The sequence below is a fragment of the Rhinolophus hipposideros genome (genome assembly GCF_964194185.1).
Source record: "Rhinolophus hipposideros genome assembly, chromosome: 15".
Classification (NCBI taxonomy): Eukaryota; Metazoa; Chordata; class Mammalia; order Chiroptera; family Rhinolophidae; genus Rhinolophus; species Rhinolophus hipposideros.
Window position 1 is genome coordinate 49,033,480 of NC_138061.1, and position 129,269 is coordinate 49,162,748.

At 52.6% G+C, this 129,269-nt stretch overlaps 1 protein-coding gene across 1 annotated transcript; it reads left to right on the plus strand.

Annotated features, from left to right (window-relative positions):
- Positions 1-36,766: 36,766 nt before the first annotated feature.
- UNC5B (unc-5 netrin receptor B) lies at positions 36,767-117,170 on the plus strand. The gene is made up of 17 exons (XM_081074088.1): positions 36,767-37,125; positions 98,912-99,136; positions 103,194-103,337; positions 103,830-103,933; positions 105,227-105,407; positions 106,173-106,340; positions 107,094-107,258; positions 107,466-107,498; positions 109,314-109,508; positions 109,825-110,214; positions 110,856-110,943; positions 111,753-111,921; positions 112,048-112,281; positions 113,664-113,813; positions 114,419-114,583; positions 115,440-115,621; positions 116,367-117,170. The coding sequence occupies exons 1-17, from the start codon at positions 37,047-37,049 to the stop codon at positions 116,527-116,529; spliced, it is 2,835 nt and encodes a 944-aa protein (XP_080930214.1). The 5' UTR covers positions 36,767-37,046; the 3' UTR covers positions 116,530-117,170.
- Positions 117,171-129,269: the final 12,099 nt, after the last annotated feature.

Genomic DNA, 129,269 nt, shown 5'->3' on the forward strand with positions numbered 1-129,269 from the left:
GACAAGCCAAGTCAACACTACTACACCCCCAAGCCCTGCCCCGGGGAGGGTTAAAAGCCCCTGATCTGGACTTCCTCTGGGTAACTCAATCTGAGTTCGTCCGCATTTCCATCTCAAGTGTGGACTTTTGCTTTAATAAACCCCCTGCACTTTCCTACATCTGTCTCGCGCTGAGCGGAGATAAGAAACCGCTCTTGCATTCCAGGATGAGTCCTCCCTTGGACCTCCCTATGAGCCTCCAGCGACTGCTGCCGGGCCCGTCCATGGCCAAACCACAAGCCAACAGAAGCCAAGCCCAGGCCCAATCAGCCCTTCTCACTGACTCAGTAAATCTTTCTCCAGTTTCCAAGCCCAAGCTCTGCAGACCCAGGTTTCCAGGACCACATGTTGTCTGGTATTTGAGATTTTCACGATGGCCACACATTCCTAAAGCTTCCAGAGGAGTCTAGAAAGAACTAGACATTTTAAGTTTCAATAGAGTTTAACTAATCCAGACTAAACCGCTTGGTTCTTAGAAGTAAGACCCCAAACAAAATCCATGTGCACCATGGCAAGGGCTGGCCTGATACCTATTAATGAACTCACGTGTCTTCAAGTTCAACTTGAGACCCTCGAGTGACTGCTAATTTGTCATCTTTCTTGGGAACTCATCCAGAGCTCAGGAAAACACAAGGTCAGCAGGGAACACTGGATCCTTTGAAGAAACCAAACTGAGGAGGCCAACTCTACCCGAGCCAGAGATTCTTCCCCACACTGACCTCAGAGGTTCTAACCTCAAACACAAGGCAATACGTGAGAGGACATATCCCCAAAGGCCTTTTTTAAAAATAAGGGAGACCAAGGAGCTGGGTACTGGGCAGAGCCAGGGTAGGGGAGGTGGTTGATGGGGACAGCTTGCCTCCCCCAGTGTGAAACCTCCACTTTAGGAAAGAGTCAGGCCAAGTACTACCAGGACTCCAGGAGTCTCAATACTCTGTACCCAAGGCAGAGCCCCCAATCTCCACTGGGGGTTGGGGGAAGGAGGGGAGCCCATCTCTTGACTGCACTTAGCCTCTGCAATAGGTCCTGTCACATATAGAGTTACGGCTTTGTCTCAGACTTGAAAGGAAGGTTCCACTCCTCAGAGGCCCAGAGATAGCCTGGAAAGCTAATGGTCCTTTTGCTACTCGAGGCCTACACAATCCAAGGTGGGAACTGCTACATTGAAGGATGTTCCCCGACCAGCTGAACAGAGAAAGTTGTTCTGATAAAAAGCAGCTCGAGGGTATGAAGAGTTTAGAAGTCACTGCTGTCTTCACAAGAAAAACACGGAGCAAAGTCAATGATTTCTTAGATCCATTAGAGAATTGAGGTCATAGGGCAAACTGCCATCCTGAAATTTGGAGACAGATAAAATATATAGAATCACAGCCAAGATCGACTTCCCTACAGCAGAAGCAACTGGAACCCAAAACTGGTAGAAACACTGACAGGTTGCTGGAGGCCTAGTAGCTGGACTAGCTTGAGAGTGAGAAATTCCAGGGGCTACAGTAGTATGGGGTCCTTCACTTTTGTAGATTTTTACCTCCAGAAATCCCACCAGGTGATCCTGGTTTAGGTCAGATTAAAATCTCTCATACTTCAGGCAGCTAGAGAGAAGAGTTACCATTTTGAAATATGCCCAGAGTATCCTCCATAATAGAGAGTTATCTTCCAGGACAACGACATTATCAGAATCCTACCTGACCTGGAAGAAGGATAGTAAGCTGGCTCCAGCCCCTCTAGCCTTGCTGTCTTAAAGGAGGGGAGAAAAGGCCAAGATGTACTTCCAAAGGTCACAGCCCAAGCACTCAGGCCCCCGGAAGATCTGAGATATAGTCATGTGACTACACAATGCTTTCCCTCCCCCGCACCTTACCACACCACAGCTGGGCTATATGTATAATGTGGATTACAACTGAGGACCCAATTTCAGAAGGAGTTCTTAGGGAAACCAAAGGACAACAGTGGAGAAAATAAAAAGGACAATGGAGGATACTAAAGTCTTTGCCTCCTACAGCTACCACTGATACTAAACTAAGCCACAGAATATAGTTACATCTGTTCCTATTAACCTAATATCGTGTCTCGCTTTCAACAAAGATTAACAAGGCATGCTAAAAAACACGAAACAGTGTGAAGAGTTAAAATAAGCATCAGAACCAGATTCAGATGATACAGACTTTGGAATTATCAGATAACAAACTCAAAATAACTAATAAACAGTATATTAAGGGCTCAAATGGAAAAATGCAACACACAAAAACATGCAAAAGCAGAGAGATGGAAACTGTAAGAAAGGATTAAAAGGAAATGTCAGAGATCAAAACAAGTGATCAGAAAGAGAAATTAAGAAAACAATCCCATTCACAATTGCATCACCAAGCATAAAATACCAAGGAATAAGTTTTATCCAAAGAGGTGAAAGACCTGTATTCTCATAACTACAAGCCATTAAAGAAAGAAATTGAAGATACAAATACATGGAAGGATATACCTTGTTCGTGGGTTGGAAGGATTAACATTGTTTAAATGTCCATACTACATAAAGCAATATACAGATTCAGTGACATGTATATTAATACCAATTGCATTCTTCTCAGAATTAGAAGAACTAACTCTAAAATTTACATGGAACCACAAGACACCCTGAATAGCCAAAGTAATCCTGAAAAAGAACAAAGTGGGAAGTATACTCCCTGATATCAAACTATACTATAAAGCCACAATAATCAATACAGTATGGTACTGGCATAAAAACAGATATATAGATCAACAGAATAGAAAAGATAGCCCAGAAATAAATCCTCACTTCTATCATCAATTATTCTACAACAAAGGATGCAAGGATATACAATGGGGTAAAGACAATCTCTTAAATAAGTGGTTTTGGAAAAACTGGACAGATACATGCAAAAAAAAAAGAAATTGGACCACTTTCTTCCACCATGTACAAAAATAAACTCAAAATGGATTAAACACGTGAAAGTAAGACCTGTAACTATAAAACAAATAGAAGAAAAGAGTCAGTAAACTCTTCGACATTGCTCTTAGCAATATCTTTCTGGATATGTTTCCTCAGGCAAGGGCAACAAAAGAAAAACAAACACGTGACTACATCAACTTCAAAAGCTTCTGCACAGCAAAGGAAATCATCAACAAAACAAGAAAACCTACTGAAAATATTTACAAATGATAAGTCAAATACGGAGTTAATATTCAAAACATACAAGGAACTCATACAACACCACCAAAAAAAAAACACCAAATCCTATGAAAAAAAATAGGCAGAGAACTTGAATAGACATTTCTCCAAAGAAGACATACAGATGGCCAACAGGCATCTGAAAAGATGTTCAACATCACTAATTATCAGGGAAATGCAAATTAAAACCACGATAAGATATCACCTCTTACCTGTCATAATTGCTATCATTAAGAAATCAACAAACAAGGGTTGGTAAGGATGTAGAGAAAAGGGAACCCTTGTAACTGTTGGTGGAATTGTAAATTGGTGCAGCCACTATGGAAAACAGTATGGAGCTTCCTCAAAAAATTAAAAATACAGCTACCATATGATCCAGCAATTCCACTTCTGGGTCCTTATCTAAAGAAAACAAAACACTAATTTGAAAAGATATCTGCACCCCTATGTTCAGCACAGCATTATTTACAATGCCCAAATATGGAAGCAACCTAGGGGTCCATCGATAGACAAATGAATAGATATGATACATGCATACAACGTAATATTACACAGCAATAAAAAAGAAGGAAATCTTGCCATTTGCAACAACATGGATGGAACTAGAGGGTATTATGCTAAGTGAAATAAGTCAAAATAGAAAAGATAAATTCTGTATGATTTCACTTATATGTGGAATCTAAAAATAAACAAATGAATAAACAAAAAAAGCAGAAACAGACCCATAGATATAGAGAATAAGTTGATGGTTGCCAAATCAATGGGGGTAGAAGGATGGGTGAAAAGAAAAGAAAAATCACAATGTTTTTTAGTAGATTGTTGTTTCTTTCTGCATAAGTAAACTATACAGATCTTTTTAAAATAAAAAAGTAATAGCTGTGTAAAAATAAACCTAAGTATTTTATCTAGACTAATATCCCAAAATAGAATAACTTGGACATAAGGTCATTAAATATCATTAGCAATGTGTGGCAAAAAGCAGAGGGGTCTGAGATTAAAAATGGGAAAATATCAGATATCAGAAAAAAATAAAATATTACAGAAAAGCAGCAATGACCTAGGAATTTCACAATTGATTTCTTGATGTGCTTTAATTAAGTACTTGATTAGTTGCTATTTGCTTTGACTGCCAGAATCAGTGCAGTCAGGTTTGTAATCTATCAATGCTTTTATTGAACTCCTTTGGGAAACAAGGATATTGGGTCAGATTCCTGCTCTAAAAATACTCATCACAATTGCTAGTTCCTCTACCAGGATCAGCCCACAAAAACGAAGATGACAACAAACTGGAGAAAAGACAAGCAGTCTCCAGGGTGAGAGAAGTTTTGACCTGGTGGTGGTGGTGGGGCAGGGGGTAGCTCTCTTCTGGGACAGGTGACAGCCTAGCTGGCTGTAGAGGAGTTAGGGAACAAGGTAGTTTGAATTCTACACCTGTTTCTCCCCTATTACCTTGGGACAGGGCCTGCCCCATACCTGCAGCAAATCATTCCTCTGGGCCAGGCGTCTTCAGCAATAAAATCAGGACCTGGCAGAAGCCAGGGCTAAGGAAGAGCAGATGAATTTCTTGGCATTTCCTTGGCAAGGAAATTTCCCACCTCTGCCACCCTTCCTCCATGGCTGGGGAGTTACAGTTACAGTGTCCTATTGCTCCAGGCCTGGGAGGGACAAGGCAGCCCAGCTGAGGAGGCTCTGTAGCTGGTTGGGGAGAAGTGCCTTCAAGACATCTGATTTCATGTAGTCAGCTGCTTCCACTTAATTTGGTGCCAGCCTCGCTCCAGCCCCTCACGGTAACTGGTCCTTCCACGCACGGTCCACCCCCTCTCCTAGCCCTCAGCTCATGCGCTAGACAGACAGCAGCCTCCTCAGTGTCAGCCCTTGGTCCATTCTCCATCACTGCCTGGACTCTTTTCGTAGAAAGGGGGAGACATTAACACCTTTCACTGCTGCAAAGGGAGAGCACATTCTTCCCACCTGCAGCCCAAATTCCAGCTACTGCCCACCACCTCCCCGCTGAGGTGTGGAGGCCACTTGGGCCTTCCCTTCTCAGAGATCGGCCAGTTTCTGGTCTCTCTCCCAGGAGCCTCCCTTGTGAGACTAACGGCCTTGAGGCAGAATGGGGCCCATTGTTCATCCTTGGCACTGGCACCCATTACAGAGCCAGGATCCCACTGCATGGAGAGAGCCTGGGACACAGTGGGATGGCTGGAAAGATGCGTTCCTGTAACAGAGTGAAATGCTTGGTCTCTCAGACTCTACCTTGCTCAAGCTTGCTGCGTTCCCATAGCCTTCAGGCTAGTGGCTTCTGCTTAGTCTTGCATAAGGACATAATCACAAGAGAAATTCTGCTTGGGGCTTGAGGAGATAAGGGAAGTATGTATGTTTATCAAAGATCTGCGGGAATGTGACCAGACTCACATCAACTAGGATCAACAGACTAAGCACCACCTTCCTGGGACCCTGGCGCCTAGATGTCTGCGGTCATCAATCACCTTTTGCCCCCTTCCATTTCTCCTTTCCTTGACATAAAAGAAGGCTGAACGCTGTACTTTCTTAAGATGGATTTGTGGCTGGGTCTCTCCCATCTTCCCGGTTGGCACCTTCTCGATCAACAAAGCTTTCCTTACTCTCGACTCTGATGTTTTGAGTTATGGCCTTTCAAACTGTCGGGCACATGGACTTCAAACCATGGTGACTTTCCTACCACGAGGCCCTCACTGGAGGAACAGGGCCGGGGCCAGGCCACCTAAGGCACTCGGCCTGTGAGCTTTCCTGAGTCATTGCTCACCCAGCCACAACTGTATCATAGGACATGCCCAGGGAACCCAGAGCCAGCATTTACTTCCCACCAGTCAGAGGGCCTGCTCTGTGCTGGGGAGGACAACAGAGAACCCCTCCCAGCATTTGAGGGCTCTCCTGCCAACAAGGCATATACCGGGGGTGTCAAAAAAATGTATACAAGTGGACATTTTGGTCAATGTTGCTCAATGAAATTTGACCCTAGTTTGCCGTCATCAGAAGTGTCTGGACACTGATGGGAACCACTTTGAACACCTCTTGTGATTGCAGAAGTCAAATGTGACTTGTATTCATCTTTTGTTATTGGTATACATTGAGTATTACAATTTTAATACAGTTTTCCTTTCTTAAAATGTGTATACATTTTTGGGGGCACCCCCTGTATATGAGAAGCATGGCTTGGGGCTGTGACAAGGCATTGCTAAGAGAAACATCAGTGATGGGAATCCTGTGGCCTGGCCTTCTCTGTGTCAAGCCTTCCAGCTTTAGACCTCCAATGTTGTTTCTTTACCAGGAGCCGCAGCTCAAACACAGGTTCTGGGTATATCCAATGGAGGTGACATTCCCTGGCCACAGCCACAGGGTAGGAAATCCTCAGGCCACCATTTCAAGCTTCAGGACCTCCCTAGCCACAAGTTCATCTTCCCTAGATGGCAGCTGAGAACAGATAAAAAGGTTCGGCCTGCCCCTAGGCACCAGGGACCAGCCTGCGAAGCCTCGATGTTGGAGTAGTAGGTAGCCAAAGCCCCAGGCTCCCCTACATGAGACCTGCACACAAAGCCTGGGGCTCTGCCCAGCCCTTCCTATCAAGTACCAGGCTCGTGATGGCCACGTAGGCACTGTGAGCTTTCCCACGTCAGCTCCTTCTTGAGCCACAGACCAAGCCAGACGGACGCCAGATCTGGGGCTTCCTGACAGACCCCAGGGGTTCAGAGCCTACTGGGAAATTTTATGGCCACCTGACCACTGTCTCCCAAATAAGCCAGACAGCTCTTTAAAGACCCGGATCTCCGTTCCAGAAATCGGCCCTATTCTAAGAAGGCCTTTCATCCCAACAGCGAGGTCCAAATTGGGTGATCCCAGGTCTAATAGTGGCCTGTAACATTGCCCAGGTAGCTGGGGCGGCAGGTAACAGCAGCCCTTCCAAGAGCAGGAATGCAAGGCCTGGGGGCATCAATCTCATGTTAGTGAACAAAGCCAAGATTCTACCTCTTTTCCCAGCCAACTAACTGTCTAAGAGCTGCCCAGCTCAGGCACTCAGGCCCAGGTCTAATTTAGGAGTGAATCTTCCCCAAGCACCCAGAATCCAGGGCTGGCCAGACCGCACCCCATAGCCACTCCCTTTCCTCTTGGGTTCTTTTCTAACCACGTACTCCATCCAACGTCAAGTTCCCTTCCAATCCAAGCCACAGGTGCTCACCCAAGCTCCAGCTTCCTCTCTCCTTTCTACTCCACCTATCATCAACTGTGCCCCAGGCGTTCCCCAGCCACACAGCCCTTTTCCCCAGGTGGCTGGAGGGCCTCTAGTTAGGCTTCTGGGCTGAGCACCATATCCCCCATGTCCCCTGAGCAGGGCGGCCTCAGAACCTCCTCCCCTGGGGGAGGCTGCCAGGCTCCATCCAACTGGAGCAGCACAGGAGAGGGTCAGAGTGCTAATAAAGGCAGGACCCACATCCCCTTAGGACATGCCCCCGGGCCAGCAGCCTCCCACGTTGAGCATTATCCACTAGACAACACCATGCTGAGGGTAGGCTGGTCCTCACAGTTCCCCAACCTTCCCCAAGCCCAAGTCAGAGAGGCACAGCCAGGCCCCGCGCTGGTCATCTCCCCGCCCAGAGCCAGCACATGACCTGGAGTGGCAGCCTTCAGGCCCTGCTGTTGGGATACCAAGTCTGGTGGTCTGAGCCGTCATCCTGACCTTCATCTTCAGCCACCAGTTTGCGGTGTTCCCTCGATCACTGCTGTCCTAGAAGCAGGTTCCCTCCAGTCCTCCTTGCCCACTGGCCATGGCCCAAGGGGTTTGCTGGCTTCTCTCAGACACAGATCACTTCAGTGCCTCACTAGAAACCTGCTTCGGCCTGGGATTAGGTGGCGGGGATTCGGCTCCCCCAGGCTTCTGCTTGGCCTTGAGGGGATACAGCAGCAGGCAGCAGGCCTGTCAGGCCAGCCAAGATTCTGCATGAAGGTTTTTAGAGGGCCCTGATCCTGCTGCTTCTTCTAGAATGGAAGCGATTCTCAAACCTTCAACCTACGTTAGAATAACCTAGAAGACTGTTAAAACAAGATTGTTGGGCGCCATCCCCAGAGCCTCTGATTCAGTAGGTCTGGAGAATTTGCAGTTCAAACGTATTTCCAGGTGGTACCCGTATTGGTAGTGTGAGGGCCACACACTGAGAACCATTGTTCTAGAGTTTCCAGAGATGAAAAAGACCCATGCCTCTCCCTATAATGAAGGCACAGGTGGGTTTATAGAGGTACTTTAGTGCGTGGAGGTTGATTCCTTGGAATTAATAAGGAGAGGGGCCTGCCTTGGTTTTGAAAGGTTCTGGGGTCCCTAACTTCAGCCAGCACCAGGTGTCTCTTGGGAATGGGACGACAGTGCTGAGTGCTTGTATCTTTCCTACCTCTGGGCTTCCTGGAGCAGAATCATGGCAGATGGGGAAGGTAGACAGAAGAAGAGGGTGTGGAGAGTACGAGGCGCGTACGAGCAGCACAACCTGGTAATTAGAGCAATGAGTCCCTCAGGGTCACGCGCTGGGGTTGGGCCACATTTGTCATAGTTCAGCCAACATTTACTGAGGGTCTGTTGTGTGGTGGGCACTGTGCTAGGTACTTGGAGCAGGCAGGAAAAGATGCAGCCGTTTGCCTGGAGAAGTTTGCAGTCTGGTGGGGTGGTGACCGGAAAACGGGAGAGTGCGGTGGCTGTGGGGAACCCCTCCTGCTGCTCTCTGTGTGTCCTTTCACTCAGGACCCAAAGAGGAAGAAAGGCAGCCAGAGGAGAAGAGGGGTCCAGTCGTGTCGGGGCAAGCGGTCTCCCCAGCTCTAGAAAACAAGCTTTCAGAGGGAAGGGTAGTATTTAAATGAAACGTAAAATCAAGCCTTTACAATGTATCCTCCCAACCCCTGTGACGCTCATGTTGAGTCAGATTGTGGGCCGATGGGAGCTTGATATGTTTTATTGTGTATACAGAGCTTACAGTTTACCAAATGTCGTATCGGTTAAGATACTGATGCCCAAGCTCTATCCCAGAGCAAAGTAAGCAGACTCTGGGGGCAAGCCCCAGGCATTGAGGTTCTTTGTGCAGCATATTTGGTTGGTTGGTTAGAGAATCACTGGTCTAGAGGAAGAAGGAAAAGATTTCCAGAGACCAGCTGGGGTGGGGCAATTCCAGCAGAGAGGCAGTACAAACAGAGGTTCAGAAGGCAAACTCCCTGGGTGGCTGCTGGAGGGGCAGTGAGAGGAGAGGGTAGAAAGGAGGGTTGGGCCCAGTTTTGCAAAGGGCTTTCCTTTCGAACTAAAGGATTGGGCTTTTTCTTCATGGCCAGTGGGGAGCTATGGAAGGTCTCTAAGGAGAGGCATGGTGAGATCAAATCTGAGTGCCAACTTCAGCTTCCTCCTGCTTCTTCCCACCTCCTAGATTTTATTGTTTCAATTGTGTGATACAAAGGAAAGGGCTTGGGCCTCAAGAGCCCATTATGTTAGAGGATGCAGCTTTGGGGGGACTTTGGTGGAAGGACACCCCAAACCAAGAGATCGGAGGAGGACAACTGTCAGAGCTGACACCCGCCCCTTCCAACCATGAACACTTTCCTGTGTGGTTTTAGGCAAGGGGGCTAGCATCCCAGAGACCCGGTGGTCAAACATGGCTCTCCCTGCCTGCCCAGGAACTCACGATGTGTAGAATCACTCTTTGCGAAGGTGGAAGCAGGCCCCGAAGCGGGCTTCATTAGTATCCTTTGCTAAGCCCAGTTCGGGCAGGAGGTGCTGAGAGGCTAGAGAATGAGATGATTAGGAGAACATTTGTGCAAGATCACTTCCTGTTAAGTCCCAAACCTGGGAAAAGTGTAAGGGCATGTGGAGTAAACACATCTATTTTTCATGACCCCAAGCTCAAATGTGAGAAGATGGTAGCAAGAAAATGTGGGCTAGAAAGCCGATGAAACATTGATAAGAGCAGGATTAATATTGCAGGAGGGGCCAGGCTGTAGGTGTGGAGTCAGGACCACAGGTGCCCCTTCCAGATGCGGCTAACCTGGAAAAATGCAATTGTACCCATGGCTTTAAAGGGAACTACCTGAGAACGTCGGGGCTAGGGCCGGGGCTGGGGGTTATGATAAGGAGCTTCCTCTTCAGAATTCAAGCCCCAGTTTTGCTGTGTGACTTGGACACATAGTGTCACCTCTCTGGGCCACATTAGTGCTAATTTACCTGCTTCCCCTAATTAGGCTAGAAGTCGAACCTTTGCTGTGTTATTAACACATTGCTCTGATCAAATAGGCATCAATATAGGACCACGTGGTATAAAGTGGTAAGATGAATCTAAAACGAGTGATGAGAAATGAAAGAGCAATCGAAATAACTAGAATCCTTCAAAGTGAGTCACCTGGCTCCTAGCCCTCCCCCACCCCCCTCAGCCTCAGGCCCTAAGACAGCCAGCAGGGCTCACTCCAGTGGCCAGGCCTAGGGCGGCCCAGCCCAGCTCCAGTGTGACCTGCCTGAGATCTGGGGACTGGCTGCCCCCAGATAAAAGTCTTATCCCCAGGATGAGCTCACCAGTGACTGTACAGCCAGGAGTCCCACCAGAAGACCCCTCTGCTGTAAGGCCTGTCTCCCTCTCCCCTCCCCTCCCCTCCCCTCCCCTTCCCTCCCCTCCCCTCCCCTCCCCTCCCCTCCTCACACCAGATTGCCACCCTTAATTCTGCTGAGCGTCTGGGAACCACGGCCTCACTTCAGATTTCTTTTGTTTTCTTTTCCAATTTTTTTTTTTTTAAACCAGTGTGTCACATCAAACAACCTAGTAGTGTACAACGCAGGTCACCTTATTTTAACAACTGCCATGTTCTTGTTCCCAACCAAGATACCAGGGAAATGGAAAGGTAATTTAAAAGTGTCTTCTCTTTCTATTTTCTTTTTGACACAAACGCTTATTGAGTACCTGATACGAGCCAGGCATTTCCACATATACCATCTGCCTGAATTCTCACAACAGCCCACTGAGGAGCAGGAGACCCAGGCTCTGAGAATCATGGAGCTGGCAGCCCCAGGATCCCAATCCAGGCTGACTATCCCGAATTGTCCTCTTCCCCAGTGGCTCAGTCACTGTTATGACAAAGCTCTACTGTGGCCTCAACACCCTTCTCTGGACACTAGGTATGGTTTGCTCTGCCCTGCCCAAATCAGGGTGGTCATGAGGAGCTGAGGGGGAGGCAGTGACCCTAAGAGCCCCACCAGACCTCCTTGTGGCTTCCTTCCAGCTTAGCAGATGGTGGACAGGCTTCTCTCCACGGCTCCCTGACTCCTCTCCCACCCATGAAAACGAGTTCCACTCCAGACAGCACATGCCAGAAACCTTAAACCTACATTAGGGGCAGAAGAATGCAGTGAGCGATTGAGATTTGGAGGTCAACACACTTTGGTTTGAATTATCACTCTCACATTCGTGGTCTTCCACTGTCTGTGTGGCCTTGGGGAAGTTGCTTAACTTCTCTAAGCCTTAGTGTGGTTTTTTTTGCTTATATATTTTTTTCTCTCTTAAGTGGGGATCATGCTACCTCACAGGGTTGTTGTGAGGCTTTGACATGAGAGTGAAATAACAAACTCAGCAGTTAGAAGGCTCACTACGGATGTTACTATAAGCAGCATCTGTTTGCCATAGAGAGAACTTAGCTGTAGAGAGGGGGACTTACACCCTACTTACGGGGCCTAATTACCAAAGACCGAAGATACCCAGGACCTGTGGTCTTACTTGTGAGGGACTTCCAAGGGCTGTGGCCTACAGACCCTGATGAAGCCTGGGGATATGTGTTGCTGCCCCCCCTTTTCCTCTGGGGGGGCACCCCTGCATCCCCCACCCCAAACTGCCCCGCCTGTGACACCTGCTGAAGGCCAGCACCCTAGACTCTGCCACCCCACCTAGAACTTTGGACTATTTCTGCATTCGCCTTAGAGGTGGGAGGGTCCTGTGCTCCTATTATACAGAGAGGGAGATGAGACTCAGAGGAGAGAAATCACGCCCTCCACACCCCGGGGGTGGCCAGCACCAGACCCAGCTTCCCTGACTCCCATTTCAAAGCTCATTCAGTTACTCTGTGCTGGCTAGAATTGTTTCCTTCTTAGAAAAACAGAAAAAACAGCCACTTTGTAGGCCAAACTAGTCGCTGGGGCCAGATTTGGCCCATGAATGAAACTGCTTTGCCAGTACCCCTCCTTTCAATATTTAAAATTTTTAACCCACATTTAAAAATCAAGAGATTTTTCATAAAAGTCCATATTCCCACTTCCCCTTGATAGGTAAGTGACGATGGTCACCTTAGACCCCTGTCCCACATGGCATCATTTGCTGTGGCCAATCAGTAGCCTCCTCTTTCAGACAGGACACACACCTCCCATTCGCCACAATCCCCACCACTCCTTATAGTCTCACACCCAGCCAGCGTAAGTCACTGTGTTACCTGCCTGTGCCCTCCAGGAAGCCCTCTTAGCCCAGGGTCTGGGTGTTCCCTGGGTTTCACCTCCTTTCTCTCCAGCTCCCACAGTGTCTGGCCCAGCTGCTGCCCACATGGCAAAAATGACCACTCTCAGATAACCATCCTGTCTTTCTTGGCTTGCAAAATGCTTTCCCAGCTTTCCAAGGCCATATCAGGCCTGCTTCCCGACCCACTGTGAAGTGTGGTAGAAAGGGGAGCGTGAGTATTAGCAGCCGCATGTTACAGGTGAGGAAACTGATGAACAAGTGGGTGTGGGATCAGAACTAAATAAATTGCTAGCTGCCCACTGGGGTAGGCTCTGGGGGCACTTCCTGCCTATTGAAATATTAGATGTGAGACTCATGTGGGGGAGGGTCTGAGGCCTGGCCAGCCAGAAGGGTATGAAAGAGGCAGCTCTGTGGGGTGGGCAGAGCTGGCCCCCGAGCCTGACCAGCCCAGCTCTTCTCTTGAGCCACTGGGCGACTTGCTGGAGAAGGAGGAGTGAGCAAGCCCAGGGCCAGGACCCAGCCCTGCATATATTAGGAGTAACACAATTGTGCAGAGAGCTGTAGAACTTTATTGCCTGTGCATTATTGATAGTTATTGTATCCTGCAAGTCATAAATTATTGACCAGACAGAGAATGGAGAGGTGGGGGCTGCGGGCCAAGGGGAGGGGACTGAGGCCAGACATGCAGAATGCCTGCCAGGGTGAAGTGCATTGGATCCAAGCAAGAGAACCCAAGTTAGGGGGAGGGGTACAGCTATGTTCACCCCCGAGAGGAGGTAATGTGAGTTTTTCTCCCTTTCTCTCACTACCCTTCAATCTGTTCTCACTCCCCTCACCTAGATGCCATCATCTCTTCCCTCTTGCCCCTTCCGTGCCTCTCTAACCCAGAAGAGGTCTTCTGGTGGATTGGTTGACATCCAGAAGAGGCCTCCAGGACAACTCCAAGTGCCAGATACTCAAGTGCTGGGGGTACCATGTTCTGAGACGAGGGAATGCTAGAGGGAACAGATATTTGGGTGGGGTAGAACCAACGATCCTGTTTTAGGCAGGGTAAGTTTGAGAAAATTGTCAGATATCAGGTGGAAGTATAGTGGGGGTTCATTATCATAACAATGGCTAACACATGGTGGGCAATGTCTACGTGCCAAGAGCTTTAGGCACATTTACTTAGTCCTCATAGCAACACTAGGAGAAAAGTACAGAGGGGTTAAGGCATTTGTCCAAGGTCACAGAGCTAGTTAGTGGCAGAACCGGGATCCAAGCCCAGGTAGTTAGGCCCCAAGCCTGGGCTCTTAACCATCACATGGGATATGTGAATGTCCCTGAATGGGGAGATTAGGAGGGGTTTTATTTGCTTTTTGTGCTTATCTCTACTTTCCAATGAATATGCATTGCTTTTGTAATCAGAAAAAACACACACAACAAATTACGTTTTTAATAGCATCTCCCCTCCTCCCAAGTCCCCAGATGCCTGTAACCTATCATGCCCGCCCCCGCAGCACCTTGGCAGCCCCAGCACCATCCTCCAAGCAGGAGGGAGGAGGAAGGAGAGGGCAGCTGACCTCACACACCCTCCCTGCTGTCGGCAGGGCAGGGGGTGTCAGTGTGGGGCTGCCTCTTCCATCCACCTCAGCCAAGTGCAGAGCAGCAACCACAGGCACACGGTGTGAGGCTCCCTCCGGCCTCTCTGCCCAGCTTGGCAGCTTCTCCTTCGGCTCCTCAAGGAATGGGAGTCCAAGCTCCAAGCCACCCCCACGTCAGTTCTATCTGTCCACAGCACCTGGGCTGGCAGCTGGGCCCAGGGCCAGGCCAGTACCCTGGGAGGAACCCTCTGTAAGCCGTTTCCAGCCCTTCCGGGGCATCCCAGAACTGTCTCCATCTCTTGGTACCAAGTCCACTGGATCAATTAGTGTTCAGCCTCACAGCTGCAGGTAGGACATTCTCCTATGCCTCACCATTCCCAGCTCTGTCCTGGAAAGACGGGGAGGGGTCCCAGAGGGGGCCAGACCCTGTGACAAGGGACAGTGTCTCAGGAGAAAGGCTGGGGGCTGCCTCCAATCTACCCATCATGCCAGCAGAGGGCAGGAGGTGCTGCACCCTCCACCTGCTCACCTGGGCCTCCAGCATTCAGGGACTGACAACACCCCTTCCCAAGGCTGGTGGCAGGGACATCACGTGCAGCCAAGGAAGGCATTTTGTGTCTTCTCTACCTACCAACTGGCCTAGGAAGGCTCGAAGCATTGCTCGTGCACATATGCACACACGTACACACACACACACCTGAAAACAACTCCAGTGTCCGTGGATGGATGAGTCGCTAACCACATGATGATGTATCCGCCTACGGAACAGCATGTAGGCATTGACCAGAATGATACAGGTCTTTGTGTACTGACCTCCAAGAACATCAATGCGACAAGGTCAAGCAAAAAGCAAGTTGCACCCCAAATAAAGCATATACCCATTTTTGTTTTTAAAAATAGACGTTTTAGCCATAAAACGTTTGATATAAATTGATATGTCTGTGCAATCTTAGGACTTGATGGAGAAATGCATCTGGACACTGTTCAAAGAGGTTAGGAAGTTCGTTACCTGCATTGGCTGGGGAAAGGCAGACAAGGAGGAAACAAACATCTTTTTTTTTTTTTTTTAAAGATTTTATTGGGGAAGGGGAACAGGACTTTACTGGGGAACAGTGTGTACTTCCAGGACTTTTTTCCAAGTCAAGTTGTTGTCCTTTCAGTCTTAGTTGTTGAGGGCCAGCTCAGCTCCAGGTCCAGGTGTCGTTGCTAGTTGCAGGGGGCACTGCCCACCATCCCTTGCGGGAGTCGAACCGGCAACCTTGTGGTTGAGAGCCCACTGGCCCATGTGGGAATCGAACCGGCAGCCTTGAGTTAGGAGCATGGAGCTCCAACCGCCTGAGCCACCGGGCTGGCCCAGGAAAAAAACATCTTGTTTTCCACAGTCCACAAAAAGAACTGATGTCTTACGGGTTATTTTTTTTCCTACCCATAATAAATAATGCTTTAAAAAGAGTTAAACATGGCAACCCTGTACAGCAGGGTTGTGCTGTGGCTGGAGAATAAGTGCCCAGGTGTTTCTGCCTCGGGTCAGTGTCTTTTCTCAGGGTGTGTTAGACAGGCTCTCGGCAACTGCTGGTCAGTGGGCACCGGGGCAGGTGGCTCTGAACTTCTTCACTGTCCTTAGCTCCAGGAAGATTCAGTCATTCATTCAGCAATCGCGTCAGGCACATCCTATGTGCCCGCCTCTCTCCCTGGATCCTTCTATCATAGTTCCATCTGTGTCCCAAAGGATCCATGCTAAACAGAGGAACCTCTGACTTACTCCTCATAGCCGACGGATTCCATGCCTTCTTATAACTTATTAAGCCCCTGATACGTTCAGGCTTTATGTTCGCTGCTCTACTTTCCCACCTTGACATGATTGTGTAATGTCTGTGGGTAGAAGGATGGACAGATAGGAACAGCCAGGGGTGGGGGAGACTGGCCTAATCTGGAAACGCATATGTAACATACCTACTGCTTGTGCAGAAACAACTGCACGGAGTTAGGTGGGAGGCCATCTGGGCTGGGAGGAGCCACAGAAGACACAGGGGGAGTGTGAGTGTTCCCTTGGGAGGGTTGGAGATGCTGGTCCAGTCGATGTTTGGAGCTTAGAGGACGCCATCCTAGTGCATGGGCCAGAATGGAGCAAAGAGTCTCCTGAGAGGAAGAAACGGAGGGACAGAGAGAGTGGGCCTTCATTTGATGGGGAATTACCAGGGAAGGAACTGGTGGTGACATGGGGACGTGTACATACTCATATGATACCAGGGGCCTCAGATCCACTCTGGATTGAACGTGGCCTCTATAGGAATAGGCCCTGGGACCCAGCTGAGCAAATGCTCCAAATGTTAATGGAGGCAGTTGTAGAGGTGTGCTAGATTCTGCGAGTCCACGCTACAGTCCTCCCAGAGGTCACCATCTTCAAAGAATGAGGAGATCCCACTGGGGCGATGGAAAAATGATGCCTAGAGATGCCATGTGGCCCAGAATTAGGGTGGAGGCAGGAGCTGTCCTCAGGTAAACACCACGCCCTCTCAGCACCTCCTGTGAACCTTCCCCCACCAGCTGCTCCTCTCCCGACTCCTAAGTTCGGCGTTATGAAAAAGGGGAGCAAAGCTGTGGGGGCCCTCCCCCACCCACAGGCAAGACCTGGAAGCCCCAGGGAGGGGTGTCAGTGAGGGCAGCAGCATTAGGTCTTAGGTCATCAGGGCTCCCTGCATGCTTGGCCCTGCTCCAAGGGGACGATGGGGAAGGGCATAGGAAGAGATCTGGGGAAAGGGATGGGCGGGACTTGGTTCCAGCTCTGCTGCCAACTTTCCACATGGTGAGAGCCGGCTTTCACAGGCTGCAGGGGCAGGAAATGACAGGCCACAGTGAGAGTCGGGGACTATCAGGGTGGGGTGCTCATCCCTGATACCCCCCTCTGGAGGGGGTGACCCACGTGGGGTCTGGGCCAGGGGGCAGGGCTTAGAGGTATGAGCAGGAGGGAAGGGCCTCCTGGGGAGTGACTGTGAAGGGACAGGAAGGTGGATAACTTAGAACATTCAGGACACTCTGGAGGGAAGGGGAACATGAACATAAGGCTAGAGATGACATTTAACATGGTAGCTATATCCGTGCTGCTCGCAGCGGCGACTGAGCCCTTGAAATGTGGCTAGACATGATTCAGGAGCTGAAAGATCAGTTTACATGGTTTCATTTAAATCATTGAAGATTTTTACATTTTAAACCATTTGAAATTAATTTTAATTCATTAAAATTTTTCAAAATGTAACTCATTTGAAATTTCATTTTAATTTTAAAACTGATACTTGATTTACGTATTGGAAAACTTTTTCAGTATGCTTAGAACAACAGGGGTACTTTTCTGCTATAAATTTTATGAAATCTAAACAATGATCAAGTCTTTCTAATGAAGATGTTGTTTTCAGCAAAAGGAGATGTGCTTGAAGTGTAAAGTACACAGATTTTGAAGGTTTAGTATTTTGGAAAAAAGAATGTAATAACTATTAACAATTTTTATATTGATTACATATTGAAATAACATGTGGGGCATAGTAGGTTAAATCAAAATATATAAAAATTAATTCCACTTGTTTCTTTTTACGTTTTTTAAAATAGCTGCTAGAGAATTTTTATTTACATATGTACCTGCATTGTATTTCAGCTCGATAGAGCTGGCGGTCTCGAATGCTGGCCTAAAGTTAGCATTAGAATATGCATTGTCCATTAAGGGGCTCAGGTGTGAGTCGCCCTGGGATGTCTTCCTTGCTCCCCAAGAGTGAGTGGGGCCCCTTCTGTGAACTTCCAGCGAACCCCATCTTCATCTCAACATTTAGAAAAAAACGCTACGAGACTAAGGCTTTATAAGTATAAGGCATCGTATTTTATTCAAGACGCCCAGAATCTGTGACTGCAGCATGAGAGCTGGGGTTCTGGTTCTAGGCTCTAGTGTCCCTCCCCATCACCCTGAGCTGTCAGCAAGCCCCATGCCCAGAGTGGCCCAAATCCAGCCAGGCGTGCAAAGCAGGCATCATCTACCTCTCCCCCCTCCCTGCCTGTCACCTAATGGCAGCACAGATAGGCCCAGGGCAGTGTCACCAGCCCAGCCCCTGCAGGCTTCCTGTGGCTGGGTGCTGGCAGGGGCTCCCAAGGGAGCACATTGTGACTCACATCAGACCTGTCGGCTCGGATGTTGGAAGAGGGATACACAGGCCAGTGAACTCTGACCCCAGTTCCTGCCTCGTAATATCTGGGCTTGTCACCAGCATGCAGGGCCACCCAGGCTCCCAGGCCTGCCAGAAACTCCCTAGCTCAACCTGGATTTGCCAGAGGGGATAGAAGGCTGGGGTCTGTCTTCCCCAGGCCAAGAGAGGAACCAGACTGACTTGTCTGTCCTGTTATATTTCTCTCTGTCCCTAGTTTCGCTGGACCCTTTTCATGGGGCAGGTTTTCACCCAGTCTTTGAAATCACCTTTGACCTGTTCTTTGTCACAGGGAGAGAATCTAGGGGCCAAAATTCCAGACAAGGCAGTTTCTAGGGGCTGCAATGCTAGATTGGGATTGCTGTGTGGCCTTGTGAGGTCACTTTGCTTTTCTGTGCCTGTTTTCCCAAGTTGGAAGACTCTCCTAGAATGCCCTTATGTCCCACACCTGATGTCTATCAGACATTTATGGAGGGAAGGAAAGCTGGAGAAGAAGTCCTATGTATGCCAGCATGCAGAGATAGGAAATCCGGTCACAGACCCAACAGCCAAAAGGAGGCGGCTACCCCATCAAAAGCTGGGTTTCCAATCAAGATGTTCAAAGACTCTTCTCTCTCTGAACACTTCAGGACCTTACCTGCCTCTCTATTTATTCAGTCAGCACACATCAATTTAATATCTAGTAAAAAAAATATTCTATGCCAGGTGCTAACATGCTCTTTCCCCATAGACCAGGTGCTTTCCCAAGGACTATCACCCACTAAATATTCTCTCCCTGGACCAAACCATCTCAGGGATGATTCAGATGCTGCCTACACAGCCCTCACAGAGGGGCCAGCCTCCTGCCTCCATCTTTCCAAAGTCTCCACCCACTCATGCCCCTTACCAGGATCACAGTGGTTTCTAAATGTGTTGCTTTTAGTAGTGGAACCCTTTCTTTAAAAAAAAACTTCCTAATACCACCTACTTTTAGGGAGGGGGTGGGGTTCTGGAATCTTCCTACTTTATAACCCCTGCACCCATCCCGCTCTATGGCATCTTCCTCTACAGAACCCTGGGACTCCCAGGAACACAGATTGACAATCACTGAGGTGGAAAAAAACCTGAGAGTCAGAAGGATTCGACTATACAGGTCATTGTTTTCCTGTGTGATTTCAGGTAAGTTACTACCCTCTCTGGGCTCCAGGTCCATTTTGGTTGAATGAGGAGGTTGGGATAGGGGAAGATGAAGAGATGACCACAATCTACAATGGAGAGAAAGGGGAGAGTTACCATGGTGTAGAGAGTCACCATAGTATGGGTGAAACTGCTGCCCCACCCTTCCTGAAATAGTTGAGCTGGGAACATCCACAACTCTTCATATGGCAGCTCCCCCTTTGGAGTGAGTCACTGTACATCAGGAAGGTTTTGAGGTCCTGCTTAGTCACTAATTGCCCCGAAATACATCTCCTCCAGTCTTTCACCATGTCTAAAATTCCACTCTTAGCACGTCGTCCCTTTGGATCCCCAGTACTTTATGTTCCACTCAGATCTTATGAAAACACAGGTAGCTATAGACACAAAAACCGCTCATCAAATCAGATGATGGTGCCACTGAGCTGGCATCTGGCAGAGATGGGCTCAGGATGACAGTCAAGGGGAACCAGCCCAGGAACCAAACATTATCATTCTCTGCAACTGATAAGCAGACCAGCTCGAGATCCTAACCACTGGCAGGACCAGCCCAGGGTAGCTGAGCCTCCTCACAAACTCGCCTCCCACCAGCCCCAGCCCTGCCTCTCAGCCCCGCCACCGTGCTGTGCTGATTCTACTCCATTAACAGCTACTGCCCAAGCACCTGCTGTGCTCCAGACACTGTGCCCTATGCCCTGTGCCAGGCATTCAGCCATGAAAGGACAGACAAGGCCCCATGCCCTCATGGGAAGATACATAATAAATAAGCAAACAAATAAACAAGGTCCCTGCAGACTATACAACTGGTGTGATCTAGTTTATGTTTTAAAGGGTCACTGGGTGCTGGATGGAGAAAGGATTTGTAGGGGACAAGAAGGGAGCCATTTGCCCACAGAGTTGGAAAGGGACTAATAGCCATCTAGTCCAATCCCTCATTCACAATTGGGGAAACGGGGGTCCAGAGGGGGAAGTGACAGCAGTGTGGTGTAGTGAAAACCACCTGGGCAGACTGGCCTCATCTTAAATCCCAGCCTTGATGCTATTCATGGGGTGGCCTTGCTGGAGTTACGCAGCCTCTTGGAGCTTCACCTCCCGTGTCTGGTAGAGTGCCCCACCCATGCCACCTCATGAGGGGCCATAAGCCTGGATGAGATGACTTGTGCAAAGAACCCACCGCACAGTAGGTGCTCAGTAAACAGAGCCATTATTATTGCCAATAGCATCAGGGTGACCTTCCCAAGGTAACACAGGGAGCGAGGGGACAAGTCAGAACTGGACTTCAGGCCTCCCAGGGCCCTGTCCACCCCACCAAGATCCACTCGACTATTGGCGGAGTTTCCCTATCAGATGATGAAGCATGGAAAAAAATTAATAGGATATTACGCAATTGACTAGCATCAGGATAAGTGATTTAAAAAAAAAAAAAAAAAGGAAAGTGCTTAAGAGGACACGCACAAGCTGCTACACTGTTTCCCAGCATGTTTTTCCCTGAGGTAAGCTCAGTGGGAGACACAATAAATTACTGTTCAACAGGAAAAGACCATCCTAGCCCAGGGGAGCTTTCCGGCCCAACCGGAGCCACTAGGAAGGGAATTTGCTTCTCTAGCAAGAATGCCGAAGACTGTAGGAGAGTCCGTCAGCCAGACCCGGCAGGCCTGCTGAAACAGCCTCGGGGAGACTAGAGGCTCAGTGTGGGGCCAGCCTGGGGCCAGCCTGGGGCAGTGCGAAGCAGAAGGCTTTGGAGAAACCGATTAGTGTAATTCCTGACGTTCCCCTCAGGAGCCATCTGGCTTTGGGCAGGTTACACAACTGCTGTGAGCCTCACTGTCTTTGCATGTAACCCTGGGGCTGGCAGCACCCTTCTTGTGAAGATGGGGCTGCAAGAATCCCATGGGACCACGAACCACAGGGCCCAGGAGCACAGGGGAGACTCAAGAATTGTCTGCCTCCGTGTGGGTCCGTGTGGGTCCAGGTCCCCTCTTTCAAGAGTGAGGGGAGAGGTGGTTCCTGGAAGATAAGAGTAGGATGAGACTGGGGGCAAAAGAAGTGGGGAACCGGTAGCTTCTTCTCCAGATGGGGCAGGGACAGTGGCAGCCCCAGAGCCCCTGTTGGCAGGCACCGGGAGGAAGAAACTCAGATACTGAGGGAACCTGGTTGTAGGTAGAGTCAAAGTAACAGTTTCTAAAGGTGCTTGTATCCTTTTCCTAGGCCTGCCACAAACTGATACAGCAGACATTTATTGTCTCGCAGTCCTGGAGGCCACCAGTCAGAGATCCAAGTGTCAGCAGGGCCGTGCTCCCTCTGAGGCTGCGTAGCTTCTCCTCAGCTTCTGGCGTGGCCGGCAGTCCTTGGAGTTTCTTGGCTCGGCACTGCATCTCTCCAGCCCTCCACCTTCACGTGGCATTCTCCCTGTGTGTCTTCTGTCATTTCCCCTGTCTGTGTCTCTGTCCAGATTCCTCCCTTTATAAGGACATCAGTCATAGGGGATTGGGGTCCACCTAAATGACCTCATCTTAACTTGGTTAAATCTGCAAAGATTCTATTTCCAAATAAGGTCACATTCTGACGTACTTGGGGTTAGGACTTCAGCATATCTTTTCTTCAGAGGGGGACGCAATTCAACCCATAACAGTACTCTTAGATATACTTTTATACAAGCTTGAGAGAAAGGGCCAGTTGTTCATATTAAGCAATATTATTTTGGGTGATGGCTTGGAGGAGGGGCAAGTAGCAATTATGGGGGGACTAACGTCCCTACAAGCCCCTCTTTGCTATTGTCACTGGTAAGAGATGGCCTAAGGTAGCCCCTCCAGGAGAGACGAGTACCCTGATCTCAGAGGGCTGGAGTAATTAATACTGAAAAGGAGTTACTATGCATCAGGCACTGTACTAGTCATATAAGATAGCGCGTCTCATTTCCTTCTCCTAATAACCCTACAAGGTCAGCATCTAGTGCATTTCCAAGGTGGGAAAAACTGAGGGTGAAACAAGCTAGGGGTCTTGTTCAAAGTCACACAATAGTCAAGGAGAGGCTTAGATCCCAACCCAACCAGTCTGACTCCTCAGCCTCTGGGTTTTATGACTGAGCTACACGACCTTCACAAGGGAGAAGCACCATTGCTATGCCTTCTTCCAGCACTTTAATTCCAAGGTCCAGCCAGAATCGAATCCAAAGGTAAACCAGAAGACCATCTGAAACTGCAGCCAAACACTTTCCCAGCTCAATAACAAGATCAAAAAGCTGCTCATTGCAATTGAAGTTGGCAATAGAGCTAATCATGGGTGAATTCAATCGAAAGCTGAAGCCCAACACCAATTCAATCTAAAGGTGAAGCCCAACACTAATCAAGTCAACTTAGGAAGAATCTGATTGATCTGCTCCATACCATAAGACAGAGGACAGTGTTTAAGCATATAAAGCAAAGACATAAGCGTATAAAGCAAAGACAAAGACATAAGCATATAAAGCAAAATCGAGGAACATTGTTTCTAGATAGTGTTCATAAGAAATTAAAAAATATTTTAATACATATAAGGAAGTTGGAAAATATTCAGTGGTGTGCTGGGACCACTCTGCTCATGAGAGCCAGTTGTGCACACTTTTTATAACTGTGTTTAGTTATGTTATTATATTATACTGATAATTTGAACTCAGCTATGGTGGGAGTATTTGCACCATAGAAATTGCCAAACACTACAAATCAGGGCCACTGGTGGCTGCTTCTGCTTTTTCTTTTTTTCCTCTTCATCCCCTTCCTCCTCCTCTTTCTTCTTCTTCAAAGAGCTGGTTGTTAAACGTCTATAACACACCACTGAAAATATGACACAAAATCAAGAGAAAAACGTAGCCTCTAGAAGCAGATCCATAGATGACCTACTTATTGGAATAAGAAGAAAAGAACTTTTAAAAAGCGTTATAAATATTTTGAAGAATATACAAGACAAGATGGGCATAATGGGTGAAGAGATGGAGGATTCAGAAGAGAAACAGTAACTCTAAAATTAATTAAACAGAAATAATAGAAAAGAAAAATCCATGATATGAAATAAAGAATTCACTTATGGACTTAGACACTGAAAAAAAACCACAAACAAAGGATAAGTGAAACTTGAAGCTAGGTAAATACAATTATCTAAACAAAAGCAGAGAAAGAAAATTGCAGAAAAATAGTGACTAGGGCATCAATAAACTGTGGGATGACATTAAGCTGTCTGACACGTATTTGGAATCCTAGAAGGAAAGGCTAGATAATGGGGCAAAATTGTTTTTTGAAGAAATAGTGATTAAATAATGAGAAATATTAACTGACAGATATAAGGTTCTCAATGAACTCTAAGCAAGTTAAGTAAGTCAAAAAACAAAAACAACCTTTACATATCATAGTCAAATTGATTAAAATAAAAAATGAAAAGTATGATTTTTGTCACATATCTACAAATTCTTTGATATCTGTCCCTTTAAGAGGTGCAGCCTAATTTCTCTGTCCTTGAGTGTCGGCTGGACTTAATGACTCCCTTCTAGTAAAGAATATGGCAGAAGGGACAGGGTCTGAGTTAAAACTAGGTCATAAAGAGATGGCTTCCTTTGTGCTCACTCTTAGATCCCACACTCCAGGGGAAGTCAGATGCCATGTCATGAGGACACTCAAGCAGACCCATGGAGAGGTCCACAAGGTGAGAAACAGGGGCCTTCTCTCAACAACCAGCAAGGAATTGATGCCTCCTTCCAGTGGCCATGTGAGTAAACAATCTTTGGAGTATATCGTTCAATCTTAGTCAAACCTTTAGATGATCACCGTCCATGTAAGTAGAAACCAAAAGAGAACAGGAGTAGGTATACTTATATCACACACTTTAAGTCTTTAAAGTCTTTTTTTTTAAAGTCTTTACAAAAAGACTTTAAGCCAAAAATGGTAACAAAAGACAAAGGTCATTATATAATGATAATGGGGTCAATTTATTATCTCCAGAAGATATAGCCATTGTAAATATTTATGCACCCAACATCAAAGCACCTAAACATATTAAGGAAATACTAACAGATCTGAAGGGAGAAATAGACAACTGTACAATAGTAGAAGAGGACTTCATTGCTCCACTTTCAACAATGGCTCAATCACCCCAACAGAAGACCAACAAGGAAATATTGGACTTGAACCGTACTTTAGACAAAATGGACCTAACAGACTTAGAAAGAACATTCCATCCAACAGAATACACTTTCTCCTCTAGTGCATACAGATCATTCTCCAAAATAGATCAAATGATAGGCCACAAACAAGTCTTAGCATATTTAAGAAGATTGAAATCATCCTAAGTATGTTTTCTGACCACAATGATGTGAAACTAAAAGTCAATAACAGAAAGATGGAAAATTCACAAAGATGTGGAAATTAAACAACACACTCCCAAATAACCAATGGACCAAAGAAATTTTTAAAAATCAAAAAGTATGTTGCACAAATGAAAACAGAAATACAACATATCCAAACCCATGAGATGCTGCAGAAGCAGTTCTAAGAGGGAAGTGTATAGCAAGAAACACCTAGGAAACATTAAGAACCTTCCAACAAAAAAACAGTAGCCCCAACTGGCTTCACTGGTGACTTCTATCAAATATGTAAAAAGGAAATAATACCAATCTTACACAAACTCTTTTCAAAACTGGAAAACGGAGGCAACACTTCCCTACTCATTTCATGATATCAGCATAACCCTACACCAAACCTCACAAACACATTACAAAAAATAAAATTATAGACCAACATCAATGCAAATATTTTTAATAAAAGTTTAGCAAATCAAATCCAGAAATATATAAATAGGATAATGTGTCATGACTAAGTATGGGTTATCCCAGAATGTAAGGCTAGTTTCACACCTGAAAATAAATCAACATAACTAACCACATTAACAGAAAAATGAACGAAAAAAACATATGATCACCTCAATAGATACAGAAAACGCATTTAAAAATTCCAACTCATGATATTACAAAAAAATAAAATAAAAAATAAAACAAAACCTCAGCAAAATAGGAACAGAAGAGAAAGGAATTTCCTCAATATGATAGCAAATAGTTATGAAATCCAACAGTTAACATCATACTTAATGGTGAAATATGAATGTTTCCTCCCGAAGAGCCAGAATAAGCGAAGAATCTTCATGTCACCACTTCTGTTCAACACTGTACTGTAGATTTTAGCCAGTACAATAAGGTAAGAGAAACAAATATAATTCATACCAATTAGAAAGGAATGAGTGAAATGTTTTTTATTTACCAACAATATGTTTGTGTGTGTGTGTATATATATATATATATATATATATATATATATATATATAATCCAAAAGAACGGAGAATAAAACAATTAGACTAACAAGTGAATTTATTAAGGTGTAAGATCAATATACAAAATCAACTGTATTTTCATACAAACAATTGGAAAATGACAAACATTTCTATAGCATAAAACCCATGAGATATATACGAATAAATTGAATAAAATGTGCAAAGCCTCTACACTGAACACTATAAAACAATGCTGAAGGAAATGAAGAATATCAAGAGATGCCTGTTAGTGGATAGGAAAACTCAATATTAAGATGTCAATTCTTCCCAAATGGATATATTCAATGCCATCATATCAAAATCCCAAAGGTTTGTTTGTTTGTTTGTTTTGGGGGGAGGTGGAAATTAAGCTGATTCTAAAGGTAATGGAAATGTTAATGATTTAGAAGTGCCAAAATAATATTGTAAAAGATGAACAGAGTTAGAGGACTTAAAGACTAACTATAAACCTATAATAATAAAGATGGTACATTGGGATAAGAATAGTCTTTTCAAAGAGATGATGCTGGAATAACTGGGTAATCATGTGGGAAAAAATGAACTTCAACCTCTACCTCACACTATACTCAGACATTAAAAGATAATTAGAAATGGATTGTGTTTATAATTGTCAAATGTAAATGTTTGTGGAGAGATCCAAGATGGCAAAACAGATAAACACTGAGCCCGTGTCCTTCCACGAACACATTAAAATCACAACTAAATTATACAATATAATTTATATCTGGGAAGATAAAGAGCTTCCCAGACAAGAAAAAGCTAATGGAGTTCATCATCACCAAACCAGTATTACAAGGAATGTTAGAGGGACTTCTTTAAGATAGGAAAAAAAAAAGGACAAAATTATAAATAATAAAATGGCAAAATAGTTACATATCCATCAACAATTACTTTAAATGTAAATGGATTAAATTCTTCAATCAAAAGACATAGGAGGGCCTTATAAAACAAGAGCCTTATATATGCTGCCTACAAGAGACTCACTTCATATTGAAACACATCACAGACAAAAAGTAAAAAGATGGAGAAAGATATTTCATGAAAATGGAAACAAAAAAAAAAACAAAAAGTCTGGAGTAGCAATATTTATACTAGATAAAATAGACTTTAAGACAAAGGTTATAAGAGACAATGAAGGACCCAGTAATCCCACTTGAGGGTATTTATCTGAAGAAACTCAAAACACTACTTCAAGGGGATGTGTGCATCCATATGTTCATTGCAGCATTGTTTACAGTGGCCAAGATGTGGAGGCAGCCTGGGCATCTGTCCATGGATGAACGGATAAAGAGGAGGTGGTACATATATACAATGGAATATTGCTTGGCCGTGGAAGGGAATGGATTCTTGCCATCTGCAGTGGTATGGATGGACCTGGAGGGTACTGTGCTGAGTGGAGAATGTCAGACAGAGAAAGACAGATGCGGTGTGATTTCACTTATATGTGGAATCTAAGAACAAAATTAACAAACAAAACAGAAACAAACTCATAGATACAGAAAACATTTTGATGGTTGCCAGATAGGAGGAGGGTTGGGGGTGTGGGTGAAAGAAGAGGAAGGGATTAAGAAGTACAAATTGGTTGTTAGAAAGTAGTTATGTGGATGTAGGGTATAGCATAAGGGATATAGTCAATAATATTGTAATAACTATGAAGGGTTTCAGATGAATACTAGATTTTTGGGGGTGATAGATGGGAGGGGGTTGGTGGACAGGTGAAAAATGTGAAGGGATTAAAAAGTACAAATTGGAAGTTACAAAATAGTCGTGGGGATGTAAAGTAAAGCGAAGGGAATATAGTCAAAAATATGGAAATAACTATGTATAGTGCCAGGTGGGTACTAGACTAGTCAGGGGGATCACTTCTTAAATTACTGTGTTCCCCGAAAATAAGACCTAGCCAGACCATCAGCTCTAATGCATCTTTTGGAGCAAAAAAATATAAGTCCCAGTCTTATGTAAGACCCAGTATTGTATTATATTATATTATATTATATTATATTATATTATATTATATTATATTATATTATATATTATACCTGGTCTTATATTACATTAAAATAAGACTGGGTCTTATATTAATTTTTGCTCCAAAAGATGCATTAGAGCTGGTGGTCCAGCTAGGTCTTATGTTCGGGGAAACACGGTATATAAATGTCTAACCACTATGCTGTACACCTGAAATTAACATAAGAAAATATTGAATGTCAACTGTAATTGATGAATTTAAAAAGGGCGTGAGGGAAGAGGAATAAAAGATTCAAATTTCCAGGTATAAAACAAATAAGTCATGGGGATGTAATTGTAATGTACAGCATGGGGAATACAGTCACTAATATTCTGATAGTGTGGTACGGTATCAGATGGCTGCTGGATTTATGGCAATCACTTCTTTAGGTCTATAAATGTTGAATAACTATAGTGTATCCCTGAAACTAATATAATATTGTGTGTTAGCTATTTTTTTAAATAAAAATATTTTTTAAAAATGAGAAATGGGTAGACTTAAGGAGGTCAAGAGGTACAAACTTCCAGCCACAAAATAAATCAGTCATAGCGACATAATGTACAACATGGTAACTATAGTCAATAAAATTGTATATTTGAAAATTGCTAAGAGAGTAGATCTTAAAAGTTCTCATCACAAAGAAAAACTTGTAACTTTGTGTGGGGATGGATGGTAACTAGATTTATAGCGGTGATCATTTTGCAACATATACAAATATATAATCATTATGTTGAACACCTGAAACTAATATAATGTTAAATGACACTTACACCTCAATAAAAATAAAGATGGATAGACTTAAACATAAAGCCTAATTACTATAAAACTTGTGGAAGGAAACATAGGAAATATCTTTATGGCACAAAATGCAGTAACCATAAAAGAAAACAAATGTAGAATCGATCTTTATCAATTTAAATTTTTAAAACACTAGCTCTTTGAAATACTGTTAACAAAACGAAAAAGCCAACTATATGAGTAGACTGGGAGAAAATATTTGCAACGCATGCCTGACAAAGGATGTGCATGTCAGGTGTGAGTGAGGATGTGGAACAACTGTAACTCTTATACATTGATGGTGGGAGTATAACATGTTACAATAACTTTGGAAAACAGTTTTGGCAGTTTTCTATAAAATTAAGCATATACTCACCTGATGACCCAACAATTTCACTCCTAAGTATTTACTACCAAGAAATAAAAACATATGTACACATACACACACACACATACACACACACAGATTTGTTTAAGAATATTCCTGGCAGCTTTGTTCACACTGGACTAAAATGGGAAAGAATCCATGTGTCCATTATAAGAGAATGAAAAAACAAATTATAGTGTGTTCAAATAATTAACACTATTTGGTAATAACAATGGATGAACTTCTATTCTCACAACAACACAACAACCTGGAATGAATCTCAGTCATTATGCTGAGCAAAGGAATCCAGTCAGGGAAGATGACATATTATCTCATTCCTTGTATGTGGCATTTAGGAATAAGCAAAACTAATACATGGTGTTAGAAATCAGAACAGTAGTTGCCTCTGCAAGATGAGAACTGACTGGAAAAAAGCAGAAGGGAAGGTTTTGAGATGATGGAAATGTTCATATCTTGATTGAGATCATGGTTACTACGTATGTTTACTTCTCAAACGTCATAGAACTTAAGATCTGTACATTTACCATATGCAAATTACACCTCAATCACATTTTTAAAAAGAGCAGAGAAGAGGAAGCGAGAATATGGATGTGTTAGTTCTTTACCCTTCCTTTCCCTGACCTTGGCCTTCTCCACCACTGGGCTCTCCTGGTTCCAGGGGCGACATCAACCAGGCGACATCAGTCTAAGTCCTGATTTCTGCACATGTCCTTAGGTAATGATGTTCTGAGCAGCCGTCATTGGAATTTTGTAGAGCTTGATTTGGAGCAGAAGTTTTCACTTGTTTAAAAATTCCTCACCAGCTGGCCGGATGGCTCAGTTGGTTAGACCACGAGCTCTGAACAACAGGGTTGCCGGTTCAATTCCTGTATGGGATGGTGGGCTGCGCCCTTCAACTAAAAATTGAAAAAGGCGACTGGACTTGGAGCTGAGCTGCGCCCTCCATAACCAGATTAAAGGACAACGACTTGGAGCTGATGGGCCCTGGAGAAACACGCTGTTCCCCAATATTCCCCAATTTAAAAATAAAATTGCTCACCATACCACTTACGAAATGACTTGAAAGAATAGGTAAAATTCTCGAAAAGTTTTGCCATGTTAAGAAAAAATACATACCTCTGTATACACATTCATACTGATAGCCTCAGTTCTGCTTAAAAGATGCCAGCAATGAGAGAGTCATCAGGAACAGCAGATCTACAAGCAACCAATGAAAAGCTAAAGGGGTCCAACTTTATAGTTCCGGGTGGTATCGATTTATAACAAAAGAGCTGAACGAAGAGAAATCTAAATATTCAGATGATTTGACTGCTGATGATAGATAGAGCAGAAGATCTGATAAGGAGCACTCCCCATCTGGCCTTTCATCAAAGAGTCAGGATTCAAAAGTTGTTCACTCTCTTCCCTCCACGCATACTCGTACACACAAAAACACACTCTCTGCTTTACTATTGGGTTTCTTTCCTCTGCCTCTTCCTCCAATGAAGATCGTTGTTGCCAAGGCAACCAAAAGAACCTGCTACTGAAAATCCAGAACCACAACAAGAAACATAGGAATTCTCTCTCTCATCCAAATGAATTCTGAATTCTCTCTCATTTTTGGTTTAAGGAACTGCTGTAACTTAAGTGACTATACTTTTGCCCAAATGAAAGCTTTACAGAATTATAATTATCAACTATCTTGATAATTTTTGTAAGTAAAGATGATTCAAATCTGAATCTCATTGAGTGAACTGTTTACATTATCTCCTACTCTTTGGGTAGTATAAATATTGTGTTTAATTTCATTACAGTCCATTGTTATATGACTAGAAGCATAACATGAGCAGTTCTCAAACTGGATATATTTGAAATGGCAGAGGATTTTTTATATGCCACAGGCCATGTTATTATAGCTCAAAGACAAATGTGAAGTGCCTTGATGTTTTTATTAGACAAAGTAACTTGATGTTTACCTGAATGCATTTCAATGGAATGTTTAAAACAATAAAATAGGAGAACGTTTAGACAGTCTATCTTGCTACTTTAAACCCTCTTAGACTGTTCTGTCTCCTCTTCTTCTTACCCCTAACTCCCCACTCATGACTCCAGGCAGGATCTGAAAGGGGCTGGTAGTATGAACTGGGTCAGAAGAACGTGGGTTCAAAGCTCCGAGTCAATACGTACCTGCTGTCCCTATGCCTCTTCGAGCCTCAGTTTCCATTTTAATGGGTCTATGATTAACACCGACCTCCAAGAACAATGGAGATGAACAATGGGTAACTGAGTCAAGATAAAGAAACAAAGCACACCCAGGGGATTTAAAGAGGCAGTCCTAGCATTTGTTAGACATGGAGGCTCTGAAACCAGATGGCCTGAATTTGAACCCTCTACTTAAGGAGGGAAATTGAGGTATTGTTTTCCCATTTTTCAAATGGAGATACGGTGGTCATAGTATTCACCTCATGGGTTATGATGGAGGTTGAGGAGCTAATTCACACAGTCCTTGATACAATGCCTGGCTTTCTGTAATTGCTCAATATCTATTAGCTGGCCTCGTTATTTTTTAAGACAGTGACCACTCCAGTAAGCACTAGTCAGTCCTGCATTCACGGCTGTGTGCTTGCAAGTGAAGTCCACAGGAACTTCTAACTCACAGTGTCCAAACCCGAATCCACCTTCTCCCCAAACCATCCCTCCTCCTCCTCTCACTGTTTCTCCCATTGCAACTCCCATTCCCCGTCTCCCTTCCATCCCCGAAATCACCTCTCTCGATGAGGCTCAAAGTACAGACACTTCTTCCTCCAGAGTCCCCAGGTCCCATCACCTGCAGCCCTGGGCCTGGGTCTCTTTGCCCCAGGATGAAGCCTTCCCGGCTTCCCGGCTCTGCTCTGAACTGCCCCAGCCTGAAATATGCTCCCATAGCACAGCTCCCATGAGGCTTTTCTCCAGCTCAGTCAGCACCCATGACTCCCCATTTCCTATAGAATCGATCTCTAGCACAGCACCCCCGCCCTCATGGAGAGACTTCCCCTCCTGCCTTCTTTGCCATTGTATCCCCTGGTGGGTATGCTGTTTGAGTGGAAGGACCAGGTCCTGGCCACACCACCCACATCCTGACCCTAAGCTTTTCCCACATTGTTCTGTGTGTCTGGAATGCACATTCTCTTCCACGTTTATGGCTTCCTTCCAGCCCCTGGGGCTAGCTCCCAGCTCCGTCGTCAGAGCACAGAAGGCCCTCCCCAGGCAGTACTGAGGCCTGCCAGCCAGCCTGCAGCACGTCCTACAGCTCTGGCTCTGCCTGCCTTTTCTGTGCCCCTCACACCATAAGCAGGACTGGCTACAAAATCTGTGGGACTCAGTGAAATATTATTTTGAACAGGGTACCTTGTCAAAAAATTATTAACAACTTCAAGACTGACACATCTCAATTGAGGGACATTCTACAATACACCTGGCCACTAATACGCAAAACTCTCAAGATCATTAAAAACAAAGAAAGTCTGAGAAACTGTCACAGCCAAAAGAAGGCTTTGGAATCCTGACCACTACGTGTAAGGTGGTGTCCTGGTGGGATCCCGAAACAGAAAAAGCTCATTTGGCTTAAAACTAAACAAACCTAAATGAACTTCAGTTCATAACAATATACCAAGATGGGTTTGGTAATTGTAACAAATGCATCATACTAATGTAAGATATTAATAATAGGGAAAACGGGGTGAGGGGTAAATGGGAACTTTCTGCCCTATATTTGTAATGTATCTGGAAATCTAAAACTGTTCTAAAATAAAATGTTTGTTTAAAGAAATTAACAACAACAACAAATTGTTGAGATGGTGACAACACAGTAAATTGTCCAACACAGAGTCAGGATTTGAACCTGGATCTAGAGCACCCCAAGGCTTTTGTAACTAAATGCTGAGACCTCTTGAACTCTAGAGAGAGGCCCTCCCCTGGGGGAGAAGAGAAAAGATGCGTATGGGGGTGAGGGGAGGGAGGCAGAGGGTTGTCACAGTGTTTAGTAGAGGTTAAGATTCCAAACTTGACGACTCAGGTGACATACTGTATAATTCCATTTAGATGAAATTCCCGGAAGAGTCAAATCCATAGAGACTGAAAGCAGATTCGTGGTTGCCAGGGACTGGGGGAGGGGAGAACGGGGAAATGACTGTTTAAAGTTATGGGGTTTCTTTTTGGGGGTTTCATCAAAGATTGAATTAGATAGTGGTGATGGTTGCTCAACATCATGAATAGACTAAATGACACGGAATTGCACACTTTAAAATAGTTAAAATGGTAACTTTTATGTTATGTGAATGTTGTCTCAAAAATAAGGGTACAAGCTTGAGATTCTGTGTGTCTGGATTTGCCTTTGCACCACTTACTAGCTATTTGTGACCTTGGGCCAGTTATCTCTCTGTGTCTCAATACCCTCACCTGGTAAATGGGGTGAGAACAGTACTTATTAAGTTGTTGTCAGCATATAAAGGATCTGGACAGTACAGGGCACAGAGAAAGCGCTCAACATTAGCTACAAAAACATTATTACAAAGATGGTAGAGCATCAACCTTACGTGCCGCCCTCTCCAGGGTCCAGGCGTTTGCGGTTCCTTCTGCACTGGATAGGTCAGAGGAGGTATTATGAACGTATCCCCAAATCTTCACACCCAAGAGACTGCAAACCCAGTCGCCTGAGAGCCCTCTCACACTGACAGTCCGGGGTGCGCCGAGATCCACTCCTGGGCAGCCGCCGGGTGGAAGCCGTGGGATTCTGGACCCACCACCTCAGATCAGGGTGGATGCTGAAGCCGCCGCGGATGTGGGAGCTGCAGCGCGCCGCCTAGTGGCACCTGTGAGCACATGCATATGGGCCTCCGAGGGAGGCACCACCCAAAGCGGCCGGCCGCGCCTGCAGGGAGCCCTTTAAATCATTACTATAAAATAAGTAGCTTGTAGGCAGCCAGAGTAGGGGATTTCTGTATTTTCTTTTTAATCCAATGAGCTAGTTATTGTCCCCATTTTATGACTGAGGAAACTGGTGCTTGGAAAGGCTCAGCAGCCAGCCCAGGTTCTTCCAGCAAGTAAGAGAAGCTCCAGGTGTGGTCACCTATCAACTCTGGATTCCAGAACTCTGTCTCCGACACACTCTTATGGTTTGGGAGAAATGAGGGAGCTAATGGAAGCATTTGCAGTCCCCACTAGGTGTCCAAACTGGCTCTGGACCTGATTTCAAAGCAGCTGCCTTGCACCACCTCCAGCCTCAGGCCCCATCACCCAGGAAATGGCGGGGAGGTGGGAGGCTCCTTGTAGGGCTGTAGGCCGTTGGCCAGTCACTCCTTTCTCCCCAGCTTCACTGATATATCCATTCAACTAATACTGATGTATGCCTGTTATGTGCAGGACATCGTCCTAGGTGCTGGTTATGTGAATATATATGTGCTTTTTTTGGAGTCCTGTGTTTTAGGTATGTGGTTGTCTCGCAGTTAGGTACCTGTTTGTGCACTGATGTTTCTGGGAGGGTCATTGTGCCTTTATGTCTTTGTTGTATTTACTTGCATGTACCTTTGTAGGTGTGTGTCAGTGAGGTGTGCCCTGTAACTGTCTAAGGGGGTGTATGTGTATGGGTGCTTGTAGCTGTGTGGATGGGTGGAGCTGGCTGGGTATGATGAGCACTGACTCTCTCATCCACTGCCCTTGCCTTGGCTGTCCTGGGTCAGGCTAAAAATAACCCACCCACCTTTGCCCACAAGGACCTTTCTCAGTTGGCCAAAGTTCTTCCCCAGTGAGTCCCACTCCACCCATATCCACCCTCCTGACCCTGGGTGCCCAGCTGGAGAGGGCTGGGAAGTTGGACTGATTACATAACTCCAAATGCTCCAGACCCCAACCCTGTGGGGGAGTGTGGGGGGGAGCAGTGGGGGTACTAGGAAGTCCTGCCTTTATCACTCCTTTGGGGAAACAGCTGGGGCAAACCCTTGTTGCTTCTCTGCCCCCATGAAGTCCCCTTTCGACCTACAGGTCTGGCCCCTAGTCCTTTCTCCTCCAATCTAGGATGAATCCCTGGGAACTCTTGGCCCTATTCCAGCTCACTCCCTACTGGTCCCTGGGCCTGGCTGGACCTCACCCCTTCCTGAAGCAGCCTGCAGTATCTGTATTTAAGGAGCGATTCTAGATCCCAGCTCCAGAAAAAAATCCCAAGTAGTGTACAGATCAGGGGCAGACGGAAGAGGCATTCCTGCCAGCTGCCAGCCCCTTCTCACCGCCCAACCCAGCCCCAGAGGAGGTGTGGGAGTGGAGGCTCCCCTGCTCAGTGGATTTCTTTCCAATCCCCTCTCTCCTGCCCCTTTCACTCACTCACTCAAAGTTGTGTGATCTTGGGCAAATAACCTAACATCTTTGTGCCTCAGTTCCTTCATCTGTACAATAGGGATACAAGTGGTACTTACCTCGGAGAGTCGTGAGGATTCACTGAGGTCATGCACATAAAGTGCTTAACCCTGTGCCGGGTACACAGACGGTCTCTGCCAGTTGATCCACCCTGTCTGACGTCTCTGGGTTTCAATCTCAAGACACCCATCCTCAAACTCCACCTGGCCCCACATGCCCCCCCTTTGGGTGGCCAGGACTCTCCCCCAGGAATCAGACTGGCTGGGAGGGCAGATCTTGGAAAGAGAGATCACTGACATTTGTGCTGCCGTTTCCATATGTTTTTTTCATTCATTTCTACATCTCCTTATGAAACAACTATTATCATTAGTCTTCATTTTACAGACAATAACCAAAGGGAACATCAAAACGATGAATTTGTTCACGGTCACACAGTAGGTAAGGGGTAGAGCCCAAATTCACACTGAGCCAAAGAGGCTGCCCCACTGTCACTGGGGTCTGGGTTGTTAACCTTCTAGGACCTGAATGCTGCTGGAGAAACAGTTCTGCCCAAGGTCATACAGACAAGTAGGGCCAACTAGGAGAATCCAAAGCTGCGCTCAGGTTCACACAGCTGCAAGCCCCAGTTTAACCAGGACTTGAATGGTAGAGATTTTCTCATTTAGGGAGCCTTTTTGCCACTTGTGGAAGTCATAGAGCTTAATACACGCCACGGAACTAAAAGGGCGAGTCCCGAGTTCAATCACAAAAGAAAGCTGTAATAGCAGAGCCCGAGGAAAGCGCAAAGATACATTTCCTTAGTTTGGGGAAGAGAAAATTGAGCAGGCTCCTCTTCCAGCTACAATCCAGCGGCCGGGTTTTCCGACACGCCGGGCCCAGCGTCTCGCGAGGTCCCCTCCGAGGGCCCCAGTACCGCCGAGGCCGCGCCCAGGCGGCCGTCGGTGCCCCACCGCGAATGCCCCCGCAGGCCCCGCCCCCGCCTGCCCAGGCCCCGCCCCGAAGCGCGCGGGGCCGCTCAGCTCCCGGACTCGCTAGGGCGAGCCAGGCGCAGTGCTCGGCATTGTGGAAGGCGGCGGGGACCCGCGAGGGCGCGGGAGCCGCGGGCAGCGGCGCAGCGCGGAGAGGAGCGCACGGGGCTCGGACAGCGCGGCGCGAGCCGCTGCGAGCAGCGCTGAGCCCTCTCCCCCTCTGTCCCTAACTTCGGAGCCAGGGCGCGGGAGCCCGGAGAGCGCCCGGAGCCCGGGAGCCTGGGCAGCGCACAGAGGGGCGCGCCGGAGCCTGGCTCGAGAGCGGGCGCCCGGCACCCATCGCGCTCCGAGCGCCCGGCGGCCCGCTGTGCAGTGTGGCTGCCGCTGCCCCCACGGAGGGCACGGGCTGGCGCGGCCGGGCGCCGGGAAGGACGGCGTGGAGGCGGCGGCGGCGGCGGAGACGGCGGCGGCGAGGCTGGGGCCAGGGAGAGAGCCGCGGGGGAGAGGCGCCCGAGCCGGGCCACGCGAGCATGTGGGCCCGGGGCGGAGCGCGGGCTGCGCTGCTGCTGGCGCTGCTGCTCTGCTGGGAGCCGAGGCCGAGCCTGGCAGGTAAGACGCGATTGTGCGGGGGCGAAGGGGCAGAGCCTGGCTTCCAACTCTGGTTCCAAGTGGAGATGGTCGCTGGCCGCGTCGCTGCGCGCAGGGGAAGCGGCACGGGCGCCCAAGTTAGAAGCTAGATTGCCCTGCCCCACCGAAGTGGCGATGGCCCGGCCACCGCGCGGACGGCGCGGGCCAGAGAGTTCAGAGGCAGCCGAAGCCTCCGGGGTGCCCTTGGAAGGAAGGGATCGCTCCTTTTCCTTGCAACGGGCGTGGAAGTCGGGGTCTGCGCCTCCCGGAGGACACGCTTCCAGGGTCCCCGGGCTCTCCGCGCGCCCGGCGGCTGCGCCTCAGAGAATCGATCACTGCGCCGGCCAGGAGTGCGCTCCTTGCGCTTCGTGGGCAACTTCGTGGTCCGGTCCCGGCGAGAGAGGGAGAGCGCCGCGGAGCACGGAAGCACGGGTGGGCTCCGCCAGCCGAGGAGGCCGGCTGAAGGGCTTTGGCCATGCGGAGGGGTAGGGCTGAAGCCTGCACGTACGGCTTCTCCTGCGATCATGGGACCCACAGGTCTGCAAGGATATTTTTTTCTGGGTGTTGGTGTTGTGTGTGGGGATGGGGGGGGGGACGTAATAATCCTGCTGAGTTTCCTTTTAAACGGGCCACTGACATTCTCCCTGTCCCGGGAGCAGACAAGGGGCGTCCTTCCCGGGACAGCGTCTCTGCCTTAAAATACAGCCCCATGTCCCCTCCTCTCCCGCCTTGGATTTGTACGCGTCTCGCTCGCCTGGAGCTGGGCCCGGCGACGCTGACTGGGCTGCGTCTTCAGCTGGCGGAAGCCGGGAACCAACCTCTCTCTGGTTCCTGAACCCCAGGAGGTGGGCTGGCCGCGGGGCGCCTGGGCTCCCAGGGAGGGGTGGGGATGGGGGGGCATCCTGCCCGGAGTCCTGAGCTGAGGCTGAGAATGGGGCAGGAAAACTGGTGCAGAAAGTGGACGAGATGACGCAGCCCTCCCCGCGCCACCTTCCGCTGCGATGTTGAGGTCTAGCAGACAAAGATTCCTCACTCTGGAATTAAGGATTCCCACGGCCCAGGAGTGAGTTTTAGCACATCCTTCCACTTTTTTTTTCCAGCCTGTGTTGTAAAGTTACCACACAATCATTTGATCCAAGTTAATTATGATTTGGGCAGACTCTGGTATTTAAAGCAGTGTTTTGAAGTTGGAAGGTAATGATGGGGGTTGGGGGACAGGCTGCTGAATGACCAGCCTTGTTATAAAGAGTGCAGTTGGATGTGGGAGGTGCAGGGCTGGGGTGTTGGTTTCTGGTTTGAGGGTGTTTGAGGGGAGGTGATTGAAGGGTAGGGTGAAGTCTCTGTAAATGGCACATGGGCAGGGTTGGGTGTTGGGAAGCTGTTTTTGTAGCAGCAGGACAATGGGGAAAAGGAATAAATACTGAGGTTACTGGGGGTGGGGGACTCAGGGAAGCAAGAGAAAGACAAGACTGGTTGCCCTCGAGTTCTCTGAAGCTCAGCTGGGGAGACTGGGGGTGGCCTGCCTTTCCTGCTTAACAAAGCATCCAGCCCCCATCTTCCCCAGAAGAAACCCCAGGCTCAGGGCTTTGATGGATTTGGGCACGAACAGTGCCCAGCCAGAAATGGCTTCTAATACTGGGCTTTGATTTCTCACTAGTGAGCAGAACTGGTGTTGGAATTGTGCTCATTACTTAGCCCAGCAGGGGCTGCCTGCCCACCAGCCTGGAGAGGGGCCAACTGGTGGGCTTGGCCGGCAGCTTTCCCTTTGCCCAGAATGTGTGGCCCTTAGAAACCTGCCTTCAGGAGGGAAAACGCACCCCTTCCTCCTCTGCAACCCTAATGCCATAGGCACAGAGCATCTTTCAAAATGTCCCTTGGGTCTTCCCAGTGGATCCCTCATGAGTCCCATTTCCCTGATGTGGAAAACCAAGTCCAGAGTGTTGGCTTTCCTCCAATCTTGCTTGCCTTCATTTGCCAACAGGTCAACAGACGTGTATACAGGCCTCCTATCCAATAGCCAGGTTGATTCAGGTTATATTGGACTCCTCCTGGTTGCACCATCGACCTCTCACCATAAGTCTAAGATCAAGCTGAGGCAGATAAGGCTGTCCCCACAGAGGGGGGCTCTTTCTTGGTGGTGTCCAACCTCCTCTCCGGGGGCAGGCACCTCTCTCCTTGACCCCACCCCCATCCCCAGTGAATATGAGAATGTTTTTTAAGGCATGAAGTTTGATGGTGGAGAAAGCAAACCTGGAACCGTAAAACCCCAGACCCTTAGAAGGAGATATCAGCAAGTGACTGACAGAAGAGGCCACTTCAAAAGCCACGTTGGCCCTGGGAATCTCCTCCCACCCCACCCCTCAGCCTTTCCTGGAGCTTTTAATGAGCTTTTCCTTAGCCTCTGACTGGGATTGTAGAGAAGGAACTGAGGTGTCATGATAACACCTCTTTTTAAAGTGCAATTAAAATCGGAGTTTTCCTAGTGTCTCTGCTGTGTGTGTGTGTGTGTGTGTGTGTGTGTGTGTGTTGGTCTTTGGCTCCGTTTACACCATAGCAAACACCCATCTCACTTAAACAAATGGAAAATCATGAGTGTGTTAATGGGTTTCTCATTAAAGTGAAAGTAGCACTGCAGGGAGGGAGGAATTTCGGATATAATCTCCACCCTCCTCTCCCCACCCCCAAACTGGGAATTCTGTAGGATAAAACAATTCCCCTTTTTCCAACCCACTTATTTAACTACTGAAGCTTTGGGACAGGTCCTGACTTGCCCAGAGTTACACTGGGGCTCAGAGATAGAACTCAGGCCTCACAAACCTCAGTCTAGTTCTTCTGGCTCCTTCATTCCACCTGGGCTGCAGACCGGCCTTCAGGGGCCTGGGCTCGAGATTCTGAAATCCAGGCACCAGCTAAGGCAAGCAGCTAAAGAGAAGGTTGTTTTGGTAGCTGTGTTAGACGGACTTGTAGCAGGATGGGGGGAAGAGGGGAGTTGGGAGCATGGACCCAGAAGTGGAACAGGGCAAGGACAAAGGTCACAGGTGAAGCCCTAAATCCAGCCAAGTGCCCAATAGTAGCTCCACCCCTGGTCCCCCAAACCTAATTTCTCAGCAACTGCCCCAACCTGCCCCAGGTGAGATAAATCACAAGCCCTTGGGCCCATCTACCTCCCCACCCCCCTAGGTTGTTATGAGTTTCTCCTGGACTGATGGCACTGTGACCTTCTTCCCAGCTGTCAGGCATTAAAATGAGGTCTGCCACCACCACCTCCATCCTCTACCCCCCACTGACCCCTTCCATTCCAAGTGCTTAAAGAGCAAGTTTGGTGATTCTGAGTGGCCTGTCCTGGAACCTCCTCCAGGACCCGCTGGCTAAATATATGGTCTTGAACCTCAGCGCTGGGGTCAGGGTGGCAAGGAGACACCTGGGAGCCCACTATGGCCTGGGGGAAAGGGAAGAGAGGCAGAGGCATAGGTTGGGACTTGGAACTTGCCTGTTGGGGCTGAGGCTGGGGAGTGAAGAGAAACCGCTGGCTGCCTAGACAGGACGGCCCCGGGGTGTGTGTATGTAGGGGGGGGGGAGCCAGCAGTGGAAAGCTGGTGCTGGCCCTTCTCCTGGCCTCCACCTCCCCTCACCAGTTTCCTAAACAGCTTCTACAAAGGGAGTCATTAAAGCTGTGAAGGCAAAATGAAACCAAACTAGAGCACTCTGTGCTTTTCTGTTTGGGGTTTTTGTTTTGTTTTGTTTTTAAGGAAAATTTCAACTACCATAATTATAATAATACAAGAAAAGGCAGTTTCTGTAGGCTGGAGGGAATCCGTGCACTGCACCCTTTTGATTTGCTTGTGAAGTTGGGGCTGGGACACTACCTCCTGCCCCTTTGGGACCTGCACTCAGCCAGGTGCCCCTGGGAGCCTCCGGAATTTCTCCTTGACTGGCACATTTTGGGGACCCTGAACCCTGATCATGTGAGCCCATCTGGGCTTTTTGGGAGAAGGCTGGTATCCCAGAGCTGGTCTGGCTGGCTCCTTGCTGGCGGTTGGGCTGTGCACTGGATTTGAATTCCGGCCCAGCAATGCCCCAGTCACTGAGCCCCAGCAGGGCAGGCAAGCTCCAGCGAAGTCAACCCCAGGACCCTGCGGCGCCCCTTTCTCTCAGAACCTCTGCTTCAGGGAGGCTAATGGCAGGGCAAACATTTGCTGAAGTGCAGGCATAAATAAATCAGCAGCCTTCCCACTCTCTCCACCCCTCTACCCCTTTTGTTTTCTCTTCCTTCTCGCCAAAAGCACTGAGTTGCTGGCAACTCCCAAATTTACCCTTGCCCATCACCTGGCCTGATTAGCATCTCTATGGCTCATGGGGTTCATTCACTGCCGCTACCCTGCCGGCTCCTCCTTCCCTTCCTCCTGTGTACCCCTCATCCTTTTCCCCCTTCCCTGGCCCTGCTAACTCTGTCTGCTGGAGCCCTGGGAACTCTTATGCCACCAAAGGAGTGCTCACAGTGAGCCCCCCTTCTCACCTCCCAGAACAGGGTGCCCCAGCAGCTCACAACTTCTCCGTTGCTGCGCAGCTCATTTCTCCAGGAAGGTGGGCTGTGGGTGTGAGAGTGTGTATTAAGGAGTGTGTGTGTGGAAGGTGCGAATGTGTATTAAGGAGGTGGGAGTGTGCAGTTGGAGGTGAGGGTAGGTGTGATGTGTTGGGGTGTTCGGGTGTGCAGAGGTGATGTGTGCGGGAGGAACGGATGTGTGTGTTGAAAAGGTTGTGCCTTTTGTATTCAGGTGTGTGGGGAGGTGCAGTGTGTACATGGGCATGGCTGTGGTGTGTTTGTATAAATAGAAATAGGTATGTGTAGTGGGGAGACGGTGAGTCACGGGGAGCTCCACCCATTGTTTCCTGTGATTGGGACTACCTCTTTCAGGCCATTCGCCCTCTGGCACTAAGGAGACCTCATTTTGCCCTGTGCTGCGGGCTGTGAAAAGGATTTGGGCCCCATGTCAGGTTCTAGCGTTGGAAGGGCAGAGGCCAGCTTTCCCTGCTGGGGGCAGATAGCACAGGCCTGCCTGAGGATGTGTTGGCCATAGATAGGCCCTGAAGCCAGCCCAGGAACTTGGTGACAGGCCCCCTGGGGACGGGGGTCTGAGTCGGGGAGTCTGCTGCAGTGGACTTCCAGCTCACCCAGAGCAGTGGCAGGGCCTCGTGCCTTAGCCCTTCAGAGAGGAGGGAGATCTCTAGAATTTGCTGGAGAAGAGGCAGGCAGAGGTTGAGTGATTGGCATCCTTAATGGAGACCAACCGAGGCAGGCACGGCTGGGCTGGGACTCCCGGTGGAAGCTATGAAAGGGGACACAGACATGCACACAGGCCCAGGACTCCACTGTCCTTCCCACCTCCTTGGTCACAAAGGGCTCCCCTGTTCTCCCACTTCTGCCTATACGAAGGGCTGCCCTCCGGAACTAGGGTAAGAGGTGCCATTGTGGAGCCGAGAGACCTCCAGGAAACCACAGCTCCCCCATTGTGCAGATTGTGTTACAGTTTGTAAACCCCTCTTATAAGTGGTACCACTTGGTCCTTGTTAGAACCCCACCAGGAAGGTAGGTGCTGCGTCACGTAGGACTGGGGGCCTGGGTCAGAGCACCCCCGCCCCAGCCCTCGAGGAGGTCACTGTCCGTGCAGGATGCTGATGTCCACTCCAAACATGGCGCCACCCAGAGCGTCTTGGGTGCCCAGTGAGAGCCGTGCAGGGAAGGACACAGGAGAGAGTGACAGTCTAAGCCTCGGGGCTTCTTGGAGGGGGTGATGTGAGCGAGACCTTGCCTTTCTCCTTTTCAAGCCTTCCTAAGAGCATGTCCTGAAGAAAAAAGATGGGATGGGGACTAGCTCTCTGGGGCCCCTGGGCACCCCAGAACTTGCCCGTTCTCAGGTAACTGGCACTGTCAGCATCTGCTCGGCCACAACCCATGGTGAGCCAACCCCTGGCCCTGTTTCCACTCTGGGCCTCATGGGCTCAACTGAAGGGGTACACCTTGGGAATCTGCCCCTCTCAGCTACCTCTGACTACGGCTGGGACCCGAGGCACAGGCTGGAACGGGAAAGAGTTCTTATTCTTTGATTCTTTCTCTCTGGCTCTTGAAGATGGAGTGAACCCCGAAAATGCGTTTTAAGCAGTGGTGGGGATTATGCTGAGGGTGAGGGTTGGGGAGGTATACTTGTGTGCCTTCTGCCATGGCCCAGCAGAGAAGGCAGAGCGGGTAAGAAGGGAAGGATGGAATCCGCGGCCTAGCAGCTCCCTCGAACCAGTCAGAGACGGAAGGCATCTGTTATCACTCACCTCTAGGACCCCCAACCCCTGTATACACCCCTCTTCACAGAAGGCCCTCCCGGGGCCTCAACTGCAGGTCAGGAGGGTGTAGGGCATGGCCAACTGGTTAACCTAGCCTCCCAGCATTGCCACTTACTAACTCCGTAGCCTTGGGCAGCTCACCTAACTGTGCTGTGCCTCAGTTTCCTCGTCTGTGAAGGACGATGATCATCTTGTCCTCACCGGGTTGTTTCAGGATCACATGACCTAATGTACCATCAAGCACTTAGCGCGGTGTCTGCGCACAGTGAGCGCTCAGGGAGCCCTGGGACACAGCCTCCTCCAGGGACAGCCCTGCAACGCCTGAGACACGTTCCTCCAGGGGAGCGGGCTGGGGGAGAAAGCGGGAGGCTCAGAGCCTGGAGGCCCCGAAGCTCCTAACCTGGGGCTTTGGAGACTCTGGTTCTTGTCTTTCTCCTGCCGTGTGGCTTTCGGCAAGTGCCTTTCTCTTTGTGGGTCCTGGTTGGCCTCCCCGTCTGTGAATTTGGGGTGGGGGAAAGACAAAAGGGTGATCCTCAAGGGCTGTGGGGTGTTCTGTCTGATTCCATCTGAAGAGGCCCCAGCAGCCAACAAGAGACAGAGGTAGCCAAGCCCAGACCGCTTGTGTTTACAGAGCCCCCTCCAGAAAGTCAATATATTGAGTGGAATGCCCTTGTGAGCATTATGCGGCCCTGGGTGTCTCTCTCTTTCTAAAGCCATAAATCACACTCGGGGACCTCGGTCCCTTTTTCCTGCTCCCTTTTTCCTGCTCCGTAAGCATCTCTTGCGTTGGAGGCCAAGAGCCCCAGGCACCAAATAGGGCCCAGGAGGCAGAGAAGGACTCCACTGACAGAGGCAGCCTAGCCATGTGACAGAAGAGGCCCTGGCTCCCCATCCCCACGCCAGCCTCACCAAGGCTTAAGGGGCAGACTGCCCAAACCTGGCCTCACCATTCAGGATGGCTGATCTTCGGGGTGGGGAATGAACAGTCCTGTCCTTACATGGGGTATTAGAACACCAGCCCAGCCCTCCAGTGCGGTGCACAAGCACATTCATTCAGTCTGAGTAAGCGCTGGGCTCTGGGCTCTGGGCTCTGGGCTCAGGCCTGACCCTTGGATTGATGGGCGTTATGTTGCCTCTTGAAGCATAAGACGTATGCCAGGTCTGTGATGCGGGGAGGGCAAGAGATGTGTATGGTGGTGCAACAGAGGGGAGCCCATCCAAGGACTAGCCAAGATGTGTGTGTGCTGGGAGGGATTTGCTATGGCGTGTAGAGGACAGGCTCTGCAATCAGACTACTGGGTTCAAATCTTGACTGTGCCACCGTCTAGCTGTGTGTTCTAGAGCAAGTTGCCTACCCTCTCTGAACTTCAGTTTCTGTATTTGTAAAATGGGAGAAGTAATAACACCAGTCTTATCAGATTGTTGTGTGGATGAATGAGATCACGCGTACAAGTGATTTGCGTGTTCTAAGTGCTCGGTAACTTTCATTGTCGTCATCATTATTGGAGGCAAATACTGGGTGACACGACAGAAAATGCGTAAGCTGTTGAGAGAAGGCTCCTGTGGGTGGCTGGTCAGGGAAGGCTTCCTGGAGGAGGGAAGGGTGATGTTTGGCCTTTTAAGGATGAGCAAGTTTGGGTAAACAGAGAGGGCGTTCATGGTAGGGGCTGTGTATGTGAAGGTATGGGATAAAAATGTCTGCACATCACCCAGGAAACAAATTCCAAATTCAGCCACTGACTCGTATCCGATCATCTGGTAAAATAAGACTTCTGCGGCCACGGGTCCTTTATCGGTGCAGTGGAAAGAGTCAAGGCTTTGGAATGAAAGGATTTGACTCTTACTGAGTGTCTGGGCAGGAAGCTCAAGCTCTCTGAACTGTAGTGTCTCCATCTGTTAGGTGGGCATGACCCCACTGCCTTCCCAAGACAGTGGTGTGATATGAGATGGCACATGTCGTCCTGGCACAGAGTAGGTCCATTGATTTCCATGGGCTTCCCTCGTTCCTGCCTCTCCCCTACCCCCGATCTGGCTGACCCCTGGGTGGGGCTGGGCCCTGCTTCTCTCTCTCTCTACACCTCTGGGTGGCAGAGCAAGGGGCCAGAATCCCAGGTGGCAGCTTCCAGGTTGAGTGGAGAGTCAGGGAGAAGGGCAGGAAGAGGAGGGCTGCCTTTGCTGGTCCCTTGTGCCCACCTGGGCCTGGTGGATACCAGGAGGTATCCGCAAGGTCTGGGAGGAATGTCTTCTGCCGAGATCACGCAGGAGCCTGCCACCCCCAGAGGCCCCAGGGTGTCTGGAGGCATTACTGGCCAGGAGACAGAGCTGAGGAAAGCAGCTCTGTAATGCGGCGCCGCCAGCCCAGCCTGGGGCCTGAGCACCCATGGAGGAAGTAGAGCTTACAAGAAGTTGAGTCAGAAATTCAGGAAAGTTGCTTGTGGCCTCCTCTCCCATCCCACCTTTGCTCATTCTCTGACACAGCAGGGCAGAATCAGACTCAGAGACAGAGCGAGCAGTGATGGGGGGGCAGGGGGGATGTCCTGTGCGGCAGCCTTTCTCTCTTCTTTGTCCTTGTCACCACGCCAGAGCCCAGGGGATGGATGGGAAGGCAGGGTCCGTGGGTGGAAGCAGGATGGGGTGAAACATCTGGGTGATGGGAGAGCCACTGTGACACTAGGAGACTAGGGATGCTGGGTCTGATTCGTCTGATTTTGCGTCCCAGTCGCTGGCACACAGAAGGTGCGCGATAAACACTGTAGAATGGACGAATGAGGAGCTCACGGTGAGACCTTACTCACCCAAGACGTTGCTGTGATTCATTCCCTACTGCGTTGGACTTGCTACTGTGGATGAGTAACCAAAGAATTAGAAGATTCGCACTGCTTTGCTTACAGTCTCCCTTTCTCTTTGCCTTCCTCTCTGTCTTCATTCTCTCCTGCTTTCTTACTTCCTTCTGCTATGTAGCAGGCATGATGGGCGTCAGAGCCAAGCCTTTCGCGGTCAGCCCCTATGTAGGAAAGCATTTATGCACTAAATCCAGGGGAGCACAAAGAATTAATCCAGCCAAGTGCCCTTGGCCCCGTGGTGTGGAGAAAGCAGATGGGGTTGGCTGGTGGACTCTGTCCTTATCTGCAAGGTGGCCTTCACAAGGCACAGCTGGTCCAGGCCCTGGTAACATGTTGGTTTCCTACTTGTAGTCCCAAGCCCACTGCTCATTCCCTTCCACCTTGCCATCTCGCGGCTCAAGAGAATGCCTGTTGCATGGCCACAGGCCCCGAGGCCTGGGAGCAGGTGCAGGCTGAGAGAATATATTTGAAGGCCCACAGGCAGCGTCTGGCCACCGGCCTCAGCCCTCCAGAGCAACTGCCACCCGCCTCTTGGTAGGAGCTGGGTGTGGTGCAAGGGAGCAGTTTTGGCTTCAGGATCTGGTTGAGCCAGGCTCTCCTTGGCACTGTGTCCAGTGCTAACATTTAGGAGCAACCCCTGGAGATGAAACTCCCTAGGCCCTTGGCCAAGGCAGCAGTCGGCCTGGCCCAGCTACCAGCCTCACAGCTGGGCACCTGAAGGTCCTTGCCAGGAGCCCCTACCACAGGTGATCTGAGATTCCTGCTTGGCAGCCAAGACAGCTGGGGCTGCTGGGCATAATGACGTCTGCGGCACATCTGATTGGGCCCCTTTTCCTGCTGGCACATTCCACTTCAGTGCACACACACACACACACACTAGCAAAAAGAGCCTTAAATTGAGGCGTGGGGAACATGGATTCTAATTTTTGCCGTGCAGCTAATCTGCTATATGGCCCTGAGTTAGTTCCTTTCCCTCTCTGGGCTTCAGGGCCCTTTTCTGTCCAAATGAAGAGAGTCCACCCTGGAAGCAGACAACTGAGAGAAGCCCTGGCTCTGACACTGAATGCAATTCCCTGAGCCTGCATCTCCTCGCTGTGAAATAGGGGCCCTGATTGGTTGGTTGATGGGGAGATCAAACCAATGGGGCATCAGACAAGGTGAAGCGTGGTCAGTAAAGGTCAGTTTCCTTTTCTTTCTACCTGGGAGGAAATCAACCCACAAACGACATTCTGTCTTTCCAATACTCCCCCCTTGAGATAGGGAATATTCCCAACATAAGGTTCAGACGGCCCAGAGTGATGCGGTGATCCGTCTGGGGGTGACAGTGAGGGGGCGAAGCCTGCATTGTCATATGCATTTGGAAAGAGCCCTGGACTGGGGGTATGTGGAAGCTTCTAAGGCTAACTCTGTGTGCCAGGCAAATCACACACTCTCTTTGAGCCTCAGTTTACCCATCAGCAAAAGGAACAAAAGAAGTGAATGCGAGACAGGGCTCAGGGAGAAAACACTCAGAGAGGTGCTTTGGAAACTGTCCTTTAAACCCCAGGTGCCACTGATCTAAGGTGGAAAGAAAGGAGGTCGGCAGAGCAGGGTCTGTTGCCTCAGGGACTGTGCAGAACTCCTGAGAGCTGTTTGCTGTGCGGCAGGGAGGGGAGGGCCCATGTTTCCATATCCCTGGCTGGAACCTCCTGCTGGTGGGTGGGCCCTGGCATCTCCCCATGGCCTGGCTGGCCATGGCTGTTGAGCTAGATGACAAGAGTTTGGGTCACTTCCCATCCCTCTCCATGCTACTCACCGAGGAGGCTGGGGTGCCACGTCAGGGAAGGTTAGTGTCGGTGCTGGGTTTATGTGTCCAAGCCAGCACACCATCTGCCATGCCCACCAGAAGTTACATAATCCTTCGGCCTGCTGCCCGTTCTTAGAAAACGGGGCAGGCGGGACTAGCAGGCAGTGGAGGGTTAGGCTTTTCTTCTCTGCACTTGGTTTCCTCGCAGCCCACCATCTCCCTGGGCCAGTCTTCATTCTCCAAGTTGCTCCCACACCGAGTGGAGCCTGAGACGTAAAGGCCAGGACAGAGTGAGGTGGAGGTTGGGAGGGAACTTGGTGGGCCTGGCCTGGAGGACTGCTTGCTGCCTTGCTTTGCAGACCCCGGGGCCATCCCGCAGACTGCTTGCTGACAGCATTCACCAGCCCCTCACCATTCCCCTGCTGAGCTCAGTGGGGTGGATTCAAGAGGGCAGCTCAAGATTTGGGGAAGTAAGGGGACACCCTCCCCCCAGTTCCTACAGAGATGGTCCCCATCCAACATCTTGTTCAATAATACACATTTTTTAATATATCTAAATAACAGCCAAATAATGCTGCCCCCATAGTACTGAGATCCAAGACCTAAACCTACCTCTGTTATTTGCGAGCTGTGTGATGTTGGCCAGGCTGCCTCACCCTTGTTAGTTGCGGTTTCCTCATCTTTCAAATGGGAATAGTAAAACCTGCTTCACGGAGCTGTCTTGATGCTTGAGTCCGATAATGCATGTAGACAGAGAAAGTGTTCAACAAATGGCAGCTGTCATCATTGCTATCCAATTCTATCCATTGCTATCCATTTTTTTAAAGAAAATAATATTACAGAATTACAGAAATACAGAAAAACAGTATTACAGAATTGTACACCTGAAATCTATGTAACTTTACTAACAATTGTTCACCCCAATAAACTTTAAAGGAAAAAAAAAAGAAAAGGGTACATAATGACCAAATCTGTTTTATTCTAGGAATGCAAGGTTGTTTCAAAATTCATCTATTAATCCATTAAAATTAATCTGTGAATATTAATAGCATGCTATGTTAATGTCATCTATGATGTTGACGAATCTAAATAAACAAAACCATATGATTATCTCTGTAAATGCTGAAAAAGCCTTGGACAAAATTCAATACCCATTCACAGTATAAACACGCAAGAAAATACGAAGTATGTGATACTTTTTGGTTTGATAAAATAGATATACCCTAGACCTACAGCCAGTATCTTATTTAATAGATAAACTAGAGACATTTCCATTAAGATCAGTAATAAAGGATGGAGCCCCACCATGTCTTTTCCCATTCAACACTGTGCTGGAAGTGTTAGCCAACATGATTGATCAAGAGAACTCAATTAGAGGCATAAGGGTGGGTAAAGAAGAAGTAGAACTATCCCTAGCAGATATTAAAACATATTAACACCTCTGTAATTAAAACAGTGAGAAACTGGTGCACGAATGGGCAAATAGATTGGTCAGAGACGAGAGAAAGTCTAGAATCAGACCCAACTACAGAGGAAATGTAGTGTATGACAAAGATAGTATTCGGATCACTGGGATAGAGACAGACTTTTTAATAAATGGTGTTGGGACAACTTGGTAACCATTTGGAAAAAGATAAACTTTGATTCGTATTTCACAGCATACAGAAAAATAAACTAGTGGACTAGAGATCCAAAAGCAAACAGTGACACCAATAAATACTAAATGAAAACTTGGGTGAATTTCTCTTTAGTGTTGGGGTAGGGAAAGCTTTATAACCATGATTCAAAGTCCAGAGGCATTAAAATAAGAAAAGTTGATCATTTTTATTCCGTAAAAACTTTTTAAAATCCTTTTTTGATTATAAATCACCCTAAAGAAAGTCAAAGGACAAAATATTTGACAAACTGGGAGAAAATGTTAATAACATATCACAAAGAACTAATATCCTTAGTACATAAAGCACTCTAAAATACTGAGGGACAAAGGACCAACAGCTTGACAAAAAAGCAGAAAAAAGACATGAACAGACAATTCATAAAATAGGATATAACAAGGACCCTCAAACGTGAGAAAAATGTTAAAACTCAGTCATAATTAGAAAGCTGCTAATTAAAACAACCCTGAGGTGCCAGTTCCCCCTTCCAAGACTGGAGAAAATTAAAAATCATGACCACACATTCTGTTGAAGAGGCTGTGGGAAGAAGGTACTTTCAGACATTGCTCCTGGAAATGCGAATGGGTGCGATCCTATATACGATAAATAATTTGGCAATATTTCACAAAACTGCACGGACACTTTATTTTTCCACCCCACAATCCTACTTAGAACTCTTCCCTTAAGACACACCTTATCAGTACAAAAATGCATGTGCACGTGGTGATTCATTGCAGCATTGTTTGTGGTGGCAGAATATTGGAGACAACCTGAATACCCTGGTAGGGTCGTTGAAGAAACCGTGGTGCAGCCACACACGAGAGTACTATGCAGCTATGAAAAAGAACGATGAAGGTCTCCATGAACTGACATGGAGAGGTTCCCAGGACATACAAGCTAAAGAAGTAAGGCACAAAATAGTATCTGTAAAATACTCCCTGTCACTTAAGAAAGAACTGGGTGGAAGGCCAGGCCCGACCCAGAGCTCTCCTTGTCGTTTCATGGCCTCTTGAATACATTCTGCTCCCTCATCAGATGCCTCTCCCCACTCTGCTTAAAGATGCAAGCAGTGAGCCCCGTGTGGGGGCCACAGTCTCTGTGCTTCCCCGAGGTAAAACGGGGGGGGGCGGGACCCGTAAGTGCCATCCTTACCCTGGCTTGAGTTGGCACTACTGGCTCCATGTGGTCCTGGGACTCCATTTTTTCTACAAATGGGGGATAATGAACCCTACACCGCTCGCCTCGGGAGAGGAAGTGGTGTGGAAAGGGCTTTGCACGAGGTGGGGTGTGGCGTTAGCTACTTACCTACAGCGTCTGCAGCTTGCTCTGTGCGCCTCAGATAAGCCTTGGCCCCTCCTGTTCCAGTCCCTTGCAGCACACACACACACACAAACACACACACACAGCTGCATTCTATACAGAACTGCAGAAGATGCTAGGTGGCTGCTTAATTTGCTGTCTCCTTGACTTATGAGGGTCCCCTTGACTCACACTCCACCTCCATGCCAGGTGTGTAAGAGGCACTCTGAGCCCCTGGCCTTCGCCCGCTCTGGGCCTGCTCTCGTGCCCATGTGGACCAGTTTACACACACTGTCTCATGCAAGCTTAGTAAGGACTCTGGGAGGAAGGTTTTAGAGGACCAAAATGGGCTCAGAGGAGTAAAGTGACCCCCCCCCCCGTCATCTCACAACTTCTGTGTCAGAGCCTGTTCTAGGTGTCACCCTCGCCTCCCGACTCCAGATTCTGTGTTCCTCCCAGGAGCGCACTCTGTGTCCACTGCCCGGACTGTGTCTAGGTCTCACCCACTCTGTCCCTCCCTGGATGCCCGTCCCGGTGAATGCCAGCTGCTCAGTGACAACTTGTGAGAGACTGCATGGTGGGTAAACAGAAGAACTTGGAGCTGCTTTGCAAAACAGTCCTTCCCCGATGGGATTCTGGTCTCAGTAAAGAGGGGTGATTGATGGACAGAACGGGGCTTTTCCCACAGGCCTGTCACAGCCAGCGTGTCAGCCCCTTTGCCCCTGACCCGTGCCACTTAAGCGCTGGTTTGTGGGGGAGGTATGTTCCTAGGGGCACACGGGGAGGATCATTAGCAGCTCCAGGACCACCTCCAAGTTTTGCAGGGGCTTGTCTGTATGCCTCAGACCTCCGCAGGCCGGAGTGGCCTGGGGGGAGGGGCTGAGCTGGACCTCAGCCTCCACATAGTGGGAGGGGGCCCTGGGCGGGCAGCGGAGGGCATAATTGCCGGAAGGTCATGCAGCAAGCCCTGCAAACTCTGCTTACCAGTCAATACGTCATTTATTATGCCCCTGACATCGTCCTCCTGTGTCCCCAGCCCCCTGGGTCCTGTACAACGTGCAGAGGGAAGGGCAGTGTCAGCTGAGGGGCTGACCTCTCCAGGTAGAGGGGCTGCTGAAAGCCTGACATAAGCTGTCCTCCCCGCCTCCCCATCATGGCCCACTGGAGCAGAGTGCTCCCCGGAGCCCCAGCGGGCCCTGATCACTGCTGAAACTTGCTGGCTAAACAGAAGTTCCCAGGTGCTGGGGCATCTCCGTTTCACTGCCCTGAGCTTCCTTTCCAAGGTCCTTCTAGGGAATTGTACTGTCGATGGTGGGGGGAGTGCAGCCCTCAGAGCTTCTTAGGAATCACAGCCTGACAGACCCCGCGAAGGGGCACATCAGGGCCCCATGTCCCCTTCTCTTGCATGAGAGCTGGGCATGAGAATCAGCCCTATGCCACTGCTAGCTTCCCACCCAGCCACCCGCTGTCAGGGTGGGGATGGTAGCTCCCTTGTCTAGAGCACTTCATGCCAAAAGCACCTTCACGTGCATGTGAATGTGAGCTTCTCAACCACGTGAGGTCATCGGGCAGAATGTTTTCACTCCCCTCTTACAGATGGGGAAACTGAGGTCGGGGCGGTGACCTGCCTAGGTTATCTCTGGACTTGCTTTGTGGCTGCCAGATTTTCTCCCTTTGTCCACTCTTGCATGGCTGAGAATGATTAAGAAAAGAAGTATTCTAGACTCCTAGATTGTCCTTGTAGGGCATCCCATCTTGCCTCCAGGTTTTACTTCCAGGGAACTCAGCAGGTGATTGGGAGTTGTCAGGGCTTTAGCTGTGATTGGTCAGAGAGGGTAGGTGCCCACCTGTTTAGGGAACTGGAACTGTCCTCCACTCTGTGGCCAGGGAGGGAAGCTCCTGAGCCCAGAACACACAACCCCCGGCCTCTAGCTCTCCTGGCGGCAGCACATTCAAAGGTGGAAATCAGGGCTGAGCAAGAGCAGGCCAGAGGCTGCTTTCAGTGGTCTGTCTACAGAGTGACCTGGTGTCCTAGCTTGCCTGTCCTGGGCAGGAATGTTCCAGAGACAGCCAGACACCTTCTCTCTGCCCACTCTGCCCTCCCTGCCACATCAGGCCTCTGATCCTGGGCCACCTGCCCTCTCCCTGGAAAGTCATCCTTTTCCTTTGATGCTCACCATGAGTGGACAGCTGGGCCCAGCCTTGCCATGGGGACATTCCAGATCCCACTAAATTCCAAATTCCACTGCCTTATCTGGCACCATTCTGTCTGACCTTTGATGGGCTTCCCTGTTGTGGAGGAAGGACCTCCCCACCCTCACAGAGATCATTACCTACGCACCAAGCTCTCTGGATGTGTCATGGGCTTACACCATGGCTGGAACACACAGGTTATTTATACAAAGAGTGAAAAACAGCAGGGAATTTCGGGGAGCATGATGGGTGGACAATGGCCTGACCAGAGCAAGCTAGCTCCACAGTGGAGTCATTGTCCCATTTCACCCTTTCAGAGCCGAGGTGCTCCACCAAAATAAATCACTGCCTCTCCCTGAGCCTGAGTGTCCCCATCTGTTCACCAAGGCAGTTGAACTACTGACCTCTGAGGCCCCTCACAGCTTTCAGCTGTACATTTTCAGACATCCCCTTAGCCTAACAGCCTGTAGAATTTCATGAGGGCCGAAGAAGGCAATTGTGACACCACTGGCCTCTTCCCAGCATTTCCTGTCTAGCCAGTAAACAGAGGGGTTGACCAAAGTGTGGGTTCAGCAGCTGACGGAAGTCTGCAGTTCCCACGTCAGTAAACATGCCTCTAGACTGAGTACTATTGCCCTTGAACTTGGTGTGGCTGGCTCCTTCCGCTCATCCAGGACTTGACTCAAATATCCCTTCCTCAGAGAGCCCTTCCCTGATCCGTCTGCCCCTTCTACTTCTAGCACGGAGTACCCCCTGGAATTATTATTTGTGTGTGTATTTACGTGCATGCTAGTTTACCATGTGACCACACGAGTCGCATGTGAACTCTAGGAGGAGGGCCACGTTGGTACTATAGTACCCCCAATGCCCAGAACAGTGCCTGGCACAGAATGGGCTCTCAATGCCCAGGTGCTCAGTGAATGAATAATCACAAGGTTGTGCATAAGGAAGGACCTTCTAGAAGTTTTTCCAAATCTACATACATGGCCTTCACTCCAGAGCCTCTAGATTAGAGGTCTTGGCATATGAATTTTGACAAAGCACCCCCGGTGGTTCAGATGCACACCTCTTGTTAAAAAGAGACACACTCCAAGGTTCTCAGCCTTGGCTGAGCGGTGAGATCGCCTCTGCCTGGGTCCCGTCCAGAGATTCTGAGTTCATTGCTCTTACGGTCTGGCCTGGGCATTGGGAGCGTTGAAAGCAACCCCGGTGGTTGTGTTGTGCTGCTGAGGTAGAGGGGCTCTCGTACCCGATCATCTCCAAGGCCTCTGGTCCACCGTCCTGCTATTCTTGGAAAGCCCTGCAATGTTCTCCATGGCAAACCCAGATCTCCAAGGGCGGGCAGCTCCTTGCCCTACCTTCCTGCACTGATAAAGAAAGTGATACCCTCTTTGACCCTCAAAGGTGAGTTGGGAGGGTGGCCCTGGGCCCTGCGGCCCTCTGCAGTGACTTATGGCTGGTGGCTTTGTGCACAGCCCCAGCACCTCCGTTTCCTGGCAAGACGGCTGAGCTGTGTTGGAACCTGTCTCTCCCCCTCCCCTGATAGCACACAGTTTTAAATAAGATCTTCATTTACCAGAAGTTCACACCACAGCTTAAGTGTTATATGAGAAACAGAAATCTTGTGTTCAGGGGGGAAATGCTCTGAGACGCTATCGGGGCGGGGGGGGGGGCTGCAGCAGAAGTGATGGCAGAGGGGGTGTATGCGGGAGGAAAGAGGAAGCTGTGGCATCTGAGCTGGCACCCGGCCCTGGCCCTGGCAGTGCCATGCTCCTCTTGGCTCAGCACGTGGCGGGGGGCGGGGGGGGGGGAAGTGCCACCACTCTGCAAAGCTGACTTCATGGCTCCTGGAAGGCTTGGAGCTGGGTGGGAGTGTGAGGTCACCGCCAACTCCGCCAACTGGCACCCCAGCCCGGGTCATTTATGTCTCCAGTTGGTTAAGACTGTGCTCTTGCTGGTGATCTGTTAGTTGCCTCGTGCCTTGCTGTGGTGGCTCTGAGAAGGAAGGGATTTGGTGGCCGTGATCAGACACCATTTCCTCCGCCCGTGACCATCCTGCCGCAGTTCTTCTGACCCCAGCCTATGCAGCATGTAAAGCAGTCAATTCCAGTCGTCCAGGACTTTACAGTTTCAGGGTGTTTTCATGCTGTGCTTCCCGGTGCGCTGGGAGGCGGCTGTGATCACTTTGCTTGTGCAGAGGAAGAAACAGGCTCAGGGCGTCTGAGCACCTCGTACAAGGCTCCTGTGGCAAAGCTGCGACCTGGTGCCAAGATTTCTGCTGGCTCTGCTTGCAGCTGGTGGAGGGCTCGGGGGCAGGTCCCCGTCACATTGCTCAACGTGCCACATCTCTGCGGTGCTTTTAACTCCAGGGGCATTTGTCTCTTCTGGTGGCCTGAAAGCCAAGAGACCAGGGGTGACACAGCAGAGTGCCGTATGACTTTAAGCAAGGCTGCTTTTCCCTCTGGGCCTCAGTTTCCCCAAAGGTAAACCAAAAGAGCTGGATTCGGTGGTTTTTCAGGAAGGCACTACCCTTCCGCTCTTCCTTGCAGGCCTTCCCGTGGGCCCTGGCAGTGAGGAGACAGGGACAGAGGGGGTGCGGTGGCTGCGTCACGGGGTCTGTGGTCCACGGCCGATGCGCTTGTAATAAATACCGAGCCGACAGACGCTAAGCCTCATCCCCAGCCTCTGAATAAATAAAAAGTTGCCCAGAATAACAGCCCGGAAAATGGTGGGGCTCCAGCCAGCTCTCACCTTCTCCCCTCCCACCAGCCCTGCCTTTGTGCCGCCCCCTCCCCCTCCCTCCCTGTCCCCTGTCCCGTCAGGCGCTGTCCCAGACTGGCTTTAGCTCACGGATCTGCAGCCAGTCCCCCAACCCCCAGCTGCCACAGCAGCTAATGAGAAGCAGCCCCTGCAGATGACAGCTGGGGGACAGGGCAGCCAGGCCCTCCTGGGCCTGGGGTGTGGGCACCGGGGAGCGTGCCTCCCCGCTAATCCTCAGTGCCCGCCAGAAGTCTTGCTTGCGGACACTGGCTGGCATTTCCGGCCCCCGCCCTGGGAGATGCACTAGCCCAGCTCCAGCAGGAGGCTGTCCACTCTACTGCTCCTGGCTGAGGCCACCAGGGAGTTGGGACCAGGGTGTGTATAGGTGGCTCCAGGATCCGTGGGGCACACTAGTTTGCTGTTTCTTTGATGTGCGTATGAGTGTGTATTTCCTGTTTCTTCTTGGGATAGCTCAAGTGCTCAGGAGCGGAGACCCAGTGGTGAGGTCAAGCGTCAAGTCACAGAATACTAAAACTAAAAGACATCTCCTTCAGTTTACGGAGGACATGGGGACCTCAGGGAGGGGATGGTGGAGGTGGGACATGTGCCCGGGGTTACACAGCCCGAAAGTAGCAGAGCCTGGATCTGAACCTACATGTGGGCCTGTGCCCTTACCCCCTCTGCCAGCGCCCCCCTCCAGGGCCTGTCTTGGCCCCACAGAGATGACCCCTCATCCTCACAATCAGTTCGTCCCCTGAAGAGATGCCCAGGCCAGGCTCGAGGCTCCTTGGTCCTATTCTTGGTTGATGGACAGCTCTCTGGGGCAACAACGCCCCATCAGAAAACCTGCTTTCCGCTCCGTGTAAGGAACTGCTGCCGCGCTTTGGGGTTTCACTGAAAGTGTGGGAGCCAGTCCATGAAGTGAAGCTCCCCACAGGCCCTGCCTTTGGACTCCCAAACTGTGTGAGAACCAACAGGGAGGCCTGCTGGGGTGGGAGGCTCCGAGCACCGAGCAGCACCCACGCTTTGCATGGCCCTGTCTGGTTTTCATGCAGGATCTCCATGGAGGATCCCAGTAGTTTGGTGCAAGAGGCGGGGGTGGTGGGGGGGGTTAATCCCATTCTACAGGTGAGAGCCCCGAGGAATGCTGGTTACTCGGGGAGCTTGGCGAGGGTCTTGTGGCGAAGACAGTGGCTTGGTCTGGGAACTTTGGGGACTCACTTCCAATTCTCCTTCCCTGTTCTCTTGTGAAGGGCCCAGGGCCAGTCTGAACATGTGGGGCCCGAGAACTGGACTGGGGAGTGGAAGATTTGGTATCTAGACCCCTCCTGGGAAGACCAGATTCCTCTTTGTCCTAAAGCTCCCCTGGCCCAGAACAGACCGTCCCCAGAACCCAGGGCAGGTCCCCCCTCCCCTCCCCGGCTGCAAAGGCAAGGCCTCTGTAGCAGGACTCCTGCCTCTGACATTCCGCCCAGGAGATAAGGATCCTGTCTGGCGCCTGAGTGCTTTTTTTTCCTCCTTCTTTCGGAATCTGTTCCCTGATTATCTACAGACAGCCCCTCACTAGGGGGCCACCAGGGAGGGGGCCTAGACCACAGAGAAAGACAGGAGTGTGTCTTTCTACCCGAGGCCTGCAGCCACCAACTGGCCCTGTGGCCAGACCCTGCTAGCCTCCCTCACCCATCTGGGGGCTTGATGGCCATTTTTCTAAGCCCCCACTGTAGTTTGAGCCCCCAGCTCAGTGGAAAGCTGAGAACTGGGTTCCCTGGTGGACAGACCCACTTCAGTGGGAAGAGGGGTAAGTGGACTGGGGTCTGTGCCAGAGTGGGCCGGGGGGCGGGGGGGACAGAGGGTGGGTTCGCTTCCGTGGTCAGCGTTCCTCAGCCTTGGACCTGGACCGTGCCCAGGGGGGGATGCGGTCGAAGCTGCAGCCAGCAGACGGCCACATCCTGTGGGAGACGCTGGCCCTTTCCAGGCCAGATGGGGGCTGAGGACACTTAGGGACAGGGCAGGGAGTATGCGAGAAGGCTGTCAGAACCCAGTCTTTAGCTCCTGGGGCTGGTCTCAGAGTATGGCCAGGACTGACATAGCCTCCTGGCCTCAGCCTGAAAAGGACGCGTGACTCGCCACCACCTGGGCCTAGGACCTGGCAGTGTCATAGCACAGCAGCCTTCGAGTACCAGGGCTGCCCCCAGAGTGTCTGGTCCATTCAAGCCATGAACACACAGGGAGACTGGTTCAGACAGAAGGGGTCAGGTCCATCTCACCCACTGGCAAGGCAGATATTCTTCCATCTCCCAGGGGTCAGGAGTCTCCATCATGGGCCCCACTGAACTAGGAGTTGGTAGCCCCAGATTCAGGTCCATGCTTTACCCCTAACATGCTGTGTGACCTTGGGTAAGTTCCTTTCCCTCTCTGGGCCTTATACTCTTCAGCTGTGTGAAATGAGGACGTAGCTTTCTCTTGGTGGGGCAGGAGGGAATAGCGGATACCTGAGCCCACAGACACCACCTTTGCAAACCTTGTCAAACTTCCCAGGATTGTTGTGAAGATTAAATGCGATGTTGGCAGTTGATACCCTGACTTGGAGTAGGTGCCCCATAAATATGAGTACGTCCAGCCATTAGCAGCTCAGCCGAGGACCCCAGGACTGGCAAAGCCTGCTGCAGAAGCCTGGGCAGTGGAGTGTCAGGAGGCTGAGGGGGTCCATCCTTCCCTCCATTAGTATTTGCTTCGGAGGGCTTGGGAGAGGGCCCTACACCTTCCCTGCCCCCAACCTCCACGCTGCATCCCCTCCCCCACCCCGTAAAACCATTTGGAGGGAGGGAAGCAATGCAAGATTATTTTTTATGGCTTCCTGGCCCCAGAGCCAGAGGGCTAAGGATCTGGTGGTGTGGGCTGGATTCCTGAGCCTCCCCCTCGGAGCCTTCAGCTCATAAATATGAAGCCCAGGGCTGGGAGGAGCTGGTCGTTAAGCTGTCAGCAGAGCACCCACTTAGAAAGTCGTAAAGCCCTCAGAGCATTTCTCGGAGCTTCTCGGAGCTGGGCCCGGGGCCCTCCCACCCCACCCTGACAGGCAGTGGCCTCCTTGCTGGTGGGTGCTGGGCTCCCTCTGCCTGAGCACCCATTCCAATCACCAGTCACTCCTGCTCCCTCCCCCTCCCACCCATTGCTGTGTCTTGGTTTCTCCTCTGTGCAAAGCAAGTCTGCTCTCCTTTTCTTCTCGGGGGATGGATGGGGACGCCCAGGCTCAGGGGTCCCTGGAGCTCTTCAAAGGCCAGTGGAGGCCTCCCAAGACCATAGAGGGCCCCTGCTCCTGGATTTCTCCCCCTGAGAACAGTGAAGCCCCCAGTAATTCCCTTCTCTGTGCCCAGCCTACGGGAAGCCAGAAGCCGCCCCAAGGAACTCACAAAATTGCATTAGGGAGAGAAGATAGATGCCTATGAAGAAAGAGCTCACATTTTCTTTAGCTCGGAGGAGGAGGGGTCTCCTCGGCTGAGATGGAGGGGGCGGGAATGTGGGGGGCACTGGGAGGTGGTGTGGGGACGGGAAGTAGGGGTGGGTAGACAAGGGGACCCGCCTGGGATGGAGGACAGCTAGGGGTCCAGAGTAGACGTGGAGGGCAGCGGCCAAAGAGCCAGGACCTGACCCGTGGAGGCTGTGAGAGCCGTAGAGCTTTGTGAACTCTTCCCCCAAGGATCCCTCTCTCGGTCACCAAGACTCATGCTTATGTAGACAAGCTCCTGGCAATAGAAGGGATTCAAATGCCCCCTCCCCCACTCCTTAGCCATGTGTCCTTGGACAAGTTACTTAGCCTGTCTGAGCCCTCCCTCTGCAGTTTCAAAATGGAATTAATAGCAATCTACCCTCATTACATCCGTCAGCGTGAAGTTTAAATGAGATGATGTAGAGAGCGGAGTTATCTCTCAGCGGTTAAGGGGTCTGGAATCTGGTAGCCTGCATCCAAAACTCAGTTCTGCCTCTTACTGACCACGTGATTGTTTCACCTCTCAAGGCCTCAGTTCTCCCATCTGTAAAATGGGGATAAGAAGTGAAGGTTTGATGATAGCGCTTACGTGATGTACGTATGTAGCACCTGGCCTGGCGCAAAGTAGCTGCACAGTAAGGTTTTCACTGGGAGCCTCCTGCCTCCTTCCTCAGCCTGCCTCTAAAGGGTTGGCAAGGGACAGCTTTGGGGGGGGCAGGAATGATCTTTACTAGGGCTCCTTAAATCCTTTTTTCTGTCTTAAGAAACGTTTAATGCTTACCTTAAGGCAAGTAAAAGCAATACAACTCCAGCCAGTCCCTTTTCCTCACTTGTGGTGAGCTGGGTGGGTCAGGGGGAGGTGGGGGGTAACCTGAGCTGGGAAGGATGAGGACGTTGGGGAGATGCCCCTGTAGGGCAGGTAATTGGGGGTGGAGGGGCCTCCTCTGTCTTCCCACAGTGGGGTGGGAAAGGAGGTGGCTTCCACAGTGTCGCTTCATTAACTGCACCACAAATAGCCCGACTGCCTGTAACTCCCTCAGGCAGAAATCAGGGGCCATTCAGAAACTAAACAAACAGGAATGTGATCATTAAAAATAAGACAGCCTGCCCCCCTCCCGATGGAAAGCCTACCACCTAATGGAAACACCAGTCTCCCAGCATTTGGAGCCCCAGGAAGGGATTGCTCGAAGAACTCAGACTGTTCTGGAGGGCTGGAAGCCAGGCACACCACTGCGCAGGCACCCCTAGAACTTGTCTTCTCGAGTCCCCAAGCTTTGCTGCTCACACTCATTCGGTTTGCTAGACGTAGGCGGCCCCTGCCCTATGCTGTTCGTTCCCCTTCCCATTGCATCTGCATTCTCTCTCCTGCGGGGTGCCCTCCAGCTCAGATTTAGAAACCGAGTCCTGGGAACTCCTTGCTTATTTCCCTTCCCTTGAGCGGCTCTGGATGGTGGATGGCGGGGGGGTGGGGGGGGGTGGAGGGGGTGGGGGGGTTCAGGCTTGAGTGGCCTGTCTTCCAGCCACCCTAAACCCATCCTCTGCTTCCTGTGCCCGTGGCCCAGGAGAGGCTGACTTGCCACCTCCTATCACCTCCCAGTCACTTTGCAGCCTAGGGTTTTCAAGGCAATGGATGACGTTGGGGCTAGTGGGATGGCTTTTATTTAGCAACAGCCCTGAGAAGGGGAAATGTCACCATAATGCAAGATCAACAGTGGCCCCCTCCCTCAGGAGGGCGTAGGAAGGGGGAAGGGGTTCGAGAAGCCCCAGGAAGCCCAGGCACAGGGATGAATGGGGCTGACTATGGTCATCTCACTTGTGGGGCGGGTGGGACAAAGGACAGCTGGGCCAGAGGCTATGGTTCCCCGTCCTGTGAGCAGTTAGGGCCCGCCCTGTGTCATTGGACAGATTACTTCACTTCTCTGCCCGTTTCTTCCTCACTAGCAGTCCCTAACTCATGGAAGGCCCCGAGTTTGAGGATCCTTGAGAAGTGCTCAGAAGTACACCTGCCCTTCCCGATGCACACATTAGTATTTAATGCTAAGCTGGACAAGGCCCCACGAGAGAGAACGCCAGCTCCACATACCCACCCCCTGTTCTCTGTCCCCTGGGTGGGCAGAGGCAGCAGGCTCCTGGTGCCAGATGGTTCCAGGGTGAGCCTAAAGCCCAGATTTCTCAGGTCAGCTTCATGGGGTTCTCTCTCTCCTGTTTTCTGCGTGCGCCCTGTACATATAAACTGCCAAGCCTGCCCTCAAGGAGCTGCCTGTTCCATGGAGTAGACCAGCCTTGGGCTCGTGGAGAAATAGACAGGTGCCCAATGTGGGGTTCTTTGAGGCAGGATGGCTGGGACCTAGAGGCTTTATACAGGGGAGGGGGGCATATTAGATGCTGCACCTGCTGAGCCAACATCTACTCCCCGCCCCCACCTCCTGCCCCATGCCCCCTCCCCATTCAGAAGCTCTGCCCCCAAGGAGCGCACGAGATTGTGAGCTGCACTTGTCACGTGCCAACCTCTGCTCCCCACACACAAGTGGTCCTCTCACTCTCCGGCCACGCGACCTGCTTCATGTTTGGACGACTTGGGCAGATGTTGGTGTCGAGCCCAATTCTGCCTCCTCTGGTGTGTACCCCCTGGCCCTGGACCAGCCACTTGCCATCAAGGACACTAGAATTCCTCTGTGGACATAACTTCCTAAGCCCTAATTTCCCCTTCCCCCTGAGACCACAATATCCCCAATAAGGAAGGAAAGCTCTCAGGGTATGGACAGAGACCCCCAAAGCAGTGGTCCTAGCCATGGGGTGATGCCTGTGCGACGCTCAGGGCTGAGCACAGGACCAGCAGGGTGGGCATAGGTAGTGAGGCCTGGCAGGTCCACTTTCTATCTCTTACCCTGTCTTCTGCTCCTTCAGACTGTGGCCTCCTAAGCGGCCCGCACCGTCGCTTCCTATTAGGGTCATAGCTAAACAGGCCAGCAGCAATGACTTCCTCCCTGCCCCGGATCCTTACTCCTCTCTGATCAAGGCAGACACCCCTCTGCCCCTCCACCCGTTTACCATGTGGTCTGATTGCTAAAAAAGCAGGAGGAGGATGGGTGCAGGGGAAAGTGGAGGCATGTTTGATATTTCTGGCCGTCCTTCTGCTGGCCTGAGAATGCCTGTGGCTGAAGGTTTTTTTACAGCCCTTAGAAGTAAGAGGAGGCAGGGTCCTTGGTACCAGTCCCCTATGGCTAAAGAAGACTTTGGTGGGATTCCTGCCCAGAGGGGAGTTGGAGATGGCCCACCACGCTTCTTTTAATTTAACAGCCTGGGAGTCCACTATTCTATGATTCTTTTAATTTTAGACTTGAAGTTTCTAAAAGTCCATCAGCACGGTAGCCTCTGTGTATGGCAGGAACTGTTCTCTGCTCTCTACTTGGATCGACCCGTTCATCCCGAAAGCCTCCTTAGGCAGGGCCTGTATCCCCATCTTCCAGAGAAGCCCAGTAACCAGCCGGGGTTGCACACCCTGGCAGCATGCCACAGACCGCACACCTGGAGTCACTGCGCTATGAGCGTTTCCTGCATCGCGCCTGCCTGCCTTCTGTGGCTCTCACGCCTGCATCCTGAGGCTTAGGGAGCTGTGATGGCCTTCAGCAACAGGAGAGGTTGTCCAAGCCTCCCTGAGAAGCCTGATGGGTCACAGATGCCCAGGGGGCCCCTAGAGAGACCGTATCTGTGGCTACAGCGAGAGCCCCCCGCAGACATCCCAGACAGAGCCTCGGTTTTTTGCAAGGCCTCTTCAGACACGCCACTTCTGTACTGCAGCTCAGCCCCCTGGAGTCAGAGAACCGGCTTGCGTCATGAACCTGCTAGCTGACTGGGCTCCAGTGGCCCTGGTCTGCTCAGGGAAGGAGCCAGAAGCCCTAGGAAGCACGGGAGCCTTAGACTCAGAGCTGTCCTTGGGAATGTCCTTGCTGTCATCCCCCAGGCTGCGCACTGCCCAGGTAGCCAGGTATTACTGTCTGAGTAGCGGGAGTGAAATGTGCTTATCAGGCATATCCAGCTCCGTCCCTGGGAGCAGGGGCTGGACTTGAACAACAACAGTAGTAACTGGCACCAAGACAGAAGGCCATCTTCCTCTTGGCCTGGCACCTCACCAGGAGATCCCTATCTTTAAATCACAGGCTGTCAGCGCTAGAAGGAGCCTGCCATTACCATTGCCTAAGTCGAGGCCCAGAGCCGCTAAGTGCCACCCAAGGATGCGAGATGATAACGGAGTCCCTGGGCCATGGGAGTGGGTCAAGGCCAGGTGAACCTTCCTAATCAGCTAACAACAGGGATGATAACAGCCCAGAGCTGCCCTGGTATTCTGTACATCACCGCTGATGAGATTACAGCCCACAGAGGATGTGGGCCTGGCCTGGAGGCGGAGCAAAGTGCTGAGAACCCCTGGGAGCAGGCCCTAGCTCCCAGGGAAGTGCTCACACCTGCCTGCTGCTCCAAGAGGCTGCAGAGAGGCCCCTTTTCCTGGGCTACCCGCAGTGCTGTGGAGGGGGCCAGGACGGGGCAGCAGGGCTCAGTCAGTCCGTCCCTTCTGGCCCCCGTCCTGTGTCGCATCTCCTGACTGTGTGCCAGACACTGGCTCACACACGTGAGCTCCCCTCATCCTGCCACGGGCGAGATGATCCCCTTTGTGCTGATGAGGAAACTGAGGCTCGGGGCCCCCAAAACGACACGGCCAGAGGGTAGTGAAATTCATGGGGAGGTGCTGGCAGGTCCCCTGTGCTAGTGAATCTGGAAGAAGGGAGCGCACTGGGGGAGAGACTGCATTAGGTTCCTGTGCAGGCAACACCTTCTTCAGCTGGTTTCTGCAGCATCCCGTCAGGACACCCCTCTTTTGCCTGGGGATTGGGTGTGGGTGCAAAGGGGTTACTCCAGCCCTCTGAGAGTGACAGACCCAGCACATGTGGGCACCAAGCTTCCAGAAGGTATGCTTTGCAGCTGGAATGTGGTGAGCCTGCCATTGAGATCCCACTGACCCCTGTAGAGGGTTGGAGCTCTAGCCTGGCAGGCCAACACTGGCCACTGCCCCTCCTGCCACCTCTGTTCCCTGCAGACCCCTGCGTCTGAGCTCTTTGCCAGGGGCTCCCAGAATCTCATCCACTTGCATGGGAGACGCCTTATTGAGACCTCGGTGAGGGAGAGCCAGCTATGTGTGCCACCCACCCTGTCCTGAGCTTGCCCTTGCCATCCGTGGAGCAGCAGGTGGGACCATGGAACACCGGATGAGGACCCAGCCTTCCACCGAGGAATCTGGGGTTCAGGCTCAGCTCCCCTATGTGCCGGGGGCCGGCACACCCTCCTCTACAGCAGTGCCGCCCGGGAACTCCCTGTGGCGGCGGGGATGTACTCCACCTGGGCTACTACTGCATGTGGCTGTTGAGCACTGGAAATAGGGCTGTGCAACTAAGGAACTGAATATTTCATTTTAATTAATTAAAGATTAAACAGCCACATGTGGCTCGTGGCAACCGTGTGGATAGCACAGCTCCGAAGGTTCTGGAAAGATGCCATCTATCATGGGTCCAGTACAGCGTAGGCGGTCAGCCAGGGTTAGTCCCCTTCCGTGCTCCCCAGACAGGCTCCTCACAGACCACCCCCAGCCCACCCACCCCACCTGAATGGCCAAGGCAGGTAGACCCGAGAGTCTGGGGTGCTGAAAGGCCCTGTGCCTGTCTCGACAAGGCCTTCTGCAACATGGAGGGAAATAACTACAGCGTGACCGTCACACTCGGTGGCAACTGCTCTTCACGTCATTCCCGTGCCTCAGAATAATAGCATTTGTTGAGTGCTCACCAAGCATCAGACGCTGTTGCAGGGCCCGGTGTGTCATGTAGCCCTTGGAGCTCAGCACTTCTCATTTTGTCGGTGAGAACACCGAGGCCCCGAGAGGGAAGCAACTTGCCCAAGGTCACAACAGCTAGTGTGCGGCCGCACCGGGATCTGTCCCTGGGTTTGTCTGTCTCCAGAGCCTGTGCCCTTTTCACAACCCCGCCTCGCTGTGTTCATTTACGCTCCACTTATTCTGCTGGGGCCGGTACTGGACCAGGCATCTTTGGGGACACGGAATTGCACAACACAAGGTCCTGTCCTCCAGGTCTCCTTTTCACATCACGCCCTGTGCAGAAACTGTGGAGGACACCCCGTGCTCAATCAGCAGGAGTCCCTGAGCCCCAGCTGTCACAGGGCATAGCAGGTCCGTCCCTGCAGCCGGGGCCAAAGCCCAGGGAGAGGGCGGCTCCCGCACTGGGACTCCGTGGGCACTATGGCTACACCCTCACTGGATGCTGAGGTGTGAATCATAACGTCTTACCTGACACCCAGCACCTGGCAGTTGCCTGGCACTGGGGAAGGCTTGTAGTAAATATCAGTTGGATGGGTATTCTCTCGTGTTCTCTCTCTGGTGAGGCAGGCAAGAGAATCTCGTCTCATTTTTCAGAGGAGGACACTGAGGTCTGACGGAGCCTCACACTTACCCTGGGCTCTACCCCCAGTTCTCCTGCCACCTGCTCCGGGGTGCTCTCTACCTTCTGTGGCTGTTTTTCTAGGATAACCAGGGAGCAGGTGGAAGGAAAACACTCAGCTTGCGTGCTGAGAGAGGCAAGTCACACCACAGCCTCCAAGAGAACAAGAAGAGGGAGGCGGGAAGGCGGATGCGGACAGCAAGGATGTCCGCTTCCGAGTACCGGACTTCTCCAGCCCCGCTGCAGCCCCGCTGCGAGCAGGGATCCTGCTGGGTCACTGGGACAGCCCTGAGTGTGAGTGTGTGTGTGTGTGTGTGTGTGCGCGCGTGTGTACCCAGCTGTGCTGGCGGGCGCGATGCATGCTGGCGTGGCAGTGTGCGTCTGTGGGTGATCACGGTACGCAGACCGTCTCCCGCTCTCTCGGGCCCTCCCCAACTCCCTTCCCAGCTCTCCGGCAGAGAGATGTCTCCCAGATGTTTCTCACTTCCTGCCTGGCTCCGTGCAGTGCGTGTGTGTGTTTATTTTGGACAGCCTACTAAATAATAACCATTTTAAGAAAAGCTTTTCATAACCCCGTTCCCACGAGGAGTCAGAGTTCAGGAAATAATCCCAAGTCTATTCACTATTGTCCCCTGGCTCTCTTCTCTCTGACCTCCACTCCCCCCACCCTCGGGGCCCCTTTTGAAAAGATTTCTTTTTATGCTACATGACGTGTCCTCTCTCTGGGAAGCTGGCTCTCTGGGAAGCTGAGGCAGGATGTTCTGGAAGAGGGGTGAAGCTGGAGCGCAGAGCAGAGAGCCCTGCAGAGCTTTGCTACTCAAGTGTGGTCCCTGGACCAGTTTCACCTGGGACCTTAAATGTAAAGTCTCAGCCCTACCCCAGACTGAATCACAGTCTACATTTCAACACAGGCCCAGGTGATTCATACCTACTTCACGTGTGAGAAGTGCTGGTCTGGGCCCCGCTCCGCCTTGTTGAGATAATGAGGGCTGGCTCGGGGGTGAGGGGCTCTGCCATCAGATCTTCTTTAGCAAAACCCAGGTAGGGTCTGCTGGAGCCGCCTAGGGGGCCCCAAGCCCCAGTGGTTGGAACCTGGATGCCCGCCTGAGTGGGCTGGGGGAAGAGGTAGCCCAGCTAGCCCCTGGTGGGGGGAGCCGAGGGGCGGATTCCTTCTGAGAATGTCATCTGATCGCTGGCAGCCAGTAGGGCAGCAGGATAGATGCTGCACCAGCCTGGCCACGCAGCATGGTAAGGAGGGCTGGGCCAGCGCAACGGTCTGCTTCTTGGGCTCCTATTAATCCCTGGCCGCCCCCAGCTGCCCTCTGGAGCTTGGTCTGGCCACTGCGTCCCCAGGCAGTCTGGGCTTTCAGGTGGGGTGCCGCAGAGTCTTGTGTTCTGTCCCTGCCTCACCTGGCTTGTGGTCCTGCCTCCCATGAAAACAGAGCAAATAATGGCAGCTCTGCTCACCTCATGGGGTGATTGCTGTGACTGCGCCATAAATTGTCAAACCCGACACATGCCCAGTGTTTACGCCATCTCTCAGTGAGGGTCTGCAGCAGGCTTGACCCACTTGGCTCAAGATGGAAGCAGTAGAGGCCCTCAGAGCCCTGAGACCCAGGCTGGGGCTGGCTGGACCCCAGCCCCCTGGTGGCTTCACTGGGAAAACAGGATTGCTGCCTTTGGAAAGTTGAGGAAAAATCAGACCTCAGTGCAGGAGAACACCAGCTGGCAAAAACTGCCCCTCGATCAAGGATAGAGCGGACGGGGGTTTCTTCGTGGACAAGATGCGGCTGTGGGGAGGGGGTCCTGCACACCGCCAGGGGTCAGATTCTAAGGGGAGTAGAGACGTCATAACTGACCTCATAACAGAGAAGAGTGGAGACCCTAGGGTGAGAGGACCCCCGAGGTTCCTTCCAGAGGGGATGGCTTTGGCTCTCCAAGCCCAGGGGAAGGCGAGATCCTCATGGGATGGGGGTTAGGATGGTGAGGAGGCTTCTTTGAGGCAGGTGGGGCCGACGCAGGGAGTGGCCTTGTGGGCATTTCTGCTTCAGAAGGTGACTGAGTCACGGGTCAGAGTAGGAGCCCATGAAATACTTCATCAATCATCAGTGGATGGATGGATAGCTAAGGGACTCGATGGAGAGAAGGAAGGGCGAGGGGAGGGAGGGACAAGTGCATGGATGGAAGGAAAGAAAGAGGGAAGGATGAAAGCATGAATATAATCATTCTAACATTCTGCGTTTGTCCAAACCCTTTCACGTCCACCATCCTTTGTGATCCCACACTTGCCCTCTGTGGGCGATGAAGCCAGAGTCTTCCTCCGTAGGATGGATAAGACTCACCCTGACCCAGAGAGGGGAAGCCAGCAGGCAGCCGGCCAACCAGTGGCCTCCCAGGAAGAGTGCTTTAGCTCTCCAGTTCCCGTGTGCTCCCCAGTGGGGAGGGCTGGCCTCCGAGTCATCCACACCCCCTCGCCCACTCCCTGTGTGACCAAGTGCCCACCCCACAGGCCGTCTGGACCTGTCCGATCATGTCCTCACCGCTTGGAGAATGCCGGCGCCAGTGGTGTCTCCGCCTCTAGCCTGTCCCCAGATGCCGGCACAAACCAAATGAGAAAGTCAGTGGCCCTCATTGTCCGTCAGAGGCATGTCTGGGCCCAGCAGGTTGCCCAGGAAGCTCATCACTAAACATTTATTGAGCACCAACTGTTTGGCAGTGGTTCCTTGAGACAAAAAGGATGGTACAAGTCAGTTCCTGCTGCACAGGCGCTCATGGGATCTGAGAACAGAGGCCGCAGGGAGATGGTAGCGGCTCAGGTTGTGGTGTGAATGCCTCCAGCTCATTGCGGAGGGCTTCCTGGAGCAGGTGCCCCTGGAACTGGGCCTGAGGGAGGGTCAGGGCCGTTGTTCCATCTGTTCCGTCTGGCCAGCGTCTTCAGCAATTCCCCACCCCCCTAGCCCAGTAACATGCCAGAGGCGAGAGGTGAAGCAACAGCCCTGGCATGTTTCTTTCTCACCCGCTGAGGGCTGCGCTCTTGGACAAGCTCCCAGAAGGGGTAGACACTGTCAGTCGGTGGCCTCACCTTCTGTGAGCTCCCCAGACCTGATCCTCCGCACGGCGAACCTGACCCCCATAGCCCAGACCCGCTGAACTGTTTCAGGGACGCGAGGCTAGGCCTTCGTCACCTCCAGCCGCCAGCCTTCAGCCCCCAGCCCCTAGGCCCGGCTGGGAGCACTGACCACAGCCCCCCAGCTGCAACCCGTGCATAGCTGGGAGTTCTGTGCCTTAGGTGTCCCTGAGAAGCCAGGCAGCTGGTGACATCCAGCACACAGCCTTAGGAATAACATGCTTCCTTATTTGGTTTGCCTGGATTCTGGTGCCAGGGCAAGCAAGGCTCCGAGTGACTGGGGGTCTTACTTGTGTCCAGAGGACCCCTCTCAAGGCCTCAGGGAAAAGAAGAGAGGGTGGGGAACACACCTGTCTTTGGCTAGCTGCCAATTCCCATCCTCCTCCATGCCTTCATGTTCCTCTTCCACGTAAGGAGGGGTGGACTCAGGGACCCCCATAGCCCCTCTTCTAGCGCTGTCTTGCCAGACATGTGACATCTCAGGGAAGGAGATGACAGCTTCGTTTCACTCTGGGGACCTGTCAGAGGGCCCAGAGCCCCTGGACCAGCTCTCATCTCCTGGTGGCAGCACCTCTGGGGAGAAGACAGGCTCTTTCCTCCCCCCCCTCCCCACCTGGGTGGGCAGCCTTGCCTCTGGCCTCAACTGTGCTCCCCCACGCGGGAGAACACTAGGAGGCTGCAGTTTGAAGAGAGGGAGGAAGAGAGGCAGTGCAGACAGAGCAGAGAGAGGTGTCCCGGAGCCCGAGGGCCTCCAGTCCCTGGGCTCTGCACCCCCGTCCAGGGGGCGTGGCCAGTGGGAGGCCCCTCCTCCCCTTCTAACCCTGAGTTGGCACTTTTTTCTCTAGGGGTTAAACTCGGCTCTTCCTTCCTTTTTCTTCCATTCCTGATCACCTATTAAATAATTTAGATATTTGGGCCTAAGGGGCTTCAATTATCCTTTAATTTACATTAGTAATTTATGTATTAGGCAGAATGGACACGCGGTTAGTAACAGCCCCCAATAGACTGGCTGGTATCTGCTGCCCTTAATGTTATTCAGAATCTCATTCTTTTCCTTTGCAGCCCAAGGTCTTTGTTGAGAAGCAGCTCCTGTACATGCACATTTACACAGACTCGTGCACGTGTTCAGGTGTGCACAGAGGAGGATGCCTGACCTCGCAGTGAACGGGGACATGACCCACGTACACACACTCACACGAGGCAGAGGGCACAGACACAGAGACGTAAACACATGCCCCACTGACCCGCCGTCCCCACTCCCACCGCTGCACTCTTCCTTATTCCTGTGGGCAGTGGTGTAGTTGCCTCAGTTGGCCAGGTGGTGCCAAACATAGCTCCCTGTGGCAAAGAGGCTGGCGGGCCCCAGATGACCTTCAGGGGGCCATTCTGTGTCCTAGTTTTCTGTCCCTCCTTTGCAGCCCCACCGGACACCTCACTGCCCCCAGGATTGAACACACATGTGATTGTGGCCACTTCTCCAGCCGCTCACTCGCCATGGGCTGGCACCGGCTCCAAACTCCTGCGCATCTCAGGCACACTGCCCACTTGCCTTGGCACCAGAGCCTGGTCGCCTGGCCACCAGCAGCCTGAGCTCTTGCCCTGGCACAGCCAGGCCGCCAAGGGGAGCCCATTCGGCATTGCCAGCTCCTGGCTGTCCCTCGAATCCTGGCCCCGCTGTCCCAGTCCCAGCTTGCAAGGGCTGGGGGCTTACCAGGAGGTGGGTACAGTGGGGACAAAGAGCGATGTTCCTGTGTGAAGGTACATTTCCAAGCTTAGTGTCAGCTGAGATGGGCCCCTAGCCCTGTGGGACGTACCTTGCAGCTCTGTGCTGAGACCTTGCTGTCCAGCCAAGACTCTTTGGATGCAGAGCTATCCCCAAGGATGTGGCTTCCCAGCTGTCATCCCTAACTCCAGGAGAGCCCCCAGCATGGTTCCTTACCCCTCCTTCTCATCACCCTTCATCTCTCTCCACCGGCCCCCAAAGTACAAGGTGGCTAGGAGGCAGGTAGTGGGCAGTGCAGACATCTAGTTAGGGGGTAACTCATTATACCGAGGGCAAAACCAAGGCTGGAGGAGATGAGGCCTCAGGACAGAGCCCTTAAGAGAATTGTCTAGTTAGGCCCCTCCTAGGGTACTGGCCATGTGTCCCAGTGCCCGTGGCACCTTGTGGAGCCCAGATTTCTCTCTTCCCGCTCTGGTGCTCAGGCTGTGGCCCTGCTGCCTGGAATAGGGTAGGGGTGGGGGTCCTTTCCACGAACATGTGTCTGAGCTCCAGAGAACAGCCCCAGGGAGCCAGATGGAAAGTGTATGGGCCACAGGTACCCACCTCCCTAACCCCTCAGGGCACTACTGTGGCACAGGCACCCTACCACTCCTGAGCAGGCCAGGGACACTCGGAGTCTTCCGGCTGCTGAAAGCGTCCTACCATATGAGGGGCCCCAGGCTCTGCTCCCTTTAATGCATTTAATGAGGGGGCAACACCACTGGGGCAGACATCAGAGCCCCTTGGACCTGGCCCCCAGGCGTGACCCGGACCCTCCAGCTGTTCTGCTGGATCCAGACAGGATCCTCCCTACCTTGGCTAGCATGTGTCTGGTCCTCCTGGGAATCTCTGCCATTGCCCCTCTCCCAGCCTTGGCCTCTCCCTCTCCCTCATCTGTCTGGTCTGGTTTGGGTATTTGGGTGCTTCCTCACATTCCACCTTAATTCCTGCCTCTCCCAGGAAGCCTTCCCCAATAACCACAGCCTCCTCAGGCCTGTACCTGAAAATCTAGGGCAACAATGGCAAAAATGGTTCATCTCAGGTGGCTGTTTTGAAAGCCTGAGTGTGACTACATGGTATGTTCTGTTGAGAAGAATTCTAGGGCCACATCTGGTCTCGTTTGTAAAGGTCAACATCCGTTAGTAATGTCTGCTGTGGGCACAGGATTGGAATGTGGTGGCACTGATGCCAGGTCTTTACCATCAGATCCAGGGCTAAATTACAAAGTCGTTGTTGCTCTCTAGTAGTTTCATGAAGGGTTGTCTCCCTCTTAACTCCCAGTGCCCCAAAATAGATGATAACTTTTCTTGTGAGCATACTTCTCTGTCTCCCACAGATTCAACATAGGGCTAGATACAGAGTGGAAACTGAAGAGAGTAGGTTTCCTCTTGCCTACTGACTTTGACCAAGCAGTAGTGACTTCCGGAAGCTGTGCCAATTCTGAGACTAAGATTAGGCTCAGTTGGAAAGAGTGCCATAATCGATTAGTGAGGTCTGTCATGGGCTCAACCGGGGCAGCATTTGCACCACAGCATTGCTGTCTCTGTTTTGTCTTCCAAATACATTGATATGGACTCTACGACCCAGAGAGGGGTAATTTGTCAGAGGTCATTCCAGTGCTGGTTTGAAGGATTAGAGAATCCTCGCTCCTGCCAAGGGACTCAAGATATGGAAGGCAGGAGCTTTTCCAGCACATGCTTATGAATTTCCCCTTGTACTTAGAGGGTACATATACTCTCACTGAAACACATACAGCCACATACACACATACCCCCAATATATACAAACACAACACACACACACACACACACACACAAAACATATACACATACTCAACTTTGCCTTCCCCCGACAAACTTCATCCTTTCTTACCATGTTTCCCTGAAAATAAGTCCTAGCTGGACAATCAGCTCTAATGCGTCTTTTGGAGCAAAAATTAATATAAGACCCGGTTTTGTTTTACTATAATATAAGACCCAGTCTTATATAATATAATTAATAGAATAGAATAGAATACCGGGTCTTGTATTAATTTTTGCTCCAAAAGACACATTAGAGCTGATGGTCCCGCGAGATCTTATTTTCGGGGACACAGGATAGCTGGGCAGTGGGACACAGGGACAGCTCCAGGCAGCCTGGACAGACATGGATTATGTGTCTGTGTGAAGCAGGCCCCTACAGCTGCAGTCTTCATAAGTCTGTGTGCAGTTTTTAAACTTTTAAACTTTCACCTTTTACCCTTTAATATCGTAGGTGGTTGGTGCGATAGAAACACTCTGTAAATGGCATTTAAAGGCGAATTGGATTTTCTTCTGGCAGCTGCCCTGGACTTCAGACTCACAGGCCACCGAGCACACCTCCCCATCTGCAAGAGCGATTTTCCATTTGCCCCACGATGGTAAAGGAGAATCCATCATGTGCCGTTGTGTCGCGAGGGGGGCTGCACTTTAATGAGTCTGCTTTGAAATGCTGTCTGTCTCTCGAGATGGTTTCACTCATGTCCACAGACAAAATGATTAAAGTTGCAGAGTGTACACCGCCCCGCTCTGCACCACTGCCACACAGTTAGTCCTCGGCAAATAAAGGAATGAATGAACCAAGAAATAACTCCTGTCCTATGAGAGCCTCACAGCTGCATACTGGAGCACAGGCGGGGAAGAAGTGGGGATGATACTGATTTTTCCTCAAGATTTTTGTTGTTTTTTTCTCTCTGAAAAAAACCCCGCAGGCTGGGAAGTGTATTTCAAGCCAGTTGTTTCTTGTACTCTCACATTGACGTCATTTCTCTGTGACTTTGTATCTTGAAGTACAGCAGGTGTGCCAGTTTTATAAGTAAATGAAGTGAGATGTAGTGCTTCCCGCCTCAACAAAAAAGTGACTTGAGAGCTGAGTTAAAATAAGTATCATGTATATTAACAATATTTTTCCAAATGTCTGTACTTTAAAAAAAATGGGGGTGGGAGGGGAAACAGTTAATGTTCTCTTTAGTGGTGTCTGAATCTTGAGTTTATCTTTCCAGGTCCTTCAGAGTTGCTTACTCGCTGTGTGACTGTAGACTAGTCTGTTGCCCTCTCTGGGCCTCAGCTTTTGCATCTGTTAAATGGGACAACTTTTGGCCTGAGGCAGCAGAAACTCTGATATGGTATCAGGCTACAGTAGGCACTCTCTTTTGTGGCTCTGTACCAGGGCTGGGCAGGGTTTGACTTGCTGCCTACCAAGGGGCCCTGAGAACAGCAGCCCCCACCCTCAGCCTCACCCACGTCTGTTTACAGAGTACATTCAATCTCTCCTCCTCTCTCTAAATCTCACAATAGCCCTGTGAGGGTGGGACTTGTATTGCATTGTACAAAAGAAGAAACTGAGGCTCGGGGAGGTTGCTAATAATAACAGCTGTTGGCAGTGTTCCAGCTTTTATGATGTGCCAGGTGCTTTGCTGAGTTTGTATTAAATTGCCTCATTTCATCCTCATCTCAAGAGGTAGGCACCATTTCTCCCATTTTTGGAGTGGAGGAAACTGGCTCAGATAGATGAAGTGACTTCCCTAAGACGGGACCCCTTCATGGGACTTGCCTCATTACACAGCACCTGTAAGCTATAGGGAGAGTGAAGGCATCAGAGGCCTGAGAGCGGGAAAGAAGTGGCCGAGGGAGCTCCAGAGACAACCAGGGCCTGAGTCAGACCATGGCAGTCTGTTCTCCACAAGGAAGTACAGGGCAGGCAGGGAAGGGGGCAGCAGTCAGGAGAGAGGAGAGGGGGTGTCCCTGGAGAACTCACGGGGTGGGAGAAGGGGGCCAGAGCAGAGGTCCTAGGGTCCCAGGGGCTGAGGGGTTTCCGACCCTGTCCCTCTAAGTTCTTCACTTCTTTGCAGCACCGACCTCTACCTCCTCCTCCTCTTACACCCCATCCCTCATCAACTGTGGGCTCTGGGCCTATGCCCTTCCCACACTTGCTCACTGTAGACTCCAGCCTCAGAAGGCCCCCCAAAGGCCCAGCCGTCCTCAGCACTGAGTAACAGAAGTGCCACAGCCCAACGTTAAGTAGCCCGCAGCCTCCTTCCCCAGAGCCGGGTGCAGCCCTCTAGCCGCCCCACTGCGCAAGACCCAGGCACTCTGTAGACAGTTCGCTGAGTTTTGGCATCCCGCCCTTCACCCAGCACCATGCCCCAGAGACCCTGATGCAAGGAGCCGCAACAGCAGTGATGGAGCTTCCCAGGAATGAGGTTTGCTTTCCACCGCCTCCTTCTCCATTGCTTAGGAAATACCTGCAGCAGCTGGGCAGGCTCGCAGGGAAGGCCAAGGTGGCAGATGTTGGCATTGGCAGTCTGGTGCTGGGCGTGGCATTGTGTGGGTCCAGGCTGCAGTGGTGGCGGTGGCAGTGGTGGTGGGTGTGTGGCAAGCTCCAAAGCATGTCCGGGGTGTCAGAAGCTACTGGCTTCTCCAGGGCTGCCAAGGGGAGGAGGGGCAGGGGAGCTGGGCACAGCCACGACTCGCCCTCTCCAGGGACCCACACAGCCTGGGTTGAGAGTGAGCACTGGTGGTCCAGGGGAGGCCCTGGAGGCCAGAGCAGCTGACTTAGGGATGTCTCTCAGGCGTGGTCACTTGGGGGGTGTTCCCAGCATCCCTTGCGCCGTGTGTGTCCTTCCTGCTCACCACATCATGTCAACTTACAGACCAGCAGTCTAGTCCCCTGTTCAGCAAATGGGTAGACAGATGCCTAGAGAAGTAAGAAATTTCTCAAGGTCACGTCCTATTAGAGCTATTGTTGGGACTAGACTTCAAGGTTTCTGACTCTTTCCACTATAGCAGGTGGTTATGCAAATTAATGTAAATTATATGCAAATAGCCATGGCTTTCTACACCTAGCATGGGGGGAGGGGTGTTTCCTAGGGGAGCTGATGGGAATCTCTTCCCTTCATCAGACTATCAGATCCTATAAGGCCCATGGAGACCATCTTACCCGAAGGCCAGGGTCCTGCCGGGCTTTGGTGATAGAGGAGGAGTGCAAGCAGCTCTGGGACTTTGGGCGCCTGTCGTCCTGCTGCTGTGGGGGCACAGGGCTGACAACACCAGGAAACAGCCAGAGGAAGCCTTCAGGATGGGCCCCCAGAGCCTGCAAGATGGCATGGGCCCAGCACAGGGAAGTTTTCTCACGCGTCCTGGGAAGGCTGCTTGCTCTCTCCAGGCCCCCTGAGTCCCCATCAATAAGCCCAATTGAATGGAGAGGCCGGGTTTGGGGGGAGGAGATTTATTTCCTGTCTTTGGAACCAGCCATCCTCCCTGCCCCCACCTTCCTCCTGGCCAGAGAACAATGGGGCATCTCCAAATAGGCCTTCCTGGGGCAACAGGTGCATGGAGCCGGAGCCGGGTAGGTGGCCACTGGCCCCATAAGGCTATTATGCTCCAGGAGCCTAGACTGTTTGCTCTGCTTACAGAACTGCAGCTCGTGGGTCACTTGCTAGACTCCGTGGGGCCCTTTGAAGGAACACCAGGCTCTGGCCCTCTCCCCAATACTTCTGGATTGGAGGGATGTTTGTTTATGCTGTCCAGATAATGTTGCCATATGGCCCCAAATAACGGGAAACAAAATTCTGAAAAATTGTCAGCCATAATCTCACCATCCAGACCCAGCCTACACTGGCACATTAGTATGTTTCCTTTCAGGCTCAGGCCCAGGTTGGTTTCATGATATAATCAAAATAAATGTTTCATTTCACACTCTGGTTCCTCACTTAACATGAGTCTAGGAACCTTTCTTGTGTGATTACTTAGGCTTTGTACTTAACGCTGTTAATACCTGAGAATCATCCATACTAGGGACAGACTTTAATTTACTCCATCAGTTTCCCCATTGTTGGACATTTTGCCCTAGTAAATAACACTGCAGCGAACATCTCTGTGCAGTTCAGTTGAACTTAAGACATGCCCTCCTGGACACAGGTGAGCATATTGTTTTGTGGATTTGGGGCAAGAGTCATCCGCAACTTGTCATTCTCAGAAGTCCCAGCAGGTGTGCAAGGGCCCAGGAGATGGTAAAAGGTTCTTCCCCATAGCACAGACATCCAGACTTCACTAGGTGCCACGAATTCTGGGGGAAGGGAATGTGAACTGGAGACAAAAGGAGCTCAGGTCTCTCACTTGCAGAGTCCCTAACTTAGAAACACTGGGGGCCCCTAGGGACCTGCTTTATGAAGCCAAGCAGCCACTCCTTGTTGGTAATTAGTGCCATTCATCTGCAGTGAGATCTGGAAGGAGCGGAAGCCCTTTAAAGCAATTTGCTCTCTTAATATCACCCTGGTGATCTCATTTCGTTTTCTCAACCAAACTTTGTTCACTGAGGCTGCCAAAGGCTCCTGCACCTACTAGCCAGGGCGGAATTCTCACCCTGTCCGAACAGTGGGTCTGACTGCGAAGCTCTGCTGCGATGTGTTCACCTCTGGCGGTTAGGATCCCAAGCGAAAGAGCTATCCCTGTCCAGCCACAAAAGAGAAGAGCACGGTGGGAAAAATGTGGCTTTAAACATCGGCTAGCGGGCCACTACTCCCTACTCTGAGCCCTCCCGGGGGAAGACAAGTGATATTGACTGATTCATTCTCTGGCATTTTGTATGTGTATCGGGCTAATCTTCCCAAGAACTCTGGGGGGTGGGTGTCTGATCACCCCCTTGTTACAGACCAGGAAACTAAGACTATGAGTCTCAATGACTTTCCAAGTTTTCTACCATGTCCCCGTGAGTGATCACCAGGTGACACTGCATAGGGAGCTAGGGTACTGCTGTGGCAGTGTCATAGCCAAGAGGTGACCAGGTGAGTGGTTGTGTGCCTGCCACACCCTTGTGTGCCTGCCTCTTACATAGCCACTCCCGCCCTGTCCCAATTCCTCCAAGAAGGGAGCCAACGGAGCCAGCAGAGCTGTCAGGCTGTCAGCAGCCAGGCTGGGAGAGAGAGCCACAGTGATTGATGGCCCCCGTGCCCCCCCAGCACCCTGCCTGGGCCCGGTGTGCTTATTGACTAATGGAAGCCCAGCACAGAGGGAAATAATTCTGCCAGGAGCTGGCTCCAGTGACAGGGGCATTCACCATTGCTTTGGGGCGAGGACAGGGTAGGGAACAGAGAGAACTCGGGCACAGGCCAGAGACAGAGGCGCATTGATGGCTCTGAGGAAACAGATGGAACCCAAGCAGGGACTCGGCCATGCAGAGGGTAGCACCGCCTGGCAGCCCAGTCACTGGACAAGTTTCTCCAGGGCCCTGGTGGGGAGCTGAGAAATGAGCCAGGAGGCCAAGCTCCCAGACGCCCACCAGCCTACCCGCCTGTCCCTTCTGTGTGGCTTTTGATATTCATAGAACTTAAGAACTTCTCAGCTAACCCCTCAACGACAGATGGGCCGGCGGGGGCCCAGAGAAGATCAGGAACTTGTCGAAGGTCACTCAGCATGTCAGTTACTGAGCTAAGACAAGAGCCCACGTCCCCTGCTTCCCTGGGCTGTCACTAGAATGCTCCAGCCAGGGTGGGATGGAGAGGAAGATCACAGGGAAGGCAGAGAGTGTGAAGCAAAGCAGAGAGTAAGGAGTTGGTGAGGAGACAGGTGGGGTGCAGGGAGGAGAATGGGTACGGGGATTAAGGAAGTTTACTAAGGAAGAGAATTGGGGCAGTCCCAATAGCAGGAGGGGAATGGGGTCCGGCAGAGGCAGATTAAGGGGGGACCCTGGAGAGCCACACTCCCATGGACCCCCTCTGTCAATCAGCAGGTGCTCCCTCAGTCTTTGAGGTACAGAGGAGCAAGCGGGAGGGTTATCAACAGCACCCCCACATCTTGCCTGACTCCTCTCCACTGGCACCCCCCAGCGTGCCTGGCCCCGTGGTGGAGAAGGGGAGAGCTGTGGGCTCTGCCACCAGCTCAGCATGTGAGCCAGGCCCCCCACACACCTCTCCTGAGCCTGTTTACTCATGTGTTAAAAGCAACCATTCTGTCCACCTACCAAAGATACAGCGAATCAGAAGATTGGACTGAGAGGAAACCTAAGTGAAGAGGGGGTGCTGGCCTCAGGTGCGGTATCTCAGGACCCCTGATGCCTCTCTTGGACCCCTACCCCCTCCAGGTCCACTCAGAGTACTCACATGGGTGACTGGTGCCTCAGTGATGTGTCTGTGAAATGGGCAGAACCAGGGCTGCCTCCCTGGCTTCCCTGTTCTCCTCCATACCCCTGGCTGGAAGGCATCCCCACTGGGTGCTGAGTTCCCGCCTCCTCACACCAGGTGCTGTACAGAGGTGGAGCGTGGGTTTGTCAAGTGTTGCCCCTGGCTGGGGGCCCAGCTGCCACCTGGGACCTGACAACCAGAAGGAGTGAGAAAACCACCCGAGCCTGTTGCAGGGCAGAGACAAGGCTCTGTCCTCTCCCTTGGAACTAGGGCAGGCTGTGGGGAACTCTGCCAGGTCACCTACCTGCCACAGCTTCCATGCACGACTAGAGTGCTTGTCATGTGCCAGGCCTGTGCCAAAGCCTATCATACGTGGGATCTCATGGAATTCGGAGATGCCCTGATACCCATTTTGCAGACAAGAAAACCGAGGCCCAGAGAGACCTGAAGTGACATGCCCAAGGACAGCATTCCTGCAACTGGGAACTATTTTTGAGAGCTTACCTTGAGCCAGGCACTGGACTAAGTATTCCACACACCATCACATTTATTCCTCTGTTCTCTCTTGGCTAGGGACTATTAACAACCCCAGTTTTTGAGAAATCAAAGCCCAGAGGGGTAAAACCACCTGCCTCACAGCTATTGATGCTGACATTCTCCTCAGTGTGTTGGGCTCTTCCGTTGAGAGCAAGGGCCCTCACCCTTCTGGTAAGACGTGGCGTCCCCACCTCTTGGTCCAGGCTGGGAAAGTCTAGGCATCGCCTCTTGCTTTTCTCTGCTTGCCTGCTGGCCAAGCCCAGGACGGGAGAAGAGTTGCAGATCGGGCACCTTTGGGGGAAGCCCTGGTAGTCTTAACCACTCTTGCTTCTTGAGTGTCCAGAAGGCTGCCCAATGTCCCCCCAAACTGATCCCTGAGGCCCCTGTGGAGGGGTCAGCTTCCCTGTGCCTTTCCTAGAACCCTTCACTCCCAAGCCTCCAAGGGCAGCAGGACAAGCCATGTGCTTGGAGGGCATCCTTTAGAGGAAGAAGAAAGTCCAGAGAGAGGAAGGGACTTGGTCAAGGTCACACTTCTTGGGGCATCCCAAGGAGTCTTTCTGGAATCCCCTCAGAGAAAGGGCAGAAGGAACCAAGGATAGGCTTTGCTCAGCTGCCTCCTGCTTATGCCCAGCTTTTCCAGGGTCTCCCAGGTCCCCAAGCCTGTCCTTATCCCACCCCCACCTTGCCTTTTCTCTCGGAGTTGATGACCCACTGGGCAGAAGATCCACTTGATTGGTAAACACTTCCCCCCAGAGAACTAAGCTTCCAAAGCTCCTCCTTCTCCTTCCTACCCAAAGATCTCCAGGTACCTCCCTATCCAGGAGGCAGCTGGCAGGCCAATAAGGGACAGGCCAAGCCTCAGTGTGGGCAGCTGTGTGGGGCCACATGAGCCAGATGTCACCAGTCTAGAAATGGCCCAGCTTCACCTCATGGGCAGGGTGGAGGGAAAGTAAGTACAGCCATTCGTTAGAAAAATAATACTGACTAATCTTAGACTTGGATAGCTCCTTACAGGTTATAAAGCCCTTTCACATCAGGTTATAAAGAAGGTACTATTCTTCTCATCTGAATAGTAAGAAACTGAGGCTCAGATTGGTGAATGGCTTGCCCAGGGTCACACAGCCCGTTAGTAGATGAGCAGGGCTTGAACCTAAACCAAGTTTTCTGAGAGCCCCAGTCAGACCCTGTGCTGATTGCTTTCACATGTATGACTCTGTTTAGCTGAACAAGAGGCCTGGGAGATTCATGTGGATCTCCCCATTTTTATAGAGGAGGAAATGGGGCCCAGAGCGGACCTATGGGGTACAGTGCCTCAGCCATAGCGAGCCTCAGACAGGTCAGTGGGCCTGGCCTCTCTGCCACCGCCCTCCCGGCATGTAGGGGCAGAGAGCCTCGGGCAGCACCAAGGTCTGCCCATCTTGGATGAGCACTGTCTTCTGGGGCGGAGGACGCCTGGCACAGCGTGGTTTGGGTTTGGGCCAGAGCCTCTAGGAGACAAGCCTTTGTCATTGTCCCTTCTGATGGAGAGAGGTTGGGGACACACTGGGTCAGGGGTAGAGGCTGTGGTGCCCACGCCCTTCCGTGGCCCAGCGTAGGGGTGGCCACTGCTCCCCACCTCCTGCCCAGAGGGTGGCTTCTCCGCTTTTGCCAGCCATTTCCAGCACCCCTGTTTCCATGCCTGAGATTCAAAACTCAGCTCAAGAAACCACACCTGAGACATCCACTATGGGGGCAGCAAGAGGGGTGCTCAGGGACACCCCCCCACATACAACCCCAGGGAGGAGGTAGCAGTGGCTTGAGGCGAGAGAGGCAGTCTGGGCCTGGGAGTTTAGAGGCCTCTGATGGCACTGGGTGTGGCCTGTAATCCTGCTGGCTAGCCGCCCTGTTCCCTAATTAAAGTGTCCTTCTAAAAATGCCCTCGGGTGCAGGCCATGCACTGCCAAGTGAGGCCGGCACTTCCCAGAAATATTGTCTGTTTTTGCACCTTCCCTGGAGGGCTCAGGACCTTTGAGGCTGGAGAGGGTGGGGGTCCCATGAAAGTGAGGACCGCAAGGTCGTTCGTGCCTTTGCTGTCGTGGTCTCTGTCCTCCCAGAACTTCTACACCCCTTACTGAAGGTAGCAGGCTGTCCTTGTTCAAGAGCCTGGAGGGCCCAGATCAAAGGCACTATTGAAGAGGCTTGTCGGAGTGGGGATGCCAGGGGCAGAGGGGCGGGGGACGTGAACAAGGAGACTGAATCACCACGGGCCAGTTGTGGTGAGTGGGCAGTGGGTGGCTGGAGCCAGCTTTTTAGGCTGGGAGGAGGGCTGAGGCCAGAGGCCCAGGAAGGGGCATGCGGGCAGCTCAGGGAGTTTGGAAAGGTGGCCGCTGTCTCACCGGGACACCTCCTCCGGGGGAGCAGGCGTGTTCCCCCGCGGTCCCTTACGAAAGCCACCTTCTGGTCAGGGCAGCAGACCAGCAGGCTGGGGCAGTACTGTGGGTCTGGGGAGGTAGGGAGGGGGCTGAGTATCCCCCACACAGGAGGCCCAGAGTTGACAAGGCTGGGCTGAGGGTGCAGGGGGAGTGGCAGGTTGACATCCAAGGAGGCTGGTCGTGAAAGAGTAAGAGCCTCTCGGTTACGGAGGCGAGTCACCCCACCTCTCTGGGCCCCATTTGCCTCCTGGGTTGACTGAGGGTGAGCAGAGACTAATCAGATCGGGAATGGTGGGACTTTTTCTTCATTGCTTGATGGGTATGGCTGAGGCGTCTGAGGCCCTCCAGGCACGCTACGACCATTGATTAGTGACGTCTGCCACAGCCTCGGGATGGGCTGGCTCTGTGTATTTGCCCCTGACCTAGAGTTTCTCTAGTTCGTGCACACGCTAACATCCTGAGATTCTGAGGTCACCAAGGCCTTCTGGAGCCTGACGTGTCATTGGAAATCGGCATCTCAATTCCTCCGTCTCTAAAAAGGAGAAAAGGACTCAGCTGGACCTCTCAGGCCTTGACTTGCAAGACACATCATTCTCGAGATTCTCTGAGCCCTTCCTTGTGCCATGCCCTGTGCCCAGTGCAGTGAGGGGCTCCAAATGGAGTGTACCTATGCTCCAGAACCTTCTCTCTGTGTGGGCCTGGCTCAGGCCCTGAGTCTGCTCTTACTGACTGTGATGGGGGGCAAGTTAGTTAGTTAAGCACTGAACCTTGGGTAGTAAAACAGGGGTGACGGTGTCTGTGCCCATGAACTAGAACTACACAGAGGCCATGCGTCCAGACCCGGCACAGAGTGCTTAGTCTTCGATGGAGTTCTGATGGAAGGATTGGAAGAGCAGCCTCAGTTGATTTCTTTGTCCATTTCCGACCTTGGCTTTGGATGGGAACTTTGACAAAGGTGGGGCAGAGGGTGGTGCGAGGATCGTTTCAAAGCAACACAGGCCCAGACTGTGGGCTCTCCACTCTCCCAAGACCACAGTCCCAGCCTGAACTGGCTTCTCTGTAAACGCCCCAGTCCCTCCCTCTAACCAGCCCCATAAAAAGGGAACGGGGCAGGAGGGAGTCCGGCTGCAGACTTTGTAATTTGGCTTGGAGGCGGCTCCTGTTCGTTTTAACCAGGCTGTAATTATGGCTGGCACTCGACACCCCTCATTACGGGAGCCTGGAAGGAGGACTCTAATTATAGCGTGCTGGGTCCGGGCTGCAGCGGTGGGGGGCCAGGCAGAGCTAGGAGCTGTGAGGCCAGCAAGCAGCCTTCTGGGACGATGAGTACCTTCTCCAAGGCTCCTCATTTCTCTTGCTTCCATGGAAAGGGGGGTATAGATCAAATAAAGACTTCTTCCTCGGGGAGAAGGGGTCCCAGAGGAGCCCAAGAGGTTCATCCATTCTCGCAAGAAGCATTTGTGAAGTATCTACTGTGTGCCAGGCTGGCACTGGGGTCAGCATTGGGCACACACATGCCATCCAGCCAGGGATGGGTGTGCAGGCAGAAAGCTCCAGGAAGGCCATCGTGCTGCCAAAAATATCTGAATACATCCACACTGGATGGCAAATAGCCACTCTCCCGAGCCTCGAGTGCCCCCAGTTGCCCTAGTCAATCCCCTGGGACCCCTCCTCCCCCAGCCTCACTTGGCACAAGCAGGAGCTCTAGGACCCTGCCCCGGAGCTCACACAGATGGTTAAATGTAGTAACTGTCACCATGCATCTACCCCCTGGGACCACAGGATCTGGTAGCGACCCAGGCATTAAACAAGGAAATACACAAATGAATATATAATTATAACAGGTGACAAGGGCCATAAGGAAAAAATACCAGAGGAAGAGCCAGGGCGCAGGTGTAGTTGGAAGGGTCCCAGTCAGGACCAGTCTCTCTGAGGAAGTGACCTTTAAGGTGAGGGCTGAATGTGGAGGGACTCAGCCAGGTGAGGGGAGGGAGGTGGGTTGGAAGCGCAGCATTCCAGGTGTCTCCACTGGAAGCCAAGAGAGTGGGAGGCTTGTAGTCTGGGATCTTGCACTCTGAGGTGTCCCCACACTGGATGGGAGCATAGAGAGCAGTGAGATTTCTCCTGCACATTGTGCACTGGACTGTGAGCCTGTAGACGTGCAGTCCAGGCCCAGCTCTGCCAGAGTGCTGTGTGACCTTAGGCCAGTCACACCCTCTCTGGGCCTTAGCTGCCCTGCCTGTCCACAGGGAGGCCCCTTCAGGCCCTAAGCCTCTCCCCCTGAGGATGTGAGGAGACTGTGACCTGCAAGTCCTATTTAAATACCACATTTTGGGAGACTTAACTCTTAAGTGAACCAAGGCAGGGGTGGGGCCTGAGAATGAGGGCTGAGAGCTCCAGGCCGTCCCATCCCCTTCACTGAGTTATTAAGAGCCACCCGGAAACAGACACAAAGGGAATTGTCCTGAGTTGGAGTCGGCACCCAGCCCCCCAGCTGGGAACAATTGGGGAGGAAAACCAAGGCCATTTGTCCAGCTCAGAGTGCGGCAGTGACGGTGGCTGGGAAAATGCCGAGTATTTCTCAGCTAAAATTAGCCATCTACTAAAGCTTTACATCAAGGGCAACCTGAAGCCTCTATTGTTTTGAACTTGGGATCTCAGGGGACGTGAGGGCAGGGGGGGGTCTCAGGAGAAGCATGTGACCTTCCCTGCTCCCAGGGGCTAGAACAAGGCAGCCCTTGAGTCTCCAGGGTGCCCAGTTAGAAGTGGCCAGGGGACAGATGGACAGACAGGAGGGGGGGGGCGGTTCTGGCTGCCCAAGGCCAGTGAGTATGGGTGGGTGATAGAGCCACTGGTTCCCTGTTGGAGACATTCTTCCCTCACCAGTGAGGGAAGTGATCGAACCCTGGGCTAAGCTTGGGGGTCTAGAAAGAAGCACAGGAAACATAAGTAAGAAAATAACTCTCCATCCTTTCTGTAGGAAGCAGCCAGAGTGGGTATCTCTTCTTCTGGTGGACAGGTCCTACCACTGGGGTCCTCCATCCTTCCTCTGCTGCTAAGTGACTTTGGGCAAGTTACTTAAGTCCCTGAGGGACTTTCAGTAACCAGTGGAGGTGGGTATTGATCCCAACCTCCCAGGGTTGTGGGAAAGAATATAGATCATGTAGACAGTAACAATGGTAAGAATGAAAACAACAGGAACGCAGCTTATACTCAGGAAGCCCTTTTGATGTACCAGGCAGTGCTCTAAGTAATTTGTGTGTTTAATGTGTTTAATCCTTCCTAGAAATCCTATTACCCCCATTTTGCAGATAAGGAGACTGAGGCCCAGAGAGGCCAAGTAATTTGCAAGAACACAGGTGCAGGTGATGGCTATCAGTATCCTTATTACCGCACACCGGGGCCTGATTCAGGCGAAGGGAGCTGGCACCATGCTGCCCTGTAATTCCTTTGGTTTCTTTTGAAGGGTCTCCAGCTCAATCATAGACGTGCTCAGGGAAAGGGAGCTGACCTGTGGTAAGCACCGCTGTGTATGCTATTTTATATTTCTGTTGGGAGGCAAGAGAGTGTAAAGCAGTGGAGCAGCCGCAGAACCTGGGAACTTATTTGGAATGCACGTTCTCAGGCTCCTTCCATGCCTGCGCACCTGGAAGCTGGAGGTGGAGGAGGGAACCACAGCATCCTGGGTCTTAGCGGCCTCCAGGCGACCTGGGTACACGCAACAGTTTGAGAACCACTGGCCTCGAGGTTAATGAGTATGGGTTTAGAGTCCGGGAGACCCAGGTTTGAGGGCTGACAGCTCTGTTCTGTGACCTTGAGCCAGTTACTTAACCTCTCTGTGCCTTCATTTCCTTGCCTGCGAACGAGGGGTCATCATGAGAGTAGCTGCCTCGAAGGTTGTTGGGAGGATTCAGTTAGATGGTGTCTGCCAAGCGCTCTGTGCAGTGCCTGGGCACGGGCTAGCCTGGAGCTGTTCCTAGTTCCCCACAGGGCCCCACAGGGTGTGGGACACAAGGCCACACTACAGGGGAGGGTGGATCTCTGTGGCCTGGGAAGCCCATATGTCCCAGCTGGCGTGCAGCTCCCCATCCAGAGCAACCCAGCAGAAGCGAAGGCCCAGTTAGCAAAGGTAGCCCCACGTCCCCTGGGCTGAGGGTTCAGGACCGCTGACATGGACGTCTCCTCCCCACTTCACTGGTTCCCTGCCTTTCCGGAGCCTTCAGTGTCAACCAAAGAGACATATGAACTAGGCAAGGTGCTTTCCTACTCCCCTTTCTCCCGGAAAACCAGCTTTGACAAGTCTAGTCTGGAGATAGGGTGATCCCCAGACCGTGGGCTCCCGGGGTCAGGGGCCCTCGGGTGCATGCAGTTTCCAGGAGTGTCTTGGCTCTTCTCCTCACCACCTGCATGCATCTGATGGCTCCTTGAAGGGCTCTGGGGAGACGTGTGCTCCTCTTCCATGCCTTCCTCCCCCAGGGGAGGCCCCTGGGGCCAGGCCAGCCAAGGAGCACAGCTGACAGGCCCCACCACCCCTCCCCAGCCTCTACGAGCCCCCGGCTCCTGGTGAGCACTCTCCACCTGTTCCCAGGTCCCCCAAAACGTCCAAATGCTTTAGTGTTGTGTTGCACTTTCACAACTATGGTCCCAACTGTCTCTGCAAGGCGGGCACAGTGATGTACCCATCTTACAGATAAGCAAGCCGAGGTCCCGGGAGATGAGGCAGCTGGCCTGGAGTCACCCCATGAGCTGATGGCTGGCCCAGGACTATTCTGTTGTTTTCCTTCCACGGAGCCATGCTTCCATCCTTTTTCTTTTCCCCTCTCAGGCTTTCGTATTCCCCTCGAGGAATCAATGGAGAGAGTGACCATTGAATGCCTGTTATGTACCAGGCTTAGAGACAAGGGACAGCTCCCCTGAAGTGACATGGTGACCATGCTGGGGTTGACCCAGGTCCTGCTTGCCAGGAGGGCGCGTGTTCCTCTTCATGCCACTTTCTAAGCTCCTTCCTCCCCTCTGCTGGGGCCCAGCTACCCCTCCCTGGAGATGAACCCTGTCATGGTACAGGTGGCTGTGTGCCTGCCCTCCTGCCCTTGTACCTTCCTCTGGCGAGTGAGCAGGTGGATCCCTGAGCCAAGGAAGCCCAGCAATTACATCAGCAGGTAGAACAAGCCAGCAGGGGCAGAACCATCTTCCCCTGGGGCTGAGGGTGGAGCTCCATCCGCCCCACTCGAATCTGTTTCAGTCCTTCCTTCCAGCTTGCATCAGCCTTTTGCAGCTCTCTGTGTCACCACGGAGTGGGCCGGGGTCGTCGCTGAGAGTCTGGGGCAGGGCGGGAGTGGGCCACCTGGACGGCACCTAGAACCCAGAGGCAAACCGTGGTAGCTGGTGGTCAGGATGTCAGCCAGCGCCCCTGGCAGCCTAAGGAAGGCACACCCACTGTTTCGTACTGCGAAAAGCAATCGTCAAAATTAGCACAGGGCGGACTAGCTGGCAAAATAGTTTCACACTTCTGACTTTGATGTTCCCTACAATCCTGGGGGTGAAGCAGGTAAAAGTGCCCCCATTTCCCAGAAGGGAAGAGTGAGGCTCAGGGGAAGTAAGTGATTTACCGAAGTTCACCTCGGGAGCCAATGACAGCAATGTGTTTCTGCCCAAGAAATTAGAGGGCTTATCAGAGTCTCGTGTGAGACAGCCCTGCAATAGTCTGGGTGGAAGCAGGCTTTGACTGGAGGGCGTAGGCTGGCTCCTTGACTGAGAAGGAGGGAGCTACAGACAAAGCAGTCTGTAGACTGATTTCTACACTGACGGTAGGTCAGCAGGCAGAGGGATCACATGGCTGTGTGACTGGGCTGGAGGCTCTGAGCATGAGTCACAGTCAAGACGTCTGGGTCCGTAACTTTGAATGTTTGCTGTGAGCAGAGGCCGTACCTCGGCCATGATCAAGGGCAAGCACTCAGGGAGTGCTCGGTGAAAGAATGCGGATGAGTCCCTGCCGACCCCCCTGCCCCTCCCGGCACACCTGAGCCGCCGTCTGTGCCATCCCCTTGGCCGGTGCCACCTGTCTCCCCCCATCTCCATTGCCAACGACTCATCTGCTCACTCACGCTCTGTGCCAGGGTCTTCCCCACTGTTGGAACCAGAGAGTCCAGGGAAGAGCAGTGGGCTGAGTGCAAGTTGCCCCCATGCCAGTCCTCGCTTTGCTTCCAACCTGCTGTGTGACCTGAGACCAGTGACTCCACACCTGTGGTCCCCAGGGTCGTCCTGGGAGCCTGAGTGTACAAGGTCTGCCCCCCTCCCCCGGTCCCAGGTTGGCCTTGTGGAAGAGGCAGAGCAGCAGGGTGATGAAGGCCAGAGATGGACGGCCGCCTTCTTCCCTTGCCTCCAGGGCCTGAGCGGGAACCCACGGATTCCAGGCTCGGCACGTACAAGGAGAAGCCCTCACACAGCATCGCTCTCCACTCGCGGCTGGGTGCTCTCAGGTTTCCCTCTGTCCCTCTCCCCGGGACTCCATCTCTACCGCTCTGTTCGTCTCTCCCCGTTTGTCCCATGCCTCGTTCACAGATTGGCAAAGGCCCATCTGGGCACCCCTTTCTCTCTCCCTGCTGTGCTTCTCTCTCCCAGCATGACGCCAACATACCAGGGGTGCTGCAGCCACCGACTGACTGTGACCTTGGACAACTCACTGGCCCTCTCTGGCCTCAGGGTCCCCTCTCTGGAAGTGAGGGGCTGCATTCGAGTCTAAAGGGTCTGAGCTGCCTCCGGGGGCCTGCCAGGTGGCCCACCGCCAGCACCGGGGCAGGATCCGGGCAGGCATGGTGACGGTACTGATGGCAGCGGGCGAGGATCACAGGTTTCCCACTTCGCAGTGTGTGGGCAGTTGTCTCCCCTTTGCAAGGAGGGCTTGTTCAGCCCTAGAGCCCGATGCTGGGAAGGCAGGAAATGGTACCTTGTGGTGCTGTGAGAACAGACCTGACTTCCCAGGGCGGCCTGGGGACAGCTCACCTGGGGGCAGCAGGGATTAACCACTCGCCTGGCAGGCAGTCCCTGGGCCAGAGGCTCTACCCACGTGCGTTTTGATTTTTCTGGGACACAGGGACAAGACATTGGTCATCTTTCTGTCCAGTGCCCAAACGTGCAAAGACAACTTGATGTCATTGCTGAGTGGCTCTCTGAACCAGCTCTGCATCCTGCAGCTCCTCCAGTGACCCGAAATACCTCACCAGGGGACTTGGCCCAGCTGGCCCGCGCTGTGTGACGTGTGTGACTATGCTGAGAGAGAGAGGGAGGGAGAGAGGGAGAGAGAGAGAGAGAGAGAGAGAGAGAGAGAGAGAGGGAGAGAGAGAGAGAGAGAGGGAGGGAGGGAGGTGCCTGGTGTATTTTGCTGTGGTTTAAAAGTCTTCAGTTAACAGCCTCAGAAGGAAAACATAGGGCACGGAAACTATATATAGTGAGGCCCCTTTAAGCAACAAAATATGTATGTGTCTAAAAAAGGCAGAGAAGACCAATGTCCAGTGTTAATTCTGGTAAACGGGATGAAAATGGATGAATTTTATTTTCATCCTTAATTTTTCTTACACTGTAATCAGAAAAGGCCAAGGGAAAGTGTTTCATTAGAAGACAGAGGTAGATTTTTAAAACGAAAGTCCCCCCACCTCCCCTGGAAACCTAGAGCCCAGTTTCTCTTACTGGCTCTGCTGCTCAGGTGCTGTGTGATCTAAGGGCAGGCCACACTCTCTCTGGTCTCCATCCTAGAGGACTACATCCTATTAGCTACTCTCTGGGGTTTCCAAACGGACTGGGTCGCCTGAACCAGGTCCGCCCAGCCTGTGCCGACCACCTCTGGCTGCTTCCTCCCACCCCTGCCTGCCACCCCAGGTATTTCCAGAGAGGCTGGGGTGGTAGAGCTGGAGAAAGTCTTATGTCCCCAGTAGGTCCCGATAAACAAGCAACCAGTTATTTTCAGGCCCTCAAGGAGTTTGCCGTCCAAAGAGCAGAGCTATCCAGACACAGGCAGCAAACAATCCAATACAGGAAGAAGGTAATTCCAGAGCGAGATGAGCACTGTCAAAAATAAAAACAAACAAACAAAAACCGAAAAACAGGATAATGCAGAGACAGGCAGCATCAGAGAAGGTAGGGGATGATGAATTTGCATTTGGTGGTCTGGGAAGGCCTCCCTGGGCAGGGGGCAGGTGGCTCTTGAGCTGAGATCTCAATGACAGAGTCAGCCACAAGGATACAGGGAGAAAGGGGGCGGGGGGGGGGGGGGACGCATTCCAAAAGGAGAGAGCAGCAGAGGCCCTGAGGTGGGAATAAGAAGACAGGGTCTTGTTCAAGGGCCAGGAAACATGGCTGGTGGCTTGGGTCACAGTGAATGGTGAGTGAGCATCTGAGGATTGCTCTAGTCTGAGGATTCGTGGGGGTTAGGACTTCATTCCAGGCGCAAATGGAAGCTGTTGGAGGGTGTAAGCAAAAGAGTAATTTATTTCTATTTTGCAAGCTTGCCCCGGGGTGCTGTGAGGAGAGTGGATTCGAGGGGGCAGGAGGGGAAGGAGGGAGCGTGGTGAGGAGGGGTCTGGGCAGAAGGAGACTGTAGGCCTTGGAGACCGTAGAAGGTGGAGGTGGGCGATTGTGCTCTTTGAGGAACATCTTCAAGGTTTACCTGGCAGCATCCAGGTCCATCAAAATCATGGGTTGGGTGCGGGGCAGGGAAACGAAGGCCTCTCCAGGTAGGACCCAAGCAACCGGGTGTGTGGTGGAGTCTAAAATTGCAACTCAGACTTGCCCCCATCCCAACTCTGGATGGAGGAGAGATGACCAAATAAAACAGCAGGTCCCCCTCTGGCCTGAGTCACTGCCATTGTCTTAGAGCTTTGACTTAGGCAGCCCTAAGAAAGGAGCCTCTGTCCCAACCTGGTTGGGGCTCTCGGTGTCCAGGGGAGAGGGTTCTGGATCGTGACCTTGGGTTGGGTATGGGTGAGTCTGTTGGTGTGAGCACGTGTGTCTGAGTGTGACGTCTTGGGGGCTCGACAGGCTAGTGCAGGCCCTTCCAGGCTGGGATGGATCTGTTTGGGGCATCGCAAACAAGTCCAGAACTTATCAGGCCCATAGAAAAGGGAGGCCACGTGCTGGGAGCGGAAAGCTGAGTCCGTCTTTCCCCTCCAGCAAACTAGTGAACTCTGAGAGATTCCATTTGCTCATCTGCAAAATGAGCAGAGAAATGGCTGCCTCCTACTGATCCCTCAGGACCGTTCTGGGCCAACGGAGGCCGTGTGGTTCAACTGGAATAGTTTTGGGTTTCTTGGTAGCTAGGAGCCTGAGCATGTCTTTTTACTTCTTTGAGCCTCAGTTTCCTCACCTGTGAAATGGGACACCTACTTCGCAGGATTGTTGTATTGATGATGATGCTACATTGTGTGTTGGATAACTATTACCTGGAGTATGACAGATGAGAGGGCTTTGAGCCCGTGTTTGGGAGAGGAAGGGAAAGCAGAATGCCCTGTCCTCACGTGCCTTCAAGCATGGTGATACCCCAGGCCCTGGGACTTTGAAGGGGAACCAAAAATGTGCTCTAGAGGGATCCCGGCCCAGGCTGAAGGAGTGCAGTGACCAGAGGAAGTGTCTAGAGGAGGGACCAGAGGAGCGGCCAGGCCGGTGGGTGTGGAATCAACCTCCATAGGCACCTCCGAGGGCCTGAGGGCAGACCAGTGAGCCAAGAACCAAAATGTCCCTCCCTACTTAGTAAGTAGTGTGGCCCCTTTAAAATGGGGCCCGGGCTTCATTTTAGGGCTCCGTGCCTAACTTGGGGCCTCATCCCCAGCCTCCCATCAGCTCCTTCACTTGCCCCTGAGTCTTTCCAAGGGAGAGATTTCTCAGGTTCAGCCAGACACCCCCTTTAGGATGCAAGACACTGCCTAGGCCTTCGTAGTGAGCCCACTTCCTGCCCAGGAAGTGACGTCATGGGCACGGCAGGTCTGCAGAGGGTATGGGAAAAGGGCTGTGCTAGGGGCCTCCTTTGTTAGGAATAACAGCCTCCCCCAAGCCTGCCAGCCCCCATTTGTCATCAGTAACGGCCATTGTAACCACCTCTGAGGGGGGCCCCAGCCTGAACCCCACAGCCGCCAGTAGCCAGGGCCAGATGGAAGAAGGGCTTTGTGTCCGGGGAGGGGTCCTTCCATGTGGGGTTTGTGTGTTTTTAAAACATAATAATAAATGGGCTCCTCTCCCCCCACTCTCCCCACTCCCCACTGAGCACATCAGCCTCTCAGTGAATGGAAGAGATTTTCCATGCAGTGGGAGGTCAAGTCTGGCGAGAATTAGCCAGTGTCCAGGGGCTAGAGAAAGACTGTGATTGCTGATGATAAATGTGCCCAGCGTGGGGCGTTCCTCTCGCCCTCACCTCCCGCCCGCCCCCTTCTCCCCTCCTAGGCCTGCCCCTCAGTGTGCATGCCGCCTCATGCCAGCCAGCCCTGGAGACACAAGCCCCTTCTGAACGGCAGATGCCCACCCCGGTGCTGAGTCTGGGGTCCCAGGCCTGGTCTCGTCACCACCCCTGGGACAAAAACCAGGGTCAGAGGTGTCAAGGACCTCCCTACCAAACCACCACGGCCTTGTGCAGAGGTCTCCGCCCTGGGCAACAGGGCTGCCCAGAGGTGGACCTGGCTGAGACAGGTGCTGGTGAGTTTCTGACCCAGGCATGGGGAAGACAGAGCCCATGCCTTTACCCGCAGCCCTGCCTTCCTGAGCCTGGAAGCAGAAACTGGGCCCTGGTCCAACGTGGCTGCCAATTTGCTGTGTAATGTTGTGTTAGTCACTTCGCACCTCTGAGCTGGTAGAATGCAGGGCCCCGGGTCCCTCTGAGCGTACCCTTTCCACGGTATGCTTCTGGCCTGCTGGGGCTCGGGCCATGGGCTGAGAGACCTGCCCGTGTGGGGTCGTAGGGCTCCCCACACACAGCGCAGACAGAGATTTCCTGCCTGGGGCCCCTTCCTGCTGCACCCAGTCAATAGGGCACATTTGCATCCGTTATCTCAGCTGACCTTCACAACACCTCAAAATTGACGGGGCAGTCCCTGTCACCTCTTTTTTATGAATGGAGGAAATGAGAGGTAACACGACCTTCCGAAGGTCTCCGTGGCAGGGTGAGGATTTGAACCGCGTCTGCTGGCTCTCAGGCCAGCTTGTTCCACCACATGCCCTTCCAGCCTCGCCCAGGCTCAGGGTCACCACTAGGAAGCAGATTCCCTCTGGCTTCCCCTAGCAGCTGGTGACAGTCTCCCATTCAGGAATGTCTGAACACTGTACTTTTAGCCTCTCCTCTCAGGGGGAATACTTTCTTTACCTTAGTCCTCAAGACACTTCCTTCACCTCCAAGTCCCTGACTCCTGCTTATTCTGGTGGCTCAGATTCTAATACTTCTCAAACTAGCCTGTGGCCTCAACATCTTCCTCATCGGGGCCTCCCACATGCTGGATGGCAGCCCATTGGGCACTGCCCGGGCCCAGCCTCTGGAACGGAGTGTGCGGCCTGGTGGCCCCTGGGCTTCGGCTCTTAGCTCTGTCCTGCAAGCTCCACTATCCTTCCGGGGCACCATTACCCTGTCCTGGACCCCACGGAGGACACCAAGAAGGGGGTGTGGTGTGCTCCCTGCCCTCCAGGAGCAACTGCCAGAAGGCTAAGGAGCCTTCACCCTGCCCGAAGCAGGGAGGTGCCCGCCTGCCAGACCCCACCTTGTTCGCCTCCTCTCCCCACATTTTAAGTGGTCTGTGAGCAAAATTGAACTTGTTCATGAGGAAGCCAGGTGAGTGGTGAGAATGCAAAACCGTGTCGTGAATATTCGAAAGAAAACCAAGAAGGCCAGGGAGGACAGGCTGCAGCCTGCAGAGGCTGAGAAGATGTCAGGGGAGGAGGAAGCACCCTGTTTTGTGTCCCCTTGGGTTACAGTGATAGCAATGGCTGGAACTTCAGACAGCAAATTTCAGCTGAACGTAAGGAAGACTTTTCTGTTAGATCCGCCCAAAGGCGAATGTGGTGGAGAAAGGCAGTAGGGAGCTCCCATCCCTGGAGGTGTGTGAGTCAAGGTTGGATAAGGAGATGATGGGAGATGTTGCACGAGTTGGCCCTGGAAGTAACCTCTGTCCCCGTGAATCTCTGCCTCCTAAGGGAGACTAGCTGACAAGAGACCTCCTATAGGCAGGTATAGGCGAATTCAAAGCGGGGGTTTGCGTGGTGCCCACAAGAGGTCCCAGCTCGAGGTGCGGGTGGTCATTTTGATCTGAGGCCTGGGGTGGGCGAGCTGGTGCATGATGGGGAGAGCCCAGCTGTACATAGCTCGTCCTCCTCCCTCCCCAGGCTCCGCCCACCCTGTACCCGAGGACCACAATATGTGCTGGGTCTCTGAGCCACGAATAACAATGGCAAGAAAGGTGACCCCACTTTCAGCAAAGTAACTTCCTGAAGAAAAAATGTACTCAATGGGACACTGTCATACGTTAACAGCTTCCCCACAAGGCATCTTCACATTTCACGGTGCTAGAAGGGCTTGAGAGATTGGCTGCACCAACTTCCTCATTTTACAGCCAGGGGCTCTGCGGCCTGAGAGGAAGGCCACCCAGCAATGGCAGTGCCCAGCCCTGGTGCAAACCCAGGGTTCCTGCCCTCAGTGGTGCTTCTTTTCCTGTGTGTTGCCTGTCCGATTATGTTTGTGCAGGGAGGTGTCCTTTCCCCTACCTTCATCTTGGGATAGCTGGGCCATTCGTGTTGGTGGCTCCAAAGGCAGGTTGCAATTTTGCAACCACGGGTTCAGATGAGTTCTGCTATTAGCAAAACACACATGACGTGGGACATTTTCCCACCAGCAGGAAATCCAGATCTGGCCTGGCAGAGGCAAGGTCTCCTCCCAGGGGCGGAGAGATGACTCCAAGCCTGGTCTCCTCCCACTGACCAGGTGACCTCGGACAAGTCCCTGGAAGCCCTATGTCTTCATCTGTGAAATGGGAAGAAAATCCTCACCTTGGGGGGTGTAAGAGGTAAATTTGCTGGAATATTTGCAGCACCTCACATATAGTGGACGTATACACCAGTTCCCAGTTCAGAAGTTAGATTCAGGTATCAGACTGCCTGAATTTGCTCCCCAGCTCTGCTACTTACTGGATTTATAGCCCTGTGCCAGTTACTTAAAACCGTCGCGGTCTCAGCTTCCTCATCTGTAGTATGGGGGTAATAATAGTACCTAATGCATAGACCTGTGGTTCTCAGACTGTGTACCAAGGCACCCCAAGGTGCCACAACAAATTCACAGGGGTGCTGTGAGATACTTTTAATCTTCCAAGAAACATAGCCTAGCAGAACTGAACAGCTGCCAGATACCGCGACAACTACTAGCTCAATATAGCTCACCGCTTCAACATTATATCACATTTCTTTTCTTTAGGTGGCATCATATCTTCTGCAAAGCTGGGATTTGGGCATTTGGGAGACAAATAATGAGGGTAACACTCTGACTCCAAGATTTGAGAACTTATTCAGCACCCAACAGGTGCATGTATCCATATCAGTAAGCCATGGTGGCTGTCTAGGAGTGGAATACAAATATTTTTTCTTTCAATTTTTCAAATGGCTACTAAGGTGTTAGGATACACACACACACACACACACACACACACACACACACACACACGTTGTTTGGGTCTAACTACTTCATAAACAGAACCACTAGGAATTTCTTTTGACCTTGGGGTAAAAATTACCAAAAAAAAAAAAAAATTACCTGGTATAAATTACCAAGACATTAAAGACCAAAAGTTTGGGGACCTCTATCTAGGGTTGTTGTGGGGTCAGTGCGTTAATATGAAACACTCTTGAAAAGCATCTGGCAGAACAAGCACCCAGGAGCCCCGAGACTCCATCTTTCTTCTCTCTCCACGCCGTCCCGTACCGGGCAGCTTAGGGGCCTCCCTCAGGCACTAGGGCCCACGCCAGGGCCAAGGAGGAGGGGAAGTGGCCAGTGGTTAGGACAGGAGCCCAACTCAGCGGCTACCCGGGCCCTGGCAGCAGCCCCAGCCCCCCTTTCACTTGCATTCACCGAGTGCCTGCTGCATGCCAGCCAGCCTGCAGTCTGCCACTGGCCCCTCTGGGGAGGAACCTCAGGTCAGCCCCTAGTTCTTCTTCCTTGACTCCTAGAAGCGCCTGCTTCCCGGATGCCTGGCGGTGGGCATGTTGGCAAGAGGGCAATAGCTACTTCAAGAGGCACCCAGCGCTGCCATGACGGGGAGGCCCTGATGAGGACACCCAACCTTATTCCTGCCAAGGCCAGACATGACTCTGTGCCAGGGCTGAGAGGAGGGGTGGGGCAGGGAGGGTCGGGCCTGCTGCATTAATGGGTGCCTAATGTTTACTTTCCTCAGTCACGTCTGTACCTGCTTTATAAATGAGCCGCATTAGAGTTATACAACAAAGTCATAAATACAGCGAAGTGCCACCCCCTGGGGGCCGGAGGGCACGCGGTTAGAAGGTAGGGTGAGCATACAGCTAGCTGCACCCAGGGGCTCCCACCTACCTTCTCTCATGGCTGCCAGTCCCCTTATTTCACAGATGAGGTGCCTGAGTCCAGTAGGATGGTTCAGGCCCAGGGGTGTCTGAATCTGAAGCCTGAGCCCTGCCTTATACCCATTGAGTCTGAGACTGATGTTGGGAGGTGGGCATGGAGCCTGGTAGGTTCTCCACTGCCCACATGCCCTTTGGGCCCCACCTGCTTTCCCTGGAGCTGCCCGACCTGGCGGAGAGGCCACAGTGACCAGCTGTCAAGCCAATGGGAGACCAATGTCCAGCTCCTTGGGCACTGTGTCATCTTGCCACCAACTGCCCCAGCTCCCAGGCCCTAGAGGCTGCCAGTTTACCTACGGAGAAGGTGTCTCCCTGGCTGGTAGAGAGAAGTGGATATGGGGGAGCCTTGGCCTGGCCTCAGGAATCCTCGGTGCGACTCCCAGTTTAGCTCCCCACTAATTAGCTGGCCTTGGGTCCGTCATTTGCCCCACTTGGATTATTCAGTTTCCTTAGCTTTGAAACAGGAAGGATAGTCCCAGCCTTGCTGGACCTTTGTGAGAGAGTCTTTGTAATTACAGAGTCCCGACCATTGTCAGGGTCTGTTAGGATTCCCAGGTGTGAGGACACCCACAGTGTGGGCAGCCCCTCAGTGATAACTCCCGGGCGACATCCCAAATGCTGAAGTCTGTTTCTTGGCCTCAAACTTTGGTTCTTCCTCTTGCTATCTGTGTACCCTTGGGCAAGTTGCTTAACCTCTCTGGCCTCAGTTTACCCATCTATAAACTGGGGACTATTACAACGTACCTAACAAATTGTTGCAAGAATTAGGTAAAGTACCAAAGAACTGGAAACAGCACCTAATGTGAGGTGAGCATTAGTTGCTATTTGAACACAGGAACTTGTACATATATGCTGGACCCCTCCTAGGCACTCAAACGTGTTTGTCTCATGTGATCCTGCCTTCTTCAGAGGCCAAGTAATGAGGTCGGAGTTCAGGGGCTCTCCCTGGGTCACAGAACATGCTGGATGGAGCTGAAGTCTCACCCCTTCTTGCTGGTCGGGGTCTCTCTCTCTCTCTCTCTCTCTCTCACACACACACACACACACACAGCTTGAAGCCAGTGACCACCTTGCATTTTCTCAGAGCTCTGAAGCTCCCCCCCAGTCTTAGCTATTGCTGCTGGTGCACAGAGAGACAGCGCGGCTTGGGCGTGTCAGGCACGTTTTGTTCCTTCTGCTCTGGAGGACAAATGCATGATCCCAGGGACGGCTCTGGCCTCCGGGACCCCGAGCCCCACTTGAGGCACTGAAGTTCTGGGATTGACAGGGCCTTGCTTGGCTGGGAAGGGCCAGGTAGACATGTGCACCCCTGCAGCTTAATTTGTTGCTTCCTCTGGTGCAGTGAGCAGAGGAGGACAAGCCCCCTGCCGCTTGTCCCCAGCCACCTGATCGTTTGGCATTTGGCATTGGAAAGACAATTTTCCTAAGTGGATTGCGAAGCAATAGCCTGGCCTGGCCTGGTTTCCCCCTCCTGGTGCTGGCACTGGCCGGCGCTCTCCTTTCCTGTTTGTCTCACCTCCTGAGGTGCTGTTCTTTCCAGGGAGGCGGGCAGCCAGGGTTTCCTTTGGGCCCCTTTGCGGGGGAATTAACAGCCTCACTGTGTTCCCAGCCTCTGAAGTTTCCTCATCCTTAAGGCAGAGGGTGTGGACTTGGCTGAGGTGAGACAGGCTCAGGGGTGGGTCGGAGCCCCCACCAGGGTGGAGGCTGCTGGAAAGGTTGTCTCCCCCTGCATGCTGCCGCCTGCCTTGGGCTTTCCTAGAGGATGAAGGCCACCCAGCTACACCAGGGAGCCCAGGCCTGGTGCAGCCCCCCCACGTCACCCCATCCCATGGCCCTGCCGGCCTTGGCTCCTGTCCCCGCTTCCATCAGACTGGCTGCAAAGGGCAGCTGTGGCTTCAAGGCAGAGCTGGCCTGGTTTGAGCTCCAGCCTCAGCCCCATTTCCAGCCCTTCGTGTGCTGTGCTATCACCATGGGAAACTGGAGGGAGGCCACGTAGGGCTAGTGCAGGGACGTTGGGGAGGGCTGAACGGGTGTCCTTACCCTGATGGGTCCCCTCACTGCCCCGGGCCACCCTCATTTTTCCACCTGTAAAGAAGCAGAATCACTCCCAGCATCCTAGAGCTGGGAGTGGCTCCATAGCACAAGCCCGTAACAGCAGGGCGCGATGGAGAAACTGAGGACCAGGAGAGCCAGACCTTGCCCGAGCCGCAGAGGAGTTTCCAGCGTATCTCCTCTGGCTGTCCCCTCTCTCTGCCATGGGCTTCCAGGGGTCCAGGGGGTGCCCCCAGCCTCCCAGCCTTGGCCTCACCAGAGCCCTCCCTCGCTCCACAGGCACTGATTCAGGCGGCGAGGTGCTGCCTGACTCCTTCCCGTCGGCGCCGGCCGAGCCACTGCCCCACTTCCTTCAGGAGCCGCAGGACGCCTACATAGTGAAGAACAAGCCAGTGGAGCTGAGCTGCCGTGCCTTCCCTGCCACACAGGTCTACTTCAAGTGCAATGGCGAGTGGGTCAGCCAGAATGACCACGTCACGCAGGAGGGCTGGGATGAGGCCACTGGTGAGCTTCCCTCCTTACCCGGTCACCCCAGGACACCTGGGGCAGCCTAGGCTCCGTGGGAGACTTCACACAGCCGTGGGGCCCCTCTGAATCTCAGTTTCCCCTCTGGCGTTCACCCTGGATCAGCATTTCTCTAAGGGTTGGCTACATGTCCCAGCTTGACTTTGGGTGACCAAATGCAATAGCATGTAACCCTTTGCTGCCTTGCATGTTGCCTATTCCAGTTTCCTTCCATCCTGCTCATGTCAGGCAGCACGTCCAGTCGGGGACCGGGGTCCTCTCACCAGCACCCCATCACCCATGTGCCCTGGCTTTGGCAGCACCTAGCCAGGATTCTGGGTCATCACTAGTTTCGCAGATCTTCTCTGTTTGTGGGAAGTGATGCTGTTTCCGTTCACAGTAATGATGCAATGTTTCCTTGATAGAAATTATTTTCATTGTCATTTTTAAAAGGTTAATAATGTGATGTAAATAATTACAGAGGTGGTACAAAGATGTAGCGCAAACCCTGAGGGAGAGAGGAAGGTGGCTGAAGCTAAGGCTCCTTCCTTCTGACACACGTGCAGGGCCCTGGGCGCCCCCAGGGAGGTGGGGGGGCGGGAGGCAGAGCCCCAGCCTCCTCACACCTCCTAGAGGCTGGGCTGTCCCCTGAGACTAAGTGGGGGGCCTTGTGTGTCCCTAGGCCCCTGTTTGCAATAAAGGAACGCTTGGGGGTAGAAAGCCTTTCCCAGAGCTCAGGACAGGAAAGTGGGCGACCCACTGCCGGTCACCACCGGGCAGCCAGCATTGGGCAGCCCCGGCCAACCCCAGGCTCACGGTGGCTCCCTGACCCCAGTGACTGCCTTGGCTTTTGTTTTTGCCCATCTCTCCCTTGCTCCTTTTTCTTCTCCTGCTTTTCCAGCCCTCTTTTCTTTCCTTCTGTCTCCTCCTGCCTCTCCCTTCTCATCCCTGTCTTTTTTTTGTGTCTGTCTCTTTTCTTTATGTTTCCCACTCCCTTTCTCTCCCCATCTCTCCCACTTTTATTCTTTTTCTTTCTCCTGTCTTCTCTCAGCCTCACTCCGCTGACATTCTCTCTCCCTCCCTCCTTTCTCCCTCTTCCAAAAGGAGGGAGTTTGCTATGAAAACTCACACCTTTTAGAACCACCCAGGCTTAAAACTATACCCCATAATGTACTGAATGCCACTGAACCAAACATGGTTAGAATGGTAAGTTTTATGTTATGGCTATTTTACCAAACTTTAAAAAATAGATTTGGAGGCGCATTCTCACCCCAAATCCAAAATTAAAAAAAGACGTTTTACAAGAAAATGTCTATACGCCAGTGTCTAACTGTGTGATCTGCGGAATTTACTCACCCTCTCTGAGCTCACACCTCTCTTTGGAACCTGGGATATTGACAGAAGGTCCCGGTGAGGGAACAAGGTGGCGCTAAACACGGTGCCAGGACTCAGCTGGCGCCCCGTAAACGCTGTTTCCTCCATCCTCTTTCTGGCTTTTTCTTATCCTCTTTCTCTGGAAAGTTGGCCTTACCTGTCTGGCCCTCTGGCCTGAATCAGCAGTCAGCCACGTGGGTCCGCAGAGCAAGGGGACAGTGTATCCTGCTAGGGACTCTCACAGCCCCTGCAATTATTAGTAGTAGTAACAGTGGGGCTCTTACACCCCTGCTCCTAGGCACACTAGCCCTGCCAGTCCTAGAAACTGGGGCACTGCCGTCCCCATTAGCTACAGAGAATGGACAGTGGTCCTATGGGCCATTCCCTTGGCAGCAGTGTGGCTGGCTCCTCCCAAGCCTCCTGTCCCCCCCCCCACACCCGGCCCTCCCTGGCACTCTCCAGACCCTGAAAACACAGAGGATGCCAGCTTGGAGCTAGGAGAGGTGGGATAGCCAGCCCACCAGCTCATACCAGGTTGAGGCGGGCAGCCAAGCCCTGTGTCCTGGCCTAGGCACTGCCTGCCACATGGTCACATGCAGGGGTGGACACCTGGTGCTGGGGCCCACGTCTGTGGGACCGAGGACCCTATCCGCATCTCTGCTTGCTGGGACCATTGCCAAAGCATCGAGCCCCAGGCTGATCATTTCCCTCTGTCTGACGGGTGCGTGCTTTGAAACCTTCTGTATGGCTGACCCCTTGAGAGGAACCACTCTTCCAGGCAACTGCCTGGAAAATCAGGGGCAGGGACCCTGCTCTCCTGGCCCGGGCCATGCAGCAGCATTGCCTGTTGGGCGAGCCCTCCAGGGAGCCACTGCGAGCAGGCCAAACCCCACCCGTCCATGAAGCAGCCTCTTCCCTCCTGGTGCCTCCCGACAGCAGACCCCAGACCCCTCCCATTTAGATCCCTGGCCATCAGGACGGGCTTCTCATTGTCTAGGCTCCCAGGGCAAGCCCCCCACCTCGCCCCACACACACCATGATGCGGGAGAAGTAAAGCAGTGAGGTCATTGGAAGAGGTCCAGAGAGGCATCATGGGGTAAGGGACAGAGTTCTAACCCGGGCAAGACACCAACACAGCTGATCGCGGCTTTGCTGGCAACTTGTTGTGGGAATTGGGATCTGCAACCTGCCCTCTCTGAGTCTCAGTTTCTCCAAATGTCAATGGAAGGGAGGGCTGGATGAGATCCAAATGACCTACCAGAGTTGATTTGTGTCCAGCTTGAGCTACGTGCGATGGCAGAGTAACTGCCATGGCTCATTTAGAGTTTACCCTGAGTGTCCTACTCTGAGGGAACTGAGGCTCAGAGAGACTAAGTAGTTAGTGAAGGTCACACAGCTAGGGAGTGAGAGTGAGGCCAGGATTCAAGCCTGTCCATCTGCCTGGCCACATGCTTAACCACCATGCTATGGTACCACAGTGTTTATAGTGGACAATCCTGCCCTCAACGGGCTTATTAGAACCCACATGCAACCCTGAAAAGGTGTGCTGGGACGCATCATGGCAAGGAGGAGCAGCTTTAGGAATTCTGAGGCGGAGGAGTCAGAGAGGGCTTCCTGGAAGAGGAGGCCTCACAGTCCTCCCACAAGCTTTGGGGAGGAGCTTAGGATGAACGCCCTAATTCAGGAGGGCTCATTCTCCTCCTGAGCGTAGAAGGTTTTGTCAAGGGAGAGTTGGCAGAAGAGTGTGTGCTTCCTTCTCTAGGCAAGTGGATGCAGTTATCCAGCGAGGCCCCCAGGCCCTGGCAGGCAACCACTGAGAAGCGAGGGGCCGGCCTCCCCCAGCTCCAGCCCCATGAGCCGTGACCAGGGAGAAGCCGTATGCTCTCTTCAGATACGTTGCTGAGCTTCTCTGGGCTACAGTAATAAACAGGGCAAAGCCCTTCCTCATTCTCCTGCACAAGATCGACAATGAACACACGAATATATCAATAAATAGTACAGTTACAGATAACGGTCAGTGCTCAAATGGTCAGTGAGGAAATCAGGCTGGGCAGGAATGATAACTGCTCAGACCCATGTCCAGTGCAGTGGCGGGAGCACTGACTGGTACTTGAGGGCTGAGGAGAGTGGGCCAGGGTCAGGGGGTGCTTCCCTTTGGAAAGGAGGCCCAGCTCAAAGCTGATTGGGAATTCACTGGACATAGAAAGGGCAGAAGAGGGTTCCAAGCAGGGGAATGCATGCGCAAAGGCCCTGTGGCTAGAGGGGCAGGGGGAACGTGAGGGACTGGAAGGTGCCCACGAGGCTGCAGTGAGTACATCGTGCAGGGCCTGGGGCCCAGGCGCAGGGTCTGGGTCTTTATGCTGAGAGTCCTGAGGGCATAACCAGGGAATGACGTGCCACTTGTGTTTTGAAGAGCCCACACTGGCTAGAGTGTGAAAAGTGGATTGGGTAGGGGCAGAGGGCTTGTGTTAGTCATTGCAATTTCCAGGTGAGCGGTGGTGGTGGCTAGGGACTGGGTGAAGACAGACGAGAGGAGAAAAATGGATAGATGGAAATGTGAGGCCCTTGACTGAAGAGCCAACAGGAGTTGGGGGTTGGAAAGCAGAGAGATGTCACGGTACCACCTGCTATGTCTCGTGCCCTCACACATGCCCCCTGACCGGTGTCTGTCTCCTTCCCCCAGGGATGCAAGTGCAAGAGGTGCAGATTGAGGTGTCTCGGCAGCAGGTGGAAGAGCTGTTCGGGCTGGAGGATTACTGGTGCCAGTGTGTGGCCTGGAGCTCTGCAGGCACCACCAAGAGTCTCCGGGCCTACGTCCGCATTGCATGTACGCCGCCCTGACACCCCACCTCCATTCCCCAGGCCCGTTACATCCTACCCCCACCCCATGGATCCTGGAGAGGGAACTCCACGTTTTGGGGGCATCTGGCTGAAGGCGCCCACCACAGAGACGTTGAGCCCACGGATGCCAGCTCAGAGAGGGCTTCTAGACCCAGAACCAGGGCCACCAGATTTCTAATGGCCTGTTTCTATATATATATATATATATATAAGGAAAGTTGCCAGCTTCCTCACCAGCCCAGGCCTCCATGAGCTTAGGATCCCAACGTCAGGGAGGGAACCCTGTTCCCGCAAGTCCACCCGGTGAGGCCCCCACTTTGGAGAAGAGGGTATTCCCCAGGTAAAGGCCAGGTGTCCCCATGAAGGTTCCCTTGGTGCACACTTCCACCTAGTGGCGAGAATGGGTGACTTCAGTCTCCCGCTCGGCCTCCACAGCCTCCTCCCTGACTATGCCTTGGGACCCTCTCCCTTCCCCCAGACCTACGCAAGAACTTCGATCAGGAGCCTCTAGGCAAGGAAGTACCCCAGGACCAGGAGGTGCTTTTGCAGTGCCGTCCACCGGAGGGGGTGCCTGTGGCTGAGGTGAGCGGGGACATGGGGAACGGTGCGCAGGGCAGACATGGTGCGTCAGCCTCCCAAAGCCTCCTGTTTCACAGCCAAAGGAACTGTGACCTCTGAAAACTCAACACGTGCCAGACCCCAGCTGAGCGCTCTGCAGGCATAACCCCGTGAGATGGGGCAGAGCTGAGGCAGGCACTCCCAAGGCTCCTTGGGTAGACTCCAGCCTCAGTCGGCTTCAAGGGAAGTGGCCGTACATACACACTGTCTCCACCCTCCCCGTGCAAAACTCAAAGCCCAGCTGTATGGACAACAAAGGGTCTCACAATGCGTGTGTCTGAGTGTATATTCACCCCGCAAGCTGGCTGGCCTTTGCCTCCCTGGGCAATGCCCACCTGTCCCCTCACCACCTCTGCTATGTTCTTTCCCACTCGCTGCACTGGTGGTCCAGGAGTTAGAGCAGGGCGTGGCGGACAGCTCAGCTCTGCTGCCAGGGGTGCCCGCAGAACAGGGATTGCGGAAGACGGGATCCCGCCTTCCCTCCCTTCTGTGCTGTGGTACCTACCACAGCCAGGGCAGCCATTCTGTCCCCATCGTGGGGAGCAGCAGATGCTTATCCCAGGGACCCCATAGCTGGCTGAGCAGGCTGGAACAGATGCTGTGACCTCTGATTCCTTGTTCTGGGGTCAGCCCACCTGGCCCCAAAACCTTGCTCTAACCACCCAGCCTCCCCCAGCCCTTGCCTCCATCTGCCAAATGCGCCCAGACAGACACCCTGTCACTGGGCACGCAGCACGCTGGTCTTCATAGTAACCCTGCAGTGGGATGGTGTCATCCCATCTTATGGCTGGGAAAAGAGTGCTGGGAGGGGTAAAGCAGTCACCCAGGGTGACCCAGCTAGTGCGTGGCAGAGCTGGGATTGGTACCCAGGGACCGTGTTCTTCGTCACTTGCCACCGCCTGTCCGACACCTAGCTGAGGGAGTCAGTTTAAAGGGTGGTGACGAAGGCCTGCGCTACTAACTCACACTTTGTACTTACTGTGAGCCAGGCGTGTGCTCCACGCTTGCCATAGGCTCCCTCATTCAGCCCTCACAACAGCCCGATGGGGTAGATGCTATTACGTGGTGAGTGGTTGTCTTGACCACTGTGTTCTGTCGTGTCCAGGCCCGTGGACATCCTGCCTCACTGTGTCACCACTGTGGGTGGACATGGATAGTTGCTGTCCTGTTTACGGTCAGACCTCCCTGCCCCTCGAGCCAGGGCCCGCTTCCCGGGATGCCCCTGGGTCCTCATGCCCCTCGCTCACGTTCCTGCAGGTGGAATGGCTCAAGAACGAGGACGTCATCGACCCCGCACAGGACACCAACTTCCTGATCACCATTGATCACAACCTCATCATTCGCCAGGCCCGCCTGTCCGACACCGCCAACTACACCTGCGTGGCCAAGAATATCGTGGCCAAGCGCCGCAGCACCACCGCCACAATCATTGTCTATGGTAAGGCCTGCGTGGGGCGGGCATGGCCGAGGGAGTGGAGTGCGCCCAGAGCTAGGTGGCCCACCTCACCTGCCATACCCAGGAGGCCAGTGGGACCCTGGTGAACCGGGGAGTCGGGGGGAGAGGCCCAGAGAGGGGAGGTGCCTTCCCCGAGGTCACCTAGCAAAGGTCGTGGGCAAGTCAGGCACCCCTGGGTCCCCAGCCAGGAGCACTCGTCCCTTCTCAGGCCATTTGCCTGTCTCTGAAGGAGAAGACCCAGTTCCCTCGGAGTCAGGGCTGGGGCAAGGCCTGGTGGGCATCCCCATACCCAAGCCTGTTGTCCTAGCAGCGTTAGGGAACTGCTGGCCAGGCCCATGGGCTGTTCCTTATTGTCCCCTGCTATCCTCTTGGGTGGGAGGAGGGGCAGAGCCACAGCTGAGATGACTCCAGTGTTGTAGAAAGAGCCTTGTAATGGGTTCCAGTCCCAGGTCCTCCATCACTCACGGGGTGACCCTGGGTAAGTGCTAGTCCTCTCCGAACCCTCATCTGCCATTATACATAGGGGTGGGGAATAGACAATGACCTTGAGGGTCTCCTCTGGTCTCACCGATGGTGAGAGCCCAGGTCTGCCCGTTGGTATCTGAGTCCCCAGCCCTCCAGGCAAGAGGGGTCCACCTAGGAATGGCCAGGCTTCAGTGGAGAGGCCCTGTCGGTTGCGGGGTGAGGTTTGGGGGACCCATGAGTTGCAGAGCCAGGCCAGCTGGGTGACACCCGCTGCCCCTGCAGTGAACGGCGGCTGGTCCAGCTGGGCAGAGTGGTCGCCCTGCTCCAACCGCTGTGGCCGTGGCTGGCAGAAGCGCACACGGACCTGCACCAACCCCACCCCACTCAACGGAGGAGCGTTCTGCGAGGGCCAGGCCTTCCAGAAGACTGCCTGCAGCACTGTGTGCCCAGGTAAGGCTACTGGCCACGTGGCACCCTGTCCATGCCCACACCCGGTCCCCAGCCCTCCCTTCTGTGCTGTGGTGTCCACCAGAGCCAGGGCAGCCATTCTGTCCCCCAATGGGAAGCAGCAGGTGCTTATCCAGGGGCCCCCATAGCTGGCTGAGCTGGAGTAGATGCTGTGACCTGTGTCTAGCCTAGGCGGCTGGAGACCTGGAGACAGAGGCTTTGAGCTGCGGTCGGAGGGCTGAGCTCTTCTGCCTTCCAGGCCGAGGGTTCTCATTGCCAGCCCCCGGAACCAGGGTCCCAGAGCTGCCCGGGGTCAGGGCGTCTGCGCTCCTGCACTTGACCGTCAGGCGCGCCTGGGCCGCTGACCCTGATCCTACAGCGGGCCTCTTCTCCTTTTGTCTTTGTCTGACTCTGCATCCCTGCCTCTGTGTCCTTGCACATCTGGCTGTGTGCTCGCTCTTTGGTTCCGTGTTTGTGGGGGCGGTGTGGAGTTTTCCCCTGGGTTTGTGTCGTGGTGTGTGTATTCGTGCATGGGGTTGTATGCGTGAGTGACCTCCTGCGTCTCCCTGTGTTCTCTTTGCCCCCGTGGTACGCTTGACGCTGCATTTGCGTGGGGTGCTTGGATCTGGTGTGGAGTTCCCTGTGTGTGTCTCTCTGTGTGTCTGCGTGGTACATTGCTGTGTTCCGTGCACATACCTGCGTGTGTATGTGTCTCCACGTGTGTGTTCCCATGTGCTATGTGCTGTGCTCCTACAGTGGACGGAGCATGGACGGAGTGGAGCAAATGGTCGGCCTGTAGCACCGAATGTGCCCACTGGCGCAGCCGGGAGTGCATGGCACCCCCGCCCCAGAACGGAGGCCGAGACTGCAGTGGGACTCTGCTTGACTCCAAGAACTGCACCGATGGGCTGTGCATGCAAAGTGAGTACTCAGGAAGGCGCGGCCCGGGAAGGGGGGGCTCTGGAGCCAGACCAGGAAACGCCCCAGCCTCACTCTATGCCCAGCCTGCAGGGGAGCAGCCCCTTGGGGCCTGTGCGCACCCACCATATTTATCATTGCATCCGCACCATTCCTCATCACCTTCCCTACCACCTGTGTCATTGTGTTTCCCTTTATTTCCCTCGACAGATAAGAAAACTCTAAGTGACCCCAAAAGCCACCGTAAGTCCCATTTCATGGCTGTCTTCTTTCCTCTGGGGTTCTCTTTGGCTGGCTTTTCCAGGGTGCGGGGTGGGGGGGCAGCGCAGGGGGAGTTGAAAGTGCCTCCCCGCCAACCGTCCGTGAGATTTCTAGGACCTGAGACTGTCACAGCCTCCGTCACGTACACACAGGCAGACCCTCGGCTGACAGAAAGGCCCTGGGGCATTATTCTGACCCTCCCGTGATAAGAGAAGAAAACTAGTGTCAGAGAGAAGGGACTTATCCAAGGATAGTCTTATCCAGCTAGGGTTTGAACTGAAATGGTTTTGTGGCCAAAGCTGCTGCTCTTAGCCCCTTGGCCTTCCTCTCTGGGACAGGGACAGTGGGAAGCCATCCCGGTGCCCCTCACTGTACCCCAGCAGCTGGGCCAAAGCTTCCAAAGTTCTCTGGGTCACCCGCTGCCCCGCATGAGTCCTGAGGGGCTCAGCCTTCAGCCCCAGAGGCTTCTCTGCACTAACACTAGAGCAGTAAAGCTGCTTGGGCAGATTGGCCTGTGGTAATTAAACCACAATTCCAAATAATTCTGAAATCATAAAATCAGCAGCCAGGCCCTTGGCCTAGCTCCCTGGGGGATCAGGCTGGTGACTGATTAGAAATTGTAAATCACCAGATCAGTGGCCCCCATTGGTCAGTGAGGACATCAGGAGGCAAAGCCTAACCTGGGGAGCCAGAGTCAGGGGAGCCCAGCCCTGAGGGCTACTGAGGCAAGATGGGGGCCAGAAGGTAGCAGAAATGGGCAGGCATCTTGCCCTGCCTTGCTGAGACGTGGGGCTTGCAGGGGTCCAGGTAGGGAAAGCAGGCCTATCCCCCTGAGGGCCCAGGGAGGGGAGAGAGTGGGCAGGTACTACCTGGAGCTCCCGCAGGACGCAAAGGGAAGAAAGAGCGGCTGCCTTGGCTCTACCTGTGTGTCCCGTGTGGCTGTTCAAACTCATATTTACCTAAATTAAAATGAAATACATTTTACAATCTGGTTCCTAAGTCTCACCAGCCATATTTTGGTTGTTTAATAACCACGTGTGGCTGGTAACCATTGTGGGACAGCCACAGACATAGCATGTTTCACAGTAGGAAGTCGTCTTGCACAGCCCTGCTTTAGATCCGGAGTCTTGACTCTGATCCCTCCTGCCTGGCCTCGTAGAGTTATTTCCAGCTGTGTAGCAGCCCGCCCGCCCCCCCATCAGAACTGGGTGTCCTCCAGCCCAGCAGCCTGCCTGGGGGAGGGGAGTGTAGCCGAGGGTTGCCTCCCTGAGCCCCTTCCTTCCCCTCCACCTGCTCACCTCCTCTCCACCTCATTCCCCTGCTCCTACTCCCCATCCACTCCCTCCCTCTGCTTCCACCTTCCACCCTCAGCGCGGAACAGCCCCTTGCAGAGTTGGGCCCTCTGGTCCCCTGGAGGTTGCTGCAGGCTGCAAGTGCGAGGCTTGGGTTTAATCCCAGCTCTGACAGGACAATCTGTGGCCCTGGAGACTGAACCACAGAGCCTGTCTCCTTCTCAGCAGTGAGCACTGCATCACTTTTGGGAGTGAGACTACGCGTCCCTTTGCTTGTCCTTGCCACACTGAGAGGGGAACAGGACAGGAGTTTTGAGACCCTTTTACTTATAGAGACTGGTGCTCAGAGAGGCCCCAGGCTTGCCTGAGGTCACCAGCCCGGGGAGCCGCGGCAGGGCTCAGACTAGAACCCAGCACTGCCCCCCTCAGGGACCCCCGGCCTCCCTGGCTCTGCCCGGGCCTGGGTCTCTGCACCCGCCCCTCACACGGCCCTCCTGTCCTGCAGTCCTGGAGTCCTCAGGGGATGTGGCGCTGTACGCCGGCCTCGTGGTGTCCATCCTTGTGGTGGTGGCCGTCCTCATGGTGGTGGGGGTGGTAGTGTACCGCCGCAACTGCCAAGACTCAGACACCGACATCACTGACTCGTCCGCCGCCCTCACTGGAGGCTTCCACCCAGTCAACTTCAAGACAGCAAGGCCCAGTAAGGACCTGGGAACACCTGAGCCGGTGGGTGGGGCAGGGCCCGCAGCAGGGCGTGGCAGCCCGCCAGCCCGCCCCATCAGAGTGGGGGCCCAGGGTTTCTCCAGCGTGTGTTCTAGCGGTAACTACGTAGATTGGTATGGATTAGAGAGATCCAGAAAAGGAAAGGAGTAACCTAGGCTCGTGAGCCCCCAAAGCCTTTCGCAGCTGGACGTTTGGGTGGGGTTATGCCACAGGAGGGCCACTGGCAAGAGGAGAATGTGTGACTGGGCCGGTGAGGCACGGCTGGCTCTGACTGTCGCCCCCCACCCCTGCAGACCATCCGCAGCTCCTGCACCCCTCTGTGCCCCCGGACCTCACAGCCAGTGCCGGCATCTACCGCGGGCCTGTGTACGCCCTGCAGGACTCGGCCGATAAGATCCCCATGACCAACTCGCCCCTGCTGGACCCCCTGCCCAGCCTTAAGATCAAGGTCTACAGCTCCAGCACCACCAGCTCCGGGTCAGGCCTGCCAGACAGGGCTGACCTGCTGGGGGTCCTGCCGCCAGGCACATACCCTGGCGATTTCTCCCGGGATGCCCACTTCCTGCACCTGCGCAGCGCCAGCCTCGGCTCCCAGCAGCTCCTGAGCCTGCCCCGTGACCCGGGGAGCAGCGTCAGCGGCACGTTTGGTTGCCTGGGCGGGAGGCTCAGCATCCCCGGCACAGGTGGGTCCCTCTCTGCTTGCCTGTCAGCCTGAACTGAGCACATCCTCTCTGGACAGCCCAGCACCAACCAGCAGAAGATAGGTCTTCCCTGATCCCATTTCACAGGTGGGAAAGTGAGGCCCAGGGGTAGATGCGAGTATAAAATAGAAGGCCTGGGATCCAGGTCTGCCTCTGCCTCACGAGGGCAGAGGAACCTTGGCCCCGGCACTTTCTAAACCTCAGTTTCTCTGTTAAGGGGTGAAGAATACTCCATGTAGTTCAATAAATCTACAGTGCTGTCTTCGGTTCTAGCAGCAGAAAGGGCAGGGGTGCCCATCTCAGGTTACAAAGCCAGCAGTTAGCAGTTCCGCAGTGTCATACCCAAGGCTGGAGACAGCACTGGGACCTTCAGACTCCAGGCCTTTGCCTCATCTTTATACCCCATCTCAATACCAAAGGCCCCTGTGTTAGCAACAAGCCTCTGTGGTCAGTGGCCTGGCATCTCCTTGCACCTAGTCCCCAGACCTGTCCCCACCCCTTGCCGGTGACCCCCTGGAGCTCAGGAGATGTCTCTCTCTGCCCAAGCTGGGGCCACCCCCTCCATCCCCTGTTCTGAGTTCCTGGACTCCCCCCAGCCCGTGCTGACCTCCCTCTCCCCTTAGGGGTCAGCCTGTTGGTGCCCAATGGAGCCATCCCCCAGGGCAAGTTCTACGAGATGTACCTTCTTCTGAACAAGGCGGAGAACACCCTGTGAGTAGAAAAACCCCAGTCCGGCCCTGGCTGCCTGCCTTCACCTCCTCTCTCCCTACTGCCCGCCCACCCTGGGGTCAAATATCACCTTCTCCCCTTCTAAGCCTGATTCTAAGGCCAGAGTTCGTCCTCCAGGGAAAACATTGATAGATCTTCTGTCCACATCTCAAACATGCAGAACCAGCACTACAAGTCATGTAACTTGAAAAGCAATGGGCAAACTGGCTATAATATGACCGAAGGCTAATATCCTTACTAGGTAGGGAGGTTTTAGAGACCAGTAAGAAAAATTGAACATCTCAGTACAGAAATGGGCAAAGAATATGAACAAGTGACACACACACACACACACACACACACACACCCTGGCCGATAGGTTTTGAGAAAATATTCAGCCTAATTTGTAGTCAAATAAATAGTAATTCATACGATCATACCTCATACAGACAAAAATGGGGGCGCACCATGGCATGCTCGCTGGTGGAGTGTAGAGCGGTACCAGCTTTCCAAAGGACAGCTTCGCAACATCTACCACAAACATTGCACGAGTGCAGAACCTTTGAAAACATGAACAAATATTTGCCTGTGAGAATGTCCAATGTCCTCGTGTGATAGCCAGACTCTGGAAGCAGTCTGACGGTCTCTGCCGTGTCTCTGCCTCTCTGTAACCGCTGACTCCTGGGAGCCCCAGGGGTGGAGACCTGCCCTCTGTCACCACCGGAGTGGGGGCAGAGTTGGGCGCCCGGCACCCATCTGAGCCCCAGCGAAGCTCTTCGGGCCGCCCCTCACTGCCTCCCTCCTGCCCCCAGCCCCCTTGCGGAAGGGACCCAGACAGTGTTGAGCCCCTCGGTGACCTGTGGGCCCACGGGCCTCCTGCTTTGCCGCCCCGTCATCCTCACGGTGCCCCACTGTGCCGAAGTCAGTGCTGGCAACTGGATCTTCCAGCTCAAGACCCAAGCGCACCAGGGCCACTGGGAGGTGAGGTGCCGCGGCTGGGGCGGGCCCACTCCCCGACCCCGCCTCCTTTCCTCCAGGCCCAGCCTGGGTGGACCCCTCCGGGTCCTGGCTGTGACCTGTCTGCCCCACCCCCACTCTGTCCTGCAGGAGGTGGTGACCCTGGATGAGGAGACCCTGGACACCCCCTGCTACTGCCAGCTGGAGGCCAGGTCCTGCCACATCCTGTTAGACCAGCTGGGCACCTACGTATTCACGGGTGAGTCCTATTCCCGCTCTGCAGTCAAGCGGCTCCAGCTGGCTGTCTGTGCCCCAGCCCTCTGCACCTCCCTGGAGTACAGCCTGAGGGTCTACTGCCTGGAGGACACACCTGCAGCATTGAAGGTAAGGCCAGGCCTCAGGTACCCACAAACCCTGGCACACTGTCGGTGGTGTACTACCCCCGGCTCGCCAGCCATATGGTACCTTCTAGTATTTCTCCCCCTCCCCCTGCCAGGATCATGGTACCTTCCAGGCACCTCTCCACCACCATCAGCCTCCTGCATTCATTCATTCATTCATTCATTTATTCATTCCTCAAACATTGAAGTGGCATCAGATTCTCAAGATACTGATGAATCGGGCACAAGTCGTGCCCTCGCCAAGCTCCGGGCTAGAGGCGGTAGATAGACAGGGGTCACTGACAATGGCCTTCCAGAGGGCTGAGGGCGCACCAGCCTGGAAGGGGCTTGCAGGGCCCGGCTTGTTGGGGAAGAGTCTGAGAAGGCTTCACAGCAGAGCTGATGGGCTCCAAAGGACAAGTAGGCATCCCGGACAGAGAAGGGTGACTGGCATTCCAGGAGACAGCAGCTTACGCAGAGGCTGTTGAGTCAATCCATGTGATCACAGCATGCAGGGCTGTGAGTGTGTGATGGAGAGAGACAGGGCTGAGCTTCCCAACATCCTTGGGGCCATGCCAAGGAATTTGGAACCTGTCTACTGGGCAGGGGCATTGAACGGGAGGATACCTGTTCCGGGTGTTCTTTTCCAGCTCCTTTCTCTCCCAGTCTCATGTGACTTGTCTCAAACTCCAAGTTGACGACTGATGTAACAGAGGTGAAAAGGCCTCATGGGAGAGTGTCTCCTGCAGGGACCACACTGGCCTGAAATTCCATGAGGCCCGTAATGGGCTGGAGACCCCTGGGAAATGGCCTTGTAGCCTGGCTCTCTTAATCCTGGGGCATTGACTAATGTCCAGGTTTGGACAGAGAATGGACTAGAGTGTAAGAGGGAAGTTGCCCAGTGCTGTCTCCAAAAGAATGCCATTTTGACACGATGGCATTCTTTGTTTACTCAGTCCCAGCACATCTCTCCATCTCTCCATCCAGCTGCTGCCCATCTATCTGTGTGCTCATTCAGTCAGCAGTCAATCTGTCCACTCAACCTTTACACATCTATCCATTTACCTTTCCTTCCATATGTCCTTCTATCTTACAGCCATCATGTGTATATCCATCTTCATGTTTATCTCTCTGTCCGTCTCTATCCATCTGTTTATCCATCCATCCATCCATCCATCCATGCATCCATCCATCCATGTATCCTCAAGTAAGCCTCTATGAGCACTTACCAAATGCCCAGCCCTGTGCTCAGATGGGCCCCTGCCCTCAGTGTTACAGCCTGGTTCCCTCTGCCCATGTCTGTCCCAACCCCCAAGCTTGTAGTAGGAAAGGGCCCATTGGCCAAGTATGATGGACTCCCGCTTCCCATTGTCCCCCGGTCCACAGGAGGTGCTGGAGCTGGAGCGGACCCTGGGCGGCTACCTCGTGGAGGAGCCCAAACCTCTGTTGTTTAAAGACAGTTACCATAACCTGCGCCTCTCCCTCCATGACATTCCCCATGCCCACTGGAGGAGCAAGCTGCTGGCCAAGTACCAGGTGAGGGCTGGGCCAAAGGCAGGGGAGGGCTGGGGCTGAGATGGGGGCACACTAAGGGGTCCGCTCAGGGAAGAGCAATTCCCCCTCCCAGACGCAGGCCCTGCTTCTCCCGTGGCCCTGCAGCCTTGCCCTTCCATCTCTGTCTGTCTCCCCCACCCCACACTCCCTCCCAGTCAGTCCTCCTTAGGCACAGCCCCACATTTGGTGCCATTGAAGCCACACTCACACCCCTACTCCTGTCACACAGTCCCACGCACAAATGTCTGCCCACATCATCTTCAAAAGGGCCTTACCATTTCTAAGAGCGTTCTCGCCTGGCAGACTGTCCAAACTTATCTATGATGGTCACTTCCCGGTGCCCCCACCCACCCGTGACACCACTGCGTCTATAAGCTTCGCAGCCGCAGGCGCGCACACACATTCAGACTTGTGACTCCTGCTGCCCTTTCTCAGCTGAAGGGCCCTTGACCAGCTCTTCCTCTGCCTGTCTGGGTGGAGACGCCAGAACGGCCTGACTCAGGCCCCACCCCTGCCTCAGCCTCCATTCCCTGAGGCCGGGGCAGGCTGGCCTCGCCTCCTAGACCCTGACGCCCCTCCTTCCCCAGGAGATCCCCTTCTATCACGTCTGGAGTGGCAGCCAGAAGGCCCTGCACTGCACCTTTACCCTGGAGAGGCATAGCCTGGCTTCCACGGAGTTCACCTGCAAGATCTGCGTGCGGCAGGTGGAAGGGGAAGGCCAGATATTCCAGCTGCACACCACACTGGCAGAGGTGAGGGCTGGAGGGCTTGGGGTACGGCAGGCAGACCCCCCACGCTCCCTCCTTATCTGAGTAGAAATGCCCTCTCCCACAGAGACCTGCCAAGTCGGAGTGGAGGCTTGGTTACTTTCTGCTGTAACAGCTAGGTACCATTTGTTGAGTGCCGACCCTGTGCGTGGCATGAACTATGCGCCAGGCGACAGAGACTCTCTCACTAAACCTTCACGACTGCCAGGGAGACAGATCCAGTAGTGATCCCCACCTGGGAGAAGAGAAAGTAGGTTTCGGGGAGGACAGGTACCATCGCCCTGTATCAGGTCATCGCATGGCCCGAGGGTGCAGCTCTCCACCACTGGAAATCCGGATTGAGGCTCATGAAAGCCAAGCCACCCAGGGGACAGTGCTATACCCTGCTGGCCATGCCGTGTAAAGAGCACTGGATATAGGTCTAGCCCCAGCCCTGCCACTAACTTGGCACGTGACCATGGGCAAGTCGCCTCCCGTGCTACACTTTGTTTTCCACGTGTGTAAAAGTGGGTCCCTATGGATTAGACTGGGGCTGAGGCTTCTCATGGCTTCGTAATCCCGAGGCTGTATTAGCGTGCGCCCCGGGCAGTCCATTAGTATGGTATAGCCCCTGAGGGCTGGGGGTCAGGCACACAGACACAGACCTGGCCCTCAGGAGCTGACCCCCCAGGGGAGAAGGTCTTTGACTGAGCAGCAAGCACCTGCCCAGGATAGAGGGCGGGAGTGACGGGAGTCTCCACGAGTTCGTCGTTTTAAGTCAGGAAGGCTGGAGAAGCAGGTACCCAGCACCAGGCATGGGGGAGCCCTCTGCCCCTCTTACCCTTGCCCTCTGCCCTTCCAGACTCCTGCTGGCTCCCTGGATGCCCTCTGCTCTGCCCCCAGCAGCACGGTCACCACCCAGCTGGGACCCTATGCCTTCAAGATCCCGCTGTCCATCCGCCAGAAAATATGCAACAGCCTGGACGCCCCCAACTCACGGGGCAATGACTGGCGCCTGTTGGCGAAGAAGCTCTCCATGGACCGGTGAGTGTTGACACAGGCCTGGCCCACCCAAACGACAGCCCATTCCCACCGGCCTTTTGGCTGTGGTAAGTCCGAGAAGCCCGTTGCTTGAGAAGCATCGTGCTCAGACCACAGGTCTGTGACATTCAGATAAAGCCAGACACCTGCTGGGTTTGAGCGCCATCAGCACCCCAGAGCCCAGGACAGAGCAGGTGCTCTGGAAATACTTGCTAAGTGACAGAAGACATCTTAATGTCGAAACTTTTCTGGAGAACTTAAAATGCTGGATAAATCCCATGGCAATAATAATCATTGTTATGATGTTATACTCATTGAGTAACCATTTAATAAACCTGCATTGAGCAGATGCCACGTCTAAGACATCTTACTAGAAATGGGTGGGATTTACTGAGATATCTAAGGCTGGGGCAAGATCAGCAAGGGATAAAGGTAGGAGGAAGACAGAATGGAGTGCTAGGTTTCAACGGTCTCTCCTGTGGCCAGGGTTTGTCAATGATAATAAGATGGTGAATAATGATGAGCAAGACGGTTTCCATTTTAGAGATGAGGAGACTATAAAGCTCAGAGAGGGGCAGTGATTTGCCCAGGATCACACAGCCTGTAAGCAGAGGAGCTGGAATTCTGGCCCAGGACTGTGGGACCCCAGAGTCCACTCTCCCACCACCTCCTCATGCTCCCTCCACACCCAGGTTTCTGGGAGGTGCTGAGCTTTTGGGTAGCCCAGTGTCCTTCTGCCCTCCGCCAGGTACCTGAACTACTTTGCCACGAAAGCAAGCCCCACGGGTGTGATCCTGGACCTCTGGGAAGCTCTGCAGCAGGATGGAGACCTCAACAGCCTGGCAAGTGCCTTGGAGGAGATGGGCAAGAGTGAGATGCTGGTAGCCATGGCGACCGATGGGGACTGCTGAGCCGCCCCAGTCTGCGGGCTGGTAGGCACTGGCAGGAGGCGGGCGCAGGGAGGCCCGGGCAGCCTCCTGGGGGGCAACTCAGCCTCCGATGCCCCCCCAGCTCACAGCCGGCGTCACCCCTCCACCTCCTCCCTTGCCCTACCCTCAGACCACGACCAGCCTTAGGAAATCCATGTACTTTGGTGTCGGGAGGACCTGGGGTTCCTTCTCCACCCCCTGCTGTCTCTCCTGGCCTCAGACCTCCCTGAGGAAACTGGAGTCGGGCTGAGGCCTCTGGAAGCAGTTAGGGGAGCAAAGGGGTGGCCCTCCCTCCACCCTACCCTCACCCCGTCCACAGCCCTGGGACCTCTGGGTTTAGTTTGTTTTCGTTTCATTCTTCGTTTTCTTCCTCAGCTATTGATTTCTCCCTCCTCCCTAAGCTCCCTCTCTTCACACCATTTTCCTCTTTGAAGAGTCAAGTACAATTCAGACAAACTTTCTCCTGTCCAAAAGCTAAAAGGAAAAGGAAAAGAAAGCTTCCGACTGCTAGTAAGTCTCAAAGAAGAAGAAGAAAAACACCAAAACCACAAGGGAAAAGAAAAACCCAGTTTCTTAGGAAACGCAAATGATTTATTATCCAGATATTTGGATAAGTCCTTTTTAAGAAAAGAAAAGAGAAAATGAAAAACACCAAAAAAAAATAGAAAACTCTTTTCTTGAGTGTGGATGAGTGTGGACGTGCTCACGGTTCTGGCCAGGAGCAAGTGTGTGCAAGTGGTGCGCGTGTCTGTGTGTGTTTGTTGAAGAGAGAGAGAGAGAGAGAGAGAGAGAGAGAGAGAGAGAGAGAGAGAGAGAGAGAGACTGAATAGGGAATACTTTGCTGCCAATGATTCCATCTTATACTAAATTCTTACAAGACCTCAGTCTCCCCTGTGGTACAGGGTCAGATGGGGTTTTAGCCAAGCTACTTGTTTCCCTCTAAAATCTTAAGCAGATGCTGAATCCGTAAAGCCAAGGAGCCTGGGGCTCTGGAGTGGGGTGTGGCCCTCCCTCCCGCCCTCCCTCCTACAGCCCCAGGTAGATGCCCCCCAAAGGCTCCTCTGGGCTTGGGAAGCCATGTTAAGAGGCCTTGGGATGGAAAATATGGGCAGGCCAGGCCAGGCCATCTCTGTGCCAGGGAGACTGTTTGCAATGCCATGGTTTGGTGGCTCCCGGAGAGAAGGTGTGGCCAAGAAGTGGGGCCACAGCAGAGAAGGAAGTGGGGGATGAGAGTCCCCCATGGACACCTCTCTCTTTCACCTCCAGGGGAGGGCCAGCCCCACACTGCCCACTTAGCAGTCTCTAGAACAGGTGGGCTGGAGCAGGTGGGCATTTCCTTGAAACCCAGGAATCCAGGCCCCGCCTTTCCATCGCCTCCGTTTCTCCAGACGGGGTGGATGAGAAGGCGTCTCTAACAGCAGGAGCCAGAGCTTCTGGGCCTCGGTGTGGTTTTGAGGAACATGTTAGCAGCAGCCCTGTGGCCCGGGAGGCTGGGAGGTGGGTGTCCTGGCTGTGCTTCACATGCTCTCCCGCCCGCCTGGAGTGGAAGAGCAAGGGTGGGGGGTGATTTTCTCAGCTCCGATCTCCACAGGCCCTTCTCCCGCCTCCCTCTGTAGTCTGGGAGAACTTGAGGTAGGTAACCTTTGAACAAGAAGGGCTGACAGAGTGGAGGGGCTGGCACCCCCTCAGCAGCCTGTTCCAGGATATTCTGAGAGGCCACCAGGGGCCCTGATTGGGGACGGATGTGTCCCAGTGCCTTTCCAGCTGGCTGGCCGTGACGGGGACCAGGCTCTCGCTGCTGGCACAGACCCCTCATCAAAGGCCTCTCGTTGGCACCCAGGCAAGGTACCCGCTCCTCTGACAGCTCTGGGCGCTGACCGCTGGGCTTGCCCCAGCAGGTCAATGAGCAGCCTTTGGGGCCAGCCTGGGCATATCCTGGCCTTTGAAAGTCTGGTCTCCTGGGAGGAAAGCAGGTTTTAGGGCTGCAGTCCCAGCCAGCACCCCCAGCCTTTCTTCCCTGCCATGGACTTGCAGGCGTATGGGGGGTCTCGCCACCCACCAGACTCTCTTGGGGTGTGGGTTGGCCATGGGCAGACGAGGGCCTGCTTGGAGTTTGAGAGAGGATTCCTTGTATCAGGCCTGCATCAGGGGCCCCAGGGCTGGGACCCCAGCTCCTTACCCCAGAGTCTCTGTAGATGCTGCCTCACGCAAAAGGCAGTGAGCCTTCCCTGTCAGAGTTACCTGTCTGCTGGGGCTCAGCCTCCCTGGTCACTCCTAGCCCACGCTGTGGTGGCCTGTGGGATAGCCCAGCCAGGGCCACCAGGGGCTTTACCAGTGCCATTCCCATCCCAGGCTCTCCAATGTCCATGGGCAGCCTGGTGTCCCAAGACCACTCAGGCTTTACTTTTGCCATTAAACTGTGTGACCAGAGGCATATGACTGCATTCTCTGGGCCTCATTTTCTTTTTATACCTAGAAGGTCCCTGCTGACCTTCTGAAGGTCCCTTCTGAAGGCGTCAGCTGCTACCTGACGCCCTCTGGGTTCTGGTGCACTGTCATTCTAGGTTTCAGATGGGAACTGTAGTGGGTAGTTACCATGGCCTGCCCGGCGCCACCCTCAGAAGCCTGCTTGCTCCGTGCCTGGGATGAGAGCTTTTGGTGGATGAGGCCAGACTAGTCACCCAGGGACCACTTCCGATCTGCTATCCAGGAATTGTGGACCAGGGCCTGGAGCACAGAACCAGTTGTCTGGAGGCTTCTGGGAGGATTCAAACTATCCAGCTTTATAGGAGACGCCGGGAAAGGGTTTGCTGCCCAGGCTGCTGTGACTACACCCCACACTGTCCACCTCACAGTGGGATTGAGCTGTCTCTTCCTGGGGCCTGAGAGGCAGCCCCACGTGGCCCATGTACCTTGAGAGCAGCGGGTTAGGTACCGACCATTGCAGGGCCTGCATAGCCATCACGCAGTGTTTGTCTCTCGTCTCAGGGGTGTTTGCGCGCGCGTGTGTGTGTGCGTGCTCTGTATGCTTTTCTCCACGGGCACATCAGGTGCCCCTCCGAAAACGAGTCCCCACCTATGAGAGTGCTCTCCTCGAGTCCCAAGTTGGGACATCCGGAGGTTGGCGTGCCCTCTAGTCCACAGGGTCAGTTGGTGTATCTCTCTATGTGCCTCTCCCTCTGCCTTCCCTCACCGTGCCCGGGGCCCCAGAGCTCGGGGGCACGGGTCATTCTGAGGGCATGAGGACCCTCCCCAGCTCCAGAACGATCCAGGGCCCTCTGGTCCCCTTCCCCCAGCAACCAGGCAGCTGAACTAGGTCCCTTCGCAGGCCCTCTCAAGGGAGGAGATCAGGAGCTTGGGGTCAGGAAGCAGCTCTCCTGGGGGCAAAGGGCTGGACCCCCTGCCTGGACTGTAGACATGATTTTATGTCCGGGGGATGCAGGGCTGCAGGAATGGCCCCAATCCCACCTCTGTGTATTCTGTAAACTACAACCTGTAAATAATGTTTAGCATTCCTATTGTAACAAAATTAATTTTTATGAAATAAATTATATTTCCTAGTCTAATAAAAAAACAACAACTCCAGGTTGTATTCTGCTGCCTTCTGGACTGTCTTTCTGTCGGTAATTGGGAATGGCTTTCCTGCTTTCTCAAAATTCCATGGGTTTGGGGGTGGGAGGGACACTGTCAGAGTTCCTGGAAGTGATGAAACTCAACTGCACCATTTTACAGAGGGGAAAACGCCCAGAGAGGAATAAGGATTTCTCCTCGACCACAGCTGCTAGTTCGAGCCCGTGCTATCCCCAGTCAGGGCATAGACATTCATGGAGTATGTTCAGGGGTCAGTCATTTGAGCCTTTCGTGGACGAGGTGATGTGTGAGAGGGACAACAGAGAGGAAGCCCCTGTGTCCCTGTGTGGGGACAGCCCCAGAGAGCAGTTTCCAGGCTCTCGGCCTCACAAGGAAAGGTGCTGGCTCGGGTCAGCTGTGGCTAGTTGGCCATCGGCTGTAACCAGGTAGCCATTGGCCACTGATATAACCCGTGGCTGAGCTAGGAAGCACGGATTGTGGATTGCAGAGAGGCGGATTGCAGTTAGCACAGGAGGTTGGTTGGCAGAGAAGCGGACGGCGGGTTACAGATCGTGTGGCTCCTGCTTCCTGTGTCTCCAACCCAGCCGCCAGCGAGACTATAGTGGTATGACTCCCCTACCTATGGCTCCGTGGGTGTTCCTTTTAGGCCTCACCATGTCCTGAGTTCTCATGTGGTTAGCAGGACCAGAGTCCCTGCATGACACCCCACATGACACCCTGTCTGCCTGTGAGACATTCAGATGGGTATATCCCATATCCCAGCTGGGGCTGAGGCTGAGAGGTCAGTCAGTTCAGAGCACTCGCTTGGGACATGAGGATTCATGAGGCAGAAGGGTAATGATGGGCAGGCTGGGATCCTGTGACTTTGAACCCAAGTCTGCCTTGCATGGTTGAGCAAGTTCCACACTGTACGAGGGTACCTTAGGGGGCGGGGTGGGGGGTGGTACCATTCGCACCCAGATTGTAGACTTGTGAATTTACTATGAGATGTTCCCAGCAGGTGGCAGTAAAGGACCTTGTTCTAGTAAAATACTGGCGTTAATTTCCCCACTGAGAAGTGTCCGGAGAGGCTTTTTTCCCCCTAATGTGCACGAAGGTGCGGGATGATGCAGTGGCCCTGTTTCAGTGGGTCCCCTCTGTCCTGTGGAGCTCAGGTCTCCGAATTGGGTCTGGTTCCAGCATAAAATGGCCTGATTTCAATCCTGTGACCTAGTGGCTGCCCAGTGAGGTGTCCAGCCAATCGGCCAGCCTGACACAGCCAGCAAACTCAGGCCCCCAGCATGAGCTGCCATGAAAGGTTTCTGGGTGCCCCCTTGTCCACTGGGGGCCATAAGAAGAGGAAATCCAACCCCAATTTGAGGTCAGATATAGGAAGACCTCATCCAGTTGCGTTTAACACATTTTTTCAAGACTTTTGTACATTTTAATTGAAATTATAATACATTCCCTAGTATAAAAAAATTCAAAAGGTACAGAAGAATAGGTGAAAAGTAGATCGTCCTCGTTCTCCTGTCCCACTCACTCGCTTCTTCCTTCCCTCCCTCTGCTGCCCCTGCCCCAGTCCTCCCTCATAGAGGCAATTGTTACACTTCTCATATATCCTCTCAGGAAGATCTATGCAGATACAAATATATTCGTACATGTAAATATTTAAATATAATGGATTTGATCCAAGACCCTCAACCCTTCAAGGTATAAACATGAAATAGTTTTATTTTTCCAATAGCTGCTCCGAACTTCATTTTGTCAACACTGACACCGACTTTCCCAGTGGATAGCAGGTTCCCTTAATGATGTCTCCATGGAGGTCCCTAACTATTGCCTCCCTTGTCATTATTAAGACCGTCTCGTTTTTGGTTGCTGAGGCTCAACCCATCCGTCTTGGAACTCCAAACTCACCTTTAAAGTCCTCCGAGCGAGTGCCCTAGGCAGGCCACTGGAGGGCTGAGGTAGCCTGCTATCCGCGCCCCCCTCCCGTCTTCACAGACTCAACCAACCACTCCCCACTCTCAACAGCAAATACCTTTCTCCCTCCCTCCCTTATCACTTTAGGGGAAAGCTGCCATCAGACTATTGTCACTTCCTGCACTGGTACAGGAATCTCACACCCAGTCTTTCCTCCAGACTGGGCCCTGGAGAATCAGTGACCTTTCTTAATGAGATGCTGGTCCCACCCTAATCCCTGCCCTGGATACAACATTCCAGGGACAGGAGGTGCTCAAGATTGGCCACTCCCGGTTCCTGATTTTTCAATACACAAACTGGCAGGGCAGCGGGTAGCGTTCCATGCTCCCTGTCCAACAACGGACAGGGCACCGGGCTGGGTACAAACTGCCCTCAGAGCCCATGGTCTAAAGAAAAAGAGAGAAACACGTAGGGGAGGGGCGCATAGAATTTAGGGGAGGTGAGCAAGGCTTTCTGGAAGCGACGCTATTTTTCAACACTGGTTTCTCCAAGATGTTTCTCAATTACGCATTTTGTGGGAGATGCTTTCAGGCAAACATTGGCAGCGACTTTCTTTTCTGAAATTTCTTACTAAGAAAAGATGCTCAAGTCCTGGTAGCAGGTGATGGGCCAGATGTGAAGGCTGCTGTCTGCCAGAGGTGCTGAAATGGTGAGGCCCTCTTTGAGCATGTGTATGCGGGGAGGGTGGTATGAGTGGGCGTGCTCTCAGTGACCCTAACCTGGGACTAAGGGAGTCTGGGGCGAGGAGCACCAGCAGCCAGAAGGGGCTGGCCTGGCCCAGGCCTCACGGTGGGTGGTTCGAATCTGCCCATCCCAGTTCTTCAGCCTAAGAAGCTTCCCCCAAGGAGAGGGTCTAGGATATCTGGAAATTCCATCAGTTTTTATAGATGCACAGAGCCCAGGGCCAGGGAACTTGCTGAATCAGGCATGGGCAGCTCACAAGCAGCTCACAGAATGCGAAGTGAAGTCCCACCACTAGTACATCAGAACTGAGGAGCAGCCAGCCTGAGATGGTACCAGCAGAGTATGAGGGAGCAAGAAGAAAGGAGAAGGTCATTCCCACTGGGCTGCCCGGAAAAGGGGTCATATTTAGGCAGGTGGAAATGGGTGGGCAGGAAGGGCAAGGTCCAAGGGGCCACCAGGTGGCAGGAATAGCATGATCACAGGTATGGAAGCGAGAAAGCCCACAGTGGGGGAGTGGGCTGGTGGAGCCAGAGACAGTAGAGGATGGGGCTAGGGGCGGGGAAGGACACAGAGGCCACGCTGACCCCACTGCATAGGGGTGTGGCTCCCTGTGGGACCACCACCCTCTCCAGGTTCACACAGATCTGCTCTTCCACACTGGGGGCAGCTCACGGAAGTCCCCTAGAGCCGGGCCTCAGGGCTTTGTTGGTAGGGAGGGGGCAGGCAGGGGTCAAAAACAAATGTTTCGGATCCAGCCTGCTTGGTCATGTGCACGAGAGAAGCAGCCACATGAACACTTTACTTCACAAAGACATGTGTCCTCTCGGCTGTTTCTGGAGACATAAGGCTGTCAGCGCACTGCTCACTTCCCACTCTAGTTAGCAGCATGGGTCTCTACTGGAGGGAAACAGGAGGATAAATGTTTGGCCTCTGTGCAGTAGGGGAGTGACAGGGAGAATGGATACCATGTCTAACTGGAAACCACACAGCCCCCCCAGAAGGGAATGCCTACACTAGGGGCTCAATCTCATGGTTGCCAAGCAGAAGTGAGTGCCCACGACGGCTCCATCCTCCTGCTTCGAGAAACCAGAAATTAGGATTAGGATGAGTGTATGAAATCATTCCATTTGTCATTATTGGCTCAATTTTTTTTTTTTTAAACACTGTGCAGGCTAGTTTGTGGTCTGCAGGGCTGTGGGGAGCTGCACAAGGTTTGAAAGCAGGGGAGGGTCAGGCTCAGAGCTGCTCTTATTCAAGCGTTGGCTGGCTGGCACAGGGTCCCGCGCAGCGAGCCCCCTCTGCAGACTTCCTGGGCACGTCTTTTCCCAGTTCGCACCAGATGTTACAGTGGAGCCTGCCCCAGCCCCCTCTCGCATCCCTTCATGGGATGGTGGCCTTTGCTGATCCTCTTCCCAGGAGCCTCTCTGCCTGATGGAACCCAGGGCAGGGATTGGCTGCCGGGCCCTTGGGTCCCAGTAATTCCCCTACTGCCAGGTGCCCAGGGACAGATGCCTGGTACTCACCCCAGTAAATACTGTGATTACCCCAAGGGGCTATACCAGGCAGAGGCTGACCCCGAGAGCTACAGGGGTTCATCAGGATTCATTTCACAGATTTCGAGGATGGCAGAGGTGGGTGTCCTTGGCTACCATCTATTCCATCCTCACCTGATGCCAGAATTCCCTCCACAATGGCCCAGACATGGGCTTGTCTGGTGTCTGTTTGAATACTTCCAGAAATGGGAACTCACTACTTCATAATAGTAATAACAATAGCTGGCATTCATTGAGTGCTTACTTATTTTCACTGTAGGGGCTGATTTCATCCTCAAGAATCAAGAGGAATAAGTGTAAGTCTTTTATGCCCTGACAGTTTTTTAAATATTTGAAAACAGCTCTTGTGGTCCCCCTTGGAGTTGTTTCTCTTCCAGCTAAATGCTCCTAGTTCTTCAGCATCGATGTACCCTTTTGTTCTCCCTCAGGTTCCTGGTGGCCCGCTTCTGTTTCTTTGACTCTCACAGGGGAATAATGATGGTTCCCCTGTCGCAGAGTGTGGGAGGCATAAAACCACCAACATCTGGGAGGTCCCAAGCACAAGGCTTGGCACTGAGGATGCTCAGGAAACAGAACCTGACATTATCCATGGTCACAGCTCAGCTGCAAGTTTAAGGGGACAAGCTTTGGGGTCTGCCTAACCTGGGTTTGAACCCAGACTCCATCACCTGCTAACCATGTGACCTTGAGCAAATTGCTTAAACCCCTGGACCTCAGATATTCAAACAACTAAATAGGGATGACAAGCTTTTCTTCATAGATTTACTGTGAGAATTAAATGAGATAGTAAGTGTAAATATTAAGAGAATAATAAGTATTAGCCCTTTTCCATTTTGTCATTAGTGGCATCAATAGCAGTTTCAGGTGTGTCACTAGACTATTACTATCACCTCCTTTATTCTGAGCTGTATACTTCTTTTTATACAGCCCAAGCTTGCCCCCATTAGATGAAGATGAGAAGGAATAACTCTTTGTGTCTGCAGCCACCTGAGATCACAGAGCACTTTCAAGCGTATTACGTCACTGGTGCCCCATGATCCTCTTCTTATGTAGCCAAGAGGCCATGAGCCACACGTGTAGAGCTAGTCCTCTTCTGACTCTCAGTCCGGGGCTCGCAACACAGCCTCACACAGTAGAAGACGTAGCCCAGCTGCAACCCCGCCTACCCAACCTGCTCCACCCCTGACAATGACACACCCTTTGGCCTTCCAGAAACACCTTCACTCCAATCCCTCCTTAATTTCCAGAATCAACCCCACTACTACCACACTGGAGATGGGCAGGGCAGGGACTCTCTTCCTGGCTTTACAGAGGGGGAAACATAGACAATTATCCTCTTACCCACCTGGTTTGGACCAGAAGGTGACCAGGGACCCTCCCCATGGGACCCCTTGTGGAGATGGAGGCTATGGTCACCTGTAGTGGGAGCCCAGGCTCCTTAGACACCTGGGCCCAGACATGAGCCCATCCTGCCTTCTAGGCCCGCCAGGTGGCTTGTTCCCAGGCACATCAGTAAAGAAGTTCTGCCTCATTCATGAGCGACTTTGAAACCAGAAGGCTCCTCCCTGTCTAGAGAAATGCAAGCAGAGCTGTCGGGGAAGGGAAGCAGAGCTCAAGACAGGGCTCTCCGAGTCACGGCTTCCTTTCCCCACCCTCCTCCTACAAAGCCACACTGCCCTTGGTTTCTCAGACCCCTCATTCTCCTGGTGGTCCTTTTTCTCTGCCCATTTGCCTGTCCCTTTTGCAGGCTCTCCTTTTGACACAACCTTTAAACCTTCGAGTTCTGTACGGTACAGTCCTGGCTTCCTTCTTCCTCCTTCTTTCTCTTCTCCTGGTTTATCTCATCCACATCCACAATTTCAACTACCACCCACAACAGACAGCACCCTATCTTAGGCCTCCGGTCCCAGCCTCTCTACCTGACATCGCCCCCTGGTGCCTCAAAGGCAAGTCACACTCAACATTGCAAATCAGAACTCCTGATCTGTCCCCAAACCTGGTCTTTGCTGGCATTTTCTGTCTGTCCCAGTAGAAGCCCCATCGTCCACCCAGATGAGCCAACGGGGACCCCAGTCATCATCCTGGCCCCTGCCACCTCTCTCCGGCCTACCTTGTATTCATTTGTCCATTCCATTTCTTCAACGTCTTGGATCTTCCCGAGTAAATCAGCTCCTGGTTGTTGACACATTCAGCCAGTCATTCAGCAGTCACCCACTCTGGGCCAGGCAGGGTGCAGGCCCTCTGCAAATAGAGATGAGCCTGGCACGTCCTGCCCCCCAGAGCTAGTGTGGATGGTAAGCCGGGTTCAGTCTCAGTCGGACACAATCCCACTTACATTAAACAAGACGTCTCAGCTCTAATGGGGGCAGAGAAAGACAGTATAACTAGGGGACAGAGAGAAAAACAGGAGCTGATGGGGCTAGAGTTGGTGCTGAAAAAGGAGGAAGTTCCCTTGTGGTGGCTTCTGTTTCTTTTCTGTCAGGTAGGGGCAGGAGGCGAGGCCATCTTGGGATGGGGTGTATTCAGGGGTTTGAGGTGAATGGAAGAGGAAGGTGGCAACAGTGCTTGCAGAGAGCAGAAGCTAAGATACTGTGGGACTGCTGGAATCCTGGAGGCCCATCTCGGGCTGGTAACCGTGGATTCAGATGGGACCCATCAGGGGACTTTCTCCAGCGAGGCTCAATCACTCAGGTGTACGAGTAGGTTTGTTCACCCAGGTTTAGCCAGCGGTGCCATTAGGAGAGGAGGGACGCGGGAGTTTAGAGCATTGCTAAGATGTTACGAAATGATGGACGGTATATCTAAGCAGGCCCAGGGTGGAAGGAAAGATGCCTTACGCATGGAGGGGATAGAGCGGGGTGGAGGACTGGAGTCTCCAGCAGGTCCAGAACTTTCCCAGAGAGAGCAGTTGAACTCGGCAAGGAGAGGTGGTTAGAGTTAGAGTGGAGACTTCATTTAGTGATGTGGGAGCAGAGAATTATGGATGATTCCTTATCTCCCAGGATCCATGCGCCCTGCTTAGGAGCCCAGTAGACCCTGTACAACAGGAAGTGCAGTCCCACTGAGCCAGCCCATCCTACGAGCACAGCAATGACAGGGCAAGGCCGCAAGAGGACGACATCGGTCCACAAACGCCATGCTGGGAGGGCTCAGCTTCCACAGAGTTGACTTTCTTTAATATTCAAGCTCCTCCTATTGCTTAGTCACCTACATGTCACCAGACTTTAGGTGAGATAAGGACCCCAATTCCCAACGAGTTTTGATGGAGTCTCTGACCAGGCTCTAGAGGCAGAAAGGCATCCATTTGAATTGGCTCTGGCACTTACTAGCTGTGTGACTCTGAACAAGATATTAACCTCTCTGTACCCCAGATTCCTCATATGGAAAATGAGGCTGGCTAGAGTTCCTCCCTCATGGGTTTGCATGTTGGACTTCCTGCGGGGTGCAGCCAGAGTGGGAGCTTAATAAACACTCACCTTCCTGAAAGCAGTCAGTACTACGTATTGGTCACCTATTCTGTGCCTCCTAGAAGCCATAGATTGATATTATCAGGTGAGGAAACTGCGGCTTGACTTCAGGGATACAGAAACCGCATCTAAGCCCAGGTCTAGCTGGCTCCAGTTCTGTTCACCACATCAGGTGGCTTTCCTGGCCAATCTGTGGCATCACACCCCAGTTCCTTGGGGCCAGGAGCAAGTCCCTTTGTAATAGCCAGACGGCTTCTCCCCAGAGCTCAGAACCTTTCAGGGCATCTCAGAGCCAAGGAGTGACAGGATGCTTTTCTCAAAGGGCTGAGATTGTAAAGTATCAACTCAGCAGGAAGTACTTTGGATGTCTTGAGTTTTTCCTTTCTTCCTTCTCCTGTCTTCCTCCCTCTTTCCTTCCCTTCTTCCTCTTCTTTCCCTCCTTCTTCTCCTTCTACCCCTCTTCCTATTTCTCCCCCCTTCCTTTTTATCTTCATGCCTATTTCACAACATTGTGAGTACAGTAGGGGTGCATTGCTTTCCAGTTTATAGACACTGTCCCCGACCTTCTCTGACAATGCTTGCAAATACATGGTGGCTGTCATCAACTTTGCTCAGCTGCCATGCCCCAGACTCCTCAGCTCCACCCCAGATACAACATAGGGGACTCTAAAGGCAGAAACACGTGGCCACTTCTTAGGCACTTGTCAAAAAGGCTTACATGGCCTGCCCACAACAATGTCAGACCAGGGGATAGGCACCCCGCCAGTCACTGGACCTGTCCGCACTAACCCCGCCACTCCCACCCTTCCCTGGTCCCCGAATCAGTCTACTCTAAAGTCAGTCTTATCGAAACACCTGTATCTCTGTCTCCTGTCTCCTCTCTCACTCCCGCTTCTTGACGCCCCTCCCTGTTTTCTGATAATTCATCACGGGAGGTTTTTATTACTTCACTGAAATGCACTTGGGTGGGGGGAAGAGACTTGCTCAAGGTCACTCAGCTAGTCAGAGGTGGGGCCAGAATCAGAGCCCAGGGCTTCTGATCCCCACTCTTGTGCTCCTTCCCTGATTCCCCAGAGCCTTGAACATTCTCTGGAAAGCTGAATATGCCCAAAGCAACCTGCCTCATTTTGGCTCCAAGCTAGACACTGCCACTGCCATCTGTCTAGATCCTAGACGAGAAGAGCCCACACTGGCCACACTGGCCGGGAAGTAGCCCAGAGGACGCGTTAGCAAAGTGTTTCCTCCCACGTCTTTCTGTCTTCATGATGGAGGCCATCCCAAGCTCCTTCTGAGACTCAGCCCAAGAAACCAGCTAACCCTCCAAGTTGGCTGGCTTTTCTTCCATTTGAAGAGAGCCCCCCAGCCTGGGAGCACTGGCGGGGGACTCCTGATTCTCTCAGCAGGTGTCCTGAAACAGTATCGCTCATTCCCCCCCCCCACACACACACACACATCTCCAAAG

Excerpts from the sequence above, each read along its gene's own strand:
- UNC5B (XM_081074088.1), top strand. The coding sequence starts at position 37,047 with ATGTGGGCCCGGGGCGGAGCGCGGGCTGCGCTGCTGCTGGCGCTGCTG. Across the intron at positions 105,408-106,172 it reads CGCCACAATCATTGTCTATG|TGAACGGCGGCTGGTCCAGC; the intron begins GTAAGGCCTGCG and ends CTGCCCCTGCAG. Across the intron at positions 110,944-111,752 it reads AACAAGGCGGAGAACACCCT|CCCCCTTGCGGAAGGGACCC; the intron begins GTGAGTAGAAAA and ends TCCTGCCCCCAG.